The sequence below is a fragment of the Papaver somniferum genome, chromosome 4, assembly GCF_003573695.1.
Source record: "Papaver somniferum cultivar HN1 chromosome 4, ASM357369v1, whole genome shotgun sequence".
In the NCBI taxonomy this organism is placed as follows: domain Eukaryota; kingdom Viridiplantae; phylum Streptophyta; class Magnoliopsida; order Ranunculales; family Papaveraceae; genus Papaver; species Papaver somniferum.
Window position 1 is genome coordinate 43,680,451 of NC_039361.1, and position 144,179 is coordinate 43,824,629.

The following is a 144,179-nucleotide window of genomic DNA, read 5'->3' on the forward strand; positions in this document are numbered from 1 at the left end:
AAATCCGCGTCGGCGGCGCCAAAAATTGATCGGATTTTAGATAGTGGTAAATAAGGATGTCGTTCACTCAGACTTGTTGAAATTGATTTTAGGATTTAATAAAGAAAAATACTAAAAATAGAGAAAAATATACAAATTATGTCATAGGATGAAGAATTTACTGGGACTCGGGATTTTACTGTTTTTCATGATTCATGGGTTCATAAATTAATCCTAAACATGTATAGCTCAAAAAAAAAGAAACAATAACTCTATTCTTAGCCAAAATAGATTTCATAAAACATTAGTTGTAAGTTCTGAGCATGACGATCAAAAGTAATTAAAACTAAGCATGTGACATCAAACAAAATAACAATTAAATTCTATGCAAATATTTATAAAAGAATTATTTTAATTACCACATGAACGAAAAACATCCTCCTCCGTCGTCCCAGTGATGGGGTTTAGCTCCGCATATTGGAAACACGCTCAAAATCCATTTTTATTGCTCAATTGGTGTTTACAAAGATGAAAATAGAGGGAAAATTATTAAACCGGGTTTGTAACACTTATTTTTGTTACAAACCGAGCTGTTACAGAGAATGATAATAACTGTATGTCGTTGTCACTGTAGCAAAACGATTGTTCTTGCGTTTCTTATGTTCTTCGTGTTCTTGAGGTGCACCAGCAGCAGAAACGACTCTGCAGCTCAGAAATCACCTCTGTTTTCACCCCTAAATGTCCCCGCACTTCTCTGACACCACAGTAACTCATTTATACTCAACGGGCCCTTCGAATCACAACAATAACTCCTCGGTGATCTTCTTTCCTTTCTCAGAGAGACACGGGAATAATATTCCGTTTTTATCTGCTGCACACGTCTGCATGTATTCTATACACTCCCAACAGCCTTATACACACTCCATAAGAAGTTTAGCACGCATAAAACACGCACAAACCTTCGCAAACTAACTCAGAAGTTTCCCGAGAATATGTGCTTTCCCTGTTTAGTCGAGATTATGTGAAATCTTCTCGTTCAATCGAATTTAAAGCTCTTACCAATCCTGTTATGGTTAAACAGGTTGATATGAGTCCAATCCCGTGTAAACCTCCTGCTAAACTCGTCTTAATTCTTCCCAAGAATTTACGCAGAATACGTTCTTCCCCTGTTAAGCCAAGCTCGATGAACTGGCCCTATTTGATTGATTATGTTGGACTTACTAACCCTGTTCAGTTTTAATAAGACCAAACCAAACAAAATTCGTGATTGAATCTCCTCTGCACTGTCCCAAAACTCGAATCAAAAGTTACACAGGTGAATGCTTAAGTTTCCCGCCATATTTGATAATTCAAAAGGTGGAAGATGGAGCTCCCCGATCCAAAACAGGGGTGCCTTTAACAGCTGGGGTGCCCCTGGGGTGGCCCTTATCCAAAATGAGGGTGCCTTTAGTACTTTTTCGGGGGTGTCCCGATCAACTTTTCGAGCCGAGTTTTCCAAAAATGTTTATTTCCCAAAAATACCTACAAACACATAAAACACCATAATAAGTACGAAATCGAGTACCAACAATACAGAACATTGAGGACAAATTAGACACAAAAATGTGTCTATCAAGCTTCAATTAATTAGAATATCCAACATTTGGTTGTTGATTTAAATTGATTGACACTTGGATATTGGTCTTTGGTACCATCCAAGTTATTCCTTGTATTTGATTAGAGACTCGCTGATTACTATTAGCTTGAGTAAATCAAATCAAGAGAGAGATATTAACTCCTTCGATATATCTTTATCTAGATTGAGTCTGACTGTCTAGTTGATTCTCTAACAAAGTATATTGGAGTTTGTTCATACAGATTTCTATGCGAAATATTGGGTGGTGTTGTTAGACCCCCGCTTTTTCAAAACCCTTAAAAAAAGTCTTCAAACATTATTTGCTATTAGTGCATTAAAAAAAAACTTATAGTTCCAAGAAAAAAGTTAGGGTGTTATTGGTAGTTTTGTGAAAAAACATGAAAACTTTCAAGTATTGTGGAACAAAAAATAACCCTAAGACATCATCTAAAATGGAACAAAGGGAGTAAGTAACTTATCATAAAAATAGGGTATGTTTATTTTCCTGGTCTAGTCAATAAGATCATGAAACATTTCGACTTTACTCTTTTATCGCGATTAGAAGCATCGCACGTAATAAAATCCTCGCGGACCGACTTTTCTTATTTTTTTTATTATTTGTTCGTTATATGGAATAATGTAAGGGAGGAGATTCTATTAGTGGGTTGGTGTGTTGTTCATAATTAGTGCTAACGTTAGGCACCTCAAGGTATGTATTACGTACTCCGTTTGTTCAAGACATTAAGCACCTCAAGTTATGTTTCTGTTTTCATTCAAGTTATGCTTAGGTAAGAAAAGAAAGCATCTTCCTCTTTAAGTTTTAAACTTTGAAATGGACTAACGCCCTGAAATAAACTGTTTACTACTATGTGGGATTTATCACGAAAATCAGCAAATTGATCCCAATCGAGTTTTAATTCAATTAATTTTTTATATTATCTGTTTTGGGGGCAGAGTTTATATACAAAGGCATTACCAGTTCATAAATTATATACTTTAATTAACTGTACAGCTACAAAAACAGCAAATTGAACAAATTATGATACGTGGCTTCTTAAGTCACTCATTTATTTATTTTCAATAACTGATAATTTTTTATTTATTTATTTTTTGAAATAAGAAATTTTATATTAAAGGGGAAAAAAGGCCAAAGGCCAAAGTACAAAATCCACATAAGATCAATCACTATGCATTAATGGTCGTTTCCCAGTTGTGAAGTATTTGACTTGAATCAACAAATCTAAAAGTAGTGAGATCGCAGCTCCACAATACCACACTCTGTTTTATTAACATCTTCACTTCTGCAACAGCTTTAGGCCTAGAAGAACTAAACACCCTGTGAGAACTTTTCAATAACTGATAATATGAGAACTTTTCTGCAATATCCAAGGATGGGTGAATGCTTGATCTTGAGAAGGTAAATATTGGCATTGTCTTGGAAGCATTAGTGGTCAAGCAGTATACCTACTATACCTAGAGAAAAAAGATCAAGAATGAAGATTAGGAGAACCGTATAGATTTCTCTAAAACTCTTAACAATTGCTACATTTCAGTATGTAACATATGCTTTTTTTTTCATGGCCAAGTGAATCAAAGCTAAAATTTAGATTAAATGTGTGGTACATTCTATAGTGAAATAATAAAATAACAAAATATATGCACTGAACTGGATTTCCCTTTGAGAACATCTTCACATTTCAGACATTCCAGACATTCCAAAAAGAAAAGTGTTGTCTCGGTCAAGCCTCATTTTGAATCAGGATCTATGAAACCACTTTCTATTTTCTCACAAAACTTTTGAATGTCAAGGCTAAAAGCCATTACATCTCTCTACACTACATGGACTTCTGCGGTGCCACTGGCTCTAACTTTCATGGCTCACTGAACACGTCGACACTAACATTTTCACCCGGCTCTAACTTCCATGGCTCACTGAACACCGTCGACACCGACATTTTCACCCAAAAAGTAGGAATGGTTAGTTTTGGTCATGGTCATAGTTCCTAAATGCAAATTGAGATATCTCGAGTCCTGACAACAACGTAAAACAAATAAAGTGAGATAAACAATAAGGAATTGTTTATAGTTCACCCCTTTTCTCCTCTCTTTTTGATTTTATTTTTCCACAAATACAATATTGATTTTATTTTTCCTTATTTCTGTACACTAGAGTTTCATATGGAAAGATCAAAAATGTGACCTAAAAATTAATAATACTAAAACCACATTGGAAGAAAACAAAAATCTGAAATAATAATAATAATAATAGTAACTGAAATCAAATAACTTTTATTATTGTCCTACTTTCTAAGTTTCAACATGTTAATATTTTTCCTGCAAAATTGCAGACCCACATCAACGTGACAAAGGTAATATAGTGTATAATATATTTTATCTCTTCGAGTTTTCTTCTCAGTCTTTTGGTCACGTTTCCATTGCTACACTCATATCTATCCCCTTATGATATCATGGTTTTTTAATATATAGTGAGATAGAAATCGTGAATGTTTTAATGTTTTAATATTCTACATAAATCATATAAACCAAAAGAACTTAATATTCATGTCAATACGAAAGAGAAAAAAATCAATGAAAGAAAAGAAAATCTAAAATTTTGAATACCTTACTTGAAGGAAGCAGCCGATTGAAGGACAAATAGTTTGAGCTGATGAGGGACAAATGTGCTTCCCTTACATTAAACATTTTTCACCATGGTGATGGTAGTCTAATTTCACTAATTCACTAATTGAGCCATCTTAGAATTTCACAATAAAAATATTTGAGATAATCAATAGGAAATGAAGATATAGATATATATATATATATATATGTAAATAAATATATTATATATATAACAGCGGATATGTATATATATATATATATATATATATATATATATATTTTGAAGATGAGGTGGATTTCCCAACACAGATCAATCCTGTTCTACCGATATTGCTTGAGCTAAAAGACCCCCAACAACACAAAGGCGCGTCTTTTATCGACCCTAACTCAACAGATTCATCTTTTCCGCGCTGAAATGTTTCAAGATATCATCCACAGGGAAATGCAGCTAGGCTATCTCTTTATTATGCATCTAAAATAACCCATTAAATAGGTCCAATTTCTATACCCATAACTTAACTACGAAAGCAATAATATACTTTAATAAATCATTACAAAAACCCTTGTATTAAGAAAAAAACCTTGTATTAATAGTGAGAGTTATCTAGACAGATTGAACTGCCATTTACCATTCCATGGAATAGTTAGATTGTCCCTATGCGGCTCACCATTTTATTTTGTTCTAAACCATGAAATGCTATTACACCATTGAGTGATCAAAATAAGTGCCCAGGTCTCCATGAAATAAGTGTCATGTTTAATTGGTATGCAATGAGATATAAGAAAACCCATGTAACTAAAATTTGTGTTTTACATAGAGTTGAAGAAAAAAGTGTGGAAAAGCAAACATGTTTTTCTTATCCTTTATGTTCCTTGCGAATGCTTCCTGATATAGGTACAAAACCTTTGGGATCTCAGGTGCGAGCCCTATGTGAAACAATCAAAATCCATGTTCAAAGATATAATTATTTTTTAATTGAATCTAAGAAGGAAAAAAACAGGATACCATAAAACAAAACATAACCAAAACCACACCTACATCATCGAAGAAAAAGAAAAAGAGCAAGCCAATAAAAAATAACAACATGATGACTGAAACCCTAATTTTTGTTTGATTGAGTTTAGAAACCATTACCCACAACATCAAAAATACGGGATTTACGTGTTCTAATGTTGTCTGACGATCAGGACTTGGAAAGATAAAAGAAATGGAGTTGAAGAAAGAGATGATAGACCTTACCTATGTGTTACTGTAAGAGCAAGTCTTATGGTGGAATCCATCCATCTTCCACGCCACCTCAGCACTTGGAACTGTGGATGGAAGCGTGATGTAGTTTTATAGTGGTAAATAAAGTTCGTTCAACTCGGACTTGATAAGACTGGGTTCTAGACTTAAAAATAGAAAACAATAAAAATAAAGAAAATATATACACAAGGTTTGTCACAATGTCGAGAGATTACTGAGACTCAGGATTCCACCAAACCTCATATCATGTGGTTCAAAAATCAATTCTTAGACAATTATAGCTCTTGTTTATTGACTTTAATTCTTTGCCAGGGTATATTTTAAAAAGATTAACTGTAAATCACTAGCATGATGCATCAAAAGCACTTAGACCAAGCATACATCATCATACGACTTCACAACTAATTAAGAAAAATCATAAAACGATTAAATTAATGCAAAAAGTCATAAAAAGAATTAAATATAATTACCACACGCATGAAATATGGCTCTCTACGTCATCCCAGTGTTGGAGTTTAGCTCCTCATATTAATCACTTGCTCAAAATACATGTTTGTTGCTCAAAAGTTGATTAAAAGAGTGAAAGGTGTAAAGCAGCTGATTTGCAACAGCGTAAAAGTGTTACAGATCTCTGGTACAAAGAGGAACAATGATTAACTGTTGTATAAAAACGTTACTGCTCTTTTGTTGTTGAATAACGATACTGTTCTGCGACAGTTTTTAGTGCGTCAATGTTCTTCGTGTTCTTGAGCTGTGCAGCAGCAGCAGAAACAGAGTTTGATACAACTCTGATTTCTTCTTATCTGGCCCTCCTCAGGTCCCCAAACTCCAGACACCCCTTCTATATGACCCAAACAATCTATTTATATCAAAAATACCGATTAAATCTCTCCCAAATCTTCCAGAATCTCTTCCCCTCTCTTCACGGCAAATTTGCGGCAATTTCTTGTTTTAGGATTTCTACAAGTTTCTGAGCTTTCCTTTTTATTCTAAACTCTTCCTTAGATAGATACAAATCTTTGGGAAGGTTCATAGCACTTTAATCTCTCTAAAATTCCCTAAAACAGGTCACACACGTGACTTTCCATATATTTCTGTTGTGATAAAAATTCGTCGATTGAGCCCAGTCTAATCGATTTCAACACACATATCAGATTCCTAGACCCATAAGGAGTCTATCCTATGAAAATCAGAGGTTTAATCGACCTCAAACTCCTCCAAATCAAGAACCCTAATCTGTTCTTCACTGCAACAAATTTTCCCGCCTTTTTACCGAATTTGAATTTTGGAAGATGACTTCCCCCTATCCAGTTCCGGTCTTCCAATAGTAGTTGCCCTGGGTTCACCCCTTAGTAATTGAAGTGCCCTTTATCCACATTGAGGATCCGAATAGTAATTTCTCCCACGAGCGCAAATACCACTTTTCGAGCCAATATTCCCGCAAAAGCTTATTTCTCCAAAAACACCTACACAGACATAAAATAACCAAATAAGTACAGAATCGAGCACTAACAATATATACAATGAGATCAAAATAGACACATAAATGCGTCTATCAAATACCCCCAAACTTATTATTTGCTAGTCCTCGAGCAAATCAAATCTAGAAAATAAAATCCTAACTCACTGTCGCAGGCATCATCGGTTGCATTTAGCGTATGCAACAAGCCTTTCAACCCCTAGGTGGCCCTAGTGGCGGAGTGTTGTCTCCGGAGGGCTTACCAGAGGTATACCCACAAAACCTTTATACTCCAGAACCTATCTATCTACACAGAACCTTGGAAGGCACTAAAGAATCTCCTTGGTTGGCATACTTATTGGCTACATGAGGAAGTACCCTGATGCAAAATTACAATTGTTGTACACGAGTTTGCACTCAAGCATACTAAAATTCATATATAAGTAACAAAGCTCTACTTATATAGTCGCACTATGGACATCAATATCCGGAGTCAAAACTAATCACATGGATAGATCAAGAAGATGGATATAGGAAAACATAGATGGTTTTGATGTTTACTAGGTGAACGGTGTTTCTCATATCTTTCTGAAGGCCTCCGCTAAAATGAACCTATCCTAATGGACTGAGATACTAGTCTGACTAATATCAACACACTGGCATATACAAGAGTACCAGTGGTCGATAATCCTAACTCTAGGTCAACACAACTACCATATACAAGGGTTCCAGTGGTCGACTTTATTGAATTTATTCCAGTTGGTCTGATGGTCTGGTCTCAATTTCTTTTTTTTTTTCTTTTTTTTTCAATCTCAATCACTCTAATTCACCCTAGCATTGGTAACAACTTGAATCGTGAGCCCCACCTAATCACTTAGAGAAACATAGTTTAAAAACAAAACAAAACAAAAACGGAAGTGAAAAGCACTCAACGAGATATGGTGAAACTATCATGTTATTTCTAACACCTGAGCTCTGTGCTTTTATGAATAGACTCTTTAGATGTTGCCATCTAGTCAGATTGGTTCCTCAACTCCTACAACCAAAATGCTTTCATCCACTTAGATTGGTTAGTGTCGTTCTTAATAGGCATAAATTTCTAGGCTCTGGAGTTTAATTATGCAACTAAAAAGTTTTTCCTATACCCCCAAACTTAAATCTAACATTGTCCTCAATGATCCAAAGGTGAAATTAAAAGCATGAACAAGGAGAAATTGTTACCATTTGAAGCAAAAGAGATAAGGAAAGATATTACCGTGTCGCATGAATATTGGGTTACCTCCCAAGAAGTGCTAAGTTTAATGTCTTCAGCCAAACTAAGAAAGGATTAGTCACCTTATAAAATCATAAAGTAATAGCCGAAATATCTGTGGGTCATCAAAACCAAATAGAGATATCACAAGTAAAAGGAATCTGCAACCTATCAAGAAAATAAACAAATAAAGCACACCCTTGTCTAGTTTCCTCTTTAAGACAACTACATCTAGCTGTGGTTCAGGTTCAGGTTCTATAACTGGGTCCAAGTAAAATATTTTCATGGGCTGCATTTCCTCATAGGTTAGATCCAAATGTTCAGGTAATAGAGTCTGGAAAAACTCAAATAAAAACTTAGAAGCACATAATAATAACCTGAATAATTGAGGATCCTCTAAGTCAATCAGATTTGACTTACACAGCTGACCACAATGAGAGTGGTGATCTTCCTTAAACAAGTATGTCGACCCTAATCTCCTAAAGTAATTAGGTTTAGTCTCAAAACTTAATATTCGACACATTTGAGAATCAAACATTCCGACATTTGGAAGAAAAATACTTGGTGGGAAAACAAAGTCAATCTGGGTATCATAGCCTGGGTAAACCACATCAACCATAGGATGGGTTTCTAATAACTGAAATTTCTTGTGGACATCACTAGGTTCAGGAAAATGTGTATGGAGATAATCTTATAAAATGGTTGAGGCACATATGTCAAGTCTCAAGTGAGGGACCTTTCTAAGATTTAAATCACATGGAGAATGATAATCACCCCCAAACTAAGAGTTTTCAGTGTCTCTAGAAAGACTAGTCACAACTTCCCTAATTTTAAGGTCATCTAATTCATGAAAAGGGTCAATTGATTCTTCTAAGTTAGGTACATCCTCACTCATCTCGACGAGTTCATTTTCTTTTTCTAAGTCTATTGTTTCTAAATCGCTAGACTCAAAATATACTCGTTCCTCTAAACCATTATTAGCTTCGTAATCAAAAGGAAATACTACATCGTCTAAAACGGGGGTATCTCTAGTCAAATCCTCGTCCTTTTGAATAGGTGAATAATTATTAAAATTATTTGGATTTGAACTAGAAATAATATTATTATTAAGCTCAGTTGGAGTATCAAATTCCTGATCACTATGCCTATTTATTTCAAATTCTTCATCAACACTATCCTCATCATAATCATTATAATAACATGAAAATGGTTGAACCTCATCTAAACAACAAGTAGTGTTACCAATTATATCCTCGTCATCTTGATTATGCAAATAACTATCCTCATTTTCAAGGGTACTATTGGAAACACTATATTGGAAATTAAGACTATCCTGAGCAGTTCTTTCCTGGGCCTCTAACAACATTTTCTGAGTCGACTCACATGACTTCCTGATTTTATCTAGGAAAGAAGGTTCACACGTTGCATTGCTTTTATTCATAACTAAGTTATTCATCTCTGCCGAACTATGTGTCGACTCAAGTAACTTTTGTGTCGACTCAGCTAACTTACATGCGGACTCTAGTAGAGAAGAATCGTACGACCGGTGGGCGTACGGATAGTAATTGGGCTCACCATGGCATGGACCATAAACTTCAAAAGGCTGATGTTCCCAAACACTATTCACACTATGGTCAAAGTAGTAACGTCCATTTTGAAACTCAGTCGGATATTCGTTGTATTGGCTATTGTAATACCAGTTCGGCATTCTATTGCAGGGGTGTGAGTTGTCACACAAAATAAAACCCACTGACAGGGGATTCGTGGGTGGATAGAGTCTTACCTCCCGTACCAGACGGGCGATGAACCGTTAAAGTCGATTCAGGCCACCGACTCCAATGTCAGTGTACGAACCCGAGGGGCCGAGACAGTATCGTAATTGTCAACCTTCCCTGCAAACAGTTTATATTTAATTTTTAACCCTTCCTTAGGGTTTAAAAATAAAAATATCCAAGTCCAAAAATAAAAATGTCCAAAAAAGAGAAGAAAAATTACAAAAATAAAACCCTATTTACAGTTTCTAAAAATAAAACAAAATAACTATATACAAAATCTTCTTCTTCACTCCTTTCAGATTCCTTTTTTCTTTCCTTCTCTGGCGATGCTTTCTTTTATAGCACTTTTTATTTCCTTGTAGCTTCGTTCCAAATCTGAAAAGAATCGAAAAATATCAAAACGCGTAAAAAAGAACAAAAAGAATAAAAAGAAACCTAAAACAAATCTACATACAAGTCCGCGTCGGCGGCGCCAAAAATTGATGTAGTTTTATAGTGGTAAATAAAGTTCGTTCAACTCGGATTTGATAAGACTGGGTTCTAGACTTAAAAATAGAAAACAATAAAAATAAAGAAAATATATACACAAGGTTTGTCACAATATCGAGAGATTACTGAGACTCAGGATTCCACCAAATCTGATATCATGTGGTTCAAAAATCAATTCTTAGACAATTATAGCTCTTGTTTATTGACTCTAATTCTTTACCAGGGTAGATTTTAAAAAGATTAACTGTAAATCACTAGCATGATGCATCAAAAGCACTTAGACCAAGCATACATCATCATACGACTTCACAACTAATTAAGAAAAATCATAAAACGATTAAATTAATGTAAAAAGTCATAAAAAGAATAAAATACAAATACCACAGGCATGAAATATGGATTTCTCCGTCATCCCAGTGTTGGGGTTTAGCTCCTCATATTAATCACTTTCTCAAAATATATTTTTGTTGCTCAAAAGTTGATTAAAAGAGTGAAGGTGTAAAGCAGCTGATTTGCAACAGCGTAAAAGTGTTACAGATCTCTGGTACAAAGAGGAACAATGATTAACTGTTGTATATAAACGTTACTGCTCTTCTGTTGTTGAACAACGATTCTGTTCTGCGACAGTTTTTAGTGCGTCAATGTTCTTCGTGTTCTTGAGCTGTGCAGCAGCAGCAGCAGAAACAGAGTTTGATACAACTCTGATTTCTACTTATCTGGCCCTCCTCAGGTCCCCAAACTCCAGACACCCCTTCTATATGACCCAAACAATCTATTTATATCAAAAATACCGATTAAGTCTCTCTCAAATCTTCCAAAATCTTTTCCCCTCTCTTCACGGCAAAGTTGCGGCAATTTCTTGTTTTAGAATTTCTACACGTTTCCGAGCTTTCCTTTTTATTCTAAACTCTTCCTTTGATAGTTACAAATCTTTGGGAAGGTTCATATCACTTTAATCTCTCTAAAATTACCTAAAACAGGTCACACATGTGACTTTCCATATTTTTCTATTGTGATAAAATTTCGTCGATTGAGCCCGGTCTAATCGATTTCAACACCCATATCAGATTCCTAGACCCATAAGGAGTCTATCCTATGAAAATCAGAGGTTTAATCGACCTCAAACTCCTCTAAATCAAGAACCCTAATTTGTCTTCACTGCAACAAATTTTCCCGCCTTTTTACCGTATTTGAATTTTGGAAGATCACCTCCCCCTATCCAGTTCCGGTTTGCCAATAATAGTTGTCCTGGGGTCACCCCTTAGTAATTGAAGTGCGCTTTATCCACACTGAGGATCCGAATAGTAATTTTCTCCCACGAGCGCAAATACCATTTTTCGAGCCAATATTCCCGCAAAAGCTTATTTCTCCAAAAACACCTACACAGACATAAAATAACCAAATAAGTAAAGAATCGAGCACTAACAATATATACAATTGAGATCAAAATAGACACATAAATGCGTCTATCAAAGCGCAAGTGTAATGGTGGAATAGTAGAAACGCTATTCTTAATGGAGCTAAAAAAACGCAATTAAGAATGGAGTTTTTTTCAGCCGTTAGATTTCAACAACTCATTTTAAATCTACGGATTAAAAATAACGCAATTCTTAATTGCATTTTTTTAGCTCCATTCTTAATTGTGTTTAACGCTATTCTTATTGGCGTTCAGATGGATTCCACGAACCCTTCCACGAAACCGTGAAACCTTGCTTGGATTTTCTGTGGAAGACCCCAACTTGGAAGCCACTATACTTGACATTCCGTGGTTTTTCCACACTTGGAATAGTTTGTATTCCACCATAAGACTTGCTCTAATCAAAATCCGTGCGAAATTACTATTATCTTTTTTTTTTGGAAGAAAAAGTTGCTTCCGTATTTCCGATATTCTAAGAGAAGTACATTTACGGTATTTTTAAGATCCTATCTAAAAGTCACCATATTTTTGTTTCCTAAGAATCCTAACATAACTTAGTTTCTAAGAAATTTCACTAAATTAAGCATAGATTGTCGGCCAATCAACCACCATACTTGGAGTAATCTAAATATAGAGATAAACAGATTTTTCCAGGAAGTTTATAGATTCATTAACAAAAACAAAATTAGTCTTAGACCCCGCCCAAAAGAATATGGAAACTAATAAGATCTAGGATTTTCACCCTTTTTTGTTATTTATTTCCTTTTTTATTAAGATTTGACATTTAAAATCAAAATACGGGAATAAATAGATTTTTCGAAGATTTCTATTTTTTTTAATGATAATCAACAGATGTTCCGTCCTTTTTTGTTGTCTATTTTTTATTTATATTAAAATCACAATATGGAACTACTTAGATTTTCCAGAATTCCCGATTTTTTTATGGTGATCAACAGATTTTCCGCCATTTTTTGTTGTTTGTTTCCTTTTTTTTCTATTAAGATTTGGAAATCAAATTAGGAAAATTATTAGATTTTTCAAAGATTTCCCGTATTTTTTATGGTTATCAAAATATTCTTTTCCGGTAATTTTTTATCTTTTTATATTTCACGGCCCTAAAATATCTTGGCCATTTATTAACTAATTTGATTATATGACTCGGATTTTATTAATATCATGTAGACATGGTGTAAGAATTTTTAACAAATTTCAGCCAATCAGAATCAAGGGTAACGTCTACCTAGCAATATAAAAGAGGGCGGACCCAACCACTAAATTTGGAGCATCGGATTGAACTTATTTAATTATAAATTGATGGCCACGGAATGTAAGGGGGATAACTTGTTTTTCAGCCAATCAGGAGCGAGGGTTTTGTTCACCGACCAACGGGAGAGGAGGTAAGCGCAACTCTCGACGTGGTGTGAGAGATGTGGTTGGGTGCTTAGGTTATTAATTATTATTTTATACAAAAATAAATCAAATTTGATTAGTGAGAATCATTCTTACAAAAACAAATGTGTTTTTGCTGATCTGACGGTTCTGAATGGGTTTCTTTTTCTATCCACAGCCACCATTTGCTCTCAAAGACCATCATTCAGTTTTCATTTTTGTTGTAGTTGTGGGTACCAGTGCAATATTTCCATACAACGATACAAGGTCCTGAAAAATCACCATTGGAATTGCAGATAAGGACGCACTCTCCGGTTTTGCATATAATAAACATGACCAAGTTACTGTTGTTTTTCCTTACTAAAAACTTTAAACTTGGTTGTAGAATTTTCGTTGTCTTTGGAGACAATGCATAAGCATGCCAAATACTTGGATATATAAAGAATCTGAGAAAAAGGTGCCACCGTCAAAGGATATACATGTACCCAAGGCTGACCTTTCTCTGTTCTAATCCTAAGGAGTATATAATGAAACCGAAATAAATGATGACGATCTTTGCAGGTATAGGTCCTTGAGAAAATGACATCCAATTCTCACGATGGAAGGAAATCACATATTTGCTTCAGTTGTTGTCAAGTTTCGTAGTCCTTTATTTGTACATATTTTTCTTCAGTCCACCTACGTATAATACAAGCTCATTTTCTTTTCTTCGCAGGATCGTATTGGGATTCTTGGGCATGATCCGAAATCAGTCTTTGATTCATTCGTCATGATTCTCAAATTACAAACTTCTTATATTCATCATTAATGGAATATGCAACACATTTGCAACTGGTATGATAACATCAAATCACACCTAATGGTTTCATACATCTAAATATACATAGTATTATTATCACGTTCCAGTCTGACCCTCCTAAATTTGGAGTTAGGCTGTCAGATATAAAACGGTACGGTGAGCAGTTCGCAAGAAAAATAAAAGGACGTAGATTGTGCTTTGTTTCCTGAGAAAATACCATTCTTCAATGAGACAATAAGATGATAAATTTGGTTCTTCTCGAAAATGATTGTACATGTTGTTGTTGGAGTCCAACCTGGAGTTTGTCTTGACAATTTGTTGTTGCAAACAAATGTATGAAGTTGGCAGCTCTAATTTTTTTAAGTAATTTAGTTTTTTTCCGAGAAATGTAAGGTTTTGGTTTGTGATGCTTAGGTGTTGGTTGTGTGAAGGATAGTAGTCTCACATTGTTAATATCCCTTGAATAAACTCAAAATACAATATGGAAGGACCACTCCATTCATTGCCAATTGGTTTTGAGTTGGATTCCCACATACTTTAACATGCATATCAGAGCTAGGCACGTGTGTGAGTAGGCCTAACAGCCACCCGCACAACGTATGTGCACGTGTTAGGCCTCATAGAGAGAAGCCATGCATGTGAGGGGGCGTGTGAAGGATAGTAGTCCCACATTGCTAATATCCCTTGAATAAACTCAAAATATAATATGGAAGGGCCACTCCATTCATTTTCAATTGGTTTTGAGTTGGATGCCCACAGACTTTAACAGGTCGTATATATTGTACAGATCCCTATCATTAGTATGCTTAGACGTTTATGTACTGTTGTGGAAAGCTTACTACACATTGTTGTAGTTATGAAATTTTCCCTTTGGGTTCTCTTATTATGGGTTACTACGGCAAAAGGTCCAAGAGATCCAACTTTTGGAAGTAATGGAAGTGGAGAGAAATTCCAGTTTCTGATTTTTGTAAACAAGATAGATGATCAATATCTTTACCTTGCTATTGGTTTTTGTGATTGGAGGATCAAGCTGACAATAAATTGGGACCAACCTTTCTCTACAAATGAATTTCTAACGATAAGAATTGCACCCATTGAGAATGTCGCATGATTTGAGTGACTGCGCACGTAGGGTGAATCCGGTTAATCCCTGTGACAACACTATATTGTAAAAAAATGGATTTTTGCGGCTTCAGTTTAGAATGTTGAGGAATTTAATGTACACTACCCAAATGGAAAATCTCTAATTAATATGAATGTTTTGGTGGTCACGCGATCAGAAAAAATTAGTGTCACATGACCGTTTAGTTGTTTGTTTTTCGATCAAGGAATTGTGCATACAAAAATTATTATCTTAGATAATTGAAAAAATTGCAGATATATAACATGGATGAGTGTTTGTTTTGGACATTGTAAAAATGATCACCTAATATTGATTTTTCTTTCCTTGAGAATACAAGAATCATTAACAAAAGAAACAACTTTAACATATTGTTCTAAGAGTTGACATAATAGAGCTGCAGGAACAGACAGGGACGGATCCAGGTTCTATATGCTGTGAGGTCGAAAACATTTTGTTCTCGCTTTTTGATCAATACGAAAGTTCGCGTAGTGTGGTAGCTTACTACTTTTGATCAAGCCATTAAAATAACACTAGCTCTTGCAGTTTTGGAATCCTTATCGTTTAAATTACAACATCTTCTCTGAAAAATAACCTTACAAAAGATGAGAATCTAAGAGCATCTACGATGATGGGTTGTTTCCTGGAAAATCACCATCTCTAATGAGCATCTCTAAAGATGAGAATCTAAGATCCGTAAAAATCATTTTTTTAATGTCACATACGTTTTTGATATATATAAAAGAAAAAGATCATGCATTATAGTAGCCAACACATTTTTAACGAAAAGAAAATATGGGCTGCTTCCAGGTGTAAAATCTTTAAAACTCATGGATTTCTAATCCAAAGTCTAATCAAAACCCGGGACGTTACGGCACGGGTCATATCCTAATAACTATATATAAACAAATTTTTTAAGGGTAAGTTTTGTCATTTTAACATAATAATAAGGTTAAAATGGAAAATCTATAAATTAAAATTGAGTGGGTCCACAACTTCTGCTTTTACTCCTTTAGAAATTACTCATGGATAGCTTCTAAAAGTTGGCCTAAAACAGAAGTGTTTTAGAAGAAAAGCACATTGAAAAAAATTGCCAAATACTATTCTCCTAAAAAGTTCGTTACAAGTTGGTTGCAAAGTGCTTTTGTTGAGAAAAAAAAACAATCCCAAACAGAGCTTAAAATAAATTTTGGCATGTTTCTAACGTGATCTGCAGTTGGTTTATTAATTTTCTTTTGAGTGTGTTATTCCCGCCGTCCATATTCCAAAGGACGGAATAACAGATTTTTCTTGTGCGGTTGTGCCACTCCCACTAAATTTGAGGAATTCCAACTCCAATATATTTTTCGACATATATATAACTTTCAAGGAGGGAGGCCACATGTCGCATGGATTCGGCATCCAATATATCAGAGTTCTCTTGGGGGTTTGGTATTGCGAAAGGAGGTTGATCATAGATTTTTGTGTAAATCTAAAATGGATTCTTCCTTGGTCGGTACTTAGGTGATTAATGGGGACGAATTGTAGATCCATTACGTTTGTGCTGGTTCAAATCCAGTTCGGTACGAAAATCCGCTGATAATATAACAAATTTTGCAATTTTAAAAACTGGAAGACATGTCGGAAAAAAATTTTGATCTTGGGCCGCTGAATCATTAATAATCTAGTTTATTTACAACTGTTGGATGTCACAGATATGACATCAACAAACTGCTTATTTAACCACGATTACAATTTCCGTGATAGTTGACTTCTTAATATGTTTACTAAATTGTAGGTAGAAACCTTGCTATTCGATTATCATGCTATTTCTAGCACCTGAGTTTCACATTCAAATATGAATAGACCAGACTAAAGTGGGTATGACAAGTATTTTATAGCCAAAAGAATCATTTCAACCTAAAAGGTTTAGTTTCATCATCCTAAATAGCTCTAAAACTCCAACAGACGAAGTTTCAAATAACAGAGAAATATAGAGGTTTTTTTCTAGTAAATACATACTAAAACTAGCCTAAGAAAATGAATACTAATACTAATATACTACTGAAATATGCTTAACTATTCCCTCACACTTAAACTTGACATTGTTCTCAATGTTTAAAACCAAAAATTCAATTTTCTGAGGTAACATCCAGGAAAACTTAAAGTTGTACAAATGGGTAAGGGACTAGGCAAAACATCCTAAAATAAAGTTGTTCACCTACGTCTTTTCTATAACATATCAAAAGGGGAAAGTATTTTGATAAACAGTCTGGAAGTTATGGCATCCAAACTGACAGAGCGCAACCTAAAAAAAGTTCTAGAAAGATACCGAAACTCAAATATCCATGCCTATTGCTCCAACTTAACAGACTTTGAATAAAGATTTTCTTTTTGTAAAATAAAGTGAGTCTGTCCTCTTTAAAAGTTGGGGTCAACCACTCAAATCGGACTCTTAGCAAAGTCCCGGGAGTTTTTTTGCTAACATGTGTGTAGTTAAATTATTTCTAACGGAAAATGCTTTTTGTCAAAAAAAATTATTATTGATATAAAACTTTGCAAAATTTAAGATATGAATGCAAGATATTACATGTAAACTACAAAATCTAAAACAAAAGGAGTATAGATACAAAACCGATAGGTTGCCTCCCATGTAGCGCTTGGTTTAACGCTGCCTTCCTGAATTGGAATTTCGGTTACTCCTTCAGATGGAGCAAATCTTGTAGCTCAATCACATCAACATCCATCGTAGTGAAAGTTTTCATAATATGGCTTCAATCTACGACCATTAACCTTTAAAATTTTCTTAGTTTTGGGACTAGAAACCTCAACTGCATACTATAAGGAAAACATTAGTTACAACGAATATTTCAACCCATCTGGAACTTATCTTACCAGAAAATATTTAAGACGAGAATTGAATAAAAGAACTTTCTGCCCCAGAAAAAAAAATTCGAGAAATTATCTTGTCATAGAAAACTTTAGTCTTTTATTTTCATTGTGTATCTCCTCTAGCTCATTAAGTTGTAACTCCTTTTATTTCCCTGTTACATTATACTCCATATTGTACCATTTTATCGCCTGTAGCGCCTTATGTTCAAGTTCACCGGGAGACGACAAGATTTACCGCAAACCAACCAATATGAAGACATGTCAATTAGTATCTTATATGATGTTTTGTACGCCGATAATCCATCGTTCGGCCTTAATCTTCAATCTTTTCTTGTAAAGTAATCGGTTTTTCCAAAAATGGACTTAATATCACGATTTGAAATTTCAGCTTGCCCACTAGCCTGTGGGTGGTAAGGTATACCGATCCTGTGAGTAATATTATACTTCTTGAGGAGTGAACAAAAGGATTTCTTGAAATGTGAACCTCCATCACTGATAACCACCGTAGTGTACCATGCCTAGAGGAGATATTTCCCTTCACAAACTCACAAAACTTGAAAATCATTATTTGGGGTGGCTTTAGTTTCCACCTATTTTGACACATAACCCACAGTAAGATGTATATAAAACTATCCAAACGAATAATAAAAAGACTCATAAAATCAATTACCCATACATTGAATATCTCAACATAGAGAACCGGTGTGAGTGACTTTGATTTCGAGCACCTAGATTGCATGTTCGTTGGAATTTATCACAAGATTTACAAAAAACATATGCATCCTCAAATAACGTGGGCCAATAAAAGTCACTCTCAAAAAACTTGAGAGCGATACATTTTGCACCAAAGTGCACACCACAACGGTAAGAATAAATTGAAATTCAGAGTTAACTACACACCTGATCAGAATAATATTACCACAAGTAGTGCTCATCCAACACATACTGCTTGGATATTTTATTATGATTTATCTTTTAAAATTTTGACATCGTACTAGGTACTCGTCCAATAACCCAGTAGTTAAAAATATCCGCGTACCAAAGTTTTGAAATATCTCCAGATAAAGTTGCTCGTCCGAAAAACGATCTTGTAAGAGAAGTTTTTCTTCTGAAATAATAAGTCTACTAAGATGGTATTCCAATGTATTATCAACACCTTCCTTTCTCTAATTTCAAGATCAAATTCTTGCAATAGAATGATCCACGGAACCAGTCCTAGCTTAGGTTCTTTCTTCTTTAGTACGTATCTAAGTACTGCGTGATCAGAGTATACAATCACTTGTGTACCCACCAAATAAGATCTGAATTTTTCTAGCGCAAATACTAGAGCCAACAACTCTTCCAGAGTAATTGATTTGCGTCTCATTAAGGGTCCGAGAAGCAAAGTAAATCACATGTGATAACTTATATAATTTCTAACATATGACAGTACCACTGCATAATCACTTGCATCATACATCAACTTGAATGACAAGATCCAATTTGGTGATTTAATAATTAGTTAATGCAGTAGTCAACAATTCCTTGATTTTTTCAAAGGAATACTTACACTCCTCATCGAAGTTATAAGGAATCTCTTTTTTACAATAATTTTCACATCGGCATTGAGATTTCGAAGAAATCCTTGGTAAACCTCCATAAAAAAATCACCTCAAAAACTACAATTATCCATAAAAAATACCTCAATGATGTATTACACGTAATCAAAAAATTTGCTAACATTTATCTCTGAAAAAGTGTCAGGCGCATTGCAAAGACCAAACGGCATACATTTATAAGAAAACGAGCCAAACGAAAAAGTGAAAGTAGTTTTCTCTTAATCCCATGGTGCGATAACAATCTGATTGTAGCCCAAATATATATCTAGAAAGAAATAATGTGAATATCCCGCCAACCTTTCTAACATATGATACATGAAACGCAAGGAAAGTGATCTTTGCGGGTAGCAGAATTAAGATTTTTGTAGTCTATGCACATTCTCCATCCTGTTTGAAATTGTGTAGGAACAAATTTTTCATCCTGAATTCTGAAGACAGTAACACCTAATTTCTTAGGAAGCACATGTACCGTGCTAACCCACTTGCTGTCAAAAATTGGGTAAATCACCCCCATACTTAGAAGTTTGAGGATCTGCTTCTTCACAACCTTCATTACAGGGAGATTAATCCTATGTTGCACATCACGCATTGGCTTGGTATTGTCTTCTATTAGGATCCAGTGTATACACATTTATGGAGTAATACCTTTGTTATCATCAATAATCCAACCAATGGATTTTTTGTGCTCTCTTAAAATCCTAATTAGTCGTTCTTCATGTACTGCTGTGAGATTCTTCGCAGTAATACCTGGTAAATCTTCCTTATCACTCTAGTAAACATACTTTAAGTGATCCAGAAGAGGTTTTAGTTCAAGTTTAGGTTCCTACACAACAGAGTGTAAGGAATTTCATCAATAACGGGTAAAGATATATAAGAAATATTACTTGAGTGGGTATTTTTTAGTGTTGTTAGAGCACCACAAGTTTCCACAATATCATCGGATACATGGAAATCCAGATTCATACAACATAAACATATGTATTGATATCATGTTTTAACACAATATCAAGTACTTAATGCAATCATTTGTTGAGCTAACGAACCAATGACGTCAATAAAAAAACTGCATGGACACCGCTAGGATAACTCGTTTCTTCAAAGATATTAAAGCTTATAATCTCTTTATCAAACCCATGGTAAGCGTCTCATTATCAACATCAATAATCGTCTTTGTAGTTTTCATAAACGGTATCCCTAAGAGTAAAGAAGTAAATACACAAAATACACCATTTTGCATATCCACAACATAAAAATCAACTGGAATATTAAACCATATCTACTTGTACTAAAACATTCTCCATAAGCCCCTCAGGATAAATGTTAGACATGTTTTCCAATCGAATGATAATCCTTGTCTCTTGTAAAGGTCCAAAACTCAAAGAATCATAAATATCAGTTGACATACCACTAATGGATGCACCTAAATCAAGTAAAGGACGCTTAAGCTTATTTTTACTAATAGTAATTGGCACGATGAAATCCCCCGGGTCTTTGCACTTTGCATGCATCTTTTTTAACAACATATAAAAAGTACTTTCTCATACTTGGGGAACTTCATTAGCAATCAACCTATCCTTTTTCGTACACAAATCCTTTTAAAATTTGGCCCACCTGGGTAACGTTTATATGGCCTCAATAGATGGATGTTTATTCTCCAACTTGTTGAATATATTCATTATCTCTTTATCTTAAGCTTGCCCTTTAGACTTGGCAAAACGATTAGGAAAAGGAGGTGGTGTAACATGTGTAGGAACCGAAACCTCGGGTTGGACAGTTGAAAATGGCTTTGTTAAGGTTCGTTTTGCACCTCTTCTTCCCTATATATATTCGAACCCATAATCAGTTATGGGACCGATCATGGGACCAATCTCATATTTGAATTCTGATTTAAATCACCACACGCCTGATTACACTCAGTTACAAAAATAACCTTCTCTTTATGATTAAAAAAATATTGTGAACGAAGTTTCGAAGATACTTGAGCCTTCATTAAATTCATATCGGTTTCCATATGCCCTGTCTGAGTTTGCAGATCCTTAATAGAAGAATCGGTCTTATGTGATATTGTAGGTTTTGTTGCAAAATTGTGTCATGTTTTTGAGATTTTTTTTTCCTTGCATCATAACCTTTATCATCTCCTATAAACTAGAACTTGGATTCTGTTATTGAGGTTGTGGAAGGGGTTGGAAGCCTTTCTGTCGTCCATAAGTAGGATTTGGAACTACAGCCTGCTTATTTGCATAACTAAAATTTGGATGATCTTTCCAACCTGGATTATATGCAGAAGAGTACGGATCATACCTTGGCTTATAATTTTGAAACACAACATTTACCTCTCCGGACTCTTCATCGGATATGGGAATGACTACAGAAGCTATACGTTCAACCATATTTTCAATATTATTCAACCGTTGCTCTAAATGTAAGGTAGAGAGAACTTCGTACAACTTCCTTCCCAATGGCTCACCTCTTGCACTGAATTGCTGCATATTAGCAACCATATTTTTCAATCAACTTTGTAGCCTTTGCAAGAGTTTTTTTTGTGCAAAGCACCACCACTTGCTGCATCAATAAGATTTCTCTCTGACTGAAGCAAACCATCATAGAAGTACTATATGATTAGTTGTTCGTTGATCTGATGATTGGGCCAACTTGATAACAACTTCTTGTAGTTCTCCAAATATTCGTAAAGAGCTTCCCATGTTTTCCAATCCCACCAATTGCTTTACGAATAGTTGTTGCTTTAGGGAAAGGAAGTACTTACTGGAAATTCTTTTTTCATATCCTTCCGTGATTTGATACTTCTAGGTAGAAGATAGTAAAACCATTCTTCTACAGCATCAGTCAAAGAAAATGGAAAGCTGTCAGTAAATCTCTATCTTAATTAGTACCTGATGGCCTTAGACTTTTTAACTTGTGTTGAAAGAGTTGCAACTGAGGATATGGGTTATCTCCTTCAAGCCCTTTGAACTTTGCCAAAAAATGAATCAACTGAGATCTTAGTTCAATTGACTCGTCTAATATTATGCAAGGTTATTGTTGATCTAACGTTAGAAATGTCATATCTCTGATTATCTTCCTTGCAGGAAGTGGTGGAGGTTGAGGAGTACCCCCTTGATTAAGATTGTAATTTTCTCCAACCATATTTAGTAACGACGGATCATGTAGAACACTTTGATTGGTAATATCATACTGTTGATAACCGGTGCGATAACCAGGAGCCAGAGGTTAAGCACCTGAAATCAAAAATATAGAAAAAATATCAAAAACTAACAATAAAACTTAAAGACAAAATTCAAACAAAAATAATTAACAACAAAAAGCTATCAACTGCTCCCAGGCGGTGGTGCCAAAATTTGATGCGCGTTTTGAGTAATTAAAGTTCCCACGAAGAGCAAAGAGTTTTTAGTTGTCAAATATCACAAATCGAGGCTTTTGTTTATAGGTTATAAATCAAAGTAAATAACAAAGCAATAAATAAAGATGTAATCAAGGATGAGAGAAATGATCGAGGAATCCTTTTTCGTTACTAATCAATCATTGAAGTAATATCTTCATTTACTCGCCATTAATCATAGATTATCACCAACCGTAGGATATCAATTAGCTGTGATATCCCCTAAATTCTTAATATCACTGGATACGAAAGTGTTTGACTACCAGATTCTAAACATCTAGGCCACCATTAGAAAGCTCTAAAGGTATAACCTATTCGAGTGTTTTGGGTTTTATGAATTAGGTTGATTATAAGATATATTACATAAGCTCGGTATGCTTAGTAGGTTGTTTCTACACGCGATTTCTCCACAAATCCCTCTGCAAGGTTTTACATTTTCTACTTATGTAAGGGTTATTCAACAATTACGGATATCCTAACCCGTTACTAGAAGTAGATCAATCAGTATATCCGTTTAGTAAACCTCCTAAAATAATCAATCAATCAATTATAAACAATCATCATATTAGATATGAAAAATAATCATATAAAAAATCAAAATAGATTCATATATTAAATTAGATCTTGTTGAGAACTTAGAATTCATCCTCGATCAAATAGGAGTTTATCTACTCATGAGTTAAGTAAAACCCATGATATACATATGAGATCAAAGAGAAATAGATATGATGATGGAAGAAATCCAAAATCCTAGCTTTTGTTCCTTGTCATCTTGTCTCCACTTCAGAACCTTGATAAACCGTCCGTCGAAATCCCATTTGAAATGTCTTAGAAGTCTCTTTAAATACCCCTAATAATCCTAGGATTTGCATGATTCAAAACTAAGTTCTCCACCTTTGAAAGTATTTTCAGAACTTTTTGAAGAGGGTAACCAGTACTTCTATAAATCCCCAGGTAAGGGACGGATCCTAGTAGAGATCCCCAACAGAGATCCTTAAGGTGTTTTTCCCGTAACTTTCTCATACGAACTCGGAATGACCTTATTCTTTTTTCTGTTCTTTTCAATAATCATGATATTTGTTCGAGTTCCACCTTGTCCTTAGTATATGCTCACTTCTAGGTCTTTGTCATCACTTTTTTCGCTCCTTTTGGATAATTATACCTAAATAAGACATACATAAGAAAACAAGAGTAATACAAGGTAATATGCAGGAAATATAGCAAATAAAAGACTGGAATTTGTTATTTTATTGTTATGTATTTCTTTAAATAGTTATTCATTTGGAAGAGTTATTCATAAGTTAAAGCACATGGGTTATTTCCATGGAAACATAACTTTGCAAAACGTTGTACTCATTTACCATGGACCGGATTTTGAGTCAGTCATACTTAAAGGGGAAGTAGAAACAGGGAACCGAGATGCGTGACATAATGGTAATATCTCACTTAATAAATAATTTACTATTATTTAAAAGTGGGGGTCTAAAAACCACACCCAATATTTCACTTAGCAATTTGTATGGACAAACTCCAATATACTTTCAAGAGAATCAACTAGACAGTTAGACTCAATCTTAAGAAAAGTATATCAAAGAGTTTGTATCTCAATTTCTCAATTCAATCCGCAATCAAACAAATAGGAATCTGTGAGCCTGATTGAATAAGAGAAATAACTTGGACGGTATCAAAAACCAATGTCCAAGTGCCAATCAATTCTATCAACAACCCAAAGGCCGGATCCGAGAACTGATTGAACTTAACGCACAACATGTGATATTTCTATTATATAACAAAATATAATGCGGAAAATAAATAACACAGACACCAGAAATTTTGTTAACGAGGAAACTGCAAATGCAGAAAAACCCTGAGACCTAGTCCAGATTTGAACACCACACTATATTAAACCGCTACAGACACTAGCCTACTACAAGTTAACTTCGGACTAGAATGTAGTTGAACCATAATCAATCTCACACTGATTCAAGGTACAGTCGTGCTCCTTACGTCTTTGATCCTATCAGGATATTGCGCACTTGATTCCCTTAGCTGATCTCACCCACAACTGAGAGTTGCTACGACCCAAAGTCGAAGACTTGATAAACCAATCTATCTCACACAGAAAAGTCTATAGAATGAATTAGTTTGTCTCCCACAGAAATACCCAAGATTTTTTGTTCCATCTTTTGATAAATCAAGGTGAACAGGAACCAATTGATATCCCAGACTTATATTCCCGAAGAACGGCTAAAAATATCAACCACCTCACAATAATATTAATCGTATGGAAGCGAAACGAGATATTGTGGAATCACAAACGATGAGACGAAGATATTTGTGACTACTTTTTATCTTGCCTATCGGAGATTGAATCTCGAGCAAATCTTAGAGAAGATAGTACTTAATCACGATAGAAAACAGCAAGATCAGAACATGCAACTACAGAGAAAATAGTTGGGTCTGGCTTCACAATCCCAATGAAGTCTTCAAGTCGTTAACCTACAGGGTTTCGTGAAAAATCTAAGGTTAAAGGAGAATCGACTCTAGTCGCAACTACAATCACACAAGAGGTGTGTGGATTAGGTTTCCCAGTTGCTAGAGTTATCCTTTATATAGTTTTCAAATCAGCGTTTGCAATCTAAGTTACCTTGGTAACAAAACATTCAATACTCACTGTTAGGTAAAAACCTGATTAGATTCAAGCTAATGTCTTTCAACCGTTAGATCAAACTTAGCTTGTTATACACAAATGAGATGTACCTTCATTTAGGTTTGAGTAACCGTACCTAAACGTGTACACTAAGTTGGTTCAACAATAGTTAACCGAGGTTAGCCATATGAGCACTTTCATATCAAACTTATTCATCTTGATCACAACTAGTTCAGATGACTCAAATGAAACTAGTTTCTAGAGTTGTTGAATTGTTTATATTCTCATAGAAGTATACAAGACACAGTTGAAGAAAAATCGATTTTGATTCACTCGAATCAAGTCATGAACATTATATCCACGGTTTGCAAAAGATTGCATTCCTTATTATATAGATGTATTATTTTATGAACAAACCACTTTTAGAACATCATCCACTTAGGTATGCAAATGAGTACGCATACCTTAGTGACCGGACTGAGTTTTGGTTCGCCAGTATGCGAACAGGTACGCATACCACAAAACATAGTAGAAAAATCCGGATCTAAACCTTACGCAAGTATGTGTAATTAGGTACCCGGACTTTCACAAACCAACAGGTACACATACGGGTATGCATACTATGGTTCTCGAACATGGATTACATATATGCAAGTATGCGTACTATTTTCATAATCCAATTGTTCTAAACTCTATTTCAATCATTAAAACTTTCTTAGAGGATGACAATAGTTGTTTTCACGAACTATTAGCATCAAAGCGATTTTCAAGTTATTAAAATAATCAATATGAAACATTCCCGTTTTACATCAAATGATTTCTCACACAAATCATGTAAGATGTTACTAGGCAATTTTCACATGATCATCTTTTAACTTGCGTCAAGAATAAGATGAACTTGGTTAAAGCGAAAGCTTACCAACACATATCTCGAGAAATATACACGCGAGTTAAACTCGGATCGAAATATCAAATGTGTATAATCGAATACTATATAGTTATACGACTTTTGTCTCAATTTAGGAGATAGAGTAGAAATAGACTTTCTGAGTCATAGATGAGTTTAGTCTCCACATACCTTTTGTTGATGAAGTTCCACAAGCTCTCCTTAGTAGTTCTTCATATTCAATTGATGAACGGCGTGAAGTCTAAAGCTCAACTATACAATCTATCTTAGTCCGAGACATCACTATAAGTAGACTAGAAATCAAGACTTATAGTTTTGATCACTAATAATGACAAAAAAGCTTGAGATAGAAACACTTGCGAGTTCGAACGAGCAGTTCTCTAACAATTATCTTAATGAATAAATAATTTAAACCAATTAACAAATAATTTTTTTAATTTCATATTATGATAACTTTGGACATATCCTACGTCAAATGTTTCTATCTAATAGTCGAAATTATCCTGAGCTTCAGGATTTTCTCTCGAGATTTTATGGGAATAAGTAATCCCCTGAATGAGAAAACAACGAAATTTGGATCTTATAATATTTTTATACATATTTCGGTTTACTTATATTTCTTTTTTTTTAATATTCCAAAAGCATACCGTATAGAAAGATGAGAACCGCTTTCTAGGAAGACTCCACAACTATTCAACGACATCCCATTTGTTGAGATGCTAATAAAGCATTAACCTTTATCTGCAGATTATAAGGATTTGTGGATGGTTACAGAGGCAATCCATGCTATGATGAGGACCGTGTTTTATTTCGAGCAATTAGAAATATCAATGCAGCAAATTGGAACTGCGGTCTACTGAATAAAGTTGTTTCGGTTCATCTTCATGGTTATAATTTTAATTCTTCTCTTTTTATTTTTACAATTTCTTTTGTTTTGTGAGTAATTCTTATTTTCAAAGCTCTACTAATCCTCGATATTTCCCGGTATATTTTTCTATTTCTATTTCTCTTTCTATTTATTTTATTTTATTTTATTTTAGAAAATATTAGATCCCAATCCAAAAAGAAAAAAAATCTCTTTTTCGTTTTGAGGATTGCATGGTGTCACACACTAGTAATATTATTAACAATTCAGGCATCAAAATATTCAATATGTGATATAATGTTTCAAGGTTGTTTAGATATTTTTTTACTGGAATTACTATATGTGTTAATGGCCCAGACTACTTTGATCCTCTTTTTGTTACTTGATGTCTACCTGGTTTGAGAAACCAACGGAACTATTGGTACTAAGGTGAATAGAAGAACTCTGCATGGAGGGACAAGGAAAACAAGTTGTAAGTAATGGTAATTGATTTCTTCCCGTTGTATTTTTCTTTCACCTCAATCTCAGTTTCTTTCGCTTTCCAATAAGAGCTCCGTTGATCAATACTTTTGGGTTAAAGATTGATAAAACATACTTGGTGTGGTATCTTGGAGTAGCTTGTGTGCAGTATAAGGTGTATGAGAGTGAGTGGATAATTCACTTGTTAAACTCTCTGTAGGCATCTTGTCAATATCCATGATTTTAAAAGTTTGCAAGAGTTTTTATGATATCCAAGAGCACTTTAGAATTTTGTTTACTTATTTGGATTCCTATCTAGTCTTTCTCATGTTCCTTGTTTGTAAGCTTTTTTTATAATAATACTTTAGAGCAGTAGAAATTAGGGTTAAGATAACATATGCAGTTATATTAATAGTGGGTTATTTATTTATATTTATATTTATCCAAGAATGGTTAATGTATTCTTTATATATGTATCGTATGGGAAATGAGTGAAATACATCGAATGTGTTTTATCTAAAGGAGTCGTGGTTGTGTGATTTTGAGGGTTAGGCTCCTCTGTTGGCCTTTACTTTGAGGAAAGGTTCCTCTATGAACCTATCTTGTTCATTTGTCTAAATACCAACAAATCCTTGTTCATTAAATTCTATTAAGAAGGTATTAGAGTCGGTGTAACACACCTATTGTGATGCTTCTGGTAGTAATAGGAGAGTGTGATTGTTTAGTGCTGGTTGTTATTCTTTGGCACTATGCCTCATTGCAATGAGTGCTCGTTATGTCTGAAATCTTTTGGAAAAAATTACATGTACGTAACTAGTTATTTATTAAGACGTCCAAAAACTAGTTAGAGTTGAGGAAGAAACCAGAGTCCCCAGATGTGGAGGCGTCTGTTTTATCTACTATGTCAGTAACTCTTTTTTTATTATACTATGTTAATAATTCTCTTTATATCTATAATAAAGTATAACATTAACGAACCCATTTGGAATGGTTTCTTTCTGTTCCCAAAAAAATCTTTTCCCTCTTAATAAGTTCATCAACCTTTCCATGCATAATTTTCTCTCCACAAGTTTTAATTTGCTTTTTCAATTTTTATTTAACGTGCCCAAGAGTTTTCCTACTCTATTTTGTGACGTAGTTGCCTAAAGATAATAACTGCTTGAGGTATCTCCATAAATGATAAATGCATAATTTACTATATATATTTTTTATCAAACGCATAATTATTTAGTAAATTATCTGTCAATATATTAATGCATAACAATGCCGATCAGGTCTGATCAGGTGGTACTGGAGGAGTAAAGAGATAAAGTGAAAGAGGAAGGAAGACAGGAGCAAATTCTGAGTTGAGAATACCAAACAAGACCGATTGAAGATTGAATCTATTTCTCTTTTAAAATATTGATATCAAGATTTTGTCTTTTTACCGCAAGTTATTGTAATTTTTTTTCTTACAGTGAGTAGTGAATTGCCATACAGTAAATAGTAACAACAGTGAATTGTCATATAGTAAACAGTAACAACATTTGTAGAAAGTCTTATCCGTACGACATTATAAATACAAGATTAGGGTTTTGAATCCAAAAAAAAAAAGCATATGTCATTGTGGTACAGTGGTAAAGTCGTTGGGTGATGATACCAGCGACCTGAGTTTGAAACTCGTCAGCATCGGGGTGGGGGATTTTTCTCTTTCTTTTCCTAGCTACCTGGGCTTGTAGGTAATAGACCTCTTGAGGTTTAAAATTTAAAATTTAATATAACCTTTGGGCTTTAAACCCAATAAAAAAAATAATAATGCATCATTAAATTCAAATTTCCTTTTTAATAACTATTTCACTATTTTTTACATCCAATGTTACTTAAATATATCTTTTACCCTTATTAAATATATCAATAAAATATTTTGTATTAACAAGATAACAAATGAGGGTAGCTAAACCGTCCAATTCTTTCTTCTTCTTTCAACGTTAATGGCAGGAACATATCGAACAAAATATCTTTCAACCAAGTGAGGGAAATAAGTATATCAAATCTAAATAGAAAATGAATCATAATGGCTTTTAGCTAATTAAGAAACATATAGGGATATTGATAAATGTGTTTTAGTAATATTTTTATGAGAGTTTTCAATTTCTTGGGTAGATAAAATGTCATTAACAAGCCGGTGTTGCTGTAGTACAGTGATAAAGTCGCTAGGTGATGATAACAGTGACCTGAATTCAAAATGTTCCTGCACCAAATTCTTTACCGATCAAAAAAAAATGTCATTAACAAAATTGATCACATAAAAAGACTTATAAATAAGAAACATTTATTACCATATGACAGAGCTGGATAAAGGACCTAATTTCGTTGGTACTTGACGATCTACAGTATCTGTGATCACAATTTCTGAATGATCTACTAGATCATATTCATCCATACTCAGATATATGAATCAAAAATATAGTAAGTTTTTCCTTGAAACACACCAACCCCCTTATAATTTGTAATGAATTGGAAGGGATTTCCTCTCATGGCCATGGGAATGAAATAATCGGCATGCTCATGGTAATCATCAAGAAACCTCCATGCCATAAGAAAAAGATAATGAAAGGAAAAGAAGAAGAAAAGGAAAAAGTAAAGAAAAAACAAAATACAAAAGTTAACCATTGAGAGATGGAGTGAGTGGATTTTGAGAAAACAGAGAAAAAAATTTAACTGAATCTTTTAAAATGTGCAGATGAATGTTTTAGGGTCTCTAGGTTGATTTAGAAGGTTTAAATATTAGTGGGATTTTTATAAGGTCTTGTAATACTCCTCTTTAATGCATATTGGGGCTCATTTATATCATTTCTTTGGTAAAAACATTATCATTACCATGTGACCATAAGACACTCTCAAGTGTCAAATAAACTGCACTCAAATTGTTGTTCAAGTAATTGACGTAATAAACAGAATCATAGAATGCAAGTAACAAAAAACACATTGAAGAATTTATGTTTAACCAAGCTGTCGTGGAGTAAAAGGAGTTTGAGGCTTGTTGAAATTTTCTAATTAGGTAAAATGAAACTCATGCAGTAACATATCCAAAAAATGAGACCATTAATCGAAAGTTACCTGAAAATTACTTTGATTACACACATATAAAAAAACATGGATTCTTACAAAATTAGACCAAATTAAACTTATGCAATAACAGGTACCAAGAACCTTTGAATAAACATAGTAAATCATCATAACAACCATTTTTTGCTGAAACAACAATGAATCAAAACAAAATTAAAAAAAATTAAAATCGAAAAACAAATATAAAATTACTTACATTCCACTTGAGGCATGCAGCTCTGCGTGTGTTGCCTTCAAAACCACCAATAACGTATGAAAAAACTGAAATTCCAATCTCAAGCGTAAATATAAAAGAAGGAGGAGGAACCCGGGAGGAAAGAGAGGCTCTGAGGATCGGGCGACAAAACTGAGTTGACTCAGTTTTTTATTTTCTTCAATTTCTTTTGATTTACACTGGTTTTTCATGATTGAACGCGTATATTATCTTTTTGGAAGATTTTCTTATATGTTTATGGTTACTAAATACGTTGTTAGGAATTGAATCTTTGGAAATATTTATCTTTTTATTATCAGTTTTTGGAATTATGATTAACTAAAAAAAATTATCCTAACGTGCTTGCAGTTGGTGATATCCCAGATGGTGTTTACCATGTTTACAGTTGTGATTTTAGCGTTTACAAAAGTTGTTCTGATGCTTTTTGAAGCTAATGTGTTCCTTCAGTTTGCCATTTTTGATTGTCTGGAAAATCTTCTCTGCTGATTCACAACAGCAACTCAGTGGGTTGGAGAATGTCGTGTTTCTGTTAAATACAAAGATTCTAAAAATACGTTACAAGATTACTCCACATCTAGCATCTTTACTTTTCTGAAACGGATTTTCTTTTGGGAGGAAATATTCAGTCAAGATTTTACTCCCAATTACGGGATACTAGGATGAATATTTTTCACAAGTAATTTATTTTCCCGGATTATCTAGAGCTTCAGTTTTATAAATGTGGTAATTCATATGGTCTTCTTCAATTTAGAAATATTCTTTTAGGTTTTCATATTTCTACTCTTCATCAAATGGCAGAAGAAAATGTTACAACCGTTTTAGATATGGCTACAAAATTTATGCAAGCTACTCTAGATCTTGTGATGTAAATGGGGTTATTTATCATCAATCTGATAATATTAAGGAGAAAGATGAAATTAAAGAGGAATTCAGTCTTGTTGGTAAAAAATTTATGCAAGGGAAAATATGCTTGAATACTGTGGAGAAGTTTCTTGGTTTTATTTGGGATATTATTCTAGCTGGTGATATCAAAGTATTTGAGCTAGATAATAATATTATGAAGTTTCGTTTCAAAGATCAGGATACTCAAAAAAAAAAAATTGGTACTCGTCCTTGGAGTATCAATGACTATCTCATTAATCTTCGTTATTACAATTCTGAGATAATCTACCGAAAATTGGATTAGGGAAACTAATATTGTTGGCTCCAAATTAAGAAGATACTTCCAGAGCATATGGATGAGAATTCTATTACTAAAATAAGAATGATTATGGAAAAAGTTTTGGCTATTTAACCTGAGGATGGTGTACCAGTTGGAGGAGATCTTGTTAAGGTATGTGTTCAAGTTGATATCAATTACCCTTTGAGAAGGGGTGTTATGGCCATTATTAATGCAAGGCATACCAGATGGATCAAGTTCTTTTGTGAGAAGAAGCCTCAAAAGATTGATCCTAAATGCTTCATTATCACTACACCATTTTTCGGGATTAGCAACGGATGCCCGTTGTTGCAAAATGGGCTTGCAACAGAAAACAGCCGTTGCGCAATGTGCCGTAGCATATTTTTTGCAACAACGTCCAAGTCGTTGCGAAATTTTTTTCGCAACGGTTTGCGGTTCACCTATGTGCTTTTTTTCTTTGCAACGGTTTTGGATGTTGCGAATAGGTGTAGCAACTGTTGGCTTCTGTTGCTATATTTTTGTCGCAACAGCTTCAAGCAGTTGCGAAATATAGAACCAAAAAAACTCAGAACGAATAAACTTAGCCGGATCCGGTTTTATTGTTCTAGTTATAAATTTAGCAACAGCTCCTGACCGTTGCTATTTTTTTTGCAACAGAAAAAAAGTCAAGTCAACTTGTCATTGACCTAGTCATGAGTTCCCTGCTTCATTTTCAGGCCAAATCCAGGCAGAATACCACTGAGAGATACATTGAGTGCCACACAGAACAACAAAGTCTTCCATTCGAACAATATATTCAGGCCAATAACATACTATCAATACCCAATAAAGTTCAGTTTCAGGAGACATTTCTTAAGTTTATGAAAAATGATATGAACAAAAGATAGAAAATTTCACTAAGTTCAGTTATGAGTTCAATTTCTAGAATGACTCTCCTTTCGTGAGTAGAACGATCATTTAGTCACCAATATGTTACACAGTTTGTAATTTTGTTTTGTAATGATACGTCTTTTCTCATTTCTTTTTCAAAAGTTGTTTCAAGTCTAAGTTTGTCTTTGTCAGTTCTCTAGACTCTAGTACTAGTTTTTATTCTCAACTATGGCTTCATATTCAACCAATACCAACCCTGAGTTTAATGATATGGATGATTATAACTAAGCTAGCATATGAGTTCAGTAAACACATACCTGTCAGCAGGGAGCACAAATGACAGGAATATGAATAGAATCACTCAACTGCATTATCGGTTTTGCATCAGAAGAGTACTTCCTTAATGATGCTGCATTATCACCATCTTTCCAACACTTCCTATTCTACCAGACCTATGAACAAAGATCTCTGAAGTGTTAGGAAGCTCGTAATGTATAACTTGTATACAAAGAGATAATATTACTGAACAAAAGAATGAAGATAAATGACTGGTGAATCACAAGGGGTTCAGAATTATAGACTGAAGCGTGAATAAGAAAATAGCTCATCTTTCAAAGATATACTATGCAGATAAAGAAACATAATTTTCAAGGACTGTATAATTTTGGTGCTTTTTAAGTTACTCACTAGTCATCTTTCATTGAAAATTGCATAACTACAGAACCACGACAAAGGTAATGAAGTGCATTAGATATTTAACCTCTTCATGTTTACTTCTCAGGCTTTTGCTAATGTTCACATCGGTTTCCTCTTATTGGTCCCTCATTCTGTAGTAAGATGAAACTAGGCTAACCCCATAATCCTCTTCTAGTTATATAAGATTGAACTCCTAGGCAAAGAAAGCTATAAATAGCTATGAATAGCAGTAATATATACTACAAACGTACAAACCGAAACAAGGAAAAAGAACTTCAATGAGTTTCCATCCCACAGTGAACATCTCTTTTTCAAAGCATAGAACTCCTACAAGACAAAAATAATAACATGAAGCAACGATATCACGCTTCAGCAAGATATCCAATGTAAGTAGTAATATCAAATGCACAGCAGTTTCAAATTCTAATCGATCTGGATACTGGAGGAAGCTGAACTCCGTGAAATTGTGTCACAGATAACACTTTAAGATACATTTCCACGCAAAATCAAATGCACATCATCTCAATCTCTTAAGAACTTCATAAATTAAATTTAACAGCTTCTTTGAACAAAGTATGAGCTTGAGAAGTTTCCATTACAGTAAATACAAGAAACAAAATTACATGATATGAAAAGACTCGAAAAAGGAATAAGATCTCACTTTTATTTGATATGCCCCTCCAATATCTAGTCTCTGGTCAACATCATATAACAATCTACAAATGAGATTCCTTGCTTCAGGTGTCAACCTTGCCTCTTCAGGTAATTTTAAGTGATTCTGATGGTGAAGCTACAAGTACCAAGTTCTACCAGCCAGTCATAATCCATGCCATAACCTTTCTTCAGCAACACTTCTGGAGCTATGTAATCTGGCGTACCTACAGTTGAAAATGCCTTGAAGATAAAAACAATAACATGTTAGTGACCTGATTGAGTCACAATAACATGAAATTTGAGAACAGATGCAAACAATTTTGTACACAACCATTTAGACACGGATTCAAAGATTGAGTCACAAAAATCGTCCGAATGCGAACTGATACAAGCTAAGAGAGCGTCCAATATGATTGAAAATCATAATAAGATTTGAATGCACCTAACAGAAAAATCCTCCAAGTGTTTCTTACCCTGGAAACCTTTCAAGTGCTCTTGAATTTACGCAAATGTTCCATTTCTAATATCAACAACAAATACACAATTAACATACCTTCATGTCTAATAAATTTAACGAATACAAGTAAAATCGGATATTAACTAGAATAGGAAGTTCAAATTTGAAACATCACACTTATAATAACCCCCATGGTCAACTGGTTCATCCCATACATGTAAGAGAAGTACATTCAACAAATCAGTTCAAAAACACAATCTACAGCAATTCCTGGATTCCTGTGTGTATATAGCATAATGCTTATTAGACTTTCAGATGCCTAATTATACAAGAACATAAAATCCAATTGAAGTGAAGGAAATCATATAAGTACAGAGAAAACTTACTCCCAAAAATGTTAATTTAGGGATTCAACGATTGTGCAGCCCGAAAACAACAAAAATTTCCCATTTGATAGATCCCTAAAATTCACATCACCACCAGCATCGATCAAAGCAGAAACAAATATAGGGTTTCCATTACCATCAACTTACTAATGAAGAGACGTAATCTAAGTTTTTGTACAATTACCAATTGCTTTAGACAACAAAGAATTACTCTTGATTATTGTTGATAATCCTCATCGTCTATTCTTCATCGATTCAGACTCCAAGAACCGATGTTGTTGATGAATCTTCGTTTTCATTTGGCCTTGATGAAGATAATAGACAAAAGATGATGTTGTTGATAAATCTCATCTTTTCAGTTGGTGTTGATGAAGAGAATTGAGATGAGGCGCTGTTGAAACGAGAGGAAGATGGAGGCAGCTGCTGCTCGATGAAAAATAAGATAAGGGAATTAGGGTTTGGATATATGATAGCGAAGAAAGTGTAGAATAAAACTAGTGTTCCCACCCACACAGACGGATCGCACGCGTACAATTCTGGTGTTACCTTGCACACAAGCAGGAAGCACATGTGATATGGTCAGCCGTTGCGAATTGCAACTGAGTCAAAAATTTCGCAACGACTGGCCTCTGTTACAAATTTCGCAACGGCTACAAGCAATTGCGAATTTTAGAGCAGTTGCGAATTCGCAACTGCGTAAGAGCTGTTACAAATTTTAGTTGTTATTCCGGAAAAATGGTGTAGTGTATAAATCATATTAAAGGGGATTGTAAGGTTGTTGCAGATAATTTGTCTAAGGCATGTATTAAACCTCATTTCTTTGGAGAAATTAAAAAGGAGTCAGGAAGCAGATAGTGATTGCTAGAGGAGGTGATCAAGTTCCTAGTTTCTCAAAAAGGAATGACAATAAGGATATTGTTTTTGTTCCACCAAAAGATGGTTATATTGTAAGCTCTAGTTTTGGTTGTGAGGGAGTACAAAATGATCTTGTTGAAGGTGAAAGACTTTGTAAGAGGCATAAAAATGATTTTCCAGAGGCTCATGTTTTAAAACATGCTGATAATAACAATGGAAAACTTGTGAACACACAGATAACCCACATGTGGCAGTTAGGGATATCCAAAATGGCAACACTAAGGAGACTAAGGTATATTTTATAAAACCAATTCTTTTAATTTATTTTAGTCTATTTTCTTTCAAGATGAAGATTTTATCATGGAATGTGCAAGATATTGCAAATAAGTTTACTAAATACCGGTTTTAAAAATTGGTTAAAACCTAAAATCTTGATTTCATTTTTCTTTGTGAAACAAAAATTGATGAAATTAAAATGATTTCAGTTGCCCAATCTGTTCGATATCCTAATTTTGCTTGCATTGATAGATTTAGATATGTTGGTGGTCTTATCCCCATGTGGGCAGATGGTATTGATGTTGAAGTTATTGTTTGTGAAAATAACATTATTCATGTCTTGATTCAATTATTCCCTAGTAAGCCTAAGGTTCTTATATATTTTATGTACGGTTCTACTTATACTAAGCCTAAGAAAACTCAATGGAATTTTCTATTTGAATTTAGTAAAGATATACAAAAATATTGGTTAGTTCTAGGAGATTTGAATTTCTGTTTAGATAAAAATAATTATAACTATGATATTTGGGTTCAAAATGAAGTAAATGATGCTGGCCTAATGGATACTGGGTATGAAGGTGGAAATTATACTTGGACTAGTAACTTTTATGGTACATGTATTAGGAAAACTATATTGGACATGGCTCTTAGTAATAATGATTGGTGTCTGATTTTCTTACTGCTAAGCTTCAGCATTTAAATTTTATTGATTTTGATCATTGTCTTGTGTTGCTTATAACTGATCCAATTCCTAAACATTTATGGAGACCATTAAAATTTTCAGAACATGGATGGATAGGACATAACACTTTTAAGCATAATCTGGAATCAACTTGGAATGTTGATATACAAAGTAGCCCTTCTTATAAATTGAACCAAAAACAACATAGTGCTAGAATAGCCTTATCTCAGTGGAATATGATGGAATTTGGTGATATTCAAAAGAACATCGACAATCTTCAAAATATTTTAAAGTATTCTCAAAATGAGCCTAGCTCTAATGAACATCATGCTAGAGTCAAGTCTGTTATCAGTGATTTAGAAAACTGGTACAAAATACAACCTGATTCCTATAAAGAAAAATCTAGAGATAAATATGTATTTGATATGGATAATAACACTAGATATTTTCATTTTATAGTTAACAAAATATTGCATACTAATAATATTAGTGCGAAAATTGGCTCAGACAGAGGAACGACGTTAGTAAACTGTTTACTAATCATTTTAGTACTTTTGCTTGTACTTATAATCTTATTCTGCATGATCATGAGTTTGACATTGTTTCTAGAATAATTTATGATGTTTATAATGAAATGCTTTATGCAATTCCTAATGAACATAAAACCAAAAATGTGGTGAAAAACATGCATGCATAGAGTGCTCCTGGTCCAGATGGTTTCCAAGTAGTTTTTTTTTATCAATGTCAGTGGAAACTTGTTGTAAAGATGTTAGAGATGTTGTTCAAAGGTTTTTTCAGAGTGGTCACATGCCTAGATATCTCAAAAGGACTTATACTTCTCTTATTCCCAAGTATAAGAGTCCAAAATTACCATCTGAATTTTGGGCAATTGGTCTTTGCAATGCCTCTTACAAGATTGTGTCCAAAATTAAACCTCTTCTTAATAAGTGTAGCTCCCCCAAAGCTAGCAGCTGAATAATCCAAGTTATTTAACTATAAAATGAGGCACTAAGGATCTAAATCATCTATTTAAGAAATAATTCAGAAGTTCTAAACAAATATTAACCCAAATCTAGACCCACTCTGAAATAAATATAAGAACTCCTTTCAAATGATACATATACATTAATGATTTGGCTTACACAAAGAATATAAATACAAATTAACATAACGAAAGCTAACCAACTAACAACACCAATTCGAAGCTTTCATTGCCACGTGCACAACTTGATTTGTCTCTGAAACTGAAAGTGAGAATTGAGTGAGCACATCATCCCTAAAAGGGATGACCAGTAGAAATAACAAATAACTTTCATGTAATCACTAATATGATTTGAAGACAACGCAGGTTTCAATGGTAAAATAGCACTCAAACTTGATTTGTTAAAAGCTTTTAACATATTCAAATTGAACTCTCTCAAAAAAGTTCTTGAGAGTTTTAGCTTTAATAACGAATTTTGTAATCTTAACTATCATGCAGTGCGTTTCTACTACTAGCATAAATGTTCTTCTAAATGGTTATCCTTGTGATCAGTTTGAACCAACTAGAGGAATTATACAAGGGGCTCCTCTATCCCCTTATCTTTTTGTTTTATCTATAGAATACCTTTCTAGATCTGCTTGCTGCTGAAGCTAATAAATATATAATTTGTATTAAAGTTTCTAGGAAATATCCTCTTATTTCACATCTACATTTTGCTGATGATATTCTAAGTTTTGGCCAAGCTAATATGAAGCATGTTGATAATATTTTACAAATTTTGCGGGATTTTGGTAATCTTTCTGGTCAGATGTTTGACTTTGATAAATCTTGTGTGTTTTTTAGTAAGAATCTTAGTCCTGATGCTTGTGCACATCTTTCTAATGCTCTTAATATGTTTATAGTTACTGATACTGAGAAATATCTTGGATCTCCTTTGTTACTTGTTCATTCTAAGGTGGAATATTTTGATCTAATAATTCAATCATTTGAGGATAGGCTTAATAATTATATAGGTACTACCCACCAAGCTGGTAGATCTACTTTGGTAAAATCAGTTTCGAATTCTTTTCTCACTTATCAAATGAGTTGTTTTAAAATTCCTACTACTCGGATCAGTAAGCTTGATTTCTGGAAGAGGAATTTTGGTGGGGGCATAAACCTGGAAAAGGTATTAAATTTATTGTTTGGGATAACATTAACAAGTCTAAATATTTGGGTGGCCTAGGCTTTAGGAATTTAGAGACTTTTAATGTTGCTCTCATATGCAGGTTAGTTTGGAAAATCATTAATGATCAGGATGAGATGTGGGTGCAGATTTTAAGTGCTAAGAATTTTAATAACTGTAGTATTCTTCATTTGCAGAAACTCAATGAAAGTTGTTCTTGGATTTGAGTGGAATCATTGGTGCATTGATATCATTAAGGACAATAGTTTTTGGTCTATAAGGTGTGGAACTAAGGTTAATATTTGGCTTGATTGTTGGGTTATAGGTTTAGATCACCCTCATATGCATGTTGAAGGTCTAGTTAACGCAGTTTCTTATTCCTATGTTTCTGAGCTCTTTTATGAAGGTACTAAGACTTGTAATTTTCATTTAGTTCAAAACTAATTTGAACATGTTTCTGCAAATACAATTATAGAAATGAATTTCCATGTTATAGGAAAATGATGCTCTCATTTGGTTTTCGTATAGAAAAGGAATATTCTCAGTTAAAGTGTTTACAATTTTTTGTCTAGAATGCCTAACTCTTCTGTAGGTACTCATTATGTTCCTCTACAGGTATGGAAATATCTATGGAATTTTAAGTTGCCTCATAAGATCATATTATTTGTTTACAAATGTATTAAAGATATAGTCCCAACAAGAGGTAAGCTTTCCAGATACAAAAGTGGTATTGAGCTTTACTGTAGTCTGGGTAATCATCCTAGTGAGTCTATTAATCATTTATTAATCGAATGTTCTTATGTTAGATCTATGTGGCTTGCTTTAAACATTTATGTGGGTAACATTTTGGCTCAACGTGGTTCCTTTATAGCTTGGGTAATTTCTAGGTTCTCTGTACGTAACAATTTGAATTTTGGTACAGGTATTTCTTGGCATGACATAAATAAACTTTTTATAGTGTCAGTTTGGACAATTTGGAAAAGATATGCGCTCAAAGATTTTTCAGAATCTAAACCCTAATATAATAATGTCAGTGGATGGCATTGATAATCTTATTCATCTTGGAACTAATCTTTCTAGTGGTAGTAATTAGGGATGTTCATAGAAGGTTTCGGCTCAGTTTCTAGCAAAACCAAAACTGAAACCATTACCATCGGTTTCTAATAAATCTACCAACACGAAGTCGTTAACCATCGGCTCGGTTTCTAATCAGTTTTCACCGGTTTCGGTTTTTCCAGTGGGTTTCTAGAGAACCGATAGTGACTTGAAAAAATATCATCCCTAATCAATTTCAAACAGTCATATACGAATAGTAGATTGAAATACATATCAATAAATATATAAGGATAATTGGTTTTCCATTGGTTTTCGGTTTGGTTTTATAGTCAGACCAAAACCGAAACCATTAACTTGGTTTTAAAGATTTAAAAACAAAACCAAACCATTAGTAAATGGCTCGGTTCGATTTTCTCCTTATCGGCTTTTTCGACTCGGTTCCTTCAGTTTTTCATTACCATGAACAGCCCTTGTAGTAACGGTGCTTTGTAGGTCCTAAGATGGAAGCCTCCATATAATGATTATCTGAAGACTAACTTTGATGCTTCATTTATGAAGGATACTTTAATAGGTGGTTTAGGACTAATTGTAAGAGATTTTGCAGGTACCTACTTCAATGTTCAAGGAAAATATCTTAATGGAGGAATCAAGAAAGGTTTTGAAGTTGAGGAACTGGAGTGCAAGGCTATGAAAGCAACTGTTTCTTTGGAAATTTCAAGAAATTTCAGTAAGGTCATCTTCGAGTTTGATAGTGAGGTCTTAGTGAATTCCATAAAATATTAACCAAATTTCTATGATAATTGGATGAATCAATCTTTAATCTTAGATATTAGGTTTATTCTGAATAAAATTATTCAATGGAAGTGTATTTCAGTAAGGAGAGATTCAAGAAAGGTTTTGAAGCTGGGGAACTTGAGTGCAAGGCTATGAAAGCAAATGTTTCTTTGTTTCAAGAAATTTCAGTAAGGTCATCCTCGAGTTTGATTGTGAAGTCTTAGTGAAATCCATAAAAAATTAACCAAATTTCTATGATGATTGGATGAATCAATCTTTAATTTTAGATATTAGATTTCTTCTGAATAAAATTATTCACTGGAAGTGTATTTCAGTAAGGAGAGATTCTAATGGAGTTGCAGATAAGATAGCTAAAAAAGCTAGGATTTTGAAGGTTGATTTCAAATTTGTTGATCATATCCCTCTTGACATTTAAGAATTGGTTGCCCATGATATTTATGTAATTTCTCAATGATATCAATAAATTTCCTTTGAATAAAAAAATAATAATAAATCAAAACAAAATAATAAATTTAAGACAATCTCTCAGTGATTCATCCCTGAAAAGTAGTAAGACTTTAAATCGCCGATCCAAATCGACTAATGAGGCAAATGGGTTTCGACATTACAAGTTTGATGCAAGGGAAACAAATACCTCAACTACGTAAGAGAGATGGATGAAATCCTCCTGAATTTTCAATGAAGAAGTTGGAATTTCTTTAAGGCGGAAGCAAAGTAGTTAATATCGGGTATCGGTCTCGTATCGGCTGGGTCCGTTACACCTATACAAAAGATAATATCGGGTTTTATCGGTGATACATCATTAGAACTAAAATTTCAAATATTTATAAAACCATAATAAAAAATGATAAGAATCATACACATATCTCAGATTTTCAAAATACAAGATGATTTATTATCCAACGTTGTGATTGTTGTCCCATTATGCAAGTAAATCTTTCTTATTATCCTTTACTTATCTTTTATATTTCCCTGCTTTGCGATTAAAATATGTTTTCGATCTTGTATCCTACCTTATATTCATTTGTTTTATATCATAAATATATTAGGGATTTTTACCTTCTGCAATTGATGTTGTACTTGTCTATAAATATTAGATGCATATTGATGGAAAATTTATTTACTGAAACCGATATTATCGGTGTATAAGTAAAACCGATATATCGGTATGTACCGTCCTGTACAACCGAAAATATCGTTTCGTCTTTGTATCGTCGATATTTCCGACATTATATACGTATTTTTTGATACCCGATAAAAACCTGTAACATCTGCCTGTACAACCGATATTGACTACCTTGCCCCAAAAGAGAACAAGATTTCAGAGGTAAAAATTTAGGTTTTAAATTAAGGACAAAAAGATTGGAAATTACAAACTTGTTTTAGGGTACGTTAGTCCTCTTAAGGATCTACAGAGATAAGGGGTCAAAGATAACACCTCATGTGCTATTTCATTTCCTTTATATAGGTAGAGTTTTGCATCTATCTTTATGAAAATAGTGAAAAAAGTACACCACAATTAAGTGGGGTCCACCACTATATAACGGCCGGTAGAGTTTAGCCTTTAGGTTAATGAAAAACAAATGCAAAGTGAAAACCGTGTCTGCCGGTTTATTTTCTCCAATTTTTTTAAATTTAACTCGTGCGTTAGAATAAGTTTACCATGGTTAAAATTTGGGACTTACCCTGGCTTATAAGACGTATATTTATATTTCTTCTTCATTTATCTCCAAGGAGTCTCTTTCTTTGTGTCTAAAATTTGGTTATATTTCTAATCTTTACCTTAAACTCTTTGGTGATAAATAGGAGAGAAGAAGAAAAAAAAATCCATTTTTTTTTATTTGTATCAGTCTTTCAGTTTCTACCTTAATATGTTTTCTTCTTTTCTTCTATATGTTCAATGTCTTTATTCTTAATCCTTGTTTACTGAATCAGGGAAACAATACACAAACGTATCTTGCATTAAACATGGGCTTCGTATGGGAATGTGGTGGTGGAGACTCAATAACCCAATCAAAAAGCATATTAATACCTTTTGAATTGGCATATCTTCAACAATATAAGTCAGTTTTCCATATCTTCAAGCACCTAATACTCCCAGAAGAGAAACGTAGATGGATCAACCATACCTAGCGATGCAGATATTGAAGATAGAGTTTCTAATCAGGAAAATACAACCATACCAGAAACCCCAAAACATATTCAAGTATTTTAGGATTAAGATGTTTTACATAGTGAGTTTCTGTCAATAAATGGATACAAGTATTTCCACTGACTACTAACTAGGTCTTATTTTTGTAATCGTTATTATTTTCCACTATCATAAGTTATTTACTAAGATGCTCTTGTATGTAAGATTAGGGTTTCTTCTATCCCTATAAATAGAGATGTTAATCCTTATAATTCAAAACCCTTTAGTAAGAAATTTTTCTCTCTTCTTCAGTTTACTATGTGTCTCATTCTCTATTTTCTAGTTTCACAACATCCACATCAATTTCTTCATCTATCACTCAGCTCCAACATCGCTGAAGAAGGATTATTCATTCCCACCCATAAAGAAAATGTTGAAATCAGTTAAATCTAGACTGGGTACTCGTTTAAACTTCTATTCAGATCCATCCACTTATAACCAAATAGTTGTGGAGCTGGATAGTATGATATTCAATTGTGGCCCTTTTTTTTTATTTATGGGTAAGCAACCCTTATTTGTTGCTTAGTAGCATAATCTGTTAGCTAATAGGGTGAATTACGGAGATGGTAGGGAAAAGGATGGGAAAAGAAAAATGGACAAGGATATCTAATAGTTGTGTTATTACAAAAATGGATGCAGTACGCTACTCCAAAGCAGGAGATGAAAGAGGGGAAAAAAAGGTAAAGAATAAGGGAAGGGAAGAAAATTACCTCTAACGGTATGTCATCTCCTAAAATAAATACTGTGGATACCATTTATCTGCCAAGCATGTGTCACCATCTGAAAGATCATGTACAAGTTAACCCAATAGACCAACGACGTATAGATTCCCGCGAAGTAGGAGATCCCTCACACCACGAGGAGATATGAATCAACAATGGTGATGAAGAACTAGGTCATATCCTAGGGACATAGGTGTCGTCGGCGAGTCAGAGACGGGGGCGGAGCCAACCTATTGCAAGGGTGTGCATTTCCATTCCTGCTCAACTGGCTCCAAAACCCATTTTAAGCTCTTTAAGAATATTTTTTTTATATTTAAGCCTGTTTTTGCATTTTTGCATCCCCTTCTCGTGATTCTTGGCTCCTCCCCTAGTCAGAGATGGCTGAGCTCCACTCAACATTAAATACAACATGTATCTACCTAGACGCGTGTGGTCTTCAGGCGCGTGGAATATGAGCTTAGGTGGCATAATTTGATTTGGGAAAGTCATCGGTCGACGAAGCAATATGTACGAAGGAGCATTATTTCTTGATGGACCTGGAGGCAGCGAAGATGTCCCTGATGGGGAAGGCGCTATATATTGTAAGCTTCACTTCCAAAGAAGGGACGCATAATTACTGAGATGGATCTAGAGAGAGCTTATACTTATTGATCACTAAGAGTTTAAGTACAAGTTCTAAATATTTAGTTCTATTTAATACCATTGAGAGCATTGAATATCTTGTAAACTCATCCAAAACATAATACAATCACTACTCATTATTCCGTGGGTGTAGACGAAAGTTAATAACCTTTTGTGTTCCTTAATAAAATAGTTGCACTTATTCTATGTCTTACTTATTATTATTGCAATCTTTGTCTTGAACACATTTCATTTACTCAGCAGTATCAGCTCAACTAAGATATCCTCACCACTTAGTATATGAACCTCTAAGTTGTTTTTAATCACACATATACATTATAATAACATAATTTTTTGTGAATATGTATCCAATAAGCAGAGACGTTGGAAGGATTTTTGGCAACCAAGAAAGCGGGGAAGCCCACAGGTAGGACAGCCAGACTTGTATTTAAAAAATTAATATATACTGCGATTTTAATTCTTAATAATGCGTCAGGTAGAGTCTCCAATGTAGTTGTAGGTTTTTAATACGAATGCTAGGGTGTTTCGATGTACACTCAGAATTTGCTTTTCGATCTTTGGAAGTCGAAAAGTCAGAATTCAGTTTGACAATAATTTTTCAGAACAACTTTTAGAAATAAAAAAATCAACTTATTGTGAAGAAAAATAGCGTTGCTTCTGACTCCTACTTCTGACTTCTACTCCTGCGACCCTATTAATCTTGGTACCCGCCTTTAGTTCAAGGATACTTCCTTATCTTAATGATGGACTTACCAAGTTTTTTCTTCCGAAAGTTTCAACCCATTGCTTACCTGTTAGAGAATATTTGGGGAGGTTTCTTCCCACTGATATTTCATGCCCTTTGTGTGCTTCATTTGTATCTTGACCATTTTCTTACTGAATGATCTATTTCTCATGCCATTTGGAGAGGCTTGTCTATGGAACATGTTTTTCATCGGGCTACCAGTTTGGGCCTTCATGATTGGTGTCTTTCTTGGTTAATTATGAATGATTTTCTAGGGACCATGGTTTTTGGGGGACCATGGTCTTATTAGGCCAACCTCCCTATATTTATAGGAGGTGTCCTAAAATTAGATAAATACACATTTACCCTTTACTTTAAATTAAATTAAAACTAACCTAATAATTATATGAATTTAATCATATACATCTAATCTAAATGAATCTATTATCAAAATCAAAATCAAAAATAGGAGGGAAATCAAAAAAAAAATAGTTTTGAGGAAAAAAAATATTCTCTTTTTCTTTTCTCTTTCCTTGACGTTCCTCGTTCGATTGAAAATTATTCTTTTCTCATGTTCTTCTCTTCTTCCACATTACTTTTAATTAAATAGATATCATCAAAATATGGTTCATATGGAAGTTACAGTGCCTTGTTCGGATAGGACGCGTTTCACAAAAATCCTAGTTTCTTAACCGAACTTCCTGAAAGGAAGAACACGAAGAACAATACGGTTCAATAGGATTTAAAGTTAGGTTACCGAACTGCGAGTTCGGTTGGTTCGCAAAAATTTCTAAAACTAGTTAGTAACCGAACTCTACCCATAATACAAGAAAAGAAAAACCAATGTAACCGAACTATGTTATTTTTCCCACTATGTTGAGTTATGATTTAACCGAACTTTTCCTACCCTGTTCGGTTGGTTCACAAAAATTATGAAACTATCTAGTAACCGAACTCTACCCATATTACAAAAAGAAAAAAAAATTCCAATGTAACCGAACTGTGTTATTTTTCCTACTATGTAGAGTTTCAATTTAACCGAACTTGTCCCATTATGTTCGGTTTGTTCGCAAAAAATCTTGACAAACCGAACTCTTTACTAATTGCATACATGTGGAGTTCGGTTAGATATGTTGTTGCGTTAAAGTTTGCGAACCAACCGAACATGATTCTGTAAATCCATAAACAAAGTTTGGTAACATGTCTGTTAACCGAACGACTAAAAACCTCCATTAAAGTGCGAGTTCGGTAACCTGCGTGTTTGGAAAAACTAACTGAACTACACTTTCAGATGAGTTCGGTAACATGTTCTTCACATAAGGTAACCGAACAACTCCAAATCTACTCTAAAAATTTACATTTTTTTGAAAATTTGGAGCAATTCAACCAACATTATCTAAGTTTGAAGCATACCTGGGTACCCAAATACTCTTCCTCCGGTTGTGGTTGGTAAAATCCATCGTTTTTCATGTTTTCCTTCTTCATCTTTTTTAATTTTAATCTCTCAATAATTCTACTTCTTTTTTAAAAATTTCCATCTGATTTTTTAATCTCACTAATTATCTTTAACTTAATCATTGCACTAATCATTACACTAACTAATTATTATCTAAAATTAATTAGGAGAGTAATTTAGGTATTAATATAAATATCTAGATAAGGGATGACCTAGATTTACTTCTAATGTCTTACCCAAAATAAAACCATGGTCCCAAAAAATAGTTCTTAATTATCTATGATACTAGGATGTCATTGCTTATGTTAATTGGTTCCTTTGGAAATATAGGTGTAGGGTGTGTGACGTGTGAGTCCCGCAGATTGTACTTATCTCATAGAAGTTTTACCAGTTCATAAAAATGAACGTGTTGTTTCTCTTTTCATCTTTGTCTTTCTTTCATTTATATATATGTTGATCAAAATCATTTACAGGGCCTAGTAAATTAAAATGAAAGTTAAATTAAAGCTCCACCTTTGGCAACCTCAGTAAGCACTAAAGCAACCAAACCCAACAATACCGTTCCACATTTTGGCACTTGATGACATCAAACCATCTGATTTTGATTCAACACTGACACCTTGAGACAATGGTATAAGAGAGGCCACTGATAGCACAACACTGGTTATCACAAACCATGGAAGTCCTCCATCAGCTAACTGTGCTGCAACATCGGTACCTCTAGCAACTTCTACTCCCATAGCAGCAACAAACCCAATCATGGCAAGTCTACCGTTAATTCTCTCTGGTGCAGGCCCGCTGAATGCTAACAAATCGCCAAACTTTGTGCTCATTTTCTGCGCGCCATAAAAAGAAACGTTTTTCATTAGCTAAACTACAACTAATAATCATCAAACTGGGTTAACTAATATATATAATTTGTAAAACGAACCTTGGGTGCAGCACGCGGTGGTGGGAAAGTAGGAGTGGCAACTGGAGTCTGCTGCTGGTGGTGGTGGTGGATTGGTACTGCTACTGCTTGTCATTGGTTGTTGTGGCTGCTTCTCCTCGGCCATGCAACGAACTCTGAAGCTAGCATTTCTTCGTGCTTGGGTTTGAACACGGATGGTCTGGCTAACCAAGATCGAGTGATGAACTGAAGCAGTAGCCATTGCTTTGAAAACACAAAAGAGTAAGTGCTAAAGAGCAGAATATTATGTCAGGGCTGAGTATTTGAAATATTTAGGCTGCTAGTTTGATGTTGGAACCTTGTCTTAAGATGGTATAAATAGAAGAGATTTTAGACATGAAGTGTCCGTTGATGCCTTGGTGGATGTTGGAATATCTAGCCCTATACAAGATAACCGAGCGAGGTGACCGTGAAGACTGTAGCCGTGCATCTAGTGAAGATAAAGTCAAAGATATTTAGAAGACCAAGTCATTTTAATCTAGCTGGTACATCTGTTTACTCTAGTGAGATTACCTAGTCAAGATACGTTAAGTTTGTTATTATCTTCTAGGTTTTAGGGTTTACTAATAACATTATCATTCCTATAAATAGGAATTACAATGTAAATGTAGAACATCTCAGTATCTACTGATGATCAATCTAATTTCACCCTAAAGGGTTTCTCAGTGGACGTAGGCGTTAGTGCCGAACCACTTTAATCTTTGTCTTCTCTATTTCATCTTGATCTTGTCTCTTATCATAAATGTGATATGGTACAGAGCATGAAAAGATCGATTTTTTTTTCCTGATCAAAATTTTTTCCGCTTAGTTTTGTGTGGTTACAGTATCACCACAGTATTTATTCAACAAATGAATTTTTAGATTTTCAATACTACACATTCTCGTTTGTTTCTCATCTTAAACACCTAATTGATCCAACTAGTTTCTTATTTGAATACCGTCGTCAATCACTCAATTGGTTTGTTAAAGTCTATATCTCTCTTCATATATATGCTTAACAGACAACCCATGTGTGTTTCATTCGCAACATCTATGTAGTTTTTTTCTTGTTCTTCATGTTAGCTGCAGAATTCATGAAACAGTTAAACAAGAACAGAGTCTAAGTCATGTTTAATGCAATACATAACTTGGCTTTCTTCAACTCAGGTTAAGTCATGTCAATGCTTTTCCATCTTTGAAACCAAAATATTATCTCAAGCCACTCCGGCTTCTCCTTATATTTTGGCTATCGTTATCTAAATGCTTTTGTTGATCAGTTAAAAGGTGTAACTTCGAAGGCATATTTTCTTAATGATGGCATATTGGTCGCTATGTTGTCAAGTTCACTCTCTATTTATATCTATGATTTGTGTTCGTGATCAATACACGACATGGTTTCGTTAGATGGAATATAAGGTCTTGGCTTTTAGGCCTAACGATGATAAGAGCTATGATCATACTCAAAAATACTTCTCTCCATGAGGAAGAGGAGACAGAAAAGCTAATGACCAATTTTTGGATCAACATAATCTCGTTGTTTCCGGTCTAAGCATATCTATTTTTTGAACTTATCTAAAATCAAAATATTCACATCCTTTTTGTATTCTTCTGTTGTCTGTGAATACAGTGAAGTGAATCAAGTGATATTGTATCAGATTTTCTTTCTTGCCATTGTTCACGGAAAAAACTATTCCTTTAAAATCAACATCTAAATCATCTATGTTTTTATTTCGTTGATTTTCATAGCCTAAGAAAAATTTCTGCTATCATTGTTCCATAACTTTAGCATGATTTTCTTTGTTAATGTTAAAGATATTATTTCCGAAATTATTTTTCATTCTATATATTCTTTCCATATATTAAGCACTCGTTTAATGAAATGAATATATGATGTCGTCATTTATTTGACCATACTCCTTTTTCTGTTTTAACCCTTGTCAGTTGGATGAAGAATTCATGAAACAGAATACTATCTAAAGCCTGTGAAGGTGACAGCTAACGTTATACATCAAGTTCGTTAGTCAGTTTTACATCTCATCATGATCATTAATGTTTTTATTCTTGATCTTTATCATCATATCAAGAGCTAAATCTCTATAATATAATCTGAAGGTTAGGACCTTGTATCCAGGGAGTATCATGATCTTTGTTTACTTTCCTGAATCAATAATATCAATTAGTATACAATCTACTCAGCATCGTTTTCATGTTCATCATAGATGCTCGTTAAGGGGTTGTATAACATTCACTTTTCTCATATATGATTCGTGGATGCTCAAGTAGGCCCATGTACTCATATCTCTATTCATGATCTTGTTCATCTGTTTAACAAGGTTCATTCACGTATGGTTTTGTATCGTTTTGATGCTGGTTATATCTATCATCATACATATTTTGCTGGTAGCAAATTCTAAATTCTCCTGCCATTTTGGTAGTCTATTTTACATCAAATATTTTTATCTCTGAAAATGATGATTTTTTTTCCATTGATTTCTCTATTCTACCTAACAATAACATCATCATTATTATAATGTTTAGTAACAATCGCTTCCGGAATTTTCGTTTGTGTTTCATGGGTTTCGACCACTACACAAATCGTTAGCCATAGTTTCTTAGAGATTAGCTTCTCCAACAATGCTAAAAACTGATTTTTCCCAATTTTTCTTCTCACATGACAAACCTTATTGGTTTTATGTCTATCTCATTTTTCATCAGCATTTTTTCAGTATGAGTAAAAGAAAAGAACAAATCATTATTTCTTTGTCTTCATTAGCAACAAGTTAGCACTGATTGTCAAAACAGTATTTGTTGCTCCAGTTCAGATTTTCCTGGATTGATCTTCATAAATATTCAGGATATGATTCTTGGATTTCATATCACATACGGTAACCCCGTTAATTATCTAAGTCATTGTTGACCGATATTATGTTGGAAGCCAACATATCAGAACATTTGTATTCTCTTTTATCGAATATTATTTGCTCATTATCTTCTCTTTAAGATCAGCATTATCTGATACATATATGTTCTAGTCCATTAATTTTCATGGACTCTGAACTGTTCCCTTAATAGGCGATCATATTAATCACACAGAATGGTCCTGATCCCATTTTCTTTTCAAAAACTAAACTCAATATTCCAATTTTGGAGTTCATGTTCTTACGGGTAATCCTAGTTGCCTGGCTATCTTTCATATCAATTAAATTTCGAAACGATAAGTTTTCTGATATCCTCCCATTTCCGAAGATCAATTTTCATTCCAAATATGGATTATATTCCATATCTTCGAAATCTATTATATTTTTGGTTTTCTCATTCAAACTCAGTATTTCGTCATTCTGAGTTGTCAAGCGGATTTTATTGAAGTTGTTGCCATACTGGAAATGGAATTCATTTCCAAAATAGTTTTCTTATTCCAAATATACGTTTAGTATATCTTATTAATTGAATCCCAATTCTACTAATTTCGTACTCATCCGTTTTAGCCTGTTTCTACGATGGTACTGTAAATGGTGGTCATCTTGCACAAGATGTTTCTGTGCTTGCAGCTTCATTACTGCACAAACTCATTTGTTTCAAAATAATTTTTTTTTGTTCGAAATATCGAATGTCATTTTTTACATGGTTTCCCATTCCAGAAACTCTATCTAATATTTATTTTTTTAAGAAATATCAATTCTGAATGTATGATTCCATCTTCGGATCATCTTCTGAAATATCAATACACAGACCCTTCTTTTTATTTCCCACCAAAGATGGTTGTTCTATTTTTTTATCGGTGCATTCCTCCAACTAATATCATTGTTGTTGTTGGTACACTGTAATTTCCCTGCATCAACAATTTCATTTTCGTCCAAGTTGGTAATCTTGGGTTTTTAAGATCAAAAATGTCATTTTCTTTGGGTATTTATCCGAAGTCAATTTTAAGACCAAATAGTCTTTGTGTTCTTATCAATTTAATATCTTGACGATCAAGCTTTCCAGAAAGTTTCTTCCTATTCTAGAAAACAAAGTATGGTCGATTCCTTTTATCGTGTTTTCTTTCTCCTAATCAGGCCAGTCCGTTGATTTTCATGGACTCGGATAAATTTTCAATTTTAATTCCTCGTTAAAGCTAAAATTAGCTTTTCAATCGATTCTCATGGGCATGTTTGTTTTTCCGAATCAAGCCCATCCAATCCATTACTGTTCAAAAAAAAAAAAAATTAACTACTGTGGAGTTTTGTCGCCTGCATTGTCTATGCACATCATCATCTGGACAATGCTGAATGGTGGAGTTTAAGGCTTCTGCTACAATCAAGGTCCGTTAAGTCAACTTTCATACACCGGTGGTGTTGTGGCATCTCAAGTAACTACTCTGATGATGTTCAAGTTATAGAGTGAAGACCGTATAGATGAAGAGAAGAAGATGATAAAGATTCCTTCGCATTCATCTACTTCAACAATAGTTCAAGTTGAACATTTCAATTCTTTCCATGTCCAACTTGAGGGGGGGTGTTGGAATATCTAGCCCTATACAAGATAACCGAGCGAGGTGACCGTGAAGACTGTAGCCATGCATCTAGTGAAGATAAAGTCAAAGATATTTAGAAGACCAAGTCATTTTAATCTAGCTAGTACATCTGTTTATTCTAGTGAAATTACCTGGTCAAGATATGTTAAGTTTGTTATTATCTTCTAAGTTTTAGGGTTTACTAATAACCTTATCATTCCTATAAATAGGAATTACAATGTAAATGTAGAATATCTCAGTATCTACTGATGATCAATCTAATTTCACCCTAAAGGGTTTCTCAGGCGTTAGTGCCGAACCACTTTAATCTTTGTCTTCTCTATTTCATCTTGATCTTGTCTCTTATCATATCACATTTATAATAAGAGACAAGATCAAGATGAAATAGAGAAGACAAAGATTAAAGTGGTTCGACACTAACGCCTACGTCCACTGAGTAAACAGATGTACTAGCTAGATTAAAATGACTTGGTCTTTTAAATATCTTTGACTTTATCTTCACTAGATGCACGGCTACAGTCTTCACGGTCACCTCGCTCAGTTATCTTGTATAGGGCTAGATATTCCAACAGTGGAGCTTTAGAAGTCCACATGAACTAGAACTTGTATAAACCGTTTATTTACTGACACGTGAAAATATTTGCAATGAATGACGTGGGTGAATTATGAACCACTGGCTAGTAAATAATTCTAAAATGGAGCTGGAAGATTCTAGCTATAGCTACTGTATATATCTGATGCATCCACGAGAAAGTTCAAGAAGAATCAGTGGGTAGAAGTACGTCGACGTAGAGGTGGAAGTTGGAACAGTCACGAGGACAAATAACGTTTGCTACTGATGATGATGGGCTAAAGTTTGGGAGAACTTGTTGGTATAACAACACCAAGGCCGGTCGTCCACTTGGTCATTTGTCGTTCCGCGGCATCTCAAGCTTTGAATGTAGTATTATTAATCAGTGGATGATGCCAAGAATACATGATACATCTAGGTTCAAGTGTTGAACATGAAAGGAAAAAAAATCTGAATGCTGGCAAATTTCTAATTCAAATTACTGATATCGTCACTTTATTTTAGTCATATCGGTGGGTTCTTTAACTGAAGTCGTTGAACAGAGTTGTCGGCGTATCACTTATCTAAAAGGTTTTTAACAACATACTATATAAATGACGGCTGGACAATCAGATTATATGTTTTTATTTTTCTTATCGGCAAAGGAGAATATATTGATGGAAATAAAGGAGGCAAAAATGATTATATCACCAAAAGAGAGGTAAGAAGAATTGACAAGATTTATAAAAAGGAAAGAAAAGAAGAGCAAAAGCCCACGTGTAAATTTGATATAACTTGAACTTTGCTTTTGCATTTATAGTTGAAGATCGTTCAGACCATACATATTATATTTCCTTCGGAAGGGAGAATAGCTGCTGAAACAAAGTTCTAATGATGGGACTCTGAAATGCTTTGAGCTAAAGAAGAGCTGCCAGGATTGCAACGCTAAACAAATGTCACCATGCATAGAAAAATGCTAGTTAAGTTAACACAAAATTGATTAAAAAGATCAAAACCAATAATTTCTGTGTGAAAAGGACACTTAGATTTTGATACTGTTTAAATGGATAAAAATGTAAAAATAGTCAGGATGTAAATAGTTTCATCCTACCAATTTTCAAATACTTTTTCTTATTTTTAATTTACACAGGATGCATCCAGTTTTATCCTCGCTATTTTTTAAGTTTAAGCCAGGATGAATCCAGTTTCATCCTTACAAAAAATCTTTTATCCATTTCACCCATATTGATTTTTACTCAGTCCATTCGAACCATGTTTCAAAAATATTTGGACAAATGACCCATTTTCCGTTAAATTAAACCAAATTCTTCGTAAAATGAGCAAAAGAACATTGCTCACTGCCTCAAGAGATGGCTTGAACTTTCTCATTCATTGCAAAAACATTTCGTGCCTCGCACTCCCGCTGTTTTATTCGGCCAATTTATTGCAAAACAAGATACTCCACATGCACTTGGCTAGCTGTTGTACCATTCAAGCACTATGCTATGTGCGTTGGCTTGGCTATAGTACACTATAGAGAGGAACACTACTCAGCTGCCGTAAAGTAACTATTTAGGACCCACAATTAAAATTTATCTTTGTGCTTTATTACATGTGGACCCAAAAGGCTAATTGTAAAAGAAAAAAACACATGACAAATAATACGACGTTTTTTTTGCTTGGATCTTTCTTTTAGCTATAGCCAAGAAAAACAGCCAACCAAAGGGTAGGCCTTACAGTTCCCGTATCCAAACCAGTAGGCCTTACAGTTCCCGTATCCAAACCATACTGAGTACAACAGTGCCATTGAATGGGATACAATAAGTTCGAGGTAAAAAATATCTACAGGTAGTAGTAATCTGATGCCAGGGTATTGTCTACACGCCCAGTACTAGATGGCTCTACTCACTATGATAGTATGATGTAAGGGTTACTAACTCCTAAAATTAGTTTTTTTTTATTGCATTTTAACTTATAAAAAAAAAAGTAGTAGTAATCTATTAACTGCAAGATTCACAGGGTAAAACGTAGATAGGTGAGCCAACCTTCCATTGCCGCTGCGGCTACTTTGTTGACAACAATGTCGATCATGTGACAGCAATGTCCATGTTCATTGCTGTTCTGATCCAGCTCAACTTTCAGTATAGTAAATGTGAATTGGCAGTCCTTTTAACCCATTTGTCATCATCCCCGAGGAAGAAAAACACACACAAACTGACGTTCTTGCTCATCCTCCGCTGTCAAAAGTGAAAAACCAGCAGATATCTATGACTACGTACACAGGGTATTATAGATGGACGGCAATTGATCTCAGTGCTGGGTTTTCGAGGGTCGAGCTGAGTAAGTGCGATGGATGACGGTGGAAAAGAGGATTTGGTTTTTATTCAAAAACTAGGAACTCGTAATGCTGTCCGGTTGGCTCCACCTGTCTAAAACTAGGGATCTGTATCACATGAGTGTGTTGCTCAAATGCTCATCCTCTTATGGAACAATTGCCATCAGAAATGATTTGCAATAAACATACCACCACCCCAAAGTACATATACCTCATTCACTGGGTCTACTTGTTAGCATCCCTAAAGTTCCCAACACTGATCACTATTTGCACATGCTTGGTTTACTCAGTCTCGGTTTATTTGCGTTCCGTCCCATTCGAACCTCCAACCTCGGAATCATCAGTTCCTCACTATTCCGTTATTACTATTTCGGTTTCAAAAAGATATGCTTGTTTCATGTACACAGAAAACAATCATGTTCTTGGTTCTAATATACTATCATCACTTAGCTCATTGATTTGGTCGGCAAGGTAATCTCAGGTTTTCCAACACCTAGCTATACTGTGTCCAGAATGAAATATTTAGGTGCTCTTAAGACTTTAAGTGGTTATGATCAAGTGTTCTGTTCTTAATGATTATGGTTTGGTTTAGTCAAATTTTGTATGATAAAAAACCATTTTAATCAAAGTATATATAGACTTAATACATTACAGTCTAGAATCTAATATTCTCACAAGTCTCATCACTGGTTGGTAGAATCTTATTCATTGTTCTCTTTGTCCCTTAACTTCTCCTTTTTCAGCCGTCCCACGAAAACGGGTAATCCAATTTACTAATACACAATTGAATTTATACCCCAAACAACGAATTCACGTGTGATTCTATGCTAGGATTTTTCAATTCTAGCTCGAATCTATCTTTATTTGTCAACAAATCAAGTTTAATCCTTCTTGTCGTTTCGGACGGCAGATTGCCGTCGCTAACACCCACCGCGTTAACTTTCATCATCTATCACATTGCAAAGATGGGTTATTTGTCCCTTCAATCATCCTCAACCCTTCACAATAATTTAGTGTGAATAAAGTAAAATCAAGTTTGCAGACTTACCCGATTTGACAATATTGGTATCCACTATACCAGAACTGAAAAGGAGAACCTTAAAGTGAAAGGAAAACGTTTATGTAACATATAATGTGCTTTTGCAACACTAGTAATGGAAAAAAGATTAAGGGATGGGAAGTAGGATCTATCGGGAAAATTTCACGTCGATTGATACTGTGTTGACATTTCACTGACTAATATCATGATTTTATCATCTATATGTTTGAATTTCAACCGTGAAACAATTCAAACCATACAAGTATGAGGTTCGCGAACCATTTTAAAACTAGAATTTAGAGTTATTTTATCAAAAAAAGCAACTAAGAATTTAATATTAGAACCAGCAACAGACACCAGTTTTTCTCATTCAATAGAGTCAAAAGAAAGAGGTTTGAATTCACACCTTTTTATCAAGTTTTCTCCGAAGTCCAAACACATGCTTTGCTCTCTTTCTGGCTTCTCTAAATTATAGTTGACAGTTTTCAACCAGTGAGCTCTTCAAAAGACACTCTCTTCTTCTGACATATGTCACGTTTTAGTGCCCTCTTCTTTTGGAATCTTCTCTTTGCATTTTTCATGTTCTTTCTTTCAATTGTTCTCCAAGTCTCACTAGTCTCTACCACTATTCTTCACATCCAACTTGCAAATATATAAACCCATATCCTTCTCTCAATCAGTGAACACCATCTTACCAGCATCACCTATTTCTACTCCACAAAACTTGACTTGTTATTCTCATCCTGCATTATCTTGCAACTCTTGCTCTTTCCTTTCAAGCTTCATCAACTTTTTTTTCATAAACCATGTTTCATAAGCGATTCACTTCAGACCCACCTCTGAAAGAGCAATTGGGAGCATTAGTACATGATTCTTCCGGTGAAGTTCACGCAAGAAAAAGCGATTATGTAAGAGAATGTGAACTTCCGTTGATAGATCTTGGGGGTTTAATGAGTGGTGACCAGAGAAAAAGGAGAAAGTGTGTGGCAGATATTGCAAAAGCTTCGGCCGAATGGGGATTCTTTCAAGTTGTGAATCATGGGATTAGTCAAGAACTTCTTGAGGAAATGAGACGAGAACAAATGAAGGTTTTTCAGATGCCATTTGAGAAAAAAGCTAGTTGTGGACTTCTAAATGATTCATATAGGTGGGGAAATCCAACAGCTACCTCTTCTAAGCAGTTCTCATGGTCTGAAGCTTTTCATGTGCCTCTGACAAAGATTTCAGAAAAAGATTGCTACGGAGAGTACACGTCTCTAAGGTAACATATTTTGAAACAATGCATATTTCCTATTTTCTCACCTGATGCGGGAACACAAATTGCCCACACCAACCTTTTCTTAACTGTACTGGTGTATGATGTGTAAATATCAAACTTGTAATGTGCATAGTAACTGACTTACTTTAATGTGCAGGAACGTAATGGAAAATTTTGCAGCAGCAATGGCGAAACTAGCTCGATTACTTGCTGGAGTTCTAGCCGAGAATCTAGGTCACCCTCAGTCAGCCTTTGACAAAATTTGCAATGATAACACGTGCTTCCTTCGCTTGAATCGCTATCCAAAGTGTGAAATATCACCTGAAATGGTTGGTTTAATCCCTCATACTGACAGCGACTTTCTCACCATTCTGTATCAAGATCAAGTTGGGGGGTTACAGTTGATGAAGGATTCCAAATGGGTTGCAGTAAAACCGCACCGAGAAGCTTTAATTGTCAACATTGGAGATCTTTTCCAGGTAAATTCACTCTGAAAACACCAAAACTCTGCCACAAATTTGGAGCATTTAGCATTTTTCGGTTATTCAACCATGAACATTAGCCTATTACTGAAAATTAATGTTTTAATGCAGGCTTGGAGCAATAATGAATATAAGAGTGTCGAACACAAAGTGATGGCTAATCCAAAAATGGAGAGATATTCAATTGCTTACTTTCTATGCCCTTCTTATGATTCCATGATAGGAAGTTGTAAGGAGCCTTCTCTCTACAAAAAATTTACCTTCGGAGAATTCAGAAAACAAGTTCAAGAAGATGTGAAGAAAACGGGACAAAAAATTGGCCTTACAAGATTTCTGCTTTGATACCATCCATAAATCACACTTCCATTTTCTGACACAAATTAGTTCATGGGTCTTTCAGAACTAAGCTAGAGCTGATTCAGGGGACAAGTGTTCTCAAAGAGGAAAAAGCAATCCAGATAAAAACTCTGACCGTGGCAAACTTGAGCTAGAAGTATCCATTTGTCCACTTCCATCCTACATATCTTTTAAAATATAGCTTCTTAGTAGTACATACATTTTTATATACAAACATACATATACGCCATAGTTTTATATCTTTCATTTCCATGGACGACTAGTTTAGTAATCTTTGATTTTTTGACAATGCTAATTTTCAGCATAAACATATACAGCCAATATCTGATCCTGCCCTGATTATACTCGCAAAATTAATTTTTTACACTGCACAACCAAAATAAGGGAATGAAAGATAGGTATATTAAAAGATAGAGAATGTTCAAAATTTGACTCTTGTGTTGTATTGTACTATTGTTACGTTTTGTTAAGAAATATATATCAATGTAAGTTTCATTTTATTCTATTTATAATACTATATTATTCATTTCGTCTCTTGTAACAGAAAGTTTATGATATTAACGGTGTGCCATACTTCAAGGAAAATTTGGCATACAGCAAAAGTACAATCTAATAAAAGTACAAGGAGGGTTGAATATTCCAGAGTTGTTTGAACTGTCATCAGCTATTACGGAACGCAAAACAAACATTAAAACAAAAAGAACAGAAAGAGATGGTTTTGTAGTTTTCACTCATTGTATGCTAATGACAATGTACAGAAAAGCACAAGGGTTTCACCCAAATCTCAGAAAATATAGCAGTATAATTCTGCTGATTTTCTTCAAAGAATACCATGAGCATTCACAGAAGTGGTCAAATTAAAGTAGACATATTTACCTGCCGAATCCGCTCCAATAAATCATGCTTTGGCAGCTTTGCTATGATAGGTTTATCCAGGAGTTGATGATAATTTGACTCCCTTTCTCCTACCCTGCTTACTTCTGCCACAATCATTGCATGCACATATTTTTTTCTCAATTCCAATATGCTCAGCTACATTCGATAAACTGAATCGTTTTAAGATATTCTATTTACATACTTTCATCTGTAAATATGTCCAAATCTAGCTTGATACAACAGTCAATAATAGGTTCAGAAAATTTAATAGAACTTAATTTATGTGAACATGAAAACTAGAAACTTAACCATTTTTGCGAACTTGCATAATGCATGAAGTTTATGCTAAATAAGCTTTCTTCTACATCCAATTATATCAAAAATTCAGCTTTTCCGTCACTGAACTTCGAGAATAAATCTCAGCAATAACTGTAACCACACAACACATGGAATAGACTAAGACAAGCAATGCATTCAATGACTAAAGACTTTAGAAAAGACAAGCATATATGCTTATGCTGACATTGTGAACATTCCATATAATATAACAAATTGAAGTATTTATTCAATGGTGAAGAGATAAAATTTACATTTCAGGATAAGATCCACTATTATTAGGCTATTACATGAAAAAAATCTAGGCAAGAATAGAGCACTTATTAACTTCGTGTTACCATAGTGTAACCAGTTATTATGCAATGTGCATTTCATAGATATCTTTCTTCTCCAAAATATTTACAAGAATATTGATAATGCCATACCTGGCCACCTTGCGCTGTACAGTGCACGCTCCAGGCAAATGATATGATCACTCACGTTCATAAAAACTGGGAATCGAGGAAACATCCATAGGGCTCGTTCATGTGTAGAGCCATGATAAAGGAGAAACAATTGTTCTAAAAGCATATTACTGAGTGTTCCAGATATTCAGTAGTTAACATATCTTAAATTCCATCTTCACTGTGGTCTGGTTTTGCGAAAATCAATTGATTCGTCGAAGAATCACAAATTTCAGTCAAAAAAACATTGAAACCTTGTCTTTGAGGCTGCTCTTCTTTTTCGTCAGTGGAACTACTTCTTCCCCATAAACCTCACTTCGTTTCTGCTTTCTGGATTCACGGGCCAAGTTAAAATCCTCTGTGATAGATTCAGACTTTTTCTCTGCAGTTTGGGGTATCCTTAGCAAGGGACCCAGAAAGAGATCCAACATATCTTGAGTAGAATCCCCTGTTCGGCTCTGACTACTAATGATGCCTCCGTCTTCAGAACTCTCCCGATTATTCTTATTGAATGTAGAAGTTGACCTTTCTTTCATACTACTAATGATGATGCCTCCGTCTTCAGAACTCTCCCGATTATTCTTACTGAATGTAGAAGTTGACCTTTCTTTCATACTTACTGTAAAATCTTTACTGGTTTGAATGGCTTCAATAGAACTTCTTGAGTCATTTCTATAGAAATCAAAACTTACTGGAAGTTGGGTAGGTTCAGGATCTTTTGCCTCTGACTGCTGACATTTATTCCCTTCGTCAGCTTTTACATACTGCGAGAGAAAAAAGGTATGAGCCATTGCCACTTCAAATTCCAACAAAAAATCTTATAGATATGCTTATCGAATCCACAGAGTCATTTTTAAAAGACATTAGATTACTACTGAACCATCTAAAGCGCTAAACCAGTATGTTGCGTAACTTGCATTGTTGCACTTAGGATTTTTCATGATCATTTAAAATGGCAGGTTTCATGGTTTAACATGCATAGTGCAATCTAATGTAACGAAAAAACTTTAAAAACTAATGGTAAGATATAGTTTCTTCATGTGAGTAAAATAACAACGAGACATTTACCTCCTCAGCAATTGTCATAAGATCTTCGACCATCAATTCCTCATCTTCCTCACTTAGTGAAGTAACTAAACATTCATCTCTACCGCCCATCTTACTATCTTTCCGATTTCTCTTCATTGAACAAGCGGACAGCTGAAATTTACTTCCAACCTCCTCAACTCTTTTCCTGGTTCTCTTCTTCCTTAAACCAATATCCTCATCATCATCGTCATCAACAATTTCGTCGTCATTATCCAAATCCAGCCGTTCTGATGCCGGTTTTCTTTTCCTAGTTCTACATTTTACTAGGACATTCGAATCCATCTTCAATGCACTATCCTCAGATATGCCCACCACCTCTTTCTTAGCCAATGGAATTCTCTTAGGCTTTAGAACTTTGGGTGCTTGCTGAATCCCTAAAATTGATGTCTTTTCATTCTTTCTTTTAGGTTTTTCTGTTTGCTCAGTTTTCGTTGCACCCAACATCCATGATGGCAACTGCCGCTTGTTTCCACCATTAACTTGAACCCCAGACATTCAATTTATTTACAGGATGAGAAAAAACTAACCTTTTTCACAATGATCACTGAAAAGTTAATGAACATAAACCCTAATGTCAATTTAGTTTGAAATTTTGAAGCTTTTGTCTAGTAATACGAAAATCAAACCCTAGTTTTAGTTTCTCCAGAATTTTCAGTTAATGTTTAAATTGAGATGACAAAATTGAGAAATTATTACTTACATTCTAAAAAACAGGAGATGATGCAGAGAGTCGGGAGAAATTCCTTTTGTTGATCACCTTCCGAATCCGGTTTAAGAATTGTTACAAGAAGAGAAAGTCGTTTGAGTTTATTTGTACCATCAGCTTTTGACTTGGGGCAGGCACAACTCCAATTAGGTAATCCAAGGCTCAACAGGGACAGAGCCAGAAGGCTAGGTGATGTCGGTCGACTCTTCTTGCTGCAACGTGCGCTTACCATACCAGGACAGCCGATAATGAAGCTGACGCCTTTGCCTACAAAAAATTGACATGGCAACTTTTATCAGTGGTCGTTATCCTAAGGCTAAGTCCTATGGTCTTCTAATCTAGCAGCTAGATTGAGAATCCACGTCAGTTAGGGCAACCTCTTAAGTCCTATGGGATGGCTAATCTAGCAGCTAGATTAGAAGACCACGTCATCTGAGACCACTATATAATGTTGTTTGGTTCAACGAACGGTTCAGTACTTTAAATCTCAGCCGTTAGATCATAAAATTAATCTCCCAGCGCTGAACCGTTCAGCGTTTGTATCACTTTTTCAACGCTGAATCATTCAGCGTTTCAATCTCACTGCTAGTTGAATTGCGAGCAGTTCCTAGGAGAGAAAAGTATCCAGAAGTAGTGTTAACTTTTTTCCCACACTTTTTTCTTGATTTGCAAGACTTTTTGGCCAATCTAGCCCACAGGGCTTAGCCTAAAGTGAGTTTATTTGACGATTAGAGGGTTTGAATCTCTACCTCTTGAAAAAGAGTAGGAGAAATATCAGACTAATGAAAAATATCACAAATGACTACCAAGGTATGTATGTACTATAAAATTAGAACTTCCACCGAGTCTTCTAATTTCTGGATTTAAGTAAACCAGGAGTTAGATTGGCAACAAAACTTAAATTTTAGAAAAAAATTAACCTTTTGTGAAGTAGATTCTTTGTGTTTCTGACTTCGAATTGAATTATGTTTCTAGTATTGAAATACGAAGCAAAAAAAACCCGTAAATCGAAAGTTAGTTGTGGCTTAATTAAATCGAAAAGCCAAATGCTATTTTAGAAACACAATTTTAAAAAGACTTTAAAAGAGAAAAACTTTTTGTGAAGAGAAATCCTTGTGCTTCTCACATAGATTGATTGTTGCTGAAGAAGAAGCACAAGCACTTCTACTTTTGCATCCAAACATCCACTTCGGCTCCTTTGACTAGGTTACCCATGAGACTCGTTGGTAGGCTAGCACATCAACTTGTTCAATTAATGTAGTAGTATGTCGTTGGAGCTTAGCTGTTTAGGCTTCCAACTAGTTTCATGTAATAATCCAAACATGCTCCGGAAAATTGTTATTACTTCTGACTTAGGGTTAATTTCTGCGTGTGAAATCTGGAGGAGCAGATGATGTATGTTTGGATACCTTTTCAGAAGTTACAATAAAGTCAAACAACGAGAAATTATTTTGGGAACACAGTTTCAAAATGACTTCTAAAAATCAATCTTTTGTGAAGCAAATTGTTTTTGCTTCTCTATCAAGATCTTTGAGGAAACTGAACGTCTCAAATTTTAGACGCCTACCTCCATATGGGCCTTGAAAAACTTGGTGATCCAATTCAAATTAGGAAATTCAACTCAAATTAGGAAATTCAACTCATGAAGAAATCAAGGGGACGATTTGAGTCTCTTATTATTACAAACATAATTACAGATACCGATATTGTTCATAAGGAAGAACCTCATTTAGTGATTCACTTACTTTGTTTGGTTACCAAACTTAGATTTTATGGTCGCGATAACATTTCCATCAACTTGGAAGTTCTTAGCCAGAATATCATTGGGAATTGTTGGGTTTGAAGCAAAGAGACTATTAGCAAGTAGTGCAGCTCCAGGAAGTTGACTATTGAAAGCAGCTATCACCACAGCCTTCCCCGTTCCAACGTTCTTTAGAAAGTGCACAAGTCCTTTAGGAACAATAAACATCTCACCGGCTTTCAGAACCTTGGAGTACAAAACATTACTACCACTTATGAATCCAACAAGAACTTTTCCTTTTAGCACAAAATTAGCTTCACTTGCTCGAGGGTGTGAATGAAGTGGGACATTTCCACCAGGAGCGAAGTCGACTCGGTTTATCGAAAGCCCGAGGGTGTTTACCCCAGGGAAGTTATTCACATCACCAAATCGCACGCCAAACCCTAAAAGATTTGCCGTGCTCGCTTCCTTCATCAAGCCACTATAGAAGAAATCATCGGATGTAACTTCGGACACCCTCTTGCAAGGAAACCCATTCAACATAGTTGATCTCGCATTCAAGTCAGCAACACAGAAGTCTTGTAGCTCGTCCGGATCAGAAAAGCATGGCAAAGTGAAAACTAGGATCAAACACAGAACTAGGAAGAATGATGATGCAGTACTAATACTGCTAATCTTAGCAGCCATGGCTTTGTTTCTTTCTTCAAGATTTGTTGTGTTAGCAGTTCTGCCAAGTCGAAATGTATTTTTATGAAAATTATGTTGCTTACATCGTTATTTATATTGGAATGGAGCTTTTCACTATACGAGACTATACGAACTATGTTGCAAAAATGTGATTGAAAACCAAACCAAACTAAACGGCAGCTCTACGCAATGACATGGAAAATACACTAAAAATTCTTAGTGATCAAATTGACAATTCACCATAATAATCAGATAACAACACTAAAATAGAGGAAATTTTTTCTGAATGAATGAGAGGGACGTGAACCTACTGCTCTCTCATTTCTACTACTTTTTCTCGTGCAAAGATGCAAGTGATGACTCTCAGTCTCACTAGTATCGGATTATGGGCTGAATCGTACGAGTAAACTATTGAGTTATACGAAGTCGGCAGTATTCTATGCCACATTAGTGATATCCAAGGCTGGGTCGAGTGTTTGTTTTAGTTGTGGTGCAAAAACCACAATGCTGTTCTATTTGCCCTAGTTTAGGGTTCTGCATCATATGCTATGGTCGCTCTAAACGGCTAGGGTGCCTAAAAATGGTTCAAAAAGACATCCACAGTGTTAAGTCTTTAAACTGCTGTTTGCATGTGCAAAAAGGAGTTCAGTGCAGCAATTTGTTTGAGTCAAGTACAGACAGCTTACAATCTTTAGTTAGTAAACTTTGCATATGCTTTGTTGAGATCCGTTAGTTACTTCCAAAACTTCTGAATTTTCCTTTTTTACACACAACCTAACACCATGGAAGCCTGTCGATTGAGATTATGATTTAGCCGAGAAATCAATAGTCCCTGCTGAATTCAGCTTTGTTCGAGTGACGAGTTTGCGGCCTTATAGGCTCGGAAATTCATTCAAAATCCTCTACATTCTCTGAAATAGATTTTCATCTCAAGTCTTATTAAAAAAAATAAAAAAAATCTGAAATGCCTAAGAGATTTATGGATCAGATTTCTGGCTTGACATTCTCTTTAAAAAAAAAAGAGAGAAAATACAAAAAGCGCACAGTATAATCATAGTCGATAAGCTGGGGAAAGGATCATCACTTCCATAAATTCATTCAAAAACATAGACTTATGATTATTAAAATTAAAATTAGAGATTGGATCAGAATTCTGGCTTGACAGATTCTCTTGATAGAGAAACTTACAAAAAGCGCACAGTATAATCATAGTCGATAAGCTGGGGAAAGGATCATCACTTCCAAATCTCTAAATAAAATCAATTGAAACAAGAACAAAAATATGTATACGGATCTGGTTAATTAGACCTTATCAAGGTCTTCATTCTATGGATACCAAAAACGTAAGTAGTTATAGCATCGCCTCATACTCAAAACTCATTAGATTATCGAGAGTTGGTAATCAGTAATACGACGCAGATTAATTCAAATGTAAATTATAATCAAAACCATATAAAAGATATATAGAGAATGTTTACCGTTTTGGTTTACAGTTTTGGGGAGGTGTTGAGAAGAAAAAAGGTCTGAAGATGTTATTTATAATGTTAGGGTTTGAAAACCCTAGGATTTTTATGTGTGCCGCAATTCTCCAAGGTAAGGATGGCTGCTATAGGGAGCAATTTTTTTGGCTAGAAGGTAATATTTGGCGAAATTTTCTGGCTGGAGCAATCGCCCCCACTCAAAGATAGTTGACCAGGTCAACTGTGGAAAAGCTCAAGTTTCACCTTCCAGTGTTGTCGACCTGCTCAATAGCAAGTTCTGGAAGGCATGTGGAAATTATTAGTTAAGCGAAGGAAATCAGGAAGAAAATCTGGTGTGAGAGTAAGGTGGGATTCATTTTATATTATTTCAGTCCAAGTGGTAGAATCGCTATCCTATCCATCCTTGGATTTCCTTCCGGACTATTTTTCGAGGTTGATGAGCCTCGGGGTCACGGGGTGGGATGTGTTTGACCTCTAGTTAAGAAAACTTGACCGGTATTCGATCACGGAAAAAGGAAAGAAAAACATAATCAATAAATGTTTGTGATTCAATCATTGTAATATTGCAGCCAACACTTATTTTACCTCGTGACCTAGATACAAGAGAGATATTATTCTTTGCTATAAATGGGCGGCATGTAGAACCAAAAAGAAAAAAACAATAGAATGACTAGTCTTAAAATTGAGTTGTCCCTTTAACTTTGGTCAAGCCGACCCAAGTCAATGGTCGTGGCCATTCTCGAATCTCGTTTCAAAAATAAACCCCAAGAGACACAATTGAGTAGTAAATCCTAGTATATATATGTGATAGAGATTAACGGACATCTCCAACACATATCTGACTTCTAATGAATATATGGCATTGAATGTTGTCAACCACAAAGAAAAATTGATAATCGAAATATGAAAAAATCCAGAAATATCAGTCTTTCTCTCCTTTAAATTTTTTATCAACAGACTTTTTGTTTAGAATGTTCTTGATCGAATCAAAATCATACAATCCTTGAATTTGTTAACATTGTTGTATTGCTTCATGTTATATTAATCTTAAAAATTTAGCAATTTGTTTGTAATAGCAAATTGAATCCTGAAAATTCGAATTGTTGTCGCGTTAGAGATTGAAGGCGGAAGTATAACAACTTATATTTTACTGCTTCACCTGTCCATTCATTACAAATAAAAAATAGAAAAATCTTATGTTGCTACAACCATCTTTTTCTTTTTTACTACGATTCAAAATTGATGATTGAATTAGTTTTCTAGTTAAAATAACCAATCGCTCTTATAACAACCATAACTCAAAGCTATTTTTCCAATGACAAAGGCTCGAGGCATGTTTAATATGCGTATTGTCAAAAAGACTTAAGGGAGTTTTTGCATACAATAAAAAAAAACTAAAGGGCGTTTTTATAGATCCGATGAAAAATGTATTAGCCTCATTATTGTAGGATATTGTAGAGGAATCGCCTTAAAACCATACACCATAGGCACTGACAAAGACATACCAGCAAACTTGCACAACTTACAGTTTGGTTTAAGGACACCATAAAAAAATAACACCATATTTACGTCGTTAACATATGCCTTAGAATGCATGAGCAAGACAGTATTGTACTGATCTTGTTGATGAATTTCTCCTATGTGTTTATTTTCAATGGCAGGAAAATATTAGAACGATGTGGCAGTATCGCATTATGAGTGGATTCAATCTACTATCGGTAGTGTGGGGGGAGATTGTTTATGTTTCTTTTGTGAGGATCAACAAGGAAATCGCCTCAGGCCGCTTACACTTTCCTTAGTAATATGTCCTTTAAGGTGTCTGAAAGAGGAACATGTTCTTAATTTTCATGTGTTAATATTTAAATGATGAAACAATAATGGGGTACACGACCGAAGGTCGGAAATTCTACGAGGATAAACCAAAAAAAGACCCCTACTCGGTTTAATGCCAAATATATATTGTTGAATTGAAGTCTTTTTTGGCCCATTTGGAACCCCACTAGTTACAGTCAGAGACTCTTCCCAATTTATGTATTTAGACTCACTATTGGAGGCGTCATAGCTTTGTCTCGGGTTTGATCGTTAAGAGGTCAGATAAACTCATCAAAATGCTAGAGCTCTTTCTATATCTTAAGTATCTGCTAAACAATTGTTGCTCATCCGGACGTGTATATGTGTATTCAAGTTTTACTTTAGCCTTCATACATGCCCGCCTAGACTATTTAGGAGGACCTTGTAATTCTGTTACCCAACCTTAAAAGTTGTTTCCAAAGCTTATTAGCACGTGGAGGTGACTTACAGTTGAGATTATCCAATTTTGTTTATCAGATGGACATGTTATGTATTTACGCTATTATGGACGTGTAAATTTTGCTCTATTTTTTTCCCTCTATAATCCGAAAATGGGCGCTATACGACCGCATTTTCAGGAGTTAGTTCCAAGATGACTTTAATGAACATTTGTACTTTACTTTGGATGCTCAGTGGTTGTGGCGTCCATATTTTGGCCAAGTAATTTTACTAAGTAAAAGGGCTTTTGAAGAAATCGTGCCCAAAGTCTGTTTTCAACATGAATACATTTTAGTTGAATCAATCAAGTTGAAAAGTTAATAAATAGTTTGGGAACATTAGGAGATCTATCGATGGACTGATAAATGGATTCATTATCTAGAGGATCCGCTAGATCAAATTTGTTCCTCTAAGGATAATTAGACAACACTCATATTTGATTTCATAGATCAAGATACGAAAAAGTAGAACAATTATGTGGTTACTGCTACTTTTTTTCATCATATTTCACAAATTATTTGAATATAAAACTAATTAGGAATGTTTCAAATTCTTTAGATAAAGGTAGACATAGATGGTTACTTGCAAATAATAGTATCTTCACAGTCAAAACATTACTATATGATAAACTAAATGATTCTCAAAGCATTTCCTATAAGCTAAATTTGGGATATTGTTAGAGCATTGCTCAGTCGAACTCTCAAGAGTTGCTATCTCAAGCTTGTTTATCAAGTTTAGTTGATCAAAACTATACACTTGATTTATAATGTACTTATAGTTATGTATCGGCTTAGGATAGAAGTGTAGTTGAGCTTTAGACTTCACGGCGTTAACCAATTGAAGAAGAAGATCTACTGAAGAGCTTGGAGGAACTTCATAAACAAAAGGTATGTGGAGACAAAACTTATCTATCACTCATAAGTATATTATATTGTATATTCTGAAGAGACTAAGTCGTTACATTATATATATTTGAAATTTCGAGCCAGGTTTATCTCGTTTATATATTTCTCGAAATACGTGTTGGAAGATTTTAGCTTTATCTAAAGTTCATCACCTACTTGACGAGTTTAGTTGTAGATAATTTATTTGTTGGAAACTAAATATTAAGTCAAGATGATCATGTGAAATTACCTTGAACACCTTACATGATTTGTGTGAGACAATCATTTGATGTTAACTTGGGAAGTTTTGTACTGATCGATTAATCACTTGAAAATTACTTGAAGCTAGTGGTATGTGTAAGATTGCCATTGTTGTCTTCTAAGGATGTTTCAATGATTAAATGAGAGTTTGGAACAACTACCAATGCCTGGATATAACACTGTATGTATACTCTGTATGTGCACTGTATAGCTTTAGTTCAAGTTCGGAACTCTTGTTTGCGAACGGATTTACCTGTGAAAAGGTCCGGAGTTGTTGTTCGCGTACTATGTTTGAGAACGGCTAGACAAGGCTAAGTCCGAAACTGTTGTTCTCGTACTCTGATTGCGAACGGCATGACAAGGCCAAAATCCGGAACTGTGGTTCGCGTACTCTGTTTGCGAATACAGTGGTAAGGTTATAAAAATCGGTAAGTGTGAAATACATACTCATGAGCTCAGGTTCATTTGAGAACTCAGTTTGTGAACTAAAGTCCCTGGAACTTTAATAAAATAAGGTATATGAACTTGTTTTACAAACCGTGGAATTATGTTCATAAATTGGTTCTTGTATAAGTACTTTGTACAATTACAAACCAAACTGATTTTGTTTCAAATGGTTCATATATATTTCTGTGAGAAAGTGAACATTTGAACAACTCTCTTGAAACACAGTTAGATTCATTTGATTATCTATCATGATTGATTGATCATCACATTTGATTTAGAAGTGTTAGATAAATGTGGCTAAACTATAAGTTTTCATGTGGCTAACTTCGATTAACTATTATTGAGCCAACAAGGTATAACGTTTGGGTACGGTTCATCCACATCTAAATATAGGTATATTTCATTTGCGTGTATCAAGCTAATATCATCTAACGGTAGAGATTGATTGCTTAGTTTCTAAGCAGACTTAGCTTGAATCTTAAATCAGGAGTTTATCTAACGGTGAATATAACTTTCTTTGTTACTAAGCTATCTTAGCTTTGATTGTAAGCAACCCTGATTTGGAAGACTATATAAGGGAGAACTCTAGCATCTGGGAAAACCTAATACTAACACTCGCATGTGTCCTAGTTGCAAACTAGAGTCGATTCTCCTTTAACCTAGGTTTTCCAAAACCATTATTAGGTTAACGACTTAAAGACATCATTTGGGATTCGTGAAGCCAAATCCAACTATTTTCTATGTAGTTGTGTATTATGATCTTACTTTTTTTTTATCGTATTGAGGTTTATCTTCTCTAAGATTTGCTCGAGATTTATCTCCGATAGGTAAGATATAAAAAGTAATCACAACAATTCTTCGTCTCAGACTCTTGTGATTCGAAAATAACTTCTTCTGTTAATCAGTTATGTTAAAGGTGACTAATATTTCTAGCCTGGTTTTCGAGAGTAAACCGGATTATTAGTTGAGTTTCCTGTTCACCTTGATTTATTTAAAGACGGAAACAAATCCAGAATAGACATATCTATGTAAGACAGATTTGTTTACAAGTCTTCGACTTTGGGTCGTATCAACTCTTAGTTATGGAGAGATCAGCTGAGGGAATCAAGTGCGCAGAGTCCTGTTGGGATTCAAGAGACGTAAGGAATGTTTTTGTACCTTTATCAGTGTTAGACTTGGTTAGGGCTCAACTACATTCCAGTCCGAAGTTAACTTGTAGTAGGCTAGAGTCTGTAGCGGCTTAATAATATAGTGTTCAAATCTGGACTAGGTCTCGGGGTTTTTCTGCATTTGCGGTTTCCTTGTTAACAAAATTTCTGGTGTCTGTGTTATTTCTTTTCCGCATTATATTTGTTTATATAATTGAAATATCACAGGTTGTGCATAGTTCAATCACAGTTGATAAATCCAACCTTGCTTGTTGGATAAAACTTGATTGATACTCGGACATTGATTTTCGGTACCATCCGAGTTATTCTCATATCAATCAGTCTCACGGATTTCTATCGAGTTGATTTACTGATTGTATTGAGAAAGAGATAAAGCTCTTTGATATCTTTCTTGATTGAGTCTCACTTTTAAGTTGGTGCTCTCATAATTATATTGGATTTTAGTCCATACAAATTTTCGAACGAAATATTGGGTGTGATTGTTATACCCCCGCATTTTCAGATACTCAAAGCAACCTTGAAAATAAGAGGGTACCTAGTACACCACCAACTTTTTCGCTTGACAACTTGTATGGACAAAACCTAATACAACTGCAAGTAGACCAATTTAATGATCCTTGACAATATGTATATAGAAATTGTATTTATATCTCTTCTCAATCAGAAAGTTTAGACAATGGAGTCCTTGAACCTGATTGTTAATAAGAGTACTTCGACGATAAATCAATATCCAAGATCAATCTAGTCGTATCCAAATATTCAGATCTGAATTGTACCAAGTATGAAACTTGTTATTTGTCTTTCATGATACGAGTTTTACAAAAACGAATCTTGTAATCGATCTTATTATATGGACGTATCTACTATAATATAATGCGTACTACTTGTGTAAATATTATTATAAAGATAAATAATATAATGCTGAAAAGGAAAAACACAAGAGACCAGAAGTTGCTAACGAGGAAACCCTAATAGCAGAAAAACCTGGGGACCTCGTCCATATTTGAACACCAAACTGTATTAAGCCGCTACATAAACTGACCTACTATCATAATTCAAAATGCAATGTAATTGACACCGAATACACCCTTTAAGCAATTCAGTTACAGTCGTGCTCCTTACGTCTTTTGAACCTCGTAAGGCTCTACGTAATTGATTCCCTTAGCTGGCGTCATTTGCAGCCTAAGGGTTGTTTCAACCTAGTGAATACTATTGATATCAATTTGCCTTTAACATATAAGCCTATTTGATTTCCCTTTAGATCAAAGATCAAGGCTTGGAAATACGTTTTCAATAGACAAAGCTAGCGAACCTCATAAATCCAGAACACCTCCACTCAGTTAGCTGAGAAGCCTAGATTTTTAACCACCTCTCAAGAACAATTTTTAACTAATCAAATAAGAATAATTTTTAGATATCTATCTTGAGAAATCACGAAGTATGAGACGAAAAAAACTTTGTGATTTCTATCTATCTTGACTAAAAGAGATTACGAGAACCTTGATAAAAGAAAAACAAGACTAGGATTAAGGGTGCACAGGAACCGAGCCGGACCGACGGACCGTCCCGGAACCGGTGGAACCGTACCTGTTTTTGTACCGAACCGAGGAAGGGGGTACAGGTACCGGTCCAAAAAATAGAAACCGGGGCTAGGGAGGTACAGGTACTCGGCCCTACCCATATCCCATACCGAACTATACCGATCATTTGTGATCGTTAGATTTATATCTAATCTAACGGTGGTAGATATCTAGTATATATGAATAAAGTTAGGGTTAGAAACATAAGTGGTTCATTTTCTTTTTCCTACTTCTTCTTCTTCGCACCTCTCCTATCCTGAGTCTCCTCCTCCATCACTGTGTTCATAAGAACACATGTTAAAGACCACCAAATCCATCATTGTTTGTTTGATTAATTTAATAAGTTAACAAGAAGTCTACAACAGGTAACCGAAATTTCTTTGATTATGATTATGATTATGATTGTGAATCTGTGATGTTTTTAATTTTTTTTAATTTTGATTTTGATTATTATCTTCCTTTTGTGTGTGTGTTCAGTTAAATTTAAACTGAGGAGTGAATTGGGTACTCGAAATCTCGATCTATTTGTTCTGAATCTTCTGATTCCTTAATCATTTGATTAGGTAAGATGAAATCTAAATATGTCATCTGTATCATTTAATTTGAGTTTCATTAGTTTGATTATAAGTTTATAACATTGATTTGCATGATCGATTCTAGGGTTTTGGAATTTTCTGTTATCTCTCTGCACCTTTAATCTCAAATTTTCTCAACCAAAGGTAAATCATTTATTTCTTCCTCTGTTTATTTATTGGACTTTAAATTTTAGATGGGTTTCTAATGATCAACTTTGTGGAGATATTGGAGATATTTATGTTTGAAAGATACTAGAAATGATGGAGTTTATGTATGTTTCCTGTTGATTGAGTTTTTGGGTCTAGTCTAGGAGTTAGTTAGGGTCTCCAGTCTTCTATATGCTTGTTGATGGAGTTTTTGCAGAAAGAAGCTATAATGGAATCTAATTTCTGATTCATGGATACAATGATTAGAATACATATTTCTCATTTCTTTTGTTATATGTAAAATGTAAAGTTAATTACTGTACTGTCAGGAAAAATGAAGTAATTCAAAGGTTAATCATCCCACTAAACTGGGTATAATTTGTTTAACTAAAATACTACTTGAGGTGCTGATTTTGAAATTCTGTTTTCTACTACAACTTGAATCCATTTCAGAGTACAACAAGTAACCTATTATTGTTGGAACTAGAATTCTGAATCCGATTAGAGTATCACAAGTCATCCAAAAACCAAGCCTATATAAAATTATAAATATCTGCTGGCCTATGCTTAATCTCCACACACAATCTCATCCCTTTTGTTTATGCTGTCATTTGATATACAGAGAACATGCTTAGAATACATGTTTAATTTCTGAGTCATGTAGTCAATTGAATCTTCAAATGTATGTAGTCATTTGAATCTTAGAATACACTTAAACAACACTATCTATTTACTTGTGTTTGGCAGTATTAGACATAGACTAATAGTTACTAACTGCTATTACTTGTTTTTGCAGCGTTACTTGGTCATATCAACAATAATGCCACCACAAGTGTTGCTGCCATGGAAATGAAATAGAAGATCAAGATTCAAGACTTTGTATTTGTCATTGCCACCACTGTCCAATCATTCTGCCATTGCTACTGCTACTTGATAATGCCACCACCAGTGCACTGTGGTTAAGAATTAAGACTATTGTGTGTGTTTGTGTGCTACTGCTACTTTTTGTTTTTTCAGATTTTCAAGAATTTGGTTGTTTGGAACTTTGGTTTGCTAGTATTATTGTTACGTGTTAGTCGTTAATTTGTTCTTTGATTGAGATATTGGTTAATATATTGAAAAACAGGTGAAACATGTACTCAATTCGTCTGGAAAAATGACAGGAAAATCTGTCTTTGAATTCTGACAGAAAGTACAGATTGGTACCGGAACCGTACCTGGTACCGTACGTGTACTGAATGGTACCGGTCCAATTTGGAACCGAGCCTAGGGAGGTACATGTACTCGGCCTGGGCAGGAACCGAGCCGAACCGTACCGTGTGCACTCTTAACTAGGATACATGAACTGTCAAGGTAAAGATAGTCGGACCTGGCTTCACCAATCCCCAATAAAGTCTTTAAGTCATAGACCTAATTATGTTTCTCAAAGGAAACATATGTCAATAGAGGATGACTCTATCAATCAACTAAGAGATAAAGGTTTATGGATTGAATTTCCAAGTTGAAACAGCATCTCTATTTATATATGTTCAAGACTGAGGGTTGCTTAGAATTCAAGCTAAGATAACTACATATTCAAGCAAACATTTCATCTCTTTAGATGAAACTCTAATTAGGGTTTCAAGTAAGCTTGTGAGAAGTTAGTCTTCAAAACACATTAAAAGCATATACACGGTGGTCCGGTTACGGAACAGTGTATAATGAATGTACTTTGGAAAATATTCCTTATGAACTATCAATCAATATGATGCTAATTTAAACACTTAAGAATTTAAAAATGATTTAAATACATAGGGAGTTTTAGTGATCAATGATGTCTTAGAGGTTTTTATGAGAGTCATAACAATGCTAAACATATTTAAAAAATATATCTTTTCTTTATAGCACTGCTCGGTCGAACTCGCATGCGTTGCTATCCAAAACATGTTTGTTAATGTTAGTGACCAAAACTATAAATCTTGATTTCTAGCCTATGTATAGATGTCTCGGAATAGGACATAGATTGTGTAGTTAAGCTTAGTTTTCACGGCGTTCATCATTTGAAGACAAAGAACTACTAAGGGGAGCTTGTGGAACTTCTTCGACAAAAGATATGTGGAGACTTGAACTCATCTATCACCTGGAAAGTCTATTTCTACTATCTCCTATATTGATACATAAGTCGTATTACAATATAGTTTTCACTATACACATTTGAGATTTCGAGCTGAGTATATCTCGAAATATGTGTTGGTAAGCTTTCATTTCGACCAAGTTCATCTTATATCATGAGAAAATTGCCGAGTACAATCTTACATAGTTTGTCTGATACAATCATTTGATGTAGGCTTGGAATGTTTCGATAATGATTATTTTAATATCTTGAAAATTGCGTTGATGCTAATAGTGTGTGGAAACGGCTATTGTCATCCTCTAAGAATGCTTCAATGATTTAAATAAAGAGTTTAGAATCTTGCAACCATATTTTGATATAAGCATAGTGTGTTCGCACATTAGTGTATAAGTCCAAAACCGGGAACCTAAAGTATGCATACTTGTGTGTATACAAAATGGTTGTAGGAGATTGGGTAAGTATGCATACCCGTACACATACCGGCGGAAGTTCACGTCCGTGAATTTCTGCTGAGTTTGAAAACCAAACCAAACTCATCCGATTACCTAAAGTACGCGTACCCATACGCGTACTGGCGGAAAGTTCACGTCCGTGAATTTCTGCTGAGTTTGAAAACTAAAACAAACTCAAATCCGGTTACTTGAGTACGCATACCCGTACACATACTTAAGTGGGTTACTTTCCAAAATTGATTGTACATGAACCTAAACATTTATCAATTTAGGAATGCAAACTTTGCAAACCGTAGTTATTAATGTTCATGTATTGATTCGAGTGAATCAAACCAATTTTTCTTCAATTGTGTTCTTGTATAATTCTATGAGAATATAACAATTGAACAACTCTTTAACTAGTTTCATTTGAGTCATTTGAACTAGTTATGGTTAAGATGAATAAGGTTGATATGAGAGTAATCATATGGCTAACCTCGGTTAAATATTTGTGAACCAACATGGTGTACAAGTTTAGGTACGGTTACATAAACCTAAATGAGGGTACATTTAATTTGTGTGTAACAAGCTAAGTTCGATCTAACCGTTGAAAGATATTAGCTTGGTTGAATCGGGTTTCTCATCTAACGGTGAATATTGAATGTTTTGTTACCAAGGTAACTTGGATTGCAAACCCTGATTTGAAAACTATATAAAGGAGAACTTTAACAACTGGGAAACCTAATCCTCATGTGTGTTACTAGTTGCATAACTAGAGTCGATTCTCCTTTAACCTTAGGTTTCTTCTCGAGACCCTGTAGGTTAACGACTTGAAGACTTCATTGGGATTGTGAAGCCAGACCCAACTATTATCTTTGTAGTTGCGTGATCTGATCTTGCTGTTTTTATCGTGATTGAGTGCAATCGTAAGATTGGCTAGAGATTTATATCTCTCATAGGCAAGATAGAAAAGTAATCACAAACACCTTCGTCTCATCATTTGTGATTCTACGATATCTTGTTTCGCTAGTCGATTATGATTATTGTGAGGTGATTGATAATACTATGCTGTTCTTTGGGAATATAGATCTGGTTTATCAATTGGTTCAAGTTCACCTTGATTTATCGAAAGACGGAACAAAAACTCTTGGGTATTTCTGTGGGAGACAGATTTATTCAATCATATATACTTTTCTGTGTGAGACAAATTTGTCTATCAAGTCTTCGACTTTGAGTCGTAGAAACTCTTAGTTGTGGGTGAGATCAACTAAGGAATCAAGTGCGTAGTATCCTGCTGGGATCAGATACGTAAGGAGTGCAACTGTACCTTGAATCAGTGTGAGATTGATTAGGGTTCAACTACAGTCCAGTCCGAAGTTAATTGGTAGTAGTCTAGAGTCTGTAGCGGCTTAATATACTATGGTGTTCAAACTGGACTAGGTCTCGGGGTTTTTCTGCATTTGCGGTTTCCTCATTAACAAAATTCTGGTGTGTGTGTTATTTATTTTCCGCATTACATTTTGTTATATAACTGAAATATCACAGGTTGTGCGTTAAGATCAATCAATTAGAATATCCAACTTTTGGTTGTTGATTTACGTTGATTGACACTTGAACATTGGTCTTTGGTACCATTCAAGTAACTCCACTTATATTCAATCGGGTTCGCAGATTTCTATTTGCTGATTGCAGATTGAATTAAGAGTTAAAGATATTAAACTCCTTGATATACTTTATTTCTAGATTGAGTCTGACTGTCTAGTTGATTCTCTAGAAAGTGTATTGAAGTAAGTCCTCTCAGATTTCCAAACGAATTGTTGGGTGTGGTTGTTAGACCCCCCGCATTTTCAATTGGTATCAGAGCAGGCAAACACGTTAAGATCTCATAAGTCTGTGTTTGTAGCGATCTGAATATGGAAAGCAGTGTTATCTCAATAAATGCACCATCGGATCCAGGGATTGCAGAATTTTCTTCTATGACTGATTTAATAAAATCTGTAGAAGAAATTCTATCTAAACCTCCACCGGGTTTAAAATCCCTTAAAGTGTTTTCAGGGATTGAAAAGAAACTTGAAAGCTTATCTCTTGATGTTGAGTTACACCTCCAGAAAGAACAAGAATCTCTTGACAAGCTAAATCAAGTTATGAGGAATAATATTCATGTTGAAGTCGACACTAATTTACTAATCAGTGAGAGTAATGATCCTCCTCTGCGTAATTCAATTGATTGCAACAAACTAAACGAATTACAAAAGGAGTTTAAATCTCAGTCATCTGAGTATATCACTTCAAAGCATGAACCGATTAATTGCTTAATTCTTGATACTTCCTATCAAGATAGTAGTATTGTCTTCTTTTATGAAGAAGCTAGGACGTCTCTTTTTATCAAAAGAGTTTCCCTTAGCAGTACTAAAAACTATATGCAGAAACTGTTTTTCATAAGTTGGAAAACAATAAATCAGAAACACAAATCTTTTTTGGTTCTCTTGAAGTTCTTTGATAGACTTATAAAAACAGTTCCTTGGGTGTTTCTCAACACTACAAGATGTAAGAGTTGCTGGAAAGAAACTTTTTCTTGGTGCCATGATGAGCAAGACATTGTTCACCTCAACACAGCTTGTTTGTGTTGAAAGTGCATCCTCACTAAGAAATGCCTTGTTATGTATATACAGTGAGGGAAGCACAAAAACTGGGGCACACATATTAAGTTGGGTATGATTTTGAATGTTTGGTAACGCTGTAGAATTCGATCGGATCCTTCTAAAAAGGTATGTCTCTAAACTTGAGAAAGTTTTATGATGATCTATGTACCTTGTGTATCATTCATGTCTACCTAACTTGATTTGTGTTTAAGGTTCTTAAATGTTCCGGTTTGAAAATAGTTGTTCGGGATGTTTTGGCCTTCATGGTACACTTCAGGTATGCATATCTGGTTGCGTACCAGTTTACAAATGAGTTTTTGTAATAAAATACAGGTAAATTCGTTTGCATACCAGTTTGCATACTGAAAATCTGTTTGCATACCCGTATGCATACTTGCCTGTAGACGTCGATATTCGGTAAACTTGTTTTGGCCGTATCTTCTTCGTCCGAACTCGGAATGACCTCATTATTTTTGAATTACCTTTCTATTTGAATTCTATTAGAAATGGAGATGAGAATTCTTGAATTTGGATGAGTTAAGATTGGTATTTGTCATGTGTCTTGTTTTTGAGTGTTTTGCTCCGTTTTGTCGCACTTGTTCCACTTCTCTTGGACTTGGGCACTTGGAATCTTGTAGTAATACTATTCTAAGATCTTTTGTAGCTTTTACAAGAATGTTGTTGGTGAATCACAAAGAAGGAAGTTCAAGAATGGACAATAGTACGCACAGCTATGGGATTCTTGAATGTTCACAATCATCTTATGTGAACTATGGTGCATAGTCATTATTGGCTTTGTATGTTCTTCTTTGAAAATCTTTTTATACGCCTTTGGTAGCTATTCTTGGTGTAAATCCATGCGAAAAATATTGATTCTACCCTTTAAGGACAAATCATCTTGTATGTGCATTACGAGTTTGTCTTTTGTCAAGGAAACTTCTTATGAGAATTTATTCTTGTGTTTTTAGAAGAATAACTAGGGTTTTGAATAGCCATTATTATGAGTACACATAGCTATGCCCAACGATTTTCATCTTCAACGTTTTTAGATTTATTTATTTAAATTCTAAGTTATTTGGAAGATGATTTTTGCAATTTTAATCTTTATGATTTTATATATTGCAAATTATTTTGGGATATGTTGTTTACGTCCGTGAACCTGTGACTGTCCCATACTTTTTCAAAAGTTATCTCTATTATGTCGGTATGAAAGTATTGATAGAAGATAGAATGAACTTTTGACAATACAAAAGTTAAATCCCGTGATGTCATTGTTTGATGGAAGAAATGATAAAACTTTTTTTTAACAAGGATTAAGTCTATTGTATGTCATTGTGCAAATAGTGATGGAAAATAGAATGAATCCTTGTCTATTCCGAAGTATTGGTCGATCTTCGATCCACATTTTTGTGTATACATTGTGTTGCTCCATAAGGTTTCTTATGTTCGAGCATAACCAACTGAGTTGATCATTCTCTTGTGGTTAATTTAGTTGTTGCTCCGTAAGTTCTCTTATGACGAGCATGACCAATTTAATTGATCACGCTTTTGTGGTTAATTTAGTTGTGTATTTCGAGTGTGGATTAATCATGGGTTCTCTTGTGGTAAATTCAATTGAATATTTTGGATACAAATTCATGTTTTCATGTGATTTGATTTAATCCAAAAGAAATCCTTCTTTTCTTGTAAAAGCAAGGTCGCCTTTGTTGTTCTTTCAGGAATGACATTTTATGGGGGAGAATTCTTTTTGAACTTGTGCTTAATTGCCAAATCTTTGTGGGGAATGCGTCTATGGAATATTATAGGGGTTATCTTGTATCTCTATAAACTCCTTGATGAATGCGTTTAGCTTCGCCTTTATGATGGCATCTAAATAAGTTGATATGGTATTCTCTTTTGATCGTGAAGTATCTCTGTGAAAATTTCATGAGGATCTCACTAGTTTTCGTACCTTTGCCAATTTATATTGACAAAAAGGGAGAGAATTAATGTGTATTGTGATACTACAAATACATATGGTTTACGAATCATTATGTAAGGGAGAGTGGTTTTCATGTTGAAATGAAGTATTTACTAAGGGGGAGTGATACATATCACCATAGTATTGTAGTCAAAGTTGTGATACAATTGAACTTTGATGCTGTGTAACAATACTATGACACTGTATAACAATGATTGAGAGAATTTTGTTTTCTCATTGTTATCGCTACGAATCTTCAACAACTATGATGTTGAACTTACAACCTTTAGGATCATGGAGTACTTGGAAGTGACGAAGATTTCGAGTCGTGTTGAAGATGCCAAAGAGATCAAGCATTTAGATGAGAAGCTACAACTTTTATTTATTTTGTAGTCCATATATATTGATAGTGTTGTCACTAAAATTGACAAAGGAGAGATTGTTAGAGCACTTCTCGGTCGAACTCGCATGTGTTGCTATCTCAAGCATGTTTGTCAATGTTAGTGATCAAAACTATAAGTCTTGATTTCTAGCCTATGTATAGATGTCTCGGACTAGGACATAGATTGTGTAGTTAAGCTTAGTTTTCACGACGTTCATCATTTGAAGACGAAGAACTACTAAGGGGAGCTTATGGAACTTCTTTGAAAAAAGGTATGTGGATACTTGAACTCATCTATCACTTGGAAAGTTTATTTATACTATCTCCTATATTGAGACTTAAGTCGTATTACGATATAGTTTTCTCTATACACATTTGAGATTTCGAGCTGAGTATATATCGATTACATGTTTCTCGAAATATGTGTTGGTAAGCTTTCGCTTCGACCAATTTCATCTTATATCATGAGAAAATTGCTAAGTAACATCTTACATGGTTTGTGTGATACAATCATTTGATGTAGGATTGGAATGTTTCGATAATGATTATTTTAATATCTTGAAAATTGCTTTGATGCTAATACTGTGTGAAAACGGCTATTGTCATCCTCTAAGAATGTTTCAATGATTGAAATAAGAGTTTAGAATCTTGTAACCATATTTGGATATAAGCATAGTGTATTCGCACATTAGTATATAAGTCCAAAACGGGAACCTAAAGTATGCATACTTGTGTTTATACAAAATGGTTATAGGAGACTGGGTGAGTATGCGTACCCGTACGCATACTGGCGGAAGTTCACGTCCATGAATTTCTGTTGAGTTTGAAAACCAAACCAAACTCATCCGGTTACTTAAAGTACGCGTACCCGTACGCATACTGGCGGAAAGTTCACGTCCGTGAATTTCTACTGAGTTTGAAAACTAAAACAAACTCAAATCCGGTTACTTAAGTACGCATACTTAAGTGGGTTAAATTCTATAATCGGTTGTACATGAACCTAAACATTTATCAATAAGGAATGTAATCTTTGCAAACTGTGGCTATAATGTTCATGTATTGATTCGAGTGAATCAAACCGATTTTGCTTCAATTGTGTTCTGGTATAACTCTATGAGAATATATCAATTGAACAACTCTTTAACTAGTTTCTTTTGAACTAGTTATGGTTAAGATGAATAAGGTTGATATGAGAGTAGTCATATGGCTAACCTCTTTTAACTATTTGTGAACCAACATGGTGTACACGTTTAGGTACGGTTACATAAACCTAAATGAGGGTACATTTCATTTGTGTGTAACAAGCTATGTTCGATCTAACGGTTGAAAGATATTATCTTGGTTGAATCAGGTTTTTCATCTAACAGTGATTATTGAATGCTTTGTTACCAAGGTAACTTGGATTGCAAACCCTGATTTGAAATCTATATAAAGGAGAACTCTGGCAGCTGGGAAACCTAATCACCACACTTCCTATGTGTTACTAGTTGCATAACTAGAGTCGATTCTCCTTTAACCTTAGGTTTCTTCTCGAGACCCTGTAGGTTAACGACTTGAAGACTTCATTGGGATTGTGAAGCCAGACCCAACTATTATCTTTTGTAGTTGCGTGATCTGATCTTACTGTTTCTATCGTGATTGAGTACAATCATATTATTGGCTTGAGATTTATATCTATGATAGGCAAGATAGAAACATAATCACAAACACCTTCGTATTATCGTTTGTGATTCCACAATATCTTGTTTCGCTAGTCGATTAATATTATTGTGAGGTGATTGATAATACTAGGTTGTTCTTCGGAAATATAAGTCTGGTTTATCAATTGGTTCCTGTTCACCTTGATTTATCAAAAGACGGAACAAAAACTCTTGGGTATTTCTGTGGGAGAAAAGTTTATTCAATCCTATAGACTTTTCTGTGTGAGACAGATTTGTCTATCAAGTCTTAGACTTTGGGTCGTAGCAACTCTTAGTTGTGGGTGAGATCAGCTAAGGGAATCAAGTGCGTAGTATCCTGCTAGGATCAGAGATGTAAGAAGCGCAACTGTACCTTAAATCAGTGTGAGATTGATTAGGTTTCAACTATAGTCCAGTCCGAAGTTAAGTGGTAGTAGGCTAGAGTCTGTAGCGGTTCAATACAGTGTGGTGTTCAAACTGGACTAGGTCCCGGGGTTTTTCTGCATTTGCGATTTCCTCGTTAACAAAATTTTGGTGTCTGTGTTATTTCTTTTCCGCATTATAATTTTTTATATAATTGAAATATCACAGGTTGTGCGTTCAGATCAATCAATTAGAATATCCAACCTTTGGTTGTTGATTTGCATTGATTGACACTTGAACATTGGTCTTTCATACCATTCAAGTAACTCCTCTTATATTCAATCAGGCTCGCAGATTTCTATTTGCTGATTGCGGATTGAATTAAGAGTTAGAGATATTAAACTCCTTGATATACTTTATTCTAGATTGAGTTTGACTGTCTAGTTGATTCTCTAGAAAGTGTATTGAAGTAAGTCCTCTCATATTGCCAAACGAATTGTTAGGTGTGGTTATTAGACCCCCGCATTTTCACTTTGAGCATCTGCTAAACATTCACTGAGACTGTTGGTGAAACAGTTCATGAACCGTTAGGTAGTTCATGAATCTTGAGTGTTACAGTTTGTGAACCGGGTTCGCCAACTGTTCTGCGGCTCATGAACTCAGATGACAACAGTTTGTGAACTGGTTTCGCCAACTGTTAGCCTATCACCAAACTCATATCACCACGATTCGTGAATCGGGTTGGTGAACTGTTCCCTTCTAAACTGTAAGGTCTGCAAACTGGTTTGCGAACCTTACTGTATTCCAGAAAATCATATATATAGGATTTGCGAGATGGTTTGCCAACCTACCCTGAGACGAAATTAGGGAAGTTCTGAATTTCTCACCTTCATGTTTGATACCTCCCCAAATGATAAATCATTGTTTGGGCAATTTTCAAATGATCCACAAAATTAATTCTTGAACAACTAGTATTGTTAAGACCAATGTCTGAATCATATTTCGAGATGTTTAACAGACAAGCTTGACTCGAAATTTCTTATTTGCAATAAATCTACTAAAATTCATACGACGTAGTTCAAATATATAGAACGGTAAAGCTTGTGAGTAAATAGAATGGTTCAGTATTCACATACCTTGTTGATGAAGTTCTCCAAATGTCTTCGACGATCTTCAGTCTTCAAGGGTGATGTCTGATACTCAACTACCAACTTTTATACTTAATTTGAGACTTGACTTAGTAGACTAGAAATCAAGATATAATTTTTTCTTCTAACATTACCAAGAAGCTTGAGATAACAAAACTTGCGGGTTCAACTGAGCAGCACTCTAATAAACATGTCCAAAAAAGCGGTGCTCTAACTATGTTATATAGAGATGGGCAAAAGAGTTGAACTTGAGTGATCTTTGGGTTGAAGGGGACTGCAGAAGAATCCTGGAGTTCACAAATGGGGTTGAAGGACTGATGAAATTACAACACCATGTTTTAGTCAAAGAAACAATGGAGATTCTCAGAGAATGTAATCGATTTTTTCGGGTTTTAAATTCAACCCGAGATCAGGAAATCAGATAACTGATAAACTAGCAAAGGAAGCTAAATCTGCATCTTACATCAAATACTACTTTTTTCTATACCAATTTTTTTGTTATCGTTGTTAGCTATAGATGTTGGACATCTCCGTGTCTCAACAAATTGATTGTCAAACCAAAATGTAATTTCTTTTGATGTTTTACAAAATATATATTGGGAATGCTAGTGAGTCAAATTCTGGACAATATGTTAAGACATTGATTCCCTTTATCTATCTCATTCGGGTTCATGTGTTTAATAGATTTATTTGGTTTTTGTTTTTGTTTGTTCGTTTTTAATAGATTTCCAATTCAAAAAAAGAAAAAAGAAAAATAGTTTGGGAACATGATTTCAGGAGACTTCCAACACTTAGAACTGGTATTGTGCTACGTACAGGTACAGGAAGCTGTGAAGGAATCAAAGGAAGCTTCTCAAATGGAGTTTTGAGTCCAGAAGCTGGGGAGTGCATGGCCATACGTGAAGCTCTAACATGGGCAAATGATAAATATATGTTCAAGATTCACATAGAAGCTGATGCTCAATTAGTTATTCAATCACAGATGATGTTCTTCTCATCCAGTGGGAGAATAGAAACATTTCAAGAGAAATAAAACACTTAAGTTTAAGTTTTCAGCATTGTACGTTTTCTTATGTTAGTAGAAGAGATAATCAGGTTGCAGATGCAGTTGCATGCACTGCTATAAACATCAACCTTACCGATAATTTTTCTTCTGATTTTGTAGTCTTCTGTCAAGAGACAACTACATTCCAACTATTTAATACAATCATTTCTTTTATTAAAAAAAAAAAAGATTTCAACACCATAAAAACCACTCTTTTGGTGAGCAAATTGTTTTGGCTTCTCGTGTCCAAACACCCTGATGAAGATTACCCTTGGTTCCCTTTATGCTTATTGGGTTAGGTGGTTTTGGGGGAGATCTAATCCGCACCGTTTAGACCGTGAGTGATGCAGACATTTAATGTCCCGCCGGCGTGGCCAGACCGCCTCATCGCCCTTGTTGCCTAGGGGAACACTCTTCGCTCAACCAACTATACCGACATTTCGTCTTTCCATCTCGCTTTCAATCTCCGCACTGATCCGCTTCCCAATGCATCCCCATCATGTACATACCGCCCGACCGATGTTGTCTGATCCCGAACAACTGCCCAGGCTAAATCCATCGAACCGCTGTTCTGACCCGCCACCATCGGTATCCGCTTCTCGTGTCCAAACACCCTCCCTCTTATTTTCTTACTTCTTTACCGTGTTTCCCTCAAAACATTTACCAATTCAGCCGCGCGATACCCACACTCACTCAGTCTCCTCTCTTGTCTCTCCTCCTGTGTAGGGCTGCACAAAACCGACTCAACCCACCAACCCAACCCACACCCGCCTGAAATTACCCGCACCCGACCCAACCCACTTAGAAGCGGGTCGACTATGGGTCACAACATCAAAACCCATCGTATGGTGGGTCGACTGTGGGTGACAACTTACCTCACCCGACCCAACCCACCCACCCACCTAAATATTTCTAAATTAATGCTAACCCTTAGATTACCTATCCTAGATGAACCACATCCATTGAAGTGATAATATATAATGCCTAAACCTAATCATCGGTAGCTTCTCTTCACTGAAGAGTCTTCAATCAGTTCCCTTCAACGGCAGTCTCAGAGGCTCAGTTTATTTTTTCATTTTCTCTTAGCTTTGTAAATCAAATCACAGCATCACCAGCAGCAATCAATCAACATCGTCACCAGTAAACAAACAACCAAAGGTGAGACTAGGAATCATTGTAATTTGTAAATACTAATTAGGGTTTTGTTTCCTGAGATTGATTTTGGGTTCTCTTATTTCAATTGGGTTCTTAATGTAATGTTCATTGTATTTTATGGTGGGTAACCCTCCATCCACCCGATCCATCCGACCATAATGTGGGTCGGGTGAAAATCGACCCATTGTAATGTTGGGTTGGTTGCGGCTGACAACTTCTGTTACCCACCATCAGTGGGTTGGGTGACGGGTGAGGCCAAACCCGATCCAACCCGACCCATGTGCATCCCTACTCCTGTGTCTAATCTAACCTCGCGTTTTTAGGGGCCACTCGAAAGGATTTAGGGGCCAACAATAAAACAAAAAAGGTCACCCAAAGGGAAAATGTAGCCAGCCCTTATCTCGCGTAATTCGTAATGGCGAAATTACCCTTATATATTCGGAGGATATGATAACATTTTTATCCTCCGATTGCAATCGGAAGCCAAAATATTTCCCAGACTTCCGATTGTAGTCGGTGCAGTATTAGAATGATTTGTGTTCATTAATCGGGAGTGTACACAGCCAGCCATAACCACTTGGTTCGTGTTTTGGATGCAGCGTTAATCGGGAGTTAAATATATTACAAAACCTACCGATTATAAGTTGCCCCAAATTCAAATTTTGAAAGCTACCATAATCGGTAGATATGCTAAATACAATACCTATCGATTATTGGTTTCTCCACATTCAACTATCGTCAAATTATCCGTTGGAGTTTTTGGGAAAAACAAAAAGAGCCGTTGGACCCTAAACCTATATGAAGAAACTCATATCTATCACTCCAATTGCACCAAACTCTTTCCTCTCTTCAGTTTTAATTTTCATAACAAAAAACATGGATATTGCTTTTGCCGAAGAAGAAGATTGTGCTATTCATAGAGCGTGGGTTGTGGTAACTGCTCATGATCGTGTTCACAAGCTCCACAAATCGTAATCCGAAGAGCAGATATGGAACCGTATCTTAATGGTATTTGAGGCCTTAGATGGTAATCGAATTCGAAGATCATCCAATGACATTAAGATGAGAAAGAATGCGCTCGATAAGAAGATTGACAAACTTGAAGATGAGGAACGGTTTGTTAGGAACGCTTTTCCTTGGTGGACGTATGAAAAACGAGTAAGTATCTCTGTAACTCCAACTCACATTAACAAAAGTTAGTACTAACTTGTTACTCATTCGTAATTTCAGAGAAATCTTGCGGATCGCCGGTATGTGGACCTCTACGGGAAACGATTTGAACATGAAGGATGCTACAAAATCAAGAGGGACAATTTCTATGGTCACTAGAAGTTATGATCTGTTTTAATACTTTTATGGTCAATTAGGAGTATGGATTTAGGTTCTTTTGACGAAATTGTAAGGTTAAGGCCGTTTGAACTTTATGTAATGGATGTAATCGGAGTATTATTAATATAAAAACTAGCCGATTATACGAAATCGGTAGATTATTTTGTTAAACAACCTACCGATTGTAATATTCGGTTATGTTATGAATCAACTTTCTTTCCGATTATGGTGTTGTTTGGTTCCAGGAAACAGTTTTTTTTGTACTTGTAATATTCGGAGGATAATTTTTTTGTAAAGTTTCGAATGTACGATGGCCCAAAAATCAGAATTTGGAAAAACTTATACTTTTCAAATTTTGTCTTTGAAATAATCGGAAGTTAAATTAGTTACCAAAACTTCCGAATATGGGCTGTCTAACCTTCAATATTGGCCCTTGGAAACACCTGGAGCCATGGCGTGGTTTGTTTTGAACTTGTAATATTCGGAGGATAATTTTTTTGTAAAGTTCCGAATGTACGATGGCCCAAAAATCAGAATTTGGAAAAACTTATACTTTTCAAATTTTGTCTTTGAAATAATCGGAAGTTAAATTAGTTACCAAAACTTTCGAATATGGGCTGTCTAACCTTCAATATTGGCCCTTGGAACCACCTGGAGCCATGGCGTGGTTTGTTTTGAACTTGTAATATTCGAAGGATAATTTTTTTGTAAAGTTCCGAATGTACGATGGCCCAAAAATCAGAATTTGGAAAAACTTATACTTTTCAAATTTTGTCTTTGAAATAATCGGAAGTTAAATTAGTTACCAAAACTTCCGAATATGGGCTGTCTAACCTTCAATATTGGCCCTTGGAACCACCTGGAGCCATGGCGTGGTTTGTTTTGAACTTGTAATATTCGGAGGATAGGTTTTTTGTAAAGTTCCGAATGTACGATGGCCCAAAAATCAGAATTTGGAAAAACTTATACTTTTCAAATTTTGTCTTTGAAATAATCGGAAGTTAAATTAGTTACCAAAACTTCCGAATATGGGCTGTCTAACCTTCAATATTGGCCCTTGGAACCACCTGGAGCCATGGCGTGGTTTGTTTTGAACTTGTGATATTCGGAGGATAGGTTTTTTGTAAAGTTCCGAATGTACGATGGCCCAAAAATCAGAATTTGGAAAAACTTATACTTTTCAAATTTTGTCTTTGAAATAATCGGAAGTTAAATTAGTTACCAAAACTTCCGAATATGGGCTGTCTAACCTTCAATATTGGCCCTTGGAACCACCTGGAGCCATGGCGTGGTTTGTTTTGAACTTGTAATATTCGGAGGATAGGTTTTTTGTAAAGTTCCGAATGTACGATGGCCCAAAAATCAGAATTTGGAAAAACTTATACTTTTCAAATTTTGTCTTTGAAATAATCGGAAGTTAAATTAGTTACCAAAACTTCCGAATATGGGCTGTCTAACCTTCAATATTGGCCCTTGGAACCACCTGGATCCATGGCATGGTTTGTTTTGAACTTGTGATATTCGGAGGATAGGTTTTTTGTAAAGTTCCGAATGTACGATGGCCCAAAAATCAGAATTTGGAAAAACTTATACTTTTCAAATTTTGTCTTTGAAATAATCGAAAGTTAAATTAGTTACCAAAATTTCCGAATATACCACACAAATCATTGTCATTTGAACTTGTCTAACTTAGTTACCCAAACAAATTTCCGAATGTACAACAAAAATCATTGTCATTTATCTGCTCTTCTTTACTTTACGACCGTGACTACCTCCCAGTCATGCACGACCACGGGTTTGAGCAGCTTCAGTTGGAGCAGCTTCAGCGCTCGATGAAGCTCGAGTTCTTTTACCCGTCTTTGATACTTCCACCTTGGGCTGATGCCTCTTCGTGACTTTCTCCCCAAACTGTGCAGCATAATCTTCGTTATCCATATTATCAACTAGATCTCTAGCCTCTTTGATCTTCTCAGCTGGCATGGGATCTCCGCTCTTCAGGCATGCAGTTAACATTTTGGAAACACGCTTGAACCTATTCACCTGTTTTTTATACGTAATGACATAACATCAAACGATAATTACCTAAGATTTATAGGAATAATATAAAATGAACAAAAATATAAGAACACGCACCAGTCTATCATAACCAGCTGGTTTGTCTTTGATGATACAATTATAACTTGAACCCGCCGCAGTAGTGTTGGATTTGATTTCACAGATAACCAAAGGATGTGATACCTTGTTATACCAACTCATATAGTCTGGAGAATTTTCATCACCTCGGATGGTTCGTCTACCAGTGTCGATAATGAAGTCATTCCTCTTATCCCAGTTATCAAGAACAGTAGGTGGGCCTGTGTGAACAATCGTGAGATTATCACCACTAGAAGAGCACAACTCCAACTCCAATTTGTAGTAATCCCCCATTTTCTCCACAGGCCGTTGTTGTATATACCCGTGTTGTCGCATCACCCTAGAGGGGTTATACATCACATATCCTGTGGGGTGCCACAACGGTCCAAAATAAAGGGACAAGTCCGACCGAACATTTATATGCCCACTGGATCGATCTTCCTTGTATGGATCAAAGCATACGTCCGAGGCCTTCAATTGGTCCAAAATCTCCCTCATGCGAATCAACTGCTGCTCTTTTGTCCTAGAACGGTTGTCTTCAAATATATACTTTGTTTCTCTAGGAGTACCTTTGCACCACCCCGGGTTCTCTCCGTCCAACTTCAGGATAGGGAAGTGGTCATAGATCCATGCCTATATACATAAGAAACCAAGTTTTAGTAAATAGATTGTGTATATTCGGTAGTAATTTCCAAACTTTATTTCCGATTATATATAATCGGAAATAAAACTGAATACCTATCCGTCGAATACCAAACATTCGGAAATAGAGATAGATCATTTCCTACGAATATGCGTCATTTGGAGTTCAGTAACCTGTAGTTTTTCTGGCCTGTATATTCGGTAGTAATTTCCAAACTTTATTTCCGATTATATATAATCGGAACTAAAACTGAATACCTATCCACCGAATACCAAATATTCGGAAATAGAGGTGGATCATTTCCTAACGAATATGCGTCATTTGGAGTTCAGTAACCTATAGTTTTTCTGGCCTGTATATTCGGTTCTAATATCAAAAGAATATTTCTGATTGTATATAATCGGAAAACAAAGTAAGTACCTAACCACCGAATACCAAACATTCGGAAATAGAGATGGATAATTTCCTACCGAATATGCGTCATTTGGAGTTCAGTAACCTATAGCTTTTCTGGCCTGTATATTCGGTTCTAATATCAAAAGAATATTTCTGATTGTATATAATCGGAAAACAAAGTAAGTACCTAACCACCGAATACCAACATTCGGGAAAAGAGATGGATAATTTCCTACCGAATATGCGTCATTTGGAGTTATGGATATGCATCATATGTATTGTCTACTGAATAATTATAGAGTGAGTTATAGAGTTAAAGAAAAAACCTGCAATAGAGCCACATTCCCGGCAACTTGGAAGGTTCCTAGCCTCGAAGCCTTTCTCAACTCTTCCATCAAGAATGCTAGGCATGCCGTGCCCCAAGAATAGTCACCTACTTCATGGAGAGGATCCAAAAGTTGTATAAGGTTGGCGTCGATCCGGTTGCCAGAAGTATTGGGGAATATGACACATCCCAATACACAAAGGAGATATACGGTGGCAGCGTGGTTCACTTGCTCATCAGTTAACGTTCCATTCTTTTCCTTCTCCAAGGTGCCTCGAAACATATTCATCAAAGCTGTAATGTTGATCTGTCTTGTTCTGTAACTTGCATGCCTCCTAAACTCTCCTGTTGTTGTCTCTTCATCCCAACCTAAGCACTTTTTAGTTAGAGCATAAAGTTGTGCCCAACTTAACTGCTTTGTGTAGTTAAACTTCACAGTTGTGCCTTGGTCGGGAAGGTTAAGAATCTGCACAACATCATCCGGAGTAATCGTCATCTCCCCAAACGGCATATGGAAAGTATCGGTCTCAGGATACATTCTCTCCACGAACGCCGATATGGCCGCACGATCATGTTCCAACCATGAATTCTCGGCGGCATTAGCTAACCCCGAGTTGGCAACAATTGACTTGAACCTTTCACATTCACCGGATAAAGGCCACGCAAGCATTTTTGTTGGTGCGGCGGTAGGTTTGAGTAGACGGACCGCATCTTGATGATCCTATTAAAGTACATAAAAAAATACTTAATACAAATATTACGATATAACACATAGACAATACATTAATAAAAAATAGTAATTTTATTACCTCGGTTTCGTATATTTCTCTGGCCCATGAGTCTTTGTATCCAAATAGCAATTTTCCTCCATCCGCCGGTAGCCCAAGGATTGTGCCTGCTAGAATACCCTTCTTCTTCAAGTGCTGAGGGACAAGATGTGATGCTTTCTTAGCAATATCCTTCTTTACACCATCTTTTCCTTTTTTGGCTTTTTGGGTACCACTTGGTTGTCCTTCTTCTTCTACTCTTGGCACTGGATCAACTGGTTCAATTTCATGGTGGGGTGTAACTTGTGGAGCAGTTGGTTCTGCACTTTGTTGAGCGGCTTGTTCAACACTTGGTTGCACCTCTTGTTCACTGCCTTGTTGTTCTACACTTTGTTCAGCACTTGGTTGCACTCCTTGTTGACTGCTTTGTTCTTGTAAGCTTTGTTGAGCACTTGAATTATCTTTGGCGCTCCTTTCCCTCCTAGCACTAGATGTCACTTTCTTCCTCCTTTCTCGACTTTGTCTAAACAACAAAGAAAGGAACAATATTTACAAACTATACAATCGGAAGACAAAGTATGGAAATATAATCCGAATGAACACATTCGGAAGTAAAAAGACACATACTGTTCCCGAATACAAAACAATCGAAATATAACTAAACATGTTTACAACCGAATATGCATCAATTGGAGTTCAGAAGCTGTAAATTTTTCATCCTACACAATCGGAAGACAAAGTGCACATCTATAACCCGAATGTACAAATTCGGAAGTAAGAAGACACATATTTTTTCCGAATGAAAAACAATCGGAATATAACTAAACATGTTTACAACCGAATATTCATCAACTGGAGTTCAGAAACTCTAAAATTTTATCCTACACAATCGGAGGTATAAAACATTATATTGTCTTCCGAATAAATACTGGCCCCAAAATGGGATTTTTCCTATATCAGAAATTTTGAGATTTTTTCAATATATACATTCGGTAGTGAATGTTCTTCCGAATACTCTGTGTCTACTTAAATATATTCGGTAGCCAGAAAATTCATTAAACTACCGATTATTAGCAGTTTGTATCTAGGAAGATATGGCCACCAATATTCGGCAGATAATCATCAAATCTTTTTCCCGAATACTGTCGATGTTCTTGAGAAATGAAGAACACGACTACATTCGGAAGTAAATGAGCATGAATATCGTCCGAATCTGGATAAATAACCGAAAACCCTAGAAATTTTTTTTCTCGATTCGACGAATTAAAGCGAAATAAACACCAAAAATGATAGATTCTTACCTAATTGGGGCCATTTGAAGTTGACGAAGTGTTTGACTATCGTAATCGCCACCACCGACTACATTGCCGGGTACTTGTTCTTCGCGTTCTTCTTCATTTGCAGCAAGAATTTCTTTATTTCTTGCTAAAATCTCAATCTTTGGATCGATACCCCGAGCAACATTTTTGGTTCTAGGTCTGTGGGTTTCATTTCCCTTATCATTGTTTTATAAACGAATCGACGATGTTTTGATTTTACGATTCGCGGCGATGTTTCGGTTGAACGAGGAAAGTTTTTTTTCTTCCACAATCGGAAGATATGAAACTGGAAGAAGAAGAGTAAAATTGAGTAGAATTTTTTCTGATTTGGTTTTTATACGGTTTTACCAGAAGGGCATTTATGTAACTTCAATATCATATAGAGTACCCCTTAACTAGAGTCTTTGGATGGGTATAAATTGATGGCCCCTAAATCCTTTTGAGTGGCCCCTAAAAACGCGAGGTAATCTAACCTTTCAAAACCCTAGAATCTTTTAAATTCCATAACCCTAGAATCCCAATTTGATTTTTAAAACCCTATTATGTCTCTCATGGAGATTTCTGTTTGTAGCAGCTTAAATGCATCATCCTTCATAAAACTTTCTAAATTCTCTCCCTCTTTTCATTCTAAACCCAGTAACCTAAACTTGATTACTAAAAATACAACCTACAAAAGATATTCAGTTTCAATGCATGTGGAAGCAAATAGTTTATTCGGATTCCCCAAGAGAAGTGGCGGTGGTGGCGGTGGTGCTGGCATCTTAGAACGGCCTAATCTTGACACATCTATATTCGAACCTACTCCAAAAGTGGAAGAAGGTATGCATCTCAAATTTATAGAATTCGTTTTTAGAGACACTGATTATGCAACTGAATTGAGAGTCTTGGAACATCATCTTAGGTTTTGGTTAAAGGAGAATGAATTTATGCATTTAATTAGTTTGCCAACCTTTGTTTTGGATTAGGTTTCAACTTAAGGATGCCATTATCCAAAATGAATGTAGTAACAATTTTGCTAATGTGTCAAAGACGTTATGCTCGGCTGAGATTATTGGTTTGCATAAATAGAATGTGATTGCTTGTAATCGAAAACAAATAAATTCAACTTGGATTATTGCGAATCATGTGGTTTGCTTATGTTGTCAGTATCTTGTTACTTCTTGTTCATAATTACATAGTTGCCTTCCTAGACATACTCGTGACATGCTACATAAGATTTATCACTTTGGGGAAGAAATGAATGCGTTGGTTTGTGGTTTTTGTTGGTTTGTTATTTTTGAATGTCATCTTGCTCTGCAGTTTGAATATCGGTTTCTTTGAAGCAATAAGATCATATTCAATCTATTGATCCAGGAAAATTAGGGAATGTAATGTTTGATTTGCAGCACCAGTCATGGGTTATAGAAACCTTAGACGATTAAATTCAACGTTGTTACCCAAAAAACAACTCAGGGGATGCTATATTCTGTAAATAATCTAATCATCCCCTAAACCAGTAGTCATCAATGAAAATAATCTTTGTCTGGGGAGTCGTGTACCTGTGTTCGCTCAATGTACGTAGTCAGATGGAGATTTATTATCTGCACAGCTATACTGTAGAGTGTTGACTACAATTAGGAGAACAGTAGAGTAGATTTTTCTCTGAAGTAAAGGCTTTTGGGTCTTCTCTTATGTAGGAGGGGTATAATTAGCTTGTCCTCTTAATAATCACAAGTTACTTATTCTGTTTTGTCTCATGGTTGATGTTGTATTGTTGGACTCAGTGCTTTGACTGATGGAATAATGGCGATGGGTTTCTACGATTGCTCTTTTATGTGTGTTTTTAAGTTAGTGGAGTTAAAAAAGAAGAAGAGGTGTTCTTACTCCTTTATATTTTTTTGATAACTATCTTTATAAGTTCCAAACTGTTTTAGGCGGATCAAAGCCGTTATGCCGAAATAACCATCCTCAGTAAACGTGAAGTTGATGAATGCGACCAGATAGGGTGCATAATGTTTGAGAAAAAAGGTTCACTTAAAGGAAACAATTTGCATTTGCAAAAGAAAGAAGAGAAGGATTTGTGAGGCATCAGAGTATAAAAATTAATTCTAGTTACTAGTTAGCAATTTGCATTGTTTATTTTCGACCAGTCTGACAATTTCTTGCAACATTTTAGACGTTTCCAACATTTAATTGCTATGTTTGGTGTTTTAGGTGGTGATATGGGAAAATTGAAGCACCGAACAGCTATAGGCAATGGAGATGGTTGCAAAGTTCTTCTAATTGATGACACGCGCCATACTGAAAAATCAGGTAATTAATCCCCCTGCCAACCATTTTTTTGTGGTTGTAGGCCATTGGGGCTCAGTCTCTTAGTCCCTTTTAAGAAATAATATCGGTCGGTTATAGAGAAGAACGCTGTTGGCCCAAATAGCAAATGCATTTTTCTTGTTTGTCAGGCCACAATCCTAACTAGAGTATGCAGCGTTTAGCAAATGTCAGCGACTGTAGTCATTAGATTTTTCAGAATAATCTGAAAGAAAATAATGATAGTCTCAATCTGAGTTGTTTTCTTGTTTTACAAAGCAGCGGTTGCACTTGCAATTTCTTACGAGCACTTCTTTATCTTTTTGGTAGAGAAGGTTTCAGTTATCACTATAGGAAAATTTTCAATTCTGCCCCCCACAAGAATGACGCTACAGAGCTAAGGATACTATGTTTACACGACTGCGAGCATTGCATGCTAACTTTCTAGTTTATTCTGTGTGTTTGTAGTGGCATCCATTTTGCCAAAAGCTGTTCCAGCTGTTACAACCGATGCTGCAAAAGAACTCTTTCATGAGTCCCGACAAAATGGTGCTGCCGTTGTAATTGTAGCTGTAAAGGTAGTCTTTTTGATTGTACCTATTGCTTTGGTATGCAGTATCTTTCATTTCCTTGTTGCTCTTTTCCCTTTTTCATTTTTATTTGATGGGAAACTTGCCTTCCGAAAGTTAGCTGATTCCTCTTGGTTCTGCAGGAGCATGCTGAATTCTATCTTGAGATGATGACCAACCTGGGATTAAGTGCAGCCATAGAACCAGATTCAAGTACAGTATAAGCAGGCAGAACAAAAGATTAGAGAGGGGTTGTTTTACCCATATTCGCATAAAAAGCTGGAAGGCTTTTTGTGTTTTGATCTAGACAAATTTTGAGTTATTTGAGTTATTCCGGTGTTTGTATTATTTTTGTTTTATTTTGCGCATGAAGTGATCAAGTTGTTGTATGATAAGAAAACCTCTGCTGTGTGATCACTTCAATTTTGTTCTGTGACGTAAAAGATCAATAAGAAAAAATCCGTGCCACCTCGAGGTCAACTAAAAGAAAATGGATTTACAGCATAAACCACGCCAACCATTAGCAATTCATCTGCTCACTCACTGATCGTTGATTCTATTGGCCACGGTAAAAAGTCATGTTTGATAAGCACCTTTCTGAAGTTTAGCTTCTTGGCAAAAAAATTCTGAAGTTCAGCTTCTTGGCAAGTTGGATTCCAAGAGAGAAAGCCAACGCTTCACTGGCCAGTTCGATGTACCAGGCGATCTATATTCTATAGGCGGCAAGTGTTGATAATATGCGAGTTGGATTGCGTTGCCACATGCAAGTAACTGTACCAGGCCATCTCTAGGCACAGAAGAGTGAGAAGACCCATTTGACATGACAGCTATTATAGACAAAATTTTCATTCAATTCGCATCACGGGAATTCTTCTGCAGTTTCAGCTTCACTTGAATGTCTCCATCAAGGAGAGGGAAGAAGATTTTGTTGAAATAAACAACATTAAAGAAACACGTGGTAATGTGGTACGTAAGCTCTTTGGGGAACTAGCTTAGTACTGATAGCAAAAAAAATAAGATCAATTTAGAGGTGTACTACAAAGCACTAGGATACAGAAATTTCACTCTGTTAGCAGTTTGTTGAGAATTTGCTATCCCACAGACATACAGCACTAATCCTTTGGAGCTAGTTACGTTTAGCAAAAACATACATTACAACATAAGCAACTGTGATACTCTCGCCCAAGATGCATCAGCCTACTAGAATCAAGTCCTTCAACTCAGAAAAGTATACCAAGAACTGGCAACCATGTTACGGACAAACATTCTCATCAACTATAAATCAGGTGCTTCAATTCCAACATTAACTGGCAATTAACTGGGAAATAACCAAACCATCACGGTATGTATCATGATGTATGGTCAAATGTCTGCATTTAGGAAGGCAAATCAGGCAGCACATGAACCAGCTCCCATACCTGATTCATGGGGCTGCTGCTTCACTTTCTATGATCTAAATTTCATTGTGAGGAATAAAGTAAACACACATTTATAAGACGGGGAAATAAGTCACAAATACTTTAATTCAACATCTAGCACCCTCGGTTTTTAACTCAGAATCTAAGTAAATGTAACAGGAAATGTAACACCTTACTAGATGATTCTCCTAACAAAAATGACTCTAAATGGCCAAAGTAACCATAACAAAATAGGAGAAAGCAAATTCCATTTCTAACACCTCACTTCTTCTTGGCAGCATCTCCAGCCTTGGTCTGCAGAAGAGTTGCAAATCAATAAAAAAAAAATCAGCCAGAGTTTGCAGGAATACAAAAATGGGAGAAAGAGGCTAAGCAACAGGAGAAGAAAGGAGCAAGTTAATTATGAAGTATAATTAAAAACCAACCTTTTTAACTCCGCGAATCTTCTTGGCCCTGTTCTTCCTTTCCTTGATTTGTTTCCTTGATCTCTCAATTTTGGTATCAAGTCCGTTCTGCCAGGTCATGACATTTTATGAGAATGTAGAAAAATAACCATATAAAGGAAAGAAGATAGTAGGAAAACACCGGACAAAGAAGGACAATAACTGCAACTGTTAGGGCACAATTTAACACTGAACAACTACCCTTGATGAGCCAGGGTACGAAAACTTAGTTCATTAATATAATGCAGGAGAAAAATTGTGGACATCCGGACAATTAAAGGAATCTTCTGAACAAACAACGAGTATGTGTTTGAGAATAGATCATAACATAAGTCTCGATAGTAATACCTAGGGGTGTAAATAATACCCGAAAATACTCGGCCTGCCTGTATCCGCCCGAGCCCACCTGTACCCGAAGTAGCCCAAAGCCTGTTATGGCCCGTCATGGACCACCCGGCCTGGCCTGGATTAATTTATTGGGCGGTCTCGGGCTTTGCGATTAATTATGATGCCCGGCCTGATGCCCGGCCTGAAAGCCTTTTATGTGCCATTAATCATTTAATATCCTCAGACTTAAAAGTTACGATTTAATAATTGTCAATTTTGTGTCAAGAAAAATAAAATATATAATTGTGTTTTTACTTATAATTAACCTTTTCAAAACATTAATGGTAATATATTTTCTTATTAGAAAGTTTATTGTACTCTAATTATTTATTATAGGCTAAAATTAAAAATTTGTCAGTGTAATTTAAATATAAAATAATACTATCACTTACGATATGCAATGTTGGAAAGGAAAGGATATTGTATTTAATACCGTTCATTTGAAAATTTAAACTTAAAAAAAAATAAATCAAAATAGTGGCCTGTCCGGCCCGATCTGGCCTGCCCGTATAAAAAGCGGGTTTTGGGCGGTCTTTGGATAGCAAATTATCTACTTGTGCCCGGCCTGTCCGGCCTGAATTTGTTTACGGGCTCACAAATATTAAGCCCGGCCTGCCTGGCCTGTCTTAGTTTTTGGGTCGGGCGGTCCGGCCTGCCCGAATTTACACCCCTGGTAATATCTTTATCTATCAAGCGCATCATGACATTTCTAAAGCTATAATCACTAGCAGGAGAACGTAAACATGAACTATTCAAGCAAAATCAAGTACATTACAAAAGCATATAACATGCATATAGTAACTTAGAATCTATATTTATCCAACCAAGTGTATTAACTTTTTTGGTTCTAGTACTCCAGTCTCAGGCATAAACTAACCCTAAATGTCCACATACCATAAGCTCAAAAACACAAGCTAACAAACCAAACACAGCAAACAGTGACAAAGATTTAAAAAAAGCACAGTATCATCTCTGACTCCACCAAAAGTTTCATTTTCCTCTACAATCTTTTTATAAACAAGATGGTTCTTAGCAATACATATGGTTCATAGCACACTACAGCAATGATTTGACATTCATCGATGTCAAACTAGTCAAAACTGAACATCTGAACCTGCTAAGGCAAAGTGTGCATATGCATCTAATTAATGTTGTTCACTCATAAGTGATTTTCAGGAGAAAGAGTCGAGACACCTGATATATTATGAGAATCTACTAAACAAATAACATGCTTGTCATTGAAAATAGATCATAACATAGGCCTTGCCAGTAATATTTTTCTTTATCAAGGGCACACAGTCCTTAACTTAATCGATAATCAACAGTAGGAGATTCATTACTGCTATATTTCCTGAGAGAAAGTGAACATGAACGGTCTGTGATGCTCGAGTGTGCAAAGAAATCATTTAAGAAAAACAGAAGGTTGATTATGAAAGCACTCATCATGCATAGCGATATACCATTTAATCACCATAAACCAAGATTATCAACTATTTTGGCTCTCCTACTTAAGTCCCAAGCATACATGCTAACGATATAGTCTACCGGCCTTAATGTTTTGGATAACTTCAAACAAATTAGAAAAATGCTTCAGCTGAAAAAGAAAAACAAGCTAACAGACCAAATGCAGCAAACAGCGATTAAGCAAACAAAGTCTGAAATTTCTACCAGATATGATACAAATAAAGATAGTGGCTTCCCAATGATATACAAGACCTACAATTAAATCAAAACTAAACCAAAAAATAAGATTAGTATTCATTACCCTGACGAGTCTGTATTTAGGTTCGAACTTCTTAGCATTATCAACAGTATCGTAGATCAATCCAAACCCAGTTGATTTTCCACCTCCAAAATGAGTTCTAAACTTGAACACAAAAATAGAACTCTGGTCTTTCACTTCGTACATCTTTGCAAGCTTTTCCTTCAACTCAGTCTACAAAAAAAAAAACAGAAACACACAAAATCATCAACAACCTTTCTATTTACTTCGATCTATCAAGTTATAAGAAAATAAATCAAAATCATTCAAAAGTAAAGATTACCTTTGAAACATTAGCTCTTCCTGGGTGAAGAACATCAATAACCTACACAAAAACCATCATCAAAATGTTAGGGTTTGTAATCTTACGGCAAAAAAATGATAAGAGGTTTTAGATTAGGGTGCTTACGAATTGCTTCCTGGATAGAAGCCTGTTAGTCATGAACTTCCTGGTTCTGATGGTAACAGCTTTGGTGTCTGCCATGATTTTGGTTCTGAAAACCCTAAAACTATGACTCTCTCTGCTGCTGCTGCCGCTGCTGTTTTCTGCTTGAGATGGCTAATGACAAAAGAGATGGAAAGATGGCGAAAAAAGAAGAAATAGAGAGAGAGTGAGGATTATGTGACAACCAAACCCTAAAAATCTAACTGAATCTGGGCTGTGTTTGTTTTCTAAATAGGCTATTCATTTTCGTAAGTTTTTAGCACATCAGGCCCAATTACTTGTCTTTGATTTCCGGTGAGAGATTTCCGGTGAGAGGAGAGGAGATTCCAGGAGGGAAGGATTAGGGACAGTTTCTATGGAAATGTTCCCAGCCCCGTGGATGAACAAAAGAGTTTCTCCTCTATGGAAAATCAACAGATTTGATCATTATCGTCCCACTATTTATTTATTTGACACTAGAAATAACTCGTGTCGTAACGATATTGGTTAATACTGAATCAATGTAACACGATTTTAATAATAAATTGGTTGTAACTTTACGGGAAAAATGGTATAAGAAGTATGGAAACCATCTTATGAGTGTTCTTTTGTGAGTTTTCCTATTAATAATTTTGACGGTTAAATGGATGTGTGAGTTTTTGATATCTAGTCTTTCGATCAAGTTCGGAATTTATAATTATAAAAAAAATAAAATTGCAACAACCGAAGCTATGCATTCGCCTGGTTACCATGTTTAGTTTTTTGGATCAGTAACTCAATATTATAAAATGAGAATATGATAATAACTTAGTGTACAATTCTTTATATTTGTTTTCCAATAAATACTCTCTAAGGCATGCTGATATCCTTGTCTATAACTGGTACAACGGTCAAGACACTTGTTTTGGTGTTACTGGTGTCTCACTCTTCAGTGGTGGTGGTGTTCATGCATTCACTACAGGCCAAGCTATTTCTAATGTTATCTTTCGTAAGCGTAACATATACCGAGATAAGTGTAGCTCTAATGGATACGGTTTCGGTGTTTTAGTCTTTTCCATTTTAGGAGAACTTGGGATAAAATGGTGACTTTTTTGAGGAGACTGAGGAAGTGTATATATGGGCATGATTTTAAAGTAAAGGTTGACAATTATTTATTTCATCGTATATGGCTTGTCATTCAGGAAGGTGTTGGTTCTCAGCTTGTTGCTAGGCTACCCACCAATTATTTGGAAAAACTTATTTAAAAATAAAAAAATCAAAAAATAATAACAATAATAATAACATCTTATAGGGCTTGTCATACGCATCCTCTCCTTCAATGACATTGCACCTCCAAATGCATGTACTCTGTATGAGCTTCAGCAGAAATACCCTTGTGCAAGGCCTTCTCATATACCTGCATATGACATCTCAACACCTTCTCTATCTGAAATTCTTTCCTAAGGGTACTTCATGTGGGAGGCATGGACTAAGAGCACAACATTTATCGGATAATATGAGTGGAGTTGTTGCTGAAGACCTGCTGCAATCTATAATTGGTGTTGTCAACCTCTGGTTAACAGGTAAATACCCCCCCATTCTAGGTGATTTTGTGGCTAATGTACCTTTAACCCCACTACTTAAACCTAGTGGGGGTTTGAGACCAATTGCAGTTGGCACAAGCTGGACAAGACTGTGCTCCAAACTACCTGCCACATTTGTTTGTAAGTAGATGACATCATACTTATGTACTTACCAATATGGTGTTGGCATACCTTGTGGTGGTGAAGGTATTTTACACTCTGCTAACATGTTATGGGAGCTGATGATTCTGGAAATGCAAAGTCCAAGCTGTTGATAGATTTTCCTGATGCATTAAATTTAGTTGACAGATCCACTATAATCAGAGAAGTATGAGCTCATTGTTCAAGCATCTTCAGATGGGTTGAATTTTGTTACACAAAACCAGCCATGATATACTATATGGACTCAATACTTTCTTCTGCTCAAGGTGTTCAACGAGATGACCAACTTGGTCCCCTTTTATTTGCCTTGGTTTTACTCCCTCTGTCTGAGAAGATTGCAGCTCAATGTATCTTAGACCTTCATGCTTGGTACCTGGATGATGGCACATGTTAGAGCATTGCTCGGTTAAACTCACAAGTTTTGCTATCTCAAGATTGTTGCCAAATTTAGTTGATCAAAACTATATCTTGATTTATAGTCTACATTTAGTCAAGTCTCGGATTAGGATAGAAATGTGTAGTTGAGTACCAGACATCATTGCGTTCTATCGTTTGAAGACGAAGATCAACTAAAGCTTTTGGAAAACTTCGTCAACAAAAGGTAAGTAAGACTGAACCACCTATTACTCAAGTTTTCACCTTTCTAGCTATGACACAATGTCGGAGGACTAAATTAGACTTTGCATGCACAACAAAAATTATGGGTCAAGTTTATCCTGATTAATTATTCTTGAAATATGTTAACTAATTAGCTTAAGAACATTTGTTCATACTCGATGAATTTGGTTAAGAACAATATATTATTTATAACCTAAATTATGATTTAACATTATCATTTACAAATAACCGGGAACATTGATATATGTCGTTGATGTTATTCAGAAATATTTCAAATTGATTATTAGAAAGATATAAAACTACTGTAAATCTGGATATAGGATAGTATACATACCAGTTCACATACTGGCACAACTGTTATAGGTTTAGAGCCGGAATACATGTACCCAATACACGTGCCGGCATACCTATAGTTCGACAACGACTTTCGGGTACGCATACCCAACATGCAAACCGAAAAAGTTATGTGAACCCCTGAACTTGTTTTTGTCTTAAGGGTATACAAACGTGGTACACGTACCATGGCAAAATAACACACGAACCGGGAGTAAGTACACATACCAGGTATACATACTTACCCTGACGAATATTTTAAGATGCATCAGAATTATTTATATGAAATAATCGGTATTTGAACAACTCTCTATAACAACACATATAGACATATTTTACCACATTAACCTATAGTTGTGACTCAAGATTAAAGTCTCAAAGTGTTGTATGAAAATGATTAAGCTTATAGTTCGTCTGGCTAGTTTCGGCTAACCTTTCATGAACAAGTCACTGTACACGGTTCGGTTATGGTCCATCCTAATCAGAGTGTATATTTTGTTATGTTAATCTCAAACAAAAGATGCATCTCACGGTGAATATTGATTGCTTGATTCCAAAGTTACCTTAGCTTAAATCTAAAGCAACCTTTGTTTTAAAAGTCTATATAAGGAGAACCTCAAGCAACTGGGATCTTTGTTCTTGTGCATCCTAGTTGTAAACTAGAGTCGTCCTATCCTTTAAACCATTTTAGGTTTAGTGACTAAAAAGACTTCACCTAGGGATTCATGAAGCCAGGTCCAACTATCTTTATCTTGATAGTTTGTGAATCCTGATCTTGGTACTGATTATTGACCCTTAAGCTCCAACAGGCGAGATAGATATAAATTGCAAAGTTTCTTCGTCTCAAACTTTGTGATTCAACGGGTATATTCCTTTATAACGATTCTTTGTTGAAATCGGAGTAGGAATTACTTGTGGGGTAAATAATAATCTAGGCTGCTCTCCGGGAGTCTTCAATGCCAGATTTTGAGGTTTGCTAGACTTTGTCTATTGCAATCGATTTCTTATCTCACCTTGATCTTTGATCAAAATGGAAATCACATGTATGCTTATCTATGGGAGGCAGATTAATTTAAAGTCTTCAATTGAGTTGAAGAAACTCTTAGGCTGTAAAGGACGTCAGTTAAGGGAATCAATTGTGTAGAGTCTTGCGAGGTTCAAGAGGCGTAAGGAGTGCGGATGTAACTAAATCGCTGTGATGGTAGATTCGATCTCAAATACATTACAGTCTGAAGTTTTGATTGTAGGCTAGAGTCTGTATCGGCTTAATACAGTTTGGTGTTCAAATATGGAAAAGGCTCGGGTTTTTTTTTTGCATTTGCGGTTTCCCTGTTAACAAAATTTATAGTGTGTGTGTCATTTTTTTTACGTATTATATTATTTATCTTTACTATAAATAACCCGTGCCGTAACGACACGGCATGAGACAAAATAGTTTTTGGTCACAATGATTTATATAAATACTACAAATTATGATAAGACTTATTTTGACCCATGAGAACTTGTAGCTATGAAAATCTTAGATATTTGGTTCATCGATTCCAAGTGTTTGTATGCCTCAGTGTCCATTGCAAAGTTTTGTCCATATAGTTGCCGTAGCCGCGGTATCTTATTGATCTCTCTTAACTTCTTTCCCTCAACCTGGAAATTTGGTTTGTCCGAGTTTCCGAACTTCTACTGCGCTTTTTTGGGTTTTCTAATAATATCTTAATCATAAAGTAGTCGTTTCTCATGCACGTTATAGTGTGAACGTTTTTTTTCTTCTTAATTGGTAAGTAATTCAATGAAACAAATTGTGATGGTAAATTAGTGATTTTAGGTGGATAATAGGTATATGTAGGAATGAAAATTAGGGGGATGAGGAGTACAATAATCAAGTGAATAAAACTGGTAGTGGATAGGAAGATCATATGAGTTAGATCGTATTCAAGGCATTGCTTTCAGTCTTAAGTCTACTCTGCTTTTATTTCTTCCATAAATATATGACCATATTTGTCTCCGGTCTACCTGAAATAGAAAAAAACTAGGTTGTGTAAACCCTAATTATGCAATGCACGTCCTAAATTTTAGCCTCAATTATGATCCCATGTTTTTAATGTTTCTTGGTGTGGTAGGTTCTGAAAAGGCTAGAAGCCAAGTGACCGAGATACAAAATGACCAATTTATAGAAATTAAAACATTTAAATACAGAGAATCAAGTTTCGTTTCGTTCATAATGCCGAGAACGATGAAAGTATTGCTTGTAGCCTTAAATCTACTGAATCTCTTAATCTTCTCCATAACAATAACACCAAATAAGGAATTGAAAAGCTGGAGGTGAATCATGAGAATAAATAAGGATTTGGTGATGGTGATGAATCAGTAGCTGAAGATTTATTTACAACACTTAATCGTGTTGTTATGGAAAAAAGACAACCAGGAGAAGATAAGAAAATTAATTTAGCAGATGCAGAGGAAAAAGGAAACCACTCAAAAAGCCAGGAAGGTTTATGAAAAAATTGAGGTTCATTGTAAGTGTAGCTTTGAAAATGAATGCGATTCCAAGCTAGATTGGTGTCTCATTTGCAAGGCTGCAAAGAATGCAATCTTGTGCGTCTTCATGGCTTGAATAGCATTTCTCAATTGTATTTATTTATTTTTATTTTTCGATCATTTAAAAAAAAAAAAAGGTTAAATGAGGGTTATCAATGCATATATCCACACCTGAAAGAGATTACAACTCTTACATGTATCGGATGTCTTTGTCTGGTATGAGACTTGGATGGTCGGGTAGAATGTTTGTCTCTCAGAATGTTATCCAACAATCGAAGGCTCAAAACCCCCTTCTTTCTAGTAGTTCAACTAATTTTTTTTTGAGTCATATCTTTTTGCATTTGAATCTATTTGAATTAACATATGTGCATATTAATATTCAAAATCATATTTAAATGGTTCTCAAATAAAAAATAAATTATTTTATTTTTTATATTGACAAATGTTTTTATGTTGTTCTTTATTTCCAGGTTGATAAAAGATGGCCAATCTGTTAAGATATCTTTTAACAAATAAACTTTTTGTATGCTAATTTTATAAGATAATTATTTTTTAGTTTTTTATCGATTAAAGGTAAGGATTTTTTGTTGGCACATTAATTTTTTTAATTGGTGATAAGCTAATTATGTGGGTTATCAATGCATATATATCCATAATTGAAGGAGGTTATAAATCTTACATCCGTTGGATGTCTTTGGTTGGGATGACCTCTTTTCCTTCGCTACCGGGAACCATAATTCTGAAACCCAAGATTAAATTGAATTAGATTTTTTGTCAATATCCTATAACTTTAATTTGATCTATGACTGATATAATTTTTCTTTTTGACTTTTCAATCATGTCCAATTGCGACATAAGCTTCTATTTTGTATCAAGCCAAAATAATGTCAATACCTACATTGTAACATACCTATCATCTAAGTAATAGCATGTATGTACATTTATAAATATATCTCTCTCTTATGCTTAATGGAAAAAAAATGTCTCTTTCCATCGGATTCACATTGCCAACACTAAATACAATTAATGCATAAATGATGTCATGGTTTCATTTTGACTTTTCAATCATGTCCAATTGCGACATAAGCTTCTATTTTGTATCAAGCCAAAATAATGTCAATACCTACATTGTAACATACCTATCATCTAAGTAATAGCATGTATGTATATTTATAAATATATCTCCCTCTTATGCTTAATGGAAAAAAAATGTCTCTTTCCATCGGATTCACATTGCCAACACCAAATACAATTAATGCATAAATGATGTCATGGTTTCATTTAATGTTTCCAATATCTTGAGTTAAGAGGTTATCCACTAATTAAAATTTAATAAATTTTGAATTCATAATGAAATAGGTTACAAAAAAGACGACCATCAGATGTTTTTGGTGGGACATTATCTTTTTTAAATTAATGTGGAACTAATTATGAGGGTTATAAATGCATCTAGCCATAATGAAAGTAGGTTACAACTCTTGCATCCGTTAGATGTAAATAGATGGGATGAGACTGGGATGGTCGGATCATCCGTTTGTCTTTGAAAATGTTATTCGTCCGTCGGTGGCTCAAAAACCCCTTATGTTTTGTATTATAGAATAATTGAAATATCACAGGTTGTACGTAAATCAATCAAAGTAGATATGTCCATCGTAATTGTTGGATACGACTTGATTGATCTTGGATATTGATCTTTGGAATCGTCCAAGAACTCTCACGGTATAATCAGGTTCACAGACTTGTTTCCGGATACATATTCATTGTGAGAATAAGTGAAATAAACTCTTCATATAATTCCCGATTGAGATTCATTAAGTTGTACCTCTCGGAATTGTATTTGAGTTTGGTCCATACATGTTGCCTAAGAAAAAGTTTTTGGTGTATTTTGGTACCCCCCGCATTTTCAGCACCATTGCAGGTGACACTGTGGAGGTGGCTAAGGCTTTGAAAATTATACAATAGGAGGGTTCTAGCAGTGGTCTACATCTGAATGTCTCGAAGACTGAAATATTTTGGCCATTATTTGATCCAAGAAGAGATGATGATAATGTTTCCCCTGCAAATATTAATAAATCATTGAGTGGTGTTAAACTTCTTGGTGGGTCTGTCAGCTTGGATATGCAATTTTGTAGCAACATGGTGTTAAGTAGAGTGGATAAAACGACACAACTCATGAACAAAATTCAGAAACTGCAAGACCCACAGAGTGAGTTGTTGCTTAGGCACAATTGCGCTAGTGTCTCTAGGTTGTATTTCACTCTCCGTACCACCTGTCACGTGGCTCTTCAGACTGTTGCGCCTCAGTTTGACAGTCATCTCATGCAGTACCTTCGTCGATTAGTGTTTGTTAATGGTTCAGGCTTTGGGTTGGTTCAACAACGGATAGCTACTCTCCTAATCAAGGACGGGGGGGGGGGGGGGGGGGGGGGGGGGGGCTCGGTGTACATACAATGGAAGATACTGAGATGCAATGCTATCTAGCATCATGTGCTCAGACTCAACACCTACATAACTCAATCTTGAAGTTACCAACTGCAACATATTCGAGTAACAGTTTTCAGCAGGTATTGCATATTTTTACTCAGGCTTGTGGTCTCACTCTTCCCAACTTCAACATCAATGACACTGCCCCTATTACATGAAGTCTTCGACAGTTATCTGTTTTGGTGTTGTCAAAGAAAAAATACCCACCAACTGTTCTTAGTTGAGCGTGCATCCATTTTGTGGTAGCGCAATACATGCTATGGACTTTCTCAAAGCAATTCCCGTTCCCGGTCTTAATTAATCAAGCAGTTGGACCCGGGAAGTTCAACTCCGCTCTTTAATATCGCCCAGGTACCTTTCTTTGAAAAAGGAAGTTTATGTTCATGTTGTAACAAACCCATGGATGTCATTGGTGACCACGTATCCACTACACTAGTGAAGTGGGGCTCAAATTTCGACACGATTTGGTCAAAGATGTATTAGATGACATGTGTCATAAGACTGGTGTTATGGCTAGGAAGGAAGTTTCCTTGGGATTTATTTCAAACAACAAAAATGTTTTAAGGCCCGCTGACATTTTGGTCTACAACTAGGAAAATGGTAAGGATGTCTGCATGGATGTCACGGGTGTCTCACCATTCACAAGTATTAGGACTCGCAACTTCACACAGGGACATGCTATCTCTGCTATTATCATTTGTAAATGCAATAAATATCCATAAAAGTGCTCAACACATGGTTATAAATATGGTGTACTGGCCTTCTCTTACATTAGGTGAACTCAGAGTCGATACAGTTTCCTTTATGAAGAGATTAAGAAACTTCCTAGAAAGACATGATGCCAACTACAAGGTAAGCGACTCTCTTTTTCATAGGCTATGAATTGCTATTCAAAAATGTGTTAGCGCCCAACTTGTTGCTAGGTTTCCTGCCATCTCATTATAATTTTCCCTTCTTGTTTTCCATTAAATAAAAATATAAAAAAGTGGAATTGACGTTTATGCCTTGGTCTTAACCAATATTCCGTGTCATCATAAAATAATTGGACTTCTTCAAAAAAAAAATCCTTATAAACTGAGTTGTAACTGGATAGAACTAAATTAATTATTTAATATTGTTGTTACATTTTTTTCAGTATGAGTCAACCACAAAACTCATATATGACTTCCAACAACGTCTCTGAACTTCTTAAATCAGGTTGTTTCATTGATTCATCTATCTCTTCGTATCTTAATTAAATTCTCCGGTGTTTTGTTGTTATTGGTGTTGCATGTATTAGAACTGTATCTAAAGTATGAGTTAGAGATTATTATAAATGTATATAAGGAACAAATACTACTCAATTTATATAGGTCTCTAGTCATTATAGGTGGTTACTTCTATTTTTGTTGTGGGCCGATTCAGTTTCATTTTTTTTTTTGGCGTAGACTACATATAAAATATTGTAGTTTATTTGTAGAATGAACTCGTACGTTAGTTCATCCTCGGAGTTCATTTGTAGAATGAACACATATTCATTCAATCAGTTATTACTTTGTAGAATGAACTAGCTAGTATAATAGTTCATTCAAACAGTTTAGGGTTCATGAACTCGAATGGTAGATAATTTTATCCTTGATTTTTAGCTAAAACATAAGTAAAAAATTAAAAACTTCTAAATATAGTAACAATGACACTCATTTGATAGATCTCGACGAGATCTTTCCTAATATATATAAAATTTATTATTCCTTAAGATATTTCATTTTTAAGTTTGTTAGTAGTTACCAAACAACTTTGTTCCTTTACTGTTTGGAAGATGATCGAAAGAAGTTAAGTGCTTAAGACTTTACATCGTTAAAGAAACTCAAGATAGTGATTTATGTCTTGGGATTCACGTGCGTTGACCAGACGATTGTAGGCGCATGGATACTGAGGGAACTAAGTAACTGAGGGTAGATTACTTGGTCTTAACTATACGAAATTGGATTTGTTCTCCGTATAGCGGATTAATTATGAGAGTATTCAAAACTGGACTAGGTCCCACGGTATTACTGCATTTGTGGTTTCCTCGTTAACAAAATCTTGTTTTGTCATTTACTTTTACATTTCGCAATTATAGTTGTTTTATTATCAAGTGAATTTCTTGAAGTTGTACTGTCTCGATTTTTTCCATAGATGATCATTTAAGATATCAGGCTTATAGGTTGAAACGAAAAGAGTGTGGTGTACTTGGGTACCCTCGTCATTTCACTAGTTGCTAAGCTCGATTCATTCTCTATAAACCTAGGTTCTTCATAAAGTTGTATTCTAGTTTACGACTTTGAAGACTTCACTTAGAGATTAATGAAGCCTGGTCAGAATTTCTTTTACATGATAGTTCTTAAATCTAGATCTTATTCTTATTGATCTTCAGGGTTTTCATAAAATTGGACCAAAAACGAGATAGATAAAAATTACAAAGTTCTTTTCATCTCAGAATTTGTGATTCCTCAAGATAAATATTCAAACTCTTTTTTTTTTGGATTGTTCTTGAGAGGTGGTTAGTAATCCAGGCTTTTCAACTAACTGAGTGTTAGTGTTCCGAATTCGTGAGGTTTGATAGACTTTGTCTACTACAAACAGATTTCTAAACCAAGATTGAAACATATCAAAAGGAAATTGAATAGGCTTGTATGTTAAAGGAGGATTGGTATCAAAAGTCTTCACTTAGGTTGAAGAAACTCTTAGGCTATAAAGGACGTCAGCTACGAGAATCAAGTGCGTAGAATCTTGTGCATGGTTCATGATACATAAGAAACATGACTATTTATGAACTGCATAGAGTATTAATTAGGTCTCAACTACATTCCAGTCCGAAGTCTGATAATAGGCTAGTGTCTATAGCGGTTTAATATAATGTGGTGTTCAAGGCTGGACGAAGTCCCGTGGTTTTTCTGCATGTGAAGTTTTCCTGGTTAATTTTTTTTTTAGTGTCTTATGTTTTTTTTTCCTTTTCCGCATTATATTGTTTATATTTATAATAGGAATATTATAATTAGTATGTGAATCAATCTAGATGGTTTAAGTCCTTATTATTCGAGATTAAAAACACGACCCATTCTTGTTGAATTCATACCTTGAAAGATAGATTGCAAGTTTCATACTTGTTAAAATCCAGATCCTCTTAATTCAGATACGACTAAAATGATCTTGGATGTTGATTTTTGAGATCGGCCAAAATCTCTTCTACATAATCAGGTAGGCGGACCATCGGTTTATACATATTGATTGTGGAAGATAAAGAGAAAAACTCTATATATGATCTTTTTTAATGATGTTTTCATTGCCCTACTTGTGATTATATTAGGTTTTATCCATACAGGTTGCAAACTAAAAGTTGGTGGTGTACCCGGTACCCTCTCTTTTTCGGTATAGATTCCCTAAATTTATAATATCTCTTATCTCGCGGTGGGAGATAGATGATATAAGTTACGTCGAATGGTAACAATCATCTCTATTGCATGTGTTTATTAAACAGATGATATGATTACATAAAATGATAATAACCATATATTATCGCAAGTTTGACACAATTTTTAAGATGATATGAATTATCTTGGATGCTGATAATTATCTCTCACTAGATAGTATGAAAAACCTATATATATAGCAACTACCTCGAGAAGATTGCAATTATCTCCAAATAAATAGTACGAACTGCCAAAAACAGCGACAACAACTAGTGTTTTTCAGTTTGTTTTTTTGGCCCCAAACACCATCCAAACCCACTCAGAACTCTTTCCAAGCTAAAATTCACCCACAACACATCCTTCCTAAATCATTCAAGACTCATGGTCACCATCAAATAGTCACCATCATCCCTAATTTGAACTCGATCTCTCTGATATTATGTGTTCTCGATTCTCACTATCTAAATAATGTCCTCCCTTGTGCTCTTTATCTATTTTATCTTTTAATGGGAATTTGCTTTTAACTCCATAAATATTTCTCCCTCTGAACCTAGCTAGATAAGAAGAGAAGGAAAACAATTGTGTTAATGATGTACGACACCAAATAATGGAGATGAAAAATAAAACAGAAGAAAAGAAAATACGAAAATCGGTTTCCTTTTATTCTTTACTACTCAAGATTTACATTCATCTCCTGGTTCCTAATGACACATGGTTATCATGTATCATTTGGGACAAGTGTAACCCAATTTGTCATTAATAGATTTACTATCTTGATTCATCATTTGGTCGAAGACCATGCTAACAGCTTTGTCTAGCATGAATCATTCTTTATTATGTTCAGATACATGTGGAGCCAATTCGATACTCATTTTTATGGTTAATACAAATTCAAAATTATGAAGGATACTAAAACATTGATTTTAGGGCACTCCATATGCAATATTTGACTAATCGGTTTAGTTAAGATCGAGAAAAAGTTTAGACATTAAAATTTATTGAATGCCATGTATTGAGTAAAATCTTCAAAAGATATGAAGAAACGAAAGATTGTAATGATTAGGATCTTAGAGAATCCTGATAATTCCTTTACTTGCAATTAAAGGTTTTGACCGAGGAAAAATAAGTATCCTATAATACGTTTAGTTGAAAACTTGATACGAGGGAACTACAAAAATGGTAAGAATAAGGAAAAAATATTCTTGCTTTGGTTAATGTTTAGTAACGAAATGATTATAGCTTAGAAATAACCAAGGAAAGCAGAGGTGATTATTAATGAAGTGAAAAGTTTACTTTTCATTTTGGCCGGGAGCCTGGGATTATGTTATGAATTAAAAAGAGCTTAAATTTGTAAAAAATAAATGAGCTATGGGGATCGGTTTCTCCTATATAACCTTTGCTGTTATAGAAGAATATATAAAAGTATTATGGTCGTCTAAATACCACTTTTGATTCAATTTTTATATGACCTTCTTGTTCATTTTGGAAGTCGTAGTTGCCTAACTCATTAAAACAAGTGATATTTCGTGCTATTTTTCTCTTGAGAACATATTTTACTTTTGAATTCAGTTGAACTTGTGAAGGATAATAATTTTGCAGTGGTTATAACTAACACAAAATATCTTATAAAAAATTATATACTTATTTTAATTAGTTTTGAGTTAGATTCCCATACATGTTAACATGTTATCAGCCATAGGCTCGTAAAATATGTTAAATCTTAACAATTCTCCATACAAAAATTTAAGTGTTTGAGACCCGAAAAATGATACAAGTGTGAGGAACGTGTGAAAGATAATAGTTTTACATTGCTTATTATCGCTTGCTAAGATCGATCAAGGGTCTTGGTACCTTCCTTCATTGCTTCATTTCCAATCTAAACCAAAAAGGTTAAAAATAAGAAAAGGAACTTATTATTGTTTATGATGGTCTATCCAGAAACATAGTTGACGACCCTCTCTCTTCTCTATCTCCAAAAATATAAATAAGAAAATATTTTTCACCGCTGCCTAGGGTTTGCTCTGATCTATGCTAGATCAAACCAAACCAGCTCCGATCATCTTTTCTACTTGCTCTCCTAATAGTCGCACATTGTTTTGCTATGATCTAGTTATAGTTAGATCAAGTTTTCCCTCAGATTTATTTTCTATATTTGGGTTTTTCAGTTTTGTTTTCTTAGTTTCATTCATGCGTACTGTATGAAAAGGAGAGGTATCAAGTACATCACCAACTTTTTTCGTTCGACAACATGTATGGACAAACTTGTTGGAATAATTAGTATAGATCAACGAATGAGTTCATGTACATGAATTGTAGTACAAGTTTACTTGGACGATCTCAAAAATAAATATCCAGGAATCAACCTAGTATGTGAGCGAACTGTATATGAACCGAAATCCAACAAGAAAAATTCTTGAAATCTATATTTCAAGATACTGATAAAAAAAAAAATCCTTCAAGATACGAATTCTAAAGAATAAATCTTGTAGGTTCTGTACAGTTCTAAGCTTGAAAAATGTCTAGGTTGTTTAATATACTACTTGTGATATTCCTTAGTTTTTTTGGATTGCATTAGCTGCAAATTATATGGCATTCGATGCAATCAATAATAATCAGCCTATTCTCACCCATGATAATAATCGTACTGCAGTCATATTGTCTGTTGTGAAGTTTTTGTGGGCACATTGTTTGTGTATTTACAATGTACATTTTAGAGCGTTAATGGTAGTAGATTTCCCAAGCTAGATAGAGTATTAAAACATAGATGTGTACACGCTTGAGAAAGATTGCAACCAATTTTACTAGTTAATGGAGATGCACTATCGGTGGGGCAACAATTTCGTTTCGCTTCCAGGAAATAAAATCTCCGGGCCATCCCTAGAGAACAATATTTTTGTTAGTAATACTCTTTACAAGTATGCCTTTATATTCTCTAGCCACATCTTTTATGTTCCAGCTTTTTCTTTCTTGATCTATACAATTGCTTTAATTTATTTTGGAAAACTCATTTTCGCTAGGGTAAAAATTATTTCTCTTTTACAGATATGCTTCAAGCTAGCAATCACATATTGTTGATACCCTAAGAATAACTACATAAGAACTAGGCCTAAGAAGGGTTATAATGAGGTTTCTTATGGTGGTCTCAAGGTGATTTGTGCCTAAAAGGAAAGGTTATGATCTTACTATAATAAAGAGAAGGTCTGTTTTTGGTGAAGCCTTATATTTGATGGAGCTTTTCACATGACGGAAATGTCTTTATGTATTTTATAAGCTGACTAGGTAATAGGTGATTATAAATAGAGGGAGACAAATAAGAATATGATCAAAACAAAAAAAACACAAATAAAAAAGACAAGCTTATCCTCGCCATTTTAGCATTCTTGTTGTTATTCGGGTTGGACCATGACCTACCTTTTAACACATATTTCTATATTTACCTCACGAAATGACAAATAAGACGGCGTTAGATTTGTCAACTGTTTTCTTTTTCCTCCGCAATATTCAGAAATAACTGTCTGAGTAGAAGGCAGTTGTTTTCTTTAATTTTTTCACAGCGGCCGTGGCCAATGTCGTCTTTTTGGTGGGTTGGGATGGACGACCGCCTCTATGCCCAAAAGATAAAGGGACTATAAAAAATATCTTCACTACATATATAAATGTAATTTTGCCTTAGTTCATTTTTCTATAATTGTAAAAATAAATAAATTGCTAACGTGAAAAACTACTATTGTTGATATTTTTTTTTTTGAGGTTTCTGGTGCTACTAATGTTGTCTTAGGTTTTTCGGATTACTACCAACGAAAATCGTGTATAGGTTATAACATGACAAACATTTTGTATTGGTAATATTAAGCATCTTACATAATATAAGTCTTTTAAAATTTCATGTTTCTCATATGTTATTCATGTGATAGTTTTATATGCTTAAAGATATAAAATGTATGTGATTCATGTGATACCTTTTGCATTTCAAAGTATGAAATACACCGGGCATCTTATAATTGTATATGAGTAATCCTTTATTTCTTTAGGTTCTCGTTCGTTGAGTTTCATACTTGGAATCATGATTTAGTTTTTATTGTTATAAATGTACTGAAAGTTCTGAAGTTTCTTATGAATTGTGTAGTTTTCCATCCATGAATGATTTATATACTAAAAAGGAGAGGGTATCAAGTACACCACCAATTTTTTCGTTTGGAAAAACTTGTTACAATCAGTGGTATACATCACAGATGAAATCCTATAACTGAGTTGTAGAGCAAGTTTACTCGAACGATCCCAAAAATCAATATCCAAATATCAACCTAGCATGTAACTGAACTTTATGTGAACCGAATTCCAACAACAACAAGTTTTATAATATGTATTTCAAGATACGATTCTCAAGAATAAATCTTGCAGGTTCACCACATTCGTTTAGGCTTAAAATTTGTTTAACATATACATATAAACAATATAATGCGAATAAGAAATAACACAAGACACATGAAGTTTTGTTAACGAGGAAAACTGTGATGTACAGGAAAACCCCGGAACCTAGTTGATGGTTATTTTCAATGATGTTGTAGTAAGATGGTTCGTTCAAGACTTGTGAAAGCAGATTTTTTTAGACTTAAATTTTATAAATGATAATAATAAACTCAAATAAAAAGGTGATGTGAATATTGTGCAGAGACTGGGACTAGGATTCCACCATTGGTCGATATTAGTGATTTAATAAAACAATAATTTCGCAACTCAACATTCAAATTGATTATAATAGTATTGCCTAGACATGTAGATTTTTAAAAGAATAGATGTTAATCCAAGCATAGAATATCAAAACTCTAAAGCAAGCATATTCTATCAAGAGAAAATACACCTAACTAACCAAAATCGTCCATTTTTAGTTCAATGCAAAAATCATAATAGAATTGCTATAATTAATTTAAAATAAATATATATCACTTTTACCGAAACAACAGCTTCCTCCACCGCCCCAAGGATTGGGTTTAGCTCTTCATCATGGAAACACACTCAAAATTCATTTTTATTGCTCAAAGGTGGTGTACAAATGATGAAATTGGAGAGAAATCAATTAAAACCGGGTTTGTAACAGTTATAAGTGTTACAAACCGAACTGTTACAGGGAACGATAGAACCTAACTGTCGTTGTCACTATAGCAAAATGACTGCATATGTGGGTCAATGTTCTTCGTGTTCTTCAGCTTCAGCAGCATAAAAAGCAGTTTCCTGAAACTCGATTATTTACGTCTTTGTAGAGTTCTAAACTATCCCAAACTCTCCCCATCCCCTCTCTGAACGTCAAGCACCCTTTAAATACATAGCACCACCACCAAATCTCCGCCATAATTCGAGATAATCCTCTCTATATCACATTATTCTCCACTGCCAGACATGAGAAATAATTTCCATTTTTAGATCTTTCATGCGTCTGCAGAAATCTAACATACTTCAAACAGACTCATACGCGTCCCAGAAGAACATATACATGCTCTAAACTCGTGCTATCTTTCCCAAAATAAAGAAAATCTCGAGAATAAAATATAACTCACGGGAATAAAAGATACTATGTTTTCTTCCAAACCAATGTTGCAGCCCAATTTTCTCGATTCTAATGGACTTACCGGTTCTGTTTAAGTGTAACAGGCCCAAATCAATCAATTAGAGCGTTTGAATCTCTCCAGAAATCTCCCAATTCAAATCCAGAAAATCCCGTAGTTTCATAGTATTTTCCGTGAACATGTAGGTTTGTTTCCTTCTCAGCGATTATCTGGTCCAATCGGATTGAATCCAACACTACTACCATCTCTGTTTATCTCAAATAAACAAATCCAAAGAGTTTCTGCCCTTGAATCTCTCCAAAACATGATCAAAACTCGAACCCTAAATATGTCCATGTGCTGCAACATTTTCCCGCCAAAAGCAAAGTCAAACGAAGAAGAAAGGGTCTCCCCTTATCCAACAGCTGGGGTGCGAATAGCTAGAAGGCGCCCCTTAGTAACTGGGTGCCCCTTATCCAATCTGAGAGTCCACATAGCAAATATCCTCCAGGGGGTGTTCCGCGTAATTTTTCGAGCCGATTTTTCCAAAAATGTTTATTGGCTAAAAATATCTACACACACATAAAACACCATAATTAGTACAAAAATCGAGCACTAACAATGGAGACACCGAGGACAATTCAGACACAAAAATGTGTCTATCACTAGTCCAGAACTTAAGCACCACACTGTATTAAGCCTTTACAGACACTAGGCTAATACCAGACTTCAGACTGGAACGCAGTTGAGGTCGAATTACTGGTCCAATTCTTCTTTTTTTTTAATGGTATCTCAATCACTCTATTTCACCCTAGCAATAGTAACAACTTGAATCGTGTGCCCCACCAAATCACTTAAAAAAAAACAGAAAGATTAGGATTCAACGAGATATGGCGAAACTACCATGTTTGTTTTTTAATTCTAACACCTGAGCTCTGTGCTTTTATGAATAGACTCTTTAGATGTTTCCTTCTAATCAGATTGGTTCCTCAAATCCTATAACCAAGATTTTCCCATCCACTTAGATTAGTTAGTGCCAACCTTAATAAGCATAAATTTCTAGGCTCTGGAGTTTATTTGTTGCAGCTAAGAGCTAACAAAAAGTTTCTTCCCCACCCCCAAACTTAAATCTAACATTGTCCTCAATGTTCTAAAGATGAAATTAAAAGCATGAACAAGAAGAAACTGTTACCACTTGATGGATGGAAAAATAAATAAGAAAGGATATTACCGTAAGCATGAGCGTGGGTACCTCCCAGGAAATGCTAAATTTAAAGTCTTTAACTAGACATCAAATACCTCAAAAAGGATTGTCACCTTCCAAAGTCATATATCAATAGTCGAAACAATTGTGGGTCCATAAGACCAAATAGAGCTTGACACCAGTATGAGACAACTGCACTGATTCAGAAAAATGAAAAGAAGAAGCACGTCCTCATCTAAGGTTTCTGTCAAGACAACTGGGTTTATCTGCGGCGCGTAATTGAACTTCATATGTGTGTCTCGATAAATAGATTCATCCGAAAAACGGGTCTCTAATACCTGAGTTACCTCCTGGACAGTATCAGAAGGATCGGGTTTCGGAGTCTGAAAAGACTCAAGTAATATCTCAGATGCACAAGGCTCGAGTCCCAAGTTAGGGACTCTAATTAGGGATACGATACAATCACAAGAACCATCACTACCCCCAAACTTAGGGTTCACAGACAAACCTCTAACTATTGCTTGAATTTCCGGATCTTCAGAGTCCTTAAAATACTCAAGAGATTCTTCTAGTTCTCTACCCCCAAACTTAGGGTCATCATTATTCTCATAAAAACCTAAAACTATTGCCTGAATTTCTGGGTCCATAGAATCTTTAAAATACTCAAGAGCTTCTTCTAAAGATTGATCACATATCTGATCCAAGAGAATGGTTTCCTCAAAATCATCTAAAGAATCTACCAGTAAAGTGTCAAGCCAATTATCCTGAACTAAAGTGCTAATCATATTCACTTCTTCTAAATCATCGTTCTCAGAAGGTTGTCTAGTAACATTAAAGACATTTAGTTTAGTGGTCATATTACCAAAGGATATGTTCATAAGCCCAGTACTATAGTTGATGATAGCGTTAGATGTGGCTAAAAATGGGCGACCTAAAATCACTGGGATTTGACGACTTGGGTCCTGAACAGGCTGGGTGTCTAGAAAAATGAAATCCACTGGATAAATAAACTTATCAACCTCAATCAGAACATCCTCTATGACACCACGAGGGAATTTGACAGATCTATCAGCTAATTGTAGTGTCATTTTAGTCGGTTTCAACTTACCAAGACCTAGCTGGGTGTATACATGATACGGGAGTAAGTTAACACTAGATCCTAAGTAAAGTAAAGCTTTATCGACCATGTGATTACCAATCGCACAAGATATGGTGGGGCATCCAGGGTCCTTATACTTAGGGGGTGTTTGGTTCAGAAGAATGGAACTTACCTGACCAGCTAAAAAGGCTTTCTTATGGACATTAAGCTTACGCTTTCGTGTACGAAGATCTTTAAGGAACTTGGCATAAGAAGGCATCTGCCTAATTGCTTCTAATAATGGAATGTTAATGTTCACCTGCTTAAATGTTTCCATTATCTCGTTGAAAGTCGACTCCTTCTTTATTGGGGCTAACAAATGTGGATATGGGTCTCTAGGCACAAAGGTAGTCCTATCAGGAATTTCTTGGGAATCCTTAGAGACTGTTTCAGTTTTCTCGTCTACGGGCTCCTCTTGGAAAGTATAAGGTGGACCTACAGTATATCCACTAGTCATGGCTACCTTATTGTCTACCATTTTACCACTCTTAAGGGTTGTTATCAAGTTCACATGGTTTGATGATTTCTCACCAGCTAAAGATATTTGATGGACTCCCCTAGGTTTGGGTTGTGCTTGACTAGGAAACTTTCCTTTTTCTCTCAATGTTTCATTTATTTGACTAACCTGGGTTTTCAACTCGGAAATAACCTGAGAGTTAGCCTGACCTATTCTCTTATTTTCTTCTAAACTTTGAGCAACAGATTGCTGAAACCGCACTTTACGAGTTAACAAAGCAAGAGACTCTTCTAAACTCATAATCTTCTTATCCGAATGGTTCTGAAACTGTGTCGGAGCTGAAGGATTCTTAGTATAGCCAAAACCTGGGGAACCTGAGAGTTACTAGACTGACCTTGATTCTGGCCCTTAGACCAAGAAAGGTCGGGATGGTTTCTCCAGCCAGGGTTATAGGTTTCTGAATATGGGTCAAACTTCTGATGGTTATCGAATCTAGTGTTGTTATAAAGAGTACTGGCTTGCTCCTCAATAGTATGGCCTTCCCAAAAAGGCTCTATTCTACCATTATTACCACTAGAATGACCTAATTCAAAGGCTTCTAACCTTTTGGCTATGGCTGCTATTTTAGCATCTGACTCATAAGATCATTCTACCCTATTGACATTTCCTTTACTTAGAAGAATTGTTTTCTGTGGTTCCCTACTATTTTCCCATTGTTGAGTCTTATCGGCGATTTCATTCAAATATGTCATCGCCTCATTAACAGTTTTATTCTCAAACCCACCTGTGCATAAGGACTCAACCATGGTTGTTGTTGAATAATCTAAACCCTCGTAGAGGATCTGAACTAACCTAACCATCTCTAAACCATGATGAGGACATTGAGATATTAAGTCATTGAACCTTTCTAAATACCTATATAAAGATTCTCCCTCTTGTTGAGCAAAAGTACAGATTTGTGTCCTAATAGACGATGTTTTGTGCCTTGGGAAAAACTTCTGTATAAAGGAAGATGTAAGTTGGTCATATGTTTCAATTGACTCAGAAAACAAACTATATAGCCAATATTTGGCTTTATATTTTAAGGAAAAGGGGAATAACCTAAGTTTCAACCAATGTAGTTAATATAGGATACCGGTTTGTCTCGGCCGGGACCGGTACACTGATACAACATTGTATCGGGGAGATCTCGGTTTCAAATATCGGTGCAATATCGTTCTAAATTTATATCCAATATTTTTATTGTTTCACACAAAATAGACAAGATAAAAATATTGAGCTGTAAATACAATTAAGATACTTAAATATATGATGATGATGAGAAGATGCATGAACTGGAAAAGACAAATGTGCTGCAACAATAATCAATTCTCCTAATCCCAAGTCCTTCTTCTTGAGTGAAAAGAAGAACTGCTACTGCAGTGTGTGATGCCCAGTGTAAAGGAACAAAATCAAACCACAAAGTAGCCCAGAAACCCAATTTCAAGGAAATCAAATTTCCAAGATGAAACCTGGTAACCCGGAGACCACACCATGTTGCAGATATGGAGGTACTTCACTTCTTCTTTCCTGCAGCTAACTACTCTTTGAATATCAGATTTAGGTTTAACCAAAGAAAAAAAAACAACATAATCAGTCTTCTGTTTCTGAAAACTGAAAGGTGTAACATCCAATTAGACGATTACTGCACAACATACACTAACTACAAACTCATAAAATTGCATCCATCAGTGAGAAAATATACTAAAAGGTCGAGTTCCATCATGTAAAGAAAACCAAAATCACAGCAAAAAAATAAATTAATAATCAAAACCCCAACCTCTTGTTAACAGTCGTACCATCAATTGAATCTCGCCATTGATATTGAGAAGAAGAGTTTCTTCGGCTGAGAAGAAGGGTTTCTGAAAATTGTTCTGAGATTTAGGAATTTTATCCCTTCCCTTCATAAAATTCCTATATTGCCCTGATATTTTGTGTATATCGGCCGAAATTATCCCATACCGGAAAACCAGTTTGTATCGTTTCGTGTATATCGGCTGATATTATCGGCAAAATATCGTATCGCGATATTCCTGTTACCGTTTCGCTCTAACACCGGTACCGATAATATCACCGATATTTCGGCCGGTACGGACGATATTGACTACATTGGTTTCAACGCATCATCACTAAGGTTTTTAATTTTCAGAGTACTACAAACTTCCTCAAATTCCCTAACATGAAAATAAGGGTTCTCATTCTATTTTCCTAAAAAGATTGGGAGCATCTGTAAAGTCCCAGGTTTGAGTTCATAATATGTCTCAGTTTCAGCTAACTTGATACAAGACGGACGAGAGGTCCTAGTTGGGTCTAATAAAGTTTTCAAAGTTGCCATTTCTGGCACTACCAAAGGACTAGGAGTACTTTCTTCACTAATTTTCAAGTTTTCAAAGCTGAAATTTCCAAAGACAGGTCTCTCAAAAGAAGAGTCTTCGAGCTCCCCGCCACAAGAATAACTACTAGGTTTATCACTAATCAAACGACCTAGAGTGTTCCTTTTCCAAGCCCGATCTTTAATAACCTTGGGCATACACTAGAAAAATAAAGAAATCCTAAAAGGAAGGGAAGTTATATGCAAACACAAACAAGGCTGACTCCACCACAACAAGCCTACTGATTTCTAGCAAACAAAAAACATGATGGCTCCACTTAGATTGTTTCTAGACTAGCTTCTAATCCTTCGAAAGGGAATTCGTTAAAATTTAAGCAAACCCCTCTGGAATCAATTCCGAGTTTAAGTAAGTTAAATCGAGACGAGGGAAGCTCAGTGGAGCTTTGATACCCAAGGCCTCACCGGCGTTACAAGGCGGCGTATTCAACTCACAGAAACCATCATGAACTTTGAAGCATGCTTAAAAGAGTAACCAATATTTTTCGAATGACTTTCCTATTAAGCTCGTTACCCTATAGGTCTCGTTCTAGTCAAATTTTAGGCTTAGGTTCGCGTTTGGTTTCGTTTTCCTAAGGCGGGCAAGAAGGGAACGGTGATAAAATCCGAACCCTTATCTTGTATGACCAGTCCTTGCCCTTTACTATGAAATTAAAGCAGCCGTTTTCAAATCCTCGGCATATATGCAAACAAAGGAATACAGTAATTCGCTGACAGGGGATTCGCGAGTATTTCGACAAACTTACCTCCCGTACCAGACGGGGGATGAACCGCTGAAGTCGACTTGGGATACGACTCCTATGTCATGTACGGACCCGAGGGGCCGAGGCGATATTGTAGTCGTCAACCTTCTCTGCAAACAGTTTATATTTAAACCACCCTTTCGTAGGGTTTTAAAAAAAAATAAAGTCCCAAAGTCCACAGTCCAAAGTCCAAAAATAAAGTGCAAAAGAAAAACATAATCTAAAAAAAAAATTCTAAAAAAAAAAATTGTCTCTCTCTCTCTCTCTTTTTTTAATTAATTTTTATTCTTCTTTTCTTTCGCTCCTTTCGCTTTGCTTTTACTCCAAATCTTTAAGTATTCACCAAAAAGTTTGGAAAATTTTTCTTTCGCTCCAAACTCCAAAATTTGTAAGGAAAAGACAAAAACTCAAAAACGTAAAGAAGAACAAATAAAATAAAAATGAAAAACAAATAAAAAAAAAAACGAAAAACTCTAGCCTAAAGACAAGTCCGGGTCGGCGGCACCAAATATTGATGGTTATTTTCAATGATGTTGTAGTAAGATGGTTCGTTCAAGACTTGTGAAAGCATATTTTTTTAGACTTAAATTTTATAAATGATAATAATAAACTCAAATAAAAAGGTGATGTGAATATTGTGCAGAGACTGGGGCTAGGATTCCACCATTGGTCGATATTAGTGATTTAATAAAATAATAATTTCACAACTCAACATTCAAATTGATTCTAATAGTATTGCCTAGACATGTAGATTTTTAAATGAATAGATAAAATATCAAAACTCTAAAGCAAGCATATTCTATCAAGATAAAATACACCTAACTAACCAAAATCGTATAATCCATTTTTAGTTCAATGCAAAAATCATAATAGAATTGCTATAATTAATTTAAAATAATCATCACGTAAACACGCTCAAAATTCATTTTTATTGCTCAAAGATGGTGTACAAATGATGAAATGGGAGAGAAATCAATCAAAACCGGGTTTGTAATAGTTATAAGTGTTACAAACCGAACTGTTACAGGGAACGATAGAACCTAACTGTCGTTGTCACTGTAGCAAAACGACTGCTTATGTGGGTCGATGTTCTTCGTGTTCTTCAGCTTCAGCAGCAAAAATAGCAGTTTCCTGAAACTCGATTATTTACGTCTTTGTAGAGTTCTAAACTATCCCAAACTCTCCCCATCCCCTCTCTGAACGTCCAACACCCTTTAAATACATAGCAGGAGCACCAAATCTCCGTCATAATTCGAGATAATCCTTTTCTTTAACACATTATTCTCCACTGCCATACATGAGAAATAATTTCCATTTTTAGATCTTTCACGCGTCTGCAGAAATCTAACATACTTCAGACAGACTCATACACGTCCCAAAAGAAGATATACATGCTCTGAACTCGTGCAATCTTTCCCAGAATAAAGAAAATCTCAAGAATAACTCACGGAAATAAAAGATACTATGTTTTCTTACAAACCAACGTTGCAGCCCAATTTTCTCGATTCTAATGGACTTACCGGTTCTGTTTGAGTGTAACAGGCCCAAATCAATCAATTGGAGCGTTTGAATCTCTCCAAAAATCTCCCGAATCAAATCCAGAAAATCCCGTAGTTTCATAGTATTTTCCGTGAACATGTAGAGTTGTTTCCTTCTCAGCGATTATCTGGTCCAATTAGATTGAATCCAACACTAATACCATCTCTGTTTAGCTCAAATAAACAAATCCAAAGAGTTTCTGCCCTTGAATCTCTCCAAAACATGATCAAAACTCGAACCCTAAATCTGTCCGTGTGCTGCAACATTTTCCCGCAAAAAGCAAAGTCAAACGAAGAAGAAAGGGTCTCCCCTTATCCAACAACTGGGGTGCGAATAGCTAGAAGGCGCCCCTTAGTAACTGGTGCCCCTTATCCAATCTGAGAGTCCGCATAGCAAATATCCTCCAGGGGGTGTTCCGCGTAATTTTTCGAGCCGATTTTTCCAAAAATGTTTATTGGCCAAAAATACCTACACACACATAAAACACCATAATTAGTACAAAAATCGAGCACTAACAATAGAGACACTGAGGACAATTCAGACACAAAAATGTGTCTATCACTAGTCCAGAACTTAAGAACCACACTGTATTAAGCCGTTACAGACACTAGGTTAATACCAGACTTCAGAATGGAACGCAGTTGAGGCCGAATTAACCCTACGAGCAATTCAACTTTAGTTGTGCTCCTCATGTCTCTTGAATTTCACAAGACTCTGCGCATTTTGATTCCCTATCCGACCTCCTTTACAGGCCTAAGAGTCTGCTTCAACCCAAGTAAAGACTTTTAATTATTTCGTCTCTAACAGATAGCCTATTTGGTTTCCTTCAGAAAGATATAATTTTTGAGCATGTGCTTAATTTTTCTATTGGGTAGGTATATGTGGGTATGCATACATATAGACCAGTCTGTGAACTCAGACTGTTAGGATACGCGTACCCTTAACCATTCACGAATCCAGATCCAAGGGGTACGCATACCCCCCCCCCCCCCCCCCCATTCACGAACTCAGAACCTTAGTGTACGCGTCCTGAGTGTGGTACATATCCTATTCCGGAATTCAGATTACTAGGGTACGCCTATGTAAAACCCGCACTATAATGATGCATCATGCATTCATGCTATTTGAGTGGGTGGCTTATAACAAAGTTGCGACACTATGGCGCATTACAGCTGCATTAGACTAGAGCCAATATCATACCAAAATAGTGCGTTACGCTAGAGCAGTTTAGCCGAGAGAATTTTATGTAATTCCTAAATAACATTTAGTACCCCACATCTATATATTTTATGTAATTCCTAATTTATCCCTTACTGATCATACTTAATAGTTGATCTACTCCTTTATAATCCTAACTCATATGAGCCCCCACGTTGAATGGTGAGCGTCACCGTTCGCCTAGAGAACAGTATTTAGAATAAACCTGGAGAGGACACTTGGCGAGACTCTATTGGTCCAGGGGTTACACCTTAGAAGAAAAAAAGAATTTCACTAATTTTGTCATTTTTTATTGGTTTTACAATCCTAATCTTTTGCCGCACCTCTTCCTTTCTATAATCTCCTTCTCTTTCTCTTGAGTTTATAAACCTAGTCAAATTACTGATTGATTACCGATATATGACCAACTGTTTTGTAAGCCTAATCTCATGTACGTGTTTCGTGGATCTCAAGCCGACGAGGGGATGCCCTTTGTTCCTTCCTCTCTTCAGCAAGTAGTCAATGCCATAACACAAATCTCTATTTAATTTTTCTCATCATGATCATGGTTTAACTTTTTACACTATCTAGACTTTTCAAGTGGTGTTCCTTAGCAGGAGTGTATGCGGTTGTTTTCATGTTTAATCTTTCTTGAGTCAGGAAAGGATGATTGAAAGGTTATAATGCTGTTATGTGTTATCTGATCTTGATTGTTCAGATTTAACGTTTGTGTCAATGGATAATTTTCTAGCATTTAAGTTGGCTACAAATGCTTTAGTGGCAATAATATTGGACGATCTTTTAGAATTGTGTAGTGGTTTTGCTGTAGTTACTGAATATTTAACGGCAATGTCTTGCTGTTGGTTCTAAAGCTCAAATTATCCGTGTTTATGATTCCCCAATTAAATTATAAGATGCATTTTGTTTGTGGATTGCATTCGGATGTTTGTAACGGTTTTTTTTTTTTTTTTGTGCACGGGCATTAACGTTCACTTATTTGCAGAAAATATTATGTAGTTACACTGTTTTATTGTTGCGGTTTCGCAGTGTATTGTGGCTTTAACCCCTCCTATATGTAGTTACATTGTTTTTTATTGTGGTTTCGCAGTGTATTGTGGCTTTAACCACTCCTATATATCTACACAAGAATTTGGTTTGGTAAATATTCCACGATGATTTGTGGAGATCATAACTTTCTATTTATATAGATTTTTACATGTACATAGTCGTACAGATTCTACAATTATGGAAACTAACAGCTACTCAACTGGAAACTATTGTGGAAGACTAGAATTTGTTTAAAAAATCATCTGACTTAGTCTGTTCAGAGATTATAGGAAGTTTGGTAGGGTTATCCTTGACATATCTGTCGTTTAGGGGGATGCACTTTTATCTTCTTTCAGCATTAAAAGTCGGTTGGAGTTCTGAGCAGGCGGTGGGAGGGCAAGCTTAAGCACATATGGTATCATAGGAAATAATCTTAGCCCTTAACAGGTCATGTAAAGATTTATGTACCCGATGTGCATGGGTCATGAAGGAAGCAGGTTGAGATTCCTCGGTGCTCATTCTGCTTTCAGTGTGGCCTGGACTAATCCATTTTCTATGAATGTTGCACGGGATAAACTTACTATCCACTGGTGAGCAAAAATTCAGTAACGATTTTTAAAGAAGTTGGAAACAAAAAGACACAAACAACGATACCCAATATTTGTGAAGATACTATACCCATAATAACCACAAGGGACTTAACGAGCAAGAGAAATGATGGCCCTCTATTGTAAAACCCATTGAGGAATTTATGTACGCGAATATCCTACAAATCGCAGGTTGGTTAAACGTCTAAAGTTCAGTACATTTAATATAAGGATATAAGACTACCAGACAGGTGCTAAGTTGCACAGATATGTCTATATTCATATATCGATCTGCCGATCTTATCATCCGGGAGTATAATGATCACCAATAAATGGCTAATGTAATGATAATGTTGTTGAAAAAAAGATAGTTTGAGTTCGGTGATTAGTTTTCTCTGGTAATGATATTGTTAGCTTTATTATTTGCTTTAGTTCATCACTTGAATCATGTTCTTAAGTTTTACTTATTTTTTCCAGCATACCAGACTTTTGCATTGAGTTAAAAATGGTGTGGATGCGTATAAGAATCTCTCCTGCGCACACGAAAATATTTTTGCATTTGGAGTTGATATATTGAGGTTGATCTCTGGGGCATAGTTCTTCCGCTATATATGTTTGACTCAGACAGGGAGTTAACTCCATGTCGTTTTACAGCTTGATAGCATACGACACTGCAAATGATTATATTGTGTAACAATCCTCAACTGAAATTTTCTTATGGTTATTGTGTTTACTATATTTTATGCAGATAGATGCACTGACACGCGTGAACTGAGAGGTTAACCATAATAACTAAGTTAAACTAGACCTAATGCTACCCTTCTGTGATTTTTTTCGCAGCAATATTGAACCTCAATTCGCAACTGTCAGGTGATGGCTTTGTTGTCCTCCAGTTTGGTCTTTGCAGCTATAGGCCGCTGTCCAGGTAAACGAACTTTAACTCAATAAGGATGTTTGTTTTCTCACCAAACTTAAAATGTATTCTTGGGTATGCAATATGAGTAAGCATAGGTCAGTGGTTCTCTTAGGAAGATAAACATAAACAGATAACTTATAAAGAGATTTGTGGTACTTTGACTTTAATATGTATTCACTGAAATAAGCAGTCAATGTTCGATATTGTAACATCTTAACTTAATTGTAATATATATATATATATATATATATATATATATATATATATGTATGAGAATTACACTGTAAAATAATTACCAGAGCTAGAGTGGGTTCGATATTGTAATTTAATATAGATTTTCAACCATTCTAAATATCAAGAGTTGACTTGGTTGTAATTTAGGAATAATCATTTGCATACGTAGTTATGTATAATAAAACTTGATGCCCAAAATGTTAATGAAAAAGCAGGTTACTATTCATATTCTTGCATTTTTTTCTTATGTTTTCATTTATGGTGAATTAATACAGTCGATAACATTTAGTCCTAAGCTGAACATGAGGAGACAAATTGAATTTTTTTTCTAAAACAGTCGGAGAGTTGTTGATGCTGAGAAGAAAGATATACTAGAGGGGACGGGGTGAAGCGAGGCGAAGCCATGGCCGAGCTTTACCAAATCAAAAATATGGCTCAAAGAAAAAGATGCCCGACTGGGCGAGGCGAAGCCGGGCCACCCCAAATCAAAAATGCACGACTTGTCGAGGCGAATCCACATCACACTAAACCAAAATGAGTTATATATCTAATTAAGGTATTTATATAAGTTGTCAAATAAGCACGTACATGTTTCCATGCTTAGAACATGAAGTTATTTTGTGTAATGAACCAAGGATATGAGTCGGGACGGGGGCGGGTGGAGGCCGAATTCAGCAAATCGGGACGGGGGGAGGCGAAGCCGACGCCGAGCTTTACCAAATAAAATCGGGACGGGGTGAGGCGAGGCGAAGCCGAAGCCGAGCTTTACCAAATCATATCGGGACGGGCGAGGCGAAGGCGAGCTTTACCAAATCAAAAATATGGCTCAAATACAAAGATGTCGCCTCGCCACACCAAATAAAAAATGCACGACTGGGCGAGGCGAAGCCACATCACACTAAACCAAAAATGGTTAAAAGAAAAAAAAAATGATGGATGGCTTTGGGGTTCCCCCAGTGCGTAGCACGGGCCCAAAATCTAGTTATGTTTAGTTAAGTTAACAGATTAGTTTGAGTACAATTGCCCAACCATTCTCCTGAGACATTCAATCTTCTACAATATCTTGCCGCTTTGTCAGCCCAGCCGTTAAAGTCTCTACTAACATACTCAGCTTTAAAATAACTAAAATCCTTAAAATTTATATAGACAATCCTCTAAAATAGAACGATTGAACCAGCTAATCCGGTCAATATTATTATTAAGAAAGGAAATAGCATTCTTGGCATCACTTCTGAGACATACTTTGCTTAGATTTTTTGCGTTAGCCCACTTCGCAGCTTCGAGTATATCTAAGCATTCCGCTTCTTCCGGATTCATGGCTCTACCAGCGACTGTCCTACACCCTTTGCATTCACCTGCTACATTGTATATTACAATACCAACACCAGAGTTGTTAGTATTCTTGTCGAAAGATGCATCACAATAAATGATATAACAATCTTGAGGTAGTTCTTCATTTGAAGGGGGGACTTGATCATAAGTAACTGCACTTCTACTGTTATTATGGGCGGAGACTAAGGATTCATGAGTATCACTAATAAGTCTAACAACAAGTCTCGTTGTACTCAGTGCATTAATCGGCTTTTGTTGAAATATATGAAAACACATGTCCCTCCACATACACCATGCAATAGTTAGTACTGAACAACAAAGGTCATTGTTGTAAGAAATATATTTTTTAATCCATTCATAAATATTCATACTAGAAGCGGCATCTTGAAGAACAGAGTTACCAAAATGCATTGAAGTCCATACAACTTTAGCAAACATAGAGTGAAGCAATAAATGTTCAACAGTTTCAGGCAAATTAGAATCGCACATGTTACAAATAGTATCATGATTAGGTTTAAAAATGGCCAAACTATACTTAGTAGGCAGATTGCCTTCAATACATTTCCACAAGAAAAGTTGGACTTTAGGCAAAATAACAGCCTTCTAGAGACTCTTATAGATGTGATTTACCTGATGATTAGTGCTAGCAGAAGGTAGATCACAAGATAAAAGTTTATATGCAGACTTAATAGTAAAGTTTCCATTTTTCGTAAATGGCCAAATCAACCTATCATTACCTATCATGGGAATCCTAATATTCATTATCTTTTGACTATTATCTTGTGTGAAGTATGCTTGCACAAGGTCAGGGTTCCAAGATTTGGAATCTACATCTATAAAGTCATTCACACACATATTAGGATTCAGATAAGAAATGCATAAAGGAGAAGACATGTTTGGAACCCAGTTGTCACGCAAAGCATGAATATCAACTCCATATTTAACTTCCCAAATAGAATGTTGCCTGACGATGTTAAGACTGTGGCTAATACTCTTCCATACCCAAGAAGAGTTCTTAATTACATTATGATGCAGGGGATGACAATTTTTGAAATATGTGCATTTTAAAATTTCAAACCAAAGCTCATCAGATGAATGAATAAGCACCCGTGCATTTTTAGCAAGTAAAGCTTCATTGGCAAACTTAATATTTCTGAAACCTAATCCCCCTCTCATTTTATGAGTGCAAACTTTGTCCCAACTTTTAGGATAAAAACCACCACTTGAATTTCCCCCTCACCATAAATCCCTTTGGGATTGCTCCATTTTATGGATAAGATTATACGGTATTAGGAAAGAATTCATGTAATAAATGGAAGAGGAATGCAGAACATTATTAACTAAAACAGATCTCCAAGATTGGGTTAAATATTTTCCTTTCCACTTGGCCACCCTTTTATCAAAATGATTAGCAAGATGGGAGAAAGACTCACTCTTGGATTTTTTCAGAAAAAGAGGAATGCCTAAGTGTCTTCATTAGGATCAACTTTTTTAACATTAAGCAATCTAATGAAGGAGACACAATGGTCTGGATGAACATTCTTACTAAAGAAGCATCCAGATTTTTGAAAATTTATCACTTTGCCGGAAATAAGACTAAAATCCTTAATGAGAGATATTAAGTTACTAGCATCATCATGGGTGTCTTTCATGAATAAGAGACAATCGTCATCAAAGAGGAGATGAGATATACTAGGCGCCTCTTTGCTGACTTTGAATCCGTGAATAAGATTACAACTTTCAGCATGCATCAAGTATCTAGAAAAGAATTCCATACATAAAATAAAAAAATATGGAGAAAATGGGTCACCTTCTAGATTTATAAGCGGGACAAAGAGACCCATTAAATAAAATCGAAATATTAGTGGTGCTAACGCATTGAAAGATAAGTTCACACCATGAATCAGAGAAACCAAAACTTTTGAGAACATCAACCAAAACCTATCAAGTTTTAGACCCATAATACCTAGTTATCTTGGGTACAACCCTATTGCACGTTCATTAAACTTAGGGTTGTTGATGATTTTCATTTATTTCTCGAAAGAATAAACAAACGATCTAGTACACTCGCACTGCGGATTACGGTATCGGATTCGTGGGAAAAGAAAAAATCATGATTTATAAAGGGGGATACCAGTTCTACTAAGTGCTGATACCATTTCATATAGGACAAAAAAATTCCACCGATCCTCACCGTTGGATCGATGAAATTGTATCAACACTTAGCATGACTTCTATCCCCTTTATAAATCGTGGAAAAAACGGACACTCTCCTCCACATTATCGACTCATTAACATTTGGGGCTTGTATCTTCCCGAACATGAGTTTGTATCCAAGCCCAATAGATATTGAGTTAACAGATGAACTCAGTGAGAATTTTTCATTTTATTTTATTTCCCATTTTGGAGAGAAAGGGAGGAGGGAGACGGAGGGTTTTAGTTACAACTCTGGCTTTGTAGTGCATCTACTGCAATCTATTTTTTCTCCATTGGTGGATCTCTTGATGATTTAGAGGTAAATTTATTGTACTGCTTTTAATCTGAATTCAATTCTATGTTAGTACTGTTATTTAGTTTGTTCTAAAAACAAAAACCCTAACATTTCATTTAGGTATTTGAAATGAAAACCAGTTTTTGCTACTATTTAGTTTCTTCCCGTAGTGGGTATAGAGTTTAAATGAATGTTCTTGTGGACAGAATATAGTTTTTATCATGGGTTTGAAAAATAAAAAACTGCAGAAGGGGAAAAAGAACAGTTTGAGTGGTGCAGCAGCAACAGCAACAGAAGCAGGAGAAGATAGGATTACCAACTTACCTGACTGCCTTATTCATCATATACTTTCTTTCCTTCAACTCAAGTATATTGTTCGCACTAGCATATTATCTAAAAGATGGAATTGCATTTTCACATCTATCCCCATCATTGATTTTTCGGGGTTAGAAGAAATGAGACCCAAAATGTTTATGGACATTGTGGACAAGATATTGCATCTTCATGATATGTCGAAGATAGATAAATTTTGTCTAGATTATTCTGACTACTTGAGACCATCTAAAGTTAACTTATGGATCTATGCTGCAATAAAGCGTAATATTGAAAAGTTCGATCTTACATTGGTTCAAGAAGGAGGAGGACCTATTCATATCCCGTTATCTCTTTTTACTTGTGAGTCATTAATTACTTTGAAGCTAGATATATGTACTCGGATGTATCTTCCAAAATATATATCTTGTCCAAGACTCAAGCACCTTCAACTTTGTGAAGTCGATTTTAGCGACAAGTACAATAGTGAGCAACTCTTTTCCAATTGCCCCGTCCTGGAAGAGTTAGTGCTGCAAGATTGTGACTGGTGGGGCATGAGGAATTTCTGTATTTCAGCACCTGCACTGAAAATTTTGAAAATTTGGGGTGTTATCGATCACAGTAGATGGTATAATCCATATCGTTTACAAGGTTGTGCTCTAAAAGTTGATGCTCCAAATCTGGTATCTCTCAGCTATAAATGTGGTCTTGCAAAGGAATATGTTGCATCTAGCTTTCAGACACTTGTTGACGCAGATCTTGACTTCAACTTTGTCAAATATGCTTGTGATGCGACAAGGAGGGTATTATGATAGGTCTTGGTGCAGTTGCAAGTAGTTTTCTTCAAGCGCTTTCACATGTAAAGCGTCTATCGATTTCTGATCGAGTCCTACAGGTATTGGTTCTTGCTATTACCTTTGTGTCGCTCTATGATTGATCTGACTTCTTTAGACTGAAATCTTTTTTTTTTTCGCTATGGCCTTTTGATAAATAGGTTCTGTCCTGTGCAGAAGATCTCAAAAACCATTTGCCTACCTTTCATCATTTGAAACAGCTGAACGCGGAACGTGAAGCAAGTACTGATGAAGCACTAATTGCTTTGCTCAAATCAGCACCTAATCTGGAGTCCCTTGTTCTTAACGAGGCAAGAGCACAAAACTTTTGATTATCAGCATACCTGTCAGTGGATAATAACATAACATGTATTGGGTTTACATTTGTTTATTAATTATACCGTTGTAGTAATTATTACATTTGTTTATCAATTTCAGTTCATTCCCTTGTCCAGGCCCCTCGGCATTAAAACACAAAACTCGGAGGGGAATGGCAATAATGAAGACGGCAATCATGATGATGACTGGGGTCTTGATACGATGACTACTGGATGTTTGCTTCTACAGCTCAAGTCAGTTACCTTTGAGGTATTTTCAGGTAGACCAAGAGAGATGAGTTGGGTGAAATTAATTTTGAGAAATGCAAAAGATTTGCAAACAATGAATGTGTCTTACGCTCCTTGTTCTCACTATTTAAATCTGACAAGCAAAGAAGAATTTATGGAGGAGGTGCCAGATCTTCCTACTGCCTCAGAAAACTTGACGTGTTACTTCTCTGATGTGCAGTGTCTTCACTAAGATGTTATTGGGATGCTTTTCTGTTTCGATTTAGAGATTGTTCTTTAGAATCTTTAGTGTGATAACTTTTGATAGTCGTAAACTTTTTTGCGACCACCTTACAGTCTTCTTTCTGTTAACAATGGGTTTCCTCTCTTGTTCTATCTTTTTCAGTTTTGGCTTTGGATTAATTAAGAAAGAACATCAAACGCACACATTAGTAGTGACCCAAGTTCTCAGCAAAAACCTGCTTAGGCCGGGAAACTGCTCCCCAAAATGTAACGTCGACCTTTCCCCACATTTTCGACTTACTGCCGGCTGACGGGGGCAGCCTCTTTGACCAAAAATTGACAGAAAAAAAAACCGGACACTGTCCAGGATCCACACTCCACAATATTTTTTGGGCTTGTATATGCCTACGCATGAGTTTGTGTCCAAGCCCAATCGATATTGTATACACCGAGTGAGAATTTTCCATTTCTTTTTTTCCCATTTCCCATCAGAGAAAGAAGAGAGAGAAAGAGCGAGGAGGAACAGAGAGGGTTTTACAGCTCCGGGTTTCTAGGGCATCCTATGTTTTCTTTGGCATTGGTGGATTTCTTGATTTTTTAGAGGTAAAGTTCTAGTCCTGTTGTGTTCTTCATTCTTATGTTAGTAATTTGTTCCAAAAACAAAAACCCTAACATTTCATTTAGGTATATGAAGTGAAAACCAATTTTCTTGCTACTGTTTAGTTTCTTCCAATAGTGAGTTTAGCATTTAAATGATATTTTCTTGTGTGCAGAATATTTTTTTATCATGGTTTTGAAAAATAGAAAGCCGCGAAAGGGGAAAAAAAACTGTTTGGCTGGGGCAGTAGCAGCAGCAGGAGAAGATAGGCTCACCAACTTACCTGAATGCCTTATTCATCATATACTTTCTTTTCTTGAAATCAAGTATATTGTTCGCACTAGAGCATTATCTAAAAGATGGAATTGCATTTTCCCATCTATCCCCATCATTGATTTATGGGGCTTGAGTGACATGAAAGCCAAAATGTTTATGAATACTGTGGATAGAATATTGCATCTTCATGATATGTCGAAGATACGGAAATTCCGTCTAGTGTATTTTGACTGGTTGAAACCAGATTAAGTTGACTTGTGGATCTCTGCTGCAATAATGCGTAATGTTGAAGAATTCGATCTTCAATGGGCTCAAGAAGCAGGAGGACCCTATCCTATGCCCTTATCTCTTTTTACTTGTCAATCATTGGTTACTTTGAGGCTCGATATATGTATCCGTATGTATCTTCCTAAATATATATCTTGTCCAAGACTTAAAGCACCTTGAACTCCACGGAGTCGATTTTAGTGACGAGTACAACAATGAGAAATTCTTTTCCGATTGCCGTGTTTTGGAAGAATTGATGCTGGAAAATTGCGACTGGTCTAGCATGACGAATTTCTGTATTTCAGCTCCTGCACTGAAAATATTGAAAATTTGGTGTGTTGATGAAGCTGGCTTTAGATGGGATAACTCAAATGGTTTACGAGGTTGTGGTCTAAGAATTGATGCGCCAAATCTAGTATCTCTCAGCTACAAATGTGATTTTGCAAAGGAACAGGTCATATCTAGCTTTCAGACACTAGTTGACGCAGATCTTGACTTCAACTTTGACAAAAATGCTGGTGACGCGACAAGGAGGGTATATATGATAGGTCTTGGTGCAGTTGCGAGTAGTTTTTTTCAAGTGCTTTCACATGTAAAGCGTCTATCGATTTCTGATCGAGTCCTACGGGTATCGTTTCTTGCTATTACCTTTATGTCGCTCTATGATTGATCTGACTTCTTTAGACTGAAATCTTTTTTGCTATGGCCTTCTGATGAATAGGTTCTGTCCTGCGCAGCAGATCTTAAAAACCATTTGCCTACCTTCCATCATTTGAAACAGCTGAACGCGGAACGTGAAGCAAGTACCGGTGAAGCACTAATTGCTTTGCTCAAATCAGCACCTAATCTGGAGTCCATTGTTCTTAACGAGGCAAGAGCACAAAACTTTTGATTTCAGCATACCTGTCAATGGATAATAAATAAGATGTCTTGGGTTTACATTTGTTTGTTAACTATGTCCTTGTAGGAATTGTTCTTTTGATGCTTGTTTTTTCTTTCTCAATTTCAGTTCATTCCCTTGTCTAGGCGCCTCGGCATAAAAACACAAAACTCGGAGGGGCATGGTGATAATGAAGACGGCAATCGTGATGATGATTGGGATCCTGATACGATGACTACTGGATGTTTGCTTCTACAACTCAAGTCGGTTTCCTTCGAGATATTTTCAGGTAAACCAAGAGAGATGAGTTGGGTGAAATTAATTTTGAGAAATGCACAAGATTTGCAAACAATGAATGTGTCTTGTGCTCCTTGTTCTCACTATTTAAATCTGACAAGCAAAGAAGAATTTATGGAGGAGGTGCCAGATCTTCCTACTGCCTCAGAAAACTTGACGTGTTACATCTCTGACATGGAATGTCTTCATTAAGATTTTGTTGGATGCTTTCTGTTTTTAGGATTTTCAGCGTAATTGATACTTAAAATAACTTTTGATAGTTGTAATCTTTTTTATAATCAACCCATGTCGATTATGTTCGCTACGATTAACAAGTCTTGTTACTGATTAAACTGGGCTTCCTCGTGTTCTTCTATCTTTTTCAATTTTGCCTTGGTTTAATTGTTACATCCTCAGCTGATTGTCTCATATACGAACCCCTTTTCTTCAGAATTATGAAAGAACATGAAACTCATGTTAGTAACTAATCACCCCAGTTCTCTACATAAACCTCAAGGTTGTAGCAGCAGATTGAAAATTCATGCATGTGTACAGGATAGTTTGCAACTGTTATCTGAGGTAAAAAGTTATATTCCCAAGTCATAAATCAAACGATAAGATTTTGCCTAGACATCTAAACTTTTATCAGTAATCCCCTCGCGTTTTTCTTGTTACTGAGTTCTTTGTCCCAGGGGGTAAAAAGCAACATGTAATGAAGCAAATTTCGTTTCTATGAATTCCAAGCTTCCATTCCATGGCTGAGTATTGTTTGAATCCCTTGTCTACGCTGTCGTGATGATATCCCAAAAGTTGCACAATTTAAACTGGCGCCACAATTGTCTCAGGCCGGTCATGTCTTTGGCAGGGGCAGCCGCTTTTCTGGCCAAAAATTGACCGAAAAAAAGAAACGGAAACTGTCCAGGATCGGCAGTATCGTTTGAGGCTTGTATAGACCATGACCCATGAGTCTATGTCCAAGCCCAATAGATATTGCATTGTATATATACAGTCCAGATGAACTGAGTGGGAATTTTCCTTTTTTCCCCATTTCCCATCAAAGAGGGAAAGAGTGAGGGGTTTTTAAAGCTCTGGGTTTCTAGGACATCTTGCATTTTTGTTTTCTTCCCATTTTGGATTTTCACTTGAATGATATTTTCTTGTGTATATAATATTGTTTTTATCGTGATTGATAATTAAACAACAATTTTTTGGGTATTTCTCAATACTGTAAGATGTAAAAGTAGTTGGAAAGAAACTCTCTTTTGGTATCATGGTGTGCAAGGGTATTTTGTCTTATGAGCTCTCAAAGAGTTGCTCATGAGAGATTTGTTGAGTTTTGCCTCAAATTTCTTTTCCGTATTTTGTTTAATTCAAAATATGATGTAGCGCAAAAAACAAACGAGCCCTTGCCTGCACACGTTTGGTTCATGTACTCTGAATTTGTAACCGTTACGTGTTTGAACCGCATTCCAGAACCTTCTCAGCTGGTTCATGTACCACCATTTCACACATAAAAAGAGAAACTTCGTCCTTTTCACCTCTTCTTCTCAACAGTTCGAGAACAAAAAAAAGAAAAGGTTCGGATATCATCATCTACCTCTCTTTTTCTCATGTTTCTTAACCATTGTGTGTTTAGTTTGTTCCATTGAAATCAGGAGAAGCTTTTTATGCTATGGGTTAAGAACGGATTTTGTGTTGGTCATCGTTTCAGAACTATACCATTTGCAACAGCTCGGTTATCCAAGTAAGTTCTAAAACAACTAGAGTTATCTATTTGTTCTTTCCTATATCAACATGTCTAGAAGGAACTTTAACAGTGATGCTAGCTCAAGTAGAAGAACTGTGGATAGTGATGATGAATTTGATGATGATGATGTTGGTATAGATGCTCTCCAACCCTATTATGATCCAGCCCTTCGAATTAGCTTTTCTAGTCTGATTGCTAGGAACAAATATGTCAAATTTCTTAAAGGTAATTTCATTACAGAAAGAGTTTATGATCGAACTGCTCAAGAACCAGAGTTTCACCAGTTCATTAGTTATTATAATTGGCGATGTATTCATGATGGCATTGGCTCGTCTCATCCTGAGATGACTTGTCAATTTTATGCTAACCTGCATGCAGCCAACAATAGAAATTGTTGTTGGGACAACGTTTGAGGTAAATCCTAGCTTGATTGCATATTTGCTAAATCTATCGCTTGATTGCTCTTTTGTCATTCCTCAACCTGATCATTCAGAGACAACTATCTGATATATTACTAAATAGGAGTGAATATTGGTCTGGCAGCAAGTTGTCTGTTGACAACATAAGCTTTCATTTGAAAGTTTTTAGCAAATCGGTTGTTGCAAATTTGATTCCAAGCACGCTTGATAAGAATCTTGGAGAAGGACCCTTGCCGAGATGATTTTCTATCTTTTCTCTGGTGAAGAGATTGATTTTTGTGGCCTGATTATCCCTCAAATGATTCATTTGTTTTTACAAAAGAAAAATCTTGGGTTTCCATGTTTCATTAGCAGAATCTGCAGTCACTTTGGATTTCCTCCTGTTGGTACCTGCATTGGTCGAGCTACTCCTCTATCTCGGACATACATCAACAAAATGAAGAAACCTTCCAACCCTGAAACTACTCTTCTTCATGAAAGAATTGAGTACTTACAGGAACAACTGAACTACGTTTTGGGAGTTCATCCTGAACTGACTGAACCCGTCTTTAAGATTGCTGGGTAATACAATCACAATCATGCATAATTAAGTTTCTTTATTTTGTCTTTTGATGAACCTCTTATGTCGAACTTATTAAAAACTATTATTGTTAATGGTTGTAATAACTTTAATGGTACTTTAGCCTTGAATGATTTTATCTTTCCATTAAACTGTTAAATGTGCTAAATCCATAAGAAGGTTGGCTCTCAAAAGTTAAGTCTACCATATGTCTTTTATGCAAATATTGATAAAAGATAGAATGAACTTTTGACAACAAAAGTTAAGCCTATTATGTTATTATGCAAATATTGATGGAAGATAGGATGAACTTTTATCACCAAAGATTAAGTTTACTATATATGTCATTGTGCAAATAGTGATAAAAACATATAATGAATCTTTGAATATTCCGCAATATTGGTCTTTCCCTGATCCACATCTTTGTGAAAATACTGTGCTGCTCCTTAAGTTTTTTTTATGTTGGGCATGACCAATTGTATTAATCACTTTCTTTGAGGTTAATTCAATTGAGATTTTTAGATACAAATTCATGTTTCATGTGATTTGATTTTGTCCAAAGAAATCCTTCTTTTCTTGTAAAGTAAGGTCGCTCTTGTTGTTCTTTCGGGAATGACATTTTATGGGGGAGAGTTCTTTTTTGAACTTGTGCTTAATTGCTAAATCTTTATGGGGAGTGCGGTTGTGGAATATTGTAGGAGTTATCGTGTATCTTTATGAACTCCTTGATGGATGCATTTAGTTTCGACTGTTTGATTGCATCTAAATAAAGTTGATATGTTCTCTTTTGGTCATGAAGTATCTCTATGAAAATTTCATTAGGATCCCACTAGTTTCGTACCTTTGCCAATTTATATTGACAAAAAGGGGGAGAATTAATGTGTAGTTCACACTACAAATACATATGGTTTGCGGATCATTATATAAGCGGAAGTGGTTTTAATTGTGAGATGAAGTATTGACTAAGGGGGAGTAATACATATCACCATAGTATTGTTGTCGAAGTTATAGTACAATTGAACTTTGATGTTGTGTAATAATACTATGACACTATATAATAATGATTGAGAGCAACTGTTTTCTCATTGTTATCGCTACGGATCTTCAACAACTATGATGCATAGTTGAACACGTTCAGAATCACTGGAGTACTTGGAAGTGACGAAGATTTCGAGTAATGTTGAAGAACCAAGGAGATCAAGCATTTGGATGAGAATCTACAAAGTTTTATTTATTTTGTAATCCATCTGTATTGATAGTTTTGTCATTAAAATTGAAAAAGAGGGAGATTGTTAGAGCACTGCTCGGTCGAACTTGCAAGCGTTGCTATCTCAAGCTTGTTTGTCAAGTTTAGTGATCAAAACTATAAGTCTTGATTTCTAATCTACTTATAGTGATGTCTCGGACTAGGATAGATTTTGTAGATGAGCTTTAGGCTTCACGACGTTCATCAATTGAAGACGAAGAACTACTAAGGAGAGATTGTGGAGACTGAAAATCATCTATCACTTAGAAAGTCTATTTCTACTCTATCTCCTTCTTGAGACAAAAGTCGTATTACTATAAATAGTATTCGATTATACACATTTGATATTTCGAGCTGAGTTTAACTCGCTTACATATTTATCGAAATATGTGTTGATAAGCTTTCGTTTTAACCAAGTTCATCTTATATTCTTGACGCAAGTCAAAATATGATCATGTGAAAATCGCGTGGTAACATCTTACATGATCTCTGTGAGACAGTCATTTGATGTAGACATATAATGTTTCGTATTGATTATTTCAATAACTTGAAAATTGCTTTGATGCTAATAGTTTGTGAATACAACTATTGTCATCCTCTAAGAATGTTTTAATGACTGAAATAAAGTTCAGAACACTTAACCATAATTGGATTATAGACATAGTATTCGTACTTGCATATATGTTGATCCAAGACCGGTATAATATGCATACCCATATGCCTACGGGCGAAGTCAGGTAAAGTCCGAGAGCCTTGGTATGCGTACCCGTATGCGTACTGGCGAAATCAGTTGAAGTCCCAGAACTATTGTATGCATACCCGTACACATACTAATTCAATTGTTGTTTTTGGATGTGTGATAGTATGCGTACCCGTTCGCATACTGTCGGACACAGTCTAAGTCCGGCGACTTAAGTATGCGTACCCGTTTGCATACTTGAGTGGGTTAATTTCTAGAATCGGTTGTGTCATGAACCAATACATTTATATAATAAGGAATGAAATCTTTTGCAAACTGTGGCTATAATGTTCATGAATTGATTTGAGTGAATCAAACCGATTTTGCTTCAATTGTGTCTTGTATATTTCTATGAGAATATAAACAATTGAACAACTATATAACTAGTTTCATTTGAGTCATATGAACTAGTTGTGGTTAAGATGAATAAGGTTGATATGAAAGTGTTCATATGGCTAACTTCAGTTAACTATTCTTGAACTAACAAGGTGTATACGTTTAGGTACGGTTACTCATATCTAAATGAAGGTACATTTCATTTGTGTGTAACAAGCTAAGTTTGATCTAACAGTTGAAAGATATTAGCTTGAGTCTAATCAGGTTTTCATCTAACGGTGAATATTGAATGATTTGTTACCAAGGTAACATTGATTGCTAACCCTGATTTAAAAACGATATAAGGGAGAACTCTAGCAACTGGGAAACCTAATCCCCACACCTCATGTGTGATACTAGTTGCGACTAGAGTCGATTCTCCTTTAACCTTAGGTTTTTTTCCAAAACCCTTTAGGTTACTTGAAAACTTCATTGGGATTGTGAATCCAGACCCAACTATTTTCTCTGTAGTTGCATGTTCTGATCGGTCCCTGTTCAATCGTATTGAGTGTTATCTTCTCTAAGATTTACTCGAGATTGATCTCCAATAGGCAAGATAAAAGAAGTAACAAACATCTTCGTCTCATCGTTTGTGATTCCACAATATCTTGTTTCGCTTCCATACGATTAAGATTATTATGAGGTGATTGATAATACTAGGCTGTTCTTCAGGAATATAAGTCCGGTTAATCAATTGGTTCTTGTGCACCTTGATTTATCAAAATACGGGACAAACTTTTAGGTATTTCTGTGGGGGACAAATTTATTTATCTCAATAGACTTTTCTGTGTAAGGCAGATTTGTTTTTCAAGTCTTCGACTTTGGGTCGTAACAACTCTTAGTTGTGGGTGAGATCATCTAAGGGAATCAAATGCATAGAATCCTGCTGAGGTTCAGAGACGTAAGGAGCACAACTGTGCCTTGAAAAGTGTGAGATTGATTAGGCTCAACTACATTCCAGTCTGAAGTTCATTGGTAGTAGGCTAGTGTATGTAGCAGCTTAATACAATATGGTGTTCAAAGCTGGACTGGGTCCCCGGGGCTTTTCTGCATTTGCGGTTTCCTCGTTAACAAAATTTCTGGTGTCTGTGTTATTTCTTTTCCGCGTTATATTTTTTTATATAATAGAAATATCACAGGTTGTACGTTAAGTTCATTCAGTTCTTGAATCCGGACTTTGGGTTGTTGATCGAATTGATTGACACTTGGATATTGGTTTGTGATACCGTCCAAGTTATTTCTCTTATTCAATCGGGCTCGCAAATTCCTATTTTTTTGATTGCGGATTGAATTAAGAAATTGAGATATAAACTCTTTGATATACTTTTCTAAAGATTTAGTCGGACTGTCTAGTTGATTCCCTTGAAAGTATATTGGATTTTGTCCATACACATTGCTAAGCGAAATATTGGGTGTGGTTGTTAGACCCCCGCTTTTTCATAGTCACTAAAGGCCTTTCGCAATTAAAGATAAACAACGATACATGTTTTGTGCGGTTAAATAACTGACTCTCTGTTCTTCATAATGATAATTCTGTTTTGTCGTCTGCAACTTCTTCTTCTCCTTCTTCCTGCAGCTGCAGAATCGATCTGCAGCGATCGTTGTATCTCCAAAACTACCCCAAGGTCTCGATACTTCCTCCGTTAGATTCCAGCAGACTATATATACGCCACAACACCAATTAAATCCCGAGAAAAGCCCTTGTTTTATTCTCCGCCAAAATTTACGGACTTTCCATTTTTATCTCTTCCTTTTTCTTCTGACATGTCCATCGTTTCCTTCACACATTCCAAATTTCTTTAAACAGAGCCAAATCAGGTTAGAGAAGATATCCTCCCTGTTTTACCACGAAATTTCCAAATAACCCGAGATACTCTTACTTTCCCGTGTTTTCGAAATATATGGAAATCTCCTTATTTTCTCGAATCTAAGACAACTACCTTTCCTGTTATAGCGTGACAGGATATTCTCGATTATTTCCAAGGGTTAAATCCATGAGAATTCCTCTCAAATCCTTCCCATACAATCCGAGAAAACTATCCTTCACTGTTTCATTGAGAACCGGTTATTCAGCCAATTTTGTTCGAATGCGACAGCCATACCGCCCCTATTCTTCTTAAACAGGCCCGTCCAAAGTAATTCCAGTGATTGAATCTCCATAGAACACGTTTAATTTTCAAACCCTAATCTGTTCTTCGATGCAAAAATATTTCCCGCCAAAACCTGCGATTTAAATTGTCGAAGATGACCTCCCCTTATCCTATGATGGGGTGTAAATATTAGTTGTGGCACCCCTTAGCAAATGAGGTGCCCCTTATACAGAGTGGGGTCTCTTTAGCACATGCCCTGGTGGGTGCAAATAGTACTTTTTCGCCGTAAAAAGTAATTTTCTTGCAATACCTTTACCACCTCCTATGGGTGCCTTCAGCGCATATCTAGGGTGCCTTTAGTAATTTTCTCCGGTGGTCCAAATGCCACTTTTCGATCAAATTTCTCAATAAAAGCTTATTTCTCCGAAAACACCCACAAAGACATAAAAAGCACAATAAATACAAAAAATGAGCACTAACAAAA

General features: G+C 35.4%; 7 protein-coding genes, 2 long non-coding RNA genes, 2 other non-coding genes and 1 pseudogene across 18 annotated transcripts; 4 read left to right on the top strand and 8 right to left on the bottom strand.

Moving 5' to 3' along the window:
* Positions 1-34,519: 34,519 nt before the first annotated feature.
* On the bottom strand, positions 34,520-35,892 carry LOC113273801. Of its 2 annotated transcripts, XR_003322616.1 has the most exons (3): positions 35,659-35,892; positions 35,475-35,549; positions 34,520-35,366 (listed from the first exon to the last, which is right to left on the bottom strand). It is a non-coding gene; the product is annotated as an uncharacterized LOC113273801 (long non-coding RNA). The 2 variants fall into 2 exon arrangements; XR_003322615.1 differs by having other exon boundaries at positions 34,520-35,549.
* An 11,624-nt stretch (positions 35,893-47,516) lies between these two features.
* On the bottom strand, positions 47,517-48,202 carry LOC113273802 (annotated as a pseudogene).
* Positions 48,203-56,585: 8,383 nt separating this feature from the next.
* LOC113275297 lies at positions 56,586-57,959 on the bottom strand. The gene is made up of 2 exons (XR_003323543.1): positions 57,789-57,959; positions 56,586-57,224 (listed from the first exon to the last, which is right to left on the bottom strand). It is a non-coding gene; the product is annotated as an uncharacterized LOC113275297 (long non-coding RNA).
* Positions 57,086-59,349, top strand: LOC113275296 (gibberellin 2-beta-dioxygenase 6-like). The gene is made up of 3 exons (XM_026524778.1): positions 57,086-57,646; positions 57,801-58,122; positions 58,237-59,349. The coding sequence occupies exons 1-3, from the start codon at positions 57,192-57,194 to the stop codon at positions 58,465-58,467; spliced, it is 1,008 nt and encodes a 335-aa protein (XP_026380563.1). The 5' UTR covers positions 57,086-57,191; the 3' UTR covers positions 58,468-59,349.
* On the bottom strand, positions 58,022-62,179 carry LOC113275295. 3 transcript variants are annotated; one of them, XR_003323541.1, is made up of 6 exons: positions 61,927-62,179; positions 61,206-61,770; positions 60,120-60,901; positions 59,359-59,462; positions 58,318-58,370; positions 58,022-58,150 (listed from the first exon to the last, which is right to left on the bottom strand). XR_003323541.1 is itself a non-coding variant. In XM_026524777.1 (3 exons), the coding sequence occupies exons 2-3, from the start codon at positions 61,719-61,721 to the stop codon at positions 60,374-60,376; spliced, it is 1,044 nt and encodes a 347-aa protein (XP_026380562.1). In that variant the 5' UTR covers positions 61,722-61,770; positions 61,927-62,179; the 3' UTR covers positions 59,904-60,373. The 3 variants fall into 3 exon arrangements, 1 of the variants encoding a protein (XP_026380562.1); XR_003323542.1 differs by lacking the exon at positions 58,318-58,370 and having other exon boundaries at positions 58,034-58,150; XM_026524777.1 differs by lacking the exons at positions 58,022-58,150; positions 58,318-58,370; positions 59,359-59,462 and having other exon boundaries at positions 59,904-60,901.
* A 1,349-nt stretch (positions 62,180-63,528) lies between these two features.
* Positions 63,529-64,443, bottom strand: LOC113275298 (germin-like protein subfamily T member 2). Its single transcript, XM_026524779.1, has one exon. The coding sequence runs from the start codon at positions 64,358-64,360 to the stop codon at positions 63,674-63,676; it is 687 nt and encodes a 228-aa protein (XP_026380564.1). The 5' UTR covers positions 64,361-64,443; the 3' UTR covers positions 63,529-63,673.
* Positions 64,444-65,339: 896 nt separating this feature from the next.
* On the bottom strand, positions 65,340-65,450 carry LOC113276844. Its single transcript, XR_003324633.1, has one exon. It is a non-coding gene; the product is annotated as a small nucleolar RNA Z103 (small nucleolar RNA).
* Positions 65,451-65,500: 50 nt separating this feature from the next.
* LOC113276843 lies at positions 65,501-65,605 on the bottom strand. The gene has a single exon (XR_003324632.1). It is a non-coding gene; the product is annotated as a small nucleolar RNA Z103 (small nucleolar RNA).
* Positions 65,606-93,496: 27,891 nt separating this feature from the next.
* On the top strand, positions 93,497-96,358 carry LOC113273803 (ATP-dependent Clp protease adapter protein CLPS1, chloroplastic-like). Its single transcript, XM_026523408.1, has 4 exons — positions 93,497-93,842; positions 95,217-95,315; positions 95,778-95,887; positions 96,022-96,358. Exons 1-4 carry the CDS (start codon positions 93,566-93,568, stop codon positions 96,100-96,102), a joined length of 567 nt encoding a protein of 188 aa, XP_026379193.1. The 5' UTR covers positions 93,497-93,565; the 3' UTR covers positions 96,103-96,358.
* Positions 96,359-97,341: 983 nt separating this feature from the next.
* Positions 97,342-100,503, bottom strand: LOC113275300 (40S ribosomal protein S24-1). The gene is made up of 5 exons (XM_026524780.1): positions 100,298-100,503; positions 100,172-100,213; positions 99,892-100,062; positions 97,722-97,808; positions 97,342-97,590 (listed from the first exon to the last, which is right to left on the bottom strand). Exons 1-5 carry the CDS (start codon positions 100,370-100,372, stop codon positions 97,558-97,560), a joined length of 408 nt encoding a protein of 135 aa, XP_026380565.1. The 5' UTR covers positions 100,373-100,503; the 3' UTR covers positions 97,342-97,557.
* A 31,703-nt stretch (positions 100,504-132,206) lies between these two features.
* LOC113275301 (F-box/LRR-repeat protein At3g59200-like) lies at positions 132,207-133,740 on the top strand. 5 transcript variants are annotated; one of them, XM_026524781.1, is made up of 3 exons: positions 132,207-132,314; positions 132,497-133,497; positions 133,597-133,740. In XM_026524781.1, exon 2 carries the CDS (start codon positions 132,512-132,514, stop codon positions 133,412-133,414), a length of 903 nt encoding a protein of 300 aa, XP_026380566.1. In that variant the 5' UTR covers positions 132,207-132,314; positions 132,497-132,511; the 3' UTR covers positions 133,415-133,497; positions 133,597-133,740. The 5 variants fall into 5 exon arrangements, with proteins under 5 accessions (XP_026380566.1, XP_026380570.1, XP_026380571.1 ...); XM_026524785.1 differs by having other exon boundaries at positions 133,613-133,740; XM_026524786.1 differs by having other exon boundaries at positions 133,616-133,740.
* A 137-nt stretch (positions 133,741-133,877) lies between these two features.
* LOC113275302 (F-box/LRR-repeat protein At3g59250-like) lies at positions 133,878-136,868 on the top strand. The gene is made up of 4 exons (XM_026524787.1): positions 133,878-134,826; positions 134,997-135,992; positions 136,086-136,235; positions 136,374-136,868. Exons 2-4 carry the CDS (start codon positions 135,621-135,623, stop codon positions 136,731-136,733), a joined length of 882 nt encoding a protein of 293 aa, XP_026380572.1. The 5' UTR covers positions 133,878-134,826; positions 134,997-135,620; the 3' UTR covers positions 136,734-136,868.
* Positions 136,869-144,179: the final 7,311 nt, after the last annotated feature.

What these genes read in the sequence shown, in the direction of transcription:
- LOC113275296 (XM_026524778.1), top strand. Translation starts at nt 57,192, where the DNA reads ATGTTTCATAAGCGATTCACTTCAGACCCACCTCTGAAAGAGCAATTG. An exon ending in GGAGAGTACACGTCTCTAAG is followed by an intron (nt 57,647 to 57,800) that starts GTAACATATTTT and finishes TTTAATGTGCAG; the next exon opens with GAACGTAATGGAAAATTTTG. An exon ending in ACATTGGAGATCTTTTCCAG is followed by an intron (nt 58,123 to 58,236) that starts GTAAATTCACTC and finishes GTTTTAATGCAG; the next exon opens with GCTTGGAGCAATAATGAATA.
- LOC113275295 (XM_026524777.1), bottom strand. Translation starts at nt 61,721, where the DNA reads ATGTCTGGGGTTCAAGTTAATGGTGGAAACAAGCGGCAGTTGCCATCA. An exon ending in TTATGACAATTGCTGAGGAG is followed by an intron (nt 60,902 to 61,205) that starts GTAAATGTCTCG and finishes TTTCTCTCGCAG; the next exon opens with TATGTAAAAGCTGACGAAGG.
- LOC113275298 (XM_026524779.1), bottom strand. Translation starts at nt 64,360, where the DNA reads ATGGCTGCTAAGATTAGCAGTATTAGTACTGCATCATCATTCTTCCTA.
- LOC113273803 (XM_026523408.1), top strand. Translation starts at nt 93,566, where the DNA reads ATGTCTCTCATGGAGATTTCTGTTTGTAGCAGCTTAAATGCATCATCC. An exon ending in TACTCCAAAAGTGGAAGAAG is followed by an intron (nt 93,843 to 95,216) that starts GTATGCATCTCA and finishes TTGGTGTTTTAG; the next exon opens with GTGGTGATATGGGAAAATTG. An exon ending in GCGCCATACTGAAAAATCAG is followed by an intron (nt 95,316 to 95,777) that starts GTAATTAATCCC and finishes GTGTGTTTGTAG; the next exon opens with TGGCATCCATTTTGCCAAAA.
- LOC113275300 (XM_026524780.1), bottom strand. Translation starts at nt 100,372, where the DNA reads ATGGCAGACACCAAAGCTGTTACCATCAGAACCAGGAAGTTCATGACT. An exon ending in TTCTATCCAGGAAGCAATTC is followed by an intron (nt 100,214 to 100,297) that starts GTAAGCACCCTA and finishes GTTTTTGTGTAG; the next exon opens with GTTATTGATGTTCTTCACCC. An exon ending in AGATTCGCGGAGTTAAAAAG is followed by an intron (nt 97,591 to 97,721) that starts GTTGGTTTTTAA and finishes ACTCTTCTGCAG; the next exon opens with ACCAAGGCTGGAGATGCTGC.
- LOC113275301 (XM_026524781.1), top strand. Translation starts at nt 132,512, where the DNA reads ATGGGTTTGAAAAATAAAAAACTGCAGAAGGGGAAAAAGAACAGTTTG.
- LOC113275302 (XM_026524787.1), top strand. Translation starts at nt 135,621, where the DNA reads ATGCTGGAAAATTGCGACTGGTCTAGCATGACGAATTTCTGTATTTCA. An exon ending in TTTCTGATCGAGTCCTACGG is followed by an intron (nt 135,993 to 136,085) that starts GTATCGTTTCTT and finishes TCTGATGAATAG; the next exon opens with GTTCTGTCCTGCGCAGCAGA. An exon ending in AGTCCATTGTTCTTAACGAG is followed by an intron (nt 136,236 to 136,373) that starts GCAAGAGCACAA and finishes TCTCAATTTCAG; the next exon opens with TTCATTCCCTTGTCTAGGCG.